Genomic DNA, 123,579 nt, shown 5'->3' with positions numbered 1-123,579 from the left:
CATCAACCTGTAATGTATGGCGCTCTGTAGGATTTAGGGGATATATTGGCAGAAATAGAATATATTATAGTAAGTATGTTTTCTTTAGTGTATAAGAAATGCCATGTTTTAGTTACCTTAGAATGAGCCATTTATATCTACACAGGCGGTGAGTCCTCGTCTGCGGACTCCGCCATGTTGCACCACCATGTTTCTATAGAAGCCATTTATATTTTCACGTTGGCCACTGTAGCTAGAAGCGTTGCCACAATGAAAGTATGGTAAAAACTGTTTTGTTTTTTGAATGTGAAGCTGCTTTAGACTGCATTGTTACTGGTTTAAATCACCAGGTCCATTTGTTTTGGAGAGGAAGAGACATCTGTGGATAATTTGACTCTCTAAAAGCCTCCTGAATGTCTGGATTGTAAGTAATCGGCGAAAAAAGGTGAGCACACATTCTTGGTGCTCGGCTGCGACCTGTCTCTGACATGCCAAACAGTGTCAAAGAAACATTGAATTGTAAAGTGAAACTGCTTTATTCAGTGTTATTACCGGTTTAAATCACCTGGTCCGTTTGTTTTGAAGATGAAGAAACCTCTGCGGATAATTCGGCTCCTGGGAAAACTCCTCTGAACAATGGTAAATTGAAGGAATCCTAACCAGGAGAAGTTTCAGCTGGTTGCAATCCACAATCCTCACTCCTAGATGCCATTAAATCCCCCTAAATCTTACATACTGTTCCTTTAATCAGGGGTGTCAAACTCATTTTAGTTCTGGGGCCGCATACAGTAAAACCATTACATAAAAACCTATAAATGACAATTTTTCCCTTTTTTAAATGCAAAGAAGTCCATTCTGCAAACGTTCATCCATTTACAAAAAAGATGATGGACAGCCCACGATATTTATATATTCAGTCAGTCTTCTACTCACTTTCATTACATGTGCATTTTTTTCATTATTTTCTAGCAAAATGGAAGCTGTTGAAGCAGCAGGTGAAGTCATCCCCTGCCATGTTGTTCTAAGATAGAAGTCTGATGTACAGATTCTTTTGAACTGAAGCTGCTGGTTGCTAATATTTTTCCACAATGTTCAATATCTTTAAACATGACTACAGTAAGTATTAATTGTCATTTCAGAGAGCTGTATTCTGGTCATGGTGGAGAAGCCTCTAAGGCAACACATGAAGTATCTACTCACTGTTTAAACCTGACACCTCTTAGTTTTCACAAGTGCGTCAATATCAGGTGTGCAAAGTCATCTAGTGGGCCGGATTGGACCCTTTAGCAGGCCGGTTCTGGCCCCTGGGCCGTATGTTTGACACCCCTGCTTTAAATTAACCAGTAAACTGTGAAATAATTCGATAAATTGTTAAAATGTATCCAAATATTCTAAAATGTTATTTCATTATCCCATGAAATTTTCTTACAGGCGTGTAAATTTCACAATGTCACTGTTTTTTCTCAAAATTCAGCTAATCACATGCTACGATTCTCAGATTTATTTATAAAGCACATTTAAAGACAACAAATTTTGACCAAAGTGCTTCATAAAGACAAAAAAACAGGAAGGATCAAATAAAAACAGTCATAAATAGGAGAATGTAAGTGATATTAAAAAGAGCAAACATGTTTTGGACCACATCATAACACAGAAAGCATTGCACAAACAACAAAATGAACAGAATGAGCTTTATACGTATATTACATACTGAGCTAGTGAACTCCATCTCAGCATGCAGTCAGTCCATAGTGTGAATAAATGTTTTGCCTTTTGTTGTGTGCAAACAACAAGAATCCAGCAGGTGGTGCTGTTTAATCAGTTTTTTTGGACTTACTAACTTGTAATGAATCACTATGAACAGAAGATGATGCTGCTGTCTTTAGTGACAAAGAAGCCCTTCAACCAGATATGGTTGTTTATAGGTGAAGGAACAACCCAGGTAGGCAAATTTCCAGTGGTTGAAGATGCACATGTATATATGCTAACAATCTAACAATACTGCATTAAAGATCCTGCCTTCAAAGTACATACGTATAGCACTGTAGGAAAATGAATATCATAGCTCCTACTGTGTGATTAGTAATATATAACTGGATTAATATTACTGATGCATTCATGTGTAAAAACAATTTTAATGTTTTGGTTGAGCTAATTTTAATTTCTTTTTGTAGAAATGTGTAGTTAGATCTATAATAATGCATCATATTGTATACCCTAAGCTCAACACAGGTTTTGTGTGATCTGTAATGTAAATGTAGAGGAGTAACAAGTACAATATTTCACTGAAATGTGGTGGAGTTAATTTAAAAGATAGCTTGAAATGGAAATGCTAAATATTGTACACATGCTTGTTATATTTGAGCTAATGCACTTACCCCTCACTCCTGCAAATTTGTGCAAAAATATGCAGAAACAATAAATTAGAAAAGTATTACCAGAATCCAAATGTATTGGTGTTTTTGAATATTGTCTTCATGGATTAAAGGGACAACTCATGATCCAATAATAAAGAAAATAGCTGCTCCACATCTTAAATTGAAGGTTTTTTTTGATCATGTTAAACATACAGTGTGTTCAGTAATGTTTGTTGTGCAAAAACTTGGGGGTTTGATGATTTGTTGGGGTTAATAACGCATTCTGTCGTTGTTTACATTTTGGGTTACACATAAAGGCCCAATTACCAATTGGTTTGTTGCATGATGGCAAAACACTACACGCTATTTTATGAGTTGTGCCGGCTCGTGAAAAAAAAAAGGTCCAATTCAGTCAATAATGATAATCTCTAATAATTTTTACTTATAAGGCGCCTTTCAAAACAGTTACAAAGTGCTTTACATGTCAATAATTAGACATGAAAACAATAACTTTTAAAGGAACTCATAAAAAGGCTTTGGTGTATAAAAACTGAGGAAATAAAAGACAACTAAAACTTAGGTAAAACCAGGAAATGATCTCCAATGAAGGTATGTTTTAAGAAGGGACTTTACAGAGATCACTGACATGGCTGACCTAATTTCCTCAGTCAGATTGTTCCAGAGCCTCAGGGCCCTGACAGCAACTGCTCTGTCCTCTTTAGTTTTCAGCCGGACCTCTGGAACATACAAAAGACCTCTGCCCAAGGACCTCAAAGAACATCCTGGCGTGTACAGAGGTTGGAGATATAGAGATATAGCTGGGAGAGAGACCATGAAGATCCTTAAAAGTAATCAGTAAAGTCTTAAAATATATTCTATAACACACTGAAGCCAGTGTAAAAATGCTACAACTGGAGTCATGTGGTCTCGTCTCTCGAGTCTGGTTAAAAGCCCGGCAGCTGAATTCTGTACAGTCTGGAGTTGATTCAAAGATTTCTGAATCAGGCAAGAAAAGAGGCCATTACAGTCATGACCTGGTCATCTTTCAGCATTCATGTGATTCTCTTCTTTCAATACAGCCAGTATAAAACCACACCGGTGATGTCAAAATCCAAATATAGCTGCAACATTAAACCATAAACAGACCTTGACCCAGTATCCCAGTGTCATGTACTGTACTGTATAGACCACAGTGGCACCACATGTCTGAGACTGGCATCTGTAATTATACAGACATAGAAAGAGAGATCAGCATGTAACTGATGCTCCCACCAGGCCACATTAGACTGTAGACAGCTTGAGCGCAGGCCAGTGGCAACATGGCAAGAAATCCTCTGGGACCAATAGTGTCACAATTAATGAGGTATGCATATCATCGATAGGGTGGTGTTGGACCAGGTGGGAGTACTAATACCATCGGGGCACATGTAGATGTATTTTAAACCAGCCTCTGAATGCAAGCTGTGACACAAGTGTTATAAATGTCATAAGTGTGACACAAATTCTGGCAGAGGTGATTTTGATCTGTTAATGCCTTCAGTAAATTATACATTTCACACTTTATTTCTTTCACGTTCAGATGTGGATGAGGTGCGAATCACAGGGGAGTTTGGCTCCTCTTAATCAGACTCTAGCTCCGCTGAGAACGTAACTTGTGAAATTTGGGGCGGGGTCTTGAAAACACTGACAATATGCAGTTTTTACCATGCATTTTTTTTCTGTATTTAATCATCATGTAACATCATGAATCATGCATGAGTCAGGATGTGACAGTGGATCTAGGCAGGCTCCCTGTGGTGCTCCCCCTCCTCAAACTCTTCTTCTTCTTGTTATTATTATTACCACAGCTAATGAGAAATCAACAGATACACAACTAACAAACCATTATAATTAATATCAAACAATAAAAGAATGTATAAAAGAAAGGTTTTTGTACTGCCTTTTCATTTTGTCTCACCCTAACACTCTATGCAATCCCCACCATCTCCCAGATGCCGAACTTTTCTGAATGTCAAATTTTCTTTTCAAGGAGGGGAGGGGGGGATTTTGGCAGCTTGAAATATGGGACACTCTCTCCCTCCTGACCTATATGTCATGCTATATGTGTCACTTAAAAACCATACACCACACTGCCCATGACACATGTGTAGAGTCGCTCACATGTTTGTGCCCGTCAGTATAGCTTCAACTGTCACACTTACTGACTGTAAATTCTCGCTTATACTCATCACAGCAACCACTGCATAAATCATACTTAGATCACAGCTGTGCTCCAGCAGTTATATATACGCACACAGTGATGTAACTATATCTTTGTTTATTTAAACCATGAGTGAAACTAATATTTGTTTATATGTCCTTTAAAAATTTATGAAGTGTTTTTAAAACTGTTTGTGAGGTGTGATGACCTTTATCTACTGTGTAAAAATATTCATCCAGTACGCCATTGGGAATTTGTACCCAGTGGAATATGAGATTGGGCCTAAAATACTTTCCATACATGGCCAATATGGCGATACATGGTAGAAATTCCATATTAGGAATAACCCATTGAGATGTGCCATCTGGTTTTTAAGGGAATCCCTAACAACAATAATACAATATAAGCACAATAAGACAAATATGATGAAAAAGATCATTTTTTCATCAATCATAGAAAAAGTGGTAATGTTGATGCTATGTATATTGATTAAAAAAAATCAGTATTTTTGTAATGTATTATAACATTTCAGATTATTTTGATCCTTAAAAATCCTGTCTTGATTTCCACCTATTCAAATGTTCATATTCTTTGTTTAGTTTTACTGAAATTTTTTGTGGTATTACCCCAAAATTATTCATATGCATTTTTTTTTATTTAAAGTTAAGGATCTTTCCTCGGGATCAGGTAAGGTAACACTTTACAACAAGGTACATAAAAAACAAGTAGTTCCCTCGGTCATTGTCAGTTAATTAGTTATTAACTAGGATTAGCTACTTTATCACATTTGATTGGGAGTTCCTCAAGAACATATGAAAACCATGGACAATCAATCATCACCTGTGTGCCATATTTGTATCTGTATATACTAACTGCAAAAAATCTACACTTAATATGTTTAATAATGTAAATTCTGCCACCCAGCCTGTCCTTTTATTATTATTATATCTTCCTTTTATTTTTTACTGCTTACAATAAATCAACTAACCGTTAGTTCCTCATTCATTCCTCATTAGTTACCTTACCAAATAATAATTAACTAATTATTAACTAATGATTAGCAACTGTATGACATTTGATTGGGAGTTACTCAAGAACTGACCATTAACTAACCGTTTGTAATTCATTTGTTCCTCATTAGTTCCTTAGTAACGACTTGTTTTTTGTGTACCTTATTATAATTTGTTACCTCATGTAATTTTGTAGAGGGACAAATCCCAACTATGATTTACATCACCACTTACACACACTGTTACATTTTGATGACAGTATGTGAAAAAGCATCTACTATTATAATCAGTGTACTTTATATCGTAGCTTAATAGTTGCTGGCTAACATTACTGCAGCTGGGGATGAACTTTTGCTACAGTTAAATGCTTTTGGAGCCAAGTAGCATTATCTGCCATCTATGGGCATGACTGACTAATATACAGGTTTGATGAGAAATGAGGAAACTTTAAATAAAGCTGGTGTAGAATTTAAATAATTACTTTGAGCAAAATTAAAAGTGTGCCATATATTTGTTATTAAACTTACAATAACTGGTTCTGGAGTCCCAAAAATGAGAACAGGCTGAAATATCTGGCTCTCTGGTTGCTAAATGCTCCACTATGTTGACATTTTCTTTGTTTGTCTGCTGTTTGGTGCAGAGCAGGTAGCGTACAGTGGGATTTTGGGGTTTTTAGCTGAGAACAGCCGCCTGCTGTGGCAGTGAGAGTGAATCAAAAGAGTGAAGTTGTGGCCCGACAGCCAATCAATGAACTTAAATTCACTATAAAGCTCTATAAAGCTGAGGGGAGTTGCTGATTCTAGTGATAATTATCTACTCATCACTATGAGTGACCCCTTTCACATCATCACATTGTTTCACTCATTTGATAATTATAACCACAAACCTATTAATTCTAATTCAGATCATTGTTGACCCACTTCTGGAAGAGTGCTGGCTCTACTACCCTTTGCATAAGGGTTCATATGTCTATATGTTTAATATCGTATCCCAAGTTATCTCAGCCACACATGACCTTCATTGTACAGTATTTAAGAGAAATGACAGCAGTTAAAGGGAATGACACTCATTTCTTCTTCTTGCCGCCTCTTATACTTATATGAGGTTGCGTGATGCTCTGGTCCTTCGGGAGTGTGAAAGTTCTTTGTATGACCATGTGCCCCACTTTTAGTTCACGTGAAGCTTTAGGTGTGAAGGCGTCAGGAGTTGAGGCCCATCTGTCACCGTAGGAAAGCGATCTTCAGGCTGGAGCCTCTCACATATCAAAGTGAGCCCCTTGCTCCTTCTCCTCTACTCAGCTGAAATCCAGAAGGGATCAATGCAGCGAGCACTTTGCACTGTGTGTGCAACCTTATCTGAGCAACACATAGAATCTTTTACCCATCAGGGAGCGATTACAGATGGAGAAATAAGAGCCATAAATGAGGTCAAGTGCCTTTTTTTCCATTTTGGATAGTTATCTGATGATGTAGGACAACCAGGTGCTGGAAACATCAATAAGTCCAAGCTGGCAGGAAATATTCTTCACACTTAGGTGCTTTCTGACTGAATATGTGCTTTTTCCGTATTCCCTGTCTTTCACCCCCATTTCTTGTATTTCAGTACTGTTTACCAAGTATGGCTTTCATTTGTTTGCCTCACAGTACACTCATTTAGTATTCAAACGATAGATAGATAGCCAATAGGCAGGTAGGACCAATAAGTTATATAAATAGTAAAAGAGAGCACATCTTACAAAAACAGTTGTGTTCCCTTATACAGTCATTCTGTGTTCATTGCCTGTATGGCATAGGGGATAAAGGACATCTTATATATGTTCCAACTAGTTCTTGGAACCCTAATTTGACGCCCAGGTGGGAGCAGCTCAAACTCAGAGTGTAATGGGCATGAGGGATTGGCAATTACTTTTACCTGCTTGTCCATTATTGATTCATGTATGCTCTAATGAAGGTCTGATAGACCTTAAATGTGTGAAAATCTTCTCTACGCACTGGTTATCTGTAGACAATGCGTATATCAAAGTTTAAGTTTTGACAAAATCAAACCTTTACAGTCATGAGTTGGAAAAATGACAAAGAAAATGGGAATTTTGATTAAAAAGTATATTCTTTATTTCAGATTTTTTAATGTCACAAGACACTCAACAGTCATGAATATCATAATCAGTCAATAAATATGCAATCTGATGCTATACAGTAGAGCCACACATACAAGATACAAGAAAAGAGCATCAGACAAAAAAATGTACACAAGAATCAGACAAAGAAGTACACAAAAATAAAAATATTCTTAAAGTTAGATTACCCGTGATAAAATTCTATTTAAGGTATTGTATAAGAATTACAGGAATTTGTGCCCCAGCAAACACTCAAGTGTCAAAACCTGACTAAAGCATCATTTGATCAAGCTTCAGTGATTCATTCTGGTCTCTTCAGTATTGTGCATGAGGATTCAATTCCCATCCAGAAACCTGCGAGAATCTTTTTCTCAATAGTGGTCTTAACTTTTTGCAACAGCTTAACCTCCCTCTCTGCCCCCTCACCGCTCACAGCATAAAAGCTCATAATCCCTGCAGGCTGGTCGATGTAAACTCCAATTGTGGAGCAGTACGGGACATCGTTTATGTCTTTGTTTACGCAGTTGAACCAGATCTGGTAACACGTTCCTGACCAGCACAGACCCCAGGACTCCTCGTTTTCTCCAAGGCCACTCGGCCCACAGTTTGCCCTCCTTCCTGCTCCTTCATAGGTGGCTCCAATTACCACCCACCCCGAGTACTCGACCTCCCAGTAAGCCCTCGTGTTCCAAATACCCTCTTTGCACACCACCTTTGAAGAAACGAAAAAAGAAATAAATATAAACATTTGTCCCTTTATCTGACAGCCTGTATTTGTATTTATAATACCTGATGACTCACCTGTGGGGAGTACTCATATCTCTCTGGTCTATCCAGGACAGGACAAACCTCCTGAGTTCTACGACACACCTTCGACCCGTTGTCAGAAATCCACAACATCTTGTTGGCAGTCTTGTCATCCAAAGTCAAATGGATCCAGTCTACGGGAGAAAATTAAGCAATAGCAGCTTTTAAATCCTGAAAAATATTGCTGAACATAAATGATGTCGGGGGGGAAAGGAATTTGTTCATACACTTCATGAGCTCAGCTCTGCTTGTTGGCTCTGGGATGTTCGGCACATAGATGGACACTTTTTCTGTAAGGAAAGGAACCTGGATTAATACAAACTAATGCTCACCTCAAGAAGAGTTTAAACAAATACATCAAGACCATTACCTGTATTTGTCTTCTCCTTCTTGATGGATTTAATTTTCTTCCCTAAAAAGGTGTAGAGCAAAGGTTAAACTAGATGCATACATTTCTAATATTGTAAATGTATGGAGAGTTTGACGAATTGTCATTGAACAGTTGGGGTCTTATTGTGAAAAGGTAGCATCGTCATTTCCCACTAATTGGGTTAAGGTATAATGATCCCCACTTCTACTTGAGTTTTTTATTCCAAGATATCATACTGCACATCTATGGAAAACAATCAAAAAAACACTCTATTAAAAGGTACAGCATGGACTGTAGGTAAAGCTCTTACATGACCCAAAACTCAAATTTTCGTGTGGGTGTTTTGACACGTCTCATTTGGTGTGACACCTGCCTCCTGCTTATTCCGTATAATGAGGGATTTATGGCATCTATGTAAGCACACTCACAAAATCCATAATACAGTGTTTGACAAGGCAGCTACCGCAACCCAGGAGCAGGCGGAGGCCACAATGTTTAATGAGAGTTCAGCATCATAATGTACATCTAAAGACACTTTGCTGAGGCTCATCTGGCCACATCGTCAGATACAATCAATTTGCTCATTTGAGAGGATGCCGATACATGTTTGTTACAATGCAAATGTTTTTTTGATGTAAATAAAATGTATGTAGTACCTGGTTTGTTGGTCTCTGGCAGGATTATTGCAGAACTGGGTCTAGTGGGCATCTTGAGGCTGTGCGCTTATGATCCACGTCCAGATGCTTTGAAATCCTTTCATTCATCCAAAGGTAAAAGTGTAAAGTCTTCGTCTTCCTCTTGACTTTTATACCCTAAGTGTAGATGAGGCAGGGGGGCTTGAGGTGTGTCTAAAGGAGGTGTTGAGGTCAGTGAAGCGGCTGCTCAGCAGGGGTCAAGTGGGTGTATGCACTTGACTTTGACATATGGATATAAGTGAGGCTAGTGGAGACATTTGACACCCAGGAAACTTAAGGAGTCTGTTAAGAAAAGCAAGAGGATAGCTCCGAACACAAGTGAAGGTAAGATTAAGAAACTGGCCCTGTCAGTGTTGTCAACACAAGCGGTACAGGCGGAAACAGAATCACATAAATGAAGACACCTCAGTTAAAACAGACAAAATATGTTAAAGTATGTCACAGATTTATGGCCAACACAGTCTTTCTGTTCTTAATTCCTATACCTATGCGACACCTTAGACTCGGCAGTAGAAACCAGCCAGATATTGTAAGCATTTTGGGCTCAGTCCAAAAACTGGGGGATCTGAGGGCATGCTCTCCAGGGAGAGAGCTATAGGCATTATTTTTCAAGCCATTTGAGACAATGGAATGTCTTAAAATCTGTACTTCATTTAGGGAAAACCTGACAGTTGCCAAAAAGAAAATCATCATGTAGAGCCAATGTCCTATTTTGTATCTAACCCAACAAATGCTGAGGACAATTTTGACACCTGTCACCTAAAAAGAGGTAAAATTGTCTGATAACATCGGTAAGGTGGGTGTAAACCACATTTTTTTTTTAATATACGATGCTGGAGAAGAGTCCACAGACTGAATAGGTGTGCTTAGATTGACCCTAAATAGCCCAGTCAGAATAGCTTCATGTAAACTCCGAAATTAAAAGAGACCGGCCTGATCAGGGCTGATTGGAAGGAATTTTAAATTGGTTTCAGAGGGGTGGTGTAAATCTTAGATAATCCATTCAACAGGAAAAATATTAGCATCCAATTACCATGTAATCTAATCTTTTCTCTCCAGCTGGAATAAATATATTCTTTCCACACATTTGCGCTACATGGAGGTAACATTAGGCAGTGTCGCTGGTGCGTGTGTTGTGCACGACATACAACAGCTGTTTCTACGAGCCTCCCTCTGCTGATTATGACAAAGAATCGTTCAATTTGAAAAATTATTTAGTGCTCATTGGTGCTTCAAGCTGAATTGCCGCTGGACATAACAATAATCTCATTTAGGATAGAGAAGGACTGGCAAGTACTCATTGCCTTTATTGGTTAGATTAGTTAGGGTTAGGTTAATAATGATAAGGTAAGCCAATCAGAGGCAGAGTAAGGTAGAGTATTCGGCCAACACTTCACTATCCTAGGATTCACAAATTCACTAAATGGTAGCAGTTGCCTGTATATGAGGCCTTTAGGGAACTTTAGTAAATTAAAGCATCTACTGATGCATGTGAGATGTTTAGGGGACATCTGTAATTTGTAGTTGCAGAAAATAATGTGGACTAAACTGACTGTAATCACTACTAAATTGTATTAACAACTGGAAGTACTTGTTTAATCTATTGTTTGTGTATTGAATCAAATGAATTTTCTCAATAAAGTTTAAAAACATATTCAGTTATATTTCCAGCAGATTAGATGCCTTACAACACACAGGATCACTTTGTGCAGGTCAAAAACAGTTCTGATTTAATGCATGTAAACACACAACTTATCAGATCACTATATTTAGGGCATGTAAACAGTTAAGTTCGAATCTCTAATCAGAATTACTTCAATCAGATTAACCAAATATTATCCATTTAATCACAGCTATTGTTAAATTGGAAAAAAAGAATTACATCTGATTCTGAGCCATAATAGTCTGGGCTGCTCTAACTGCAAATCAAGGCCAACAGAAGAACATTTACTCAATAAGCCTATATTAGATTTCTTTATGGAATAGCATAGTGGGATAAAAAACATGGGCATAAATTATCATCCTAATGACACAAAGTGGAAGGTATTTTAAAAGCTATAAAGATATTCTGGGCTTCTGAGAAAATATTCAGTGCCAGAGCACCAGATGACCTCAACCCCTGCCCTGCTCTGCCTCTGGTGGAAAACTGTGTCACAGAGTCAAGAGTGTTGGTATTTGTTTACATCAACTTTGTGGGCAGTATATGCTTAGAGCCTACTTTAAGGAAACTAAAATGTGATCTTAAACACCACAGTATGTCAAACAAATACCTGTTTGCTTTATTATCAGAGTACTGACAATATAATATGTATGTACAACATTGTTTATAATATCACCAAGCCAAGACAAAATGTGTCTCACTCAATGTTTTATCATTGATTTAAACATTACAGTCTGTATACATTCATACCAAACGAGGTAACCCTGTACATTCTTAGCATACAATAACAATGGAGGAATAAAAATACATGTAAATATATCAGTATAAACCTTGAGTTGTCCTGTGGTTACAGAAAAGTCCAAAAGAGCATGAGGTCAAAGGTGATTGCACTTTGTATCCCTGAAATGTACAAACCTATGTACTGTACATTTGCCTCTGAGATACTATGAGGAATATATCTCATAGGCGCTAATGTTTTACTATGATGTTATGTGTGCAGGATTTATGCAAGCTTATGGAAGATATGTTGACATGACTGTCCAGATGTTGTTAAGTTATTTTGGGTTTAAAGCTGCCATAATTGTAGCTCTACAACTAAGCTTATAATCACTAACTTTTAGATATGATATTTAATGTTGATTTAGTCCGTTATTCCTCCTGCTTTATCATCCAACACTGTGACTGTGGCCCTAACCAGAACCCTGGTATCATTTTCTGCTCAAAGGGGCACCTGACCTGCTGCACAAGTCTGACCTCCTTTCCTCCTGTGCTCTCCTCTCCCTCCTTCACCTCCTCCACACCATAGAAATTGAGGATACCAGCAGGCTGGTCAAGGTATACACCAATTGTGGTGTACTTAGGTACATCTTTAATCTCCACATTGTCGCCTTTGTGCCAGGCTTGATAACTGGAACCACACCAGCCGAGGCCCCAGGACTCCTCGTTCTCTCCCAGGCCGCAGTACCCATCGGTGTTCCTTCTCCCTGCTCGTTCGTATGCGACCCCGACCACGACCCACCCGGTGAACTCCACCTCCCAGTAGCCTCGGAAGCCCAGGATGCCTTCTTTGCAGAGAACCTTTTGGAACGTGGATGGGAATGACAATGTAATTTAGGGGTAATCCAACATAACCTGTGATTTATTACAGCTGCCACTGAGAAGAATTTTAAGCAGCGTTGCTTTCTCCGACTTGCAATGCCAAAGCAGTTGGCTCAGGTATAAATAAACCTAGGGGACATCCCTCTGGATCATAATACTGTGCTTTACAATCACATCAAACTCCACCGCCTATGGCATGGTGACAACAATTTCATGGAACTCTTACCTCATTTTCAGCCCTGTCTCTTAGAAATCATGTTTATATAAAACAAATTTAAAACAGCAAATACATTTTGAGGGAAACTTAATGCAGAGTAAATTATGTTTTCTATGAAAATAATGAGGAAATATAACGTATGTGGCAAGTCGCAAAAACACCCTGGGTGCGTTGTTTGTTGACGTTCTGGGACACCGTGTCAAGTGCTGCCTGTTACATGCATTGTCTTCTCTCAAAATTCGCTTCAGTTTTCACAGGAAATGTACTGTTTGCATACAGTCTCTCTCAAAATAAAAGCACTATATCTGTACAACACCGCAAATTAACTTTCTTTTTCTTTCAACAACTCACGCATGTGGTTTGGTTTAGGCAACAAAAGGACATGGTTAGGTATAGGAAAAAAGAACAGGGTTTGGCTTTATAATCTTATGGGACACAAACACTGCTCTCCCGGGTGAAAGTCTGTGTTTGTTGGACCCATCCAAAACCCTTTCCGCCTGCCCCACCCAGACTTTCACTGCCTTAACTTTGGTTCTTGTCCTGCCGTGTTACCCCCTGACGCTGCAGGGTGCCATTAAACTATATTAGCGACCGGCTGCATATCATGCACAGATGGCTTTATTCGTCAGTGTCTGACGCCCCAAGTCACTGCCCGTGCGCCGGATTTCGACGACTTCAGAGTCAGACTGGGTTGGAAAAAATGTTGTTACTGAAGATATCAGCAAAATATGGGGTGCCGTTTGTAAAGTGGCTCACACTGAAATTAACAGCAACATTTTGGAACATTTAGTTTCAAACGTTTAAAAAAGTGGTGTAAATTTTTTAAAGTCACTTTTTACCACATTTACAGCAATATTTGAAATATTTTAAAATCAGATTTAACATTTATATTTAGATTTAACATCTAACATTTAACATTTAGATTTAGATTTAACATTTAATATTTAGATTTAACATTTAACATTTAGATTTAGATTTAACATTTAATATTTAGATATTGTGACATTATATCTAACATATTTCAAATATTGCTGTAAATGTGGTAAAAAGTGACCTTAAAAAATTCACACCACTTTTTTAAATGTTGTTTGAAGCTAAATGTGGCAAAATGTTGCTGCTAATCAATCAACCTTTTTATTTAGACTCCAGGTCCATTAAAAAAAGACAGACAAACATACAATATTTAAAAAAGACAGTCATACCAGTGTTTCCACATAGCAGACTGGTATCGTGCAGTACTGAGGACAGGGTTAGTCAACGTCATTATAATGGCATTACAAGAACTGTTAAGTCGACATATAAATTTGAATATCAATTGTCTCAAAAGAGCATGAAATGTGATAATTTGTACTTTACAAAAAAGTTTTCTTGCACTATACCATCTTGGTTTCCCAAGCAAAATTCACAGACAATCATTATACGCAACCTGAAGTTTGCGGATGCTGGCCTTTTTAAACTTAATCCACAAGGACGCAGTATAAAAAGGGGTGCAGTAAGCCCTGAAAAGACTCACTTTAACCTTCTCTGAACACCAGGATTTCAGTGTGAGCCACTTTACAAACGGCACCCCATAGCAAAATGTCCACTGAAAATGTTTTTCAGTTTTCTGCCAAACTAGGCAACCCTAAAATACAGTATCCACTCATGGTCATTAATTACTTTTTATTTATATTAAACTGAAATCCTGACCTTAACCAATGTGCTTTTGTTGTGTTAACCTAAGACAGGAGTCTGGATGTGAACTTTGTAAGCTCACCATCCTCCCCAACCAACACCTTTCAAAGCCTATGAGGTGCATGAATGTAGTATTTCATTACCTTAAAGAAATGTCTCTGAACAGAATGTAACAAGGAAAACGTAATGAAGAAAGCAGTTTGGTAACATGCAAAAGTAATGTTTGGGAGACAGGGTTGCTCATTTTATGCCATTTTGAACATTAAGAGAAATGTATGATAAATACTGTAATTTCAGACCAAAATAATCTAACTGCACCTTCACACCGTACCTGTGGAGAATACTCATATCGCTCCGGTCTATCCAAGACGGGACAAGTTACGTCGTCAGTCATACGGGCCACTTTAGCACCTTCCTCTCCGATCCACAGCATCTTATTGGCCGTCTTGTCATCCAGGGAGAGTTTGAACCAGTCTGAAAACAACCAAACAAACACACAAACAAGTAAACAGAAAGAAATGATGATTTTTGGATCAAATTGTGAAAAGGATTTAAACAGGTGAATGAGTAAGAGTCTTACGTTTGATGAGATCAGCTCTGCATTTTGACTCGGGGATATCTGGCTCATAGGCTGGGATCTGCTCTGAGGAGTGAGTGCCAGAAGGTCAGACAAGGTCAAGGGAACTGTAGATGGATGGGATTTGTATTTGCATCTAGAGAGCATTTAAAAAGCCTTTATTAAGGTGACTGTCTTACCTGTGGGTGTGTTTCCAGATTTAGCGTTTTTTGCTGCAAAAAAACAAAACAAAACAAAAATTTGTTTTCACCAGAGCAATGCATATAAAGATCAAGATACTCAGCTGTTATATATAAACTATAGGCCGTGAAGGTATGTGTCAGGTGTGTGTCAATAGGTGATGAGGTGTAAAACGGTGTATACTTAGAAAACCATCTGCCTCTGTCAGATCATCAGCAACCGCGTGCTTCCTGGAGCCAACGGTTGACTCATGCCACGCAGTTGGAATTAACAAGACACCTCACATACTGCGGTTGGCTTCAGCCACGCCGGAGTGCAGTGTGACGTTCAGAGCAGTTTATGAGATAAGAAGGGACATGATCTGCTCGCATGAATCGAATAAGCAGGGGATGTAGGTTCAGCATTTGTTTATTGAGGTAAATAAACGACCAGGAGTTAAATCGAAATTTTGCACGAGTTCATGTGAGGATAATGAATTGTAACACGTGCTTCATTCCTAAACTTAATAATGTCCCTTTAATGAAAGGGGCTTATGTTACAGACAGGAAATAATTACGTCTGCTAGCAAATTAAAGTTGATTACAGCCAGCAGTATTGTGTCATAACTTTCCTTGAAGTAATAATTGATAATTATAGTTGCATAACATGCATTAGCCCTGATGCCAATTCTGTAACTAATACTCATGTGTAAGCATGCAGTCTCCAGTTTGCTAAGGACAGGGATTATGAGGAGGGGACACTTAATCCCCGCAGTGTTACGAAGTCAGCGTTGACTAGCATAAATAATGTGTTGTATTTATATCAACAAGCAATATCATCTGCAAAATAAACTACCCAGTTTGTTCACACATCATCATCATCATCATCATCATCGTCTGAGAACATTAATGAAGTTTATTTTTGCAAGCAGAAAAAATTGCTAGGTGTGAATTCTAGGAAAATGGATTAACTCATGACATTGCAGGTTTTTTATGGTATTGTGAATGTTTAAATTGAGGCTCTGCATGAATCTACTTGTTATCCATATCTTTAACCCTAACCCTAACCCCAACACCTTACACTACCTCCTAACCAGCAGCATCAAGACCACCACAACCCTACCCTAACCCAACATCACCATCCAATAACACCCCTACCATAACCACAGATTCTACCAGGACAGTCACCACCCACTCAAACATAAAATTGGACAAGCCTCTTCCTCGGTCCTCAGGTCCAACTGTCTACCCTTTGCTTGGGGTTTGAACCCTAGTCCTCTGAGCGAAGGTGCAAACTTTTCCACATCACCAATCCTCGTCCTCTATGGCACACACCAGATCAGCCAGCCAGTGCAGCCTAATTGAAACCCAGACCCTAGCCCTAACCCTGACTACCCCCTAACCAGCAGCATTAAGATGTCAGTATTGACGGACATAAGCAATGTATTTTATTTAATTCAATAAGCGACATCATTTCCAAAATAAACACCATCTCAGAGAGCTTGTGAAGTTTATCTTGGGAAGCAAAAAAAATAATTTAATCACAACCAGTTTTGAATGGCACTGTTAAAGCTGAGGTGCAGGATTCAAGGTGAAGCCCCGCATGCATCTACTTGTCATCGTTATCCACATTTTTCAAACTTAACGGTTATTTTTATGCCGCTCAGTATGCGTGTCACGTCTCAATGAGCTCATATTTATCTGTCTGTCGAGAGGAGGCCCGGGGGAGACCGTGTGAGAATGTTAAGCCACCTGTCTGTATATAGCACAAGGTGATGAAAAAATAAGTGCTTTGTCAGGGCCTCATTACAACATGAGACCATACAAAAACATTTAAGCTTAAAAGGAGCCTTGAGCCCCCTCTGTCGCAGTCTGTACAGGGGTTCATTAGTCAAGCGACGGGAGTTTGAATCAATGTTTTTGATTATGTGCGATTAACTATTCACTGCGTCTGTTTCGATAGTGATACTGTCAAATTTAAGGAAGTACTTTTTGGATTCCCATCATTAAAAAGCTAACAATTCTACTATTTTCAACAACAGCGACTGCAAACTAGCTGCAAGACTCTTATGTTACAGGTCCTTGTGTGTCCATTTTCCTTGGCTGACATCGATAAGTTACAATCCTGCTGACTGTCACCCGTTTTCACGACTGGTGTTTTACCATGCAGACAGCTTTTTAACGCATACGGCATGCTAAATCTTTTTTAATGGAGATGATGTTGACACTTGAGAACCTTTGCTCCCCCGCAGTAAAACCATTATACGCCCCTCATAGCAACAAGCGTGAAATCAGCCAGTGAAATATTGCGCTTTCCACGCAGACATTAACTCTAGTGACCCATTCACTCTGGATCTGCCTCGGAGGATGATAAAAAAAACTGCTGCAGACACACAGTGGGGTTGTTAAATCAGTACATTTAAAGCATTGCTGATAATGATTTCTGCATTACATCCACCAACAAGTTTATGCTGCGATGATATTTAAAGGCCGAATTTGAAAGAAAAGGAGAAAATATTTGTGTTGAAAAAAATTAACATCTGCTGTACGTAATGATTTTAAATGGTGTGAAATGCAGACTATAAAGTTCACCTTTATCCGACATCCGGGGGTTAGAAATGATTCTGGTGGTGGCGGGCATCTCGATTTGGAGGCTTTAAGCTGCTGCGATGAGCCTGTCTCAGCCCTGATGTCACTGGTCTCTCTGAGTATGATGAGTCTCTGTTGGCTTCACTGTGTGACAGCTTAATACCACTCTTATATACCTTTAATGCAGGACAGAGGTGAAGGGATGAAGGCCAGTGGTGTGGACAAGAGTGTGAGGTCAAACTTTCCGATAGAAAGGCAGGGGGAGGCCGGAGGCTTGTAACTGGAGCTGTGTTTGTATGTTTTACATACAAACACAGCTCCAGCTGCCGACTTTATATCCCCACCACTGACCTCTGAGCATTGCACAGTGACAGCACTGATCCATTGATGGTGGATGTGGTGATTTGTGTATGCAAACACAGATATGTACACAGACACACACAAATACTGAGTGTGCAGCTTCATAGATTTAAATCTGCATAGGAGAGTTTCTGGTGTTGGATGTCCAACAGGTGCAATATTGAACAAGTATGAATATAATACTGTAATAGAGTATTTTCAATGTGATGTGGTAACATGTTAATACTTCTCTTGCAGTGACATTTTTAAAGCCTGAATTTACCTATTTCTCCTGTTCTTACATTGAAGAAGATTTTAATAAACAATTACAAATTTGAATCTCTGTGGGATATAGTGCCATCTGGTGGTGAGGATTGTAGATTCCAACCAGCTGAAATTTCTCCAGGTTAGAATTCCTTCTGTGGTCATTGTTCAGGAGTTTTTACCAAGAGCCATATTATCCACAGAGGTGCCTCCTCTCTAAAAATAAATGGACACAGTGATTTTAACAAGTAAAAATACAGAAAAAAGCAGTTTTACCAACCCGGAAGTTGTCGAAAACCGGCATCAGACACTGACTTAACAGAATGTGGTAGGACAACAACGAAAGGTAAGCGGGTTGGCGCTTTCACCCGGGAAGCTGGCGTTCGCTTCCCGTGAGATTGTAAAGTCAAACCCTGTTATTTTTTCCTAAACCCAACCACATGCTTTTGTTGCCTAAGCCCAACCATATGCGTGTGTTGGCAAATGTTAACCATGTGTGTTGTTAAAGGAAAAAACGTTCATGGTGTTGTACCGACACAGTGCGTTTTGTAAGCGAGTGTACGTAACGTTAAATGTCCTGTGAAAACGGATGTGCATTTTATAAAAAAAAAAAAAAAAAAAGACAATACATGTAACAGTCTGAAATTGACATGGACTTCCAGAATGTCCCAACCAACACACCCAGGGAACCTTGCACATCAAATGTCAACGTGGAAAGCCCATGACCAAACGTTAATATGTGACAAGGTTGGAATGAGAATGTGTTGGTTTGACATTACAGATCAGTGTTTTTTCCAACACTGTTTAGCATTTTGGAGATGGGCCACTAGCCTAGCACCTGCTAATGTTTGCTCACCATTTTTCCCCGATAACTTAGCCAGATTATCAGCAGAGGTCTTGTCCTCTCCAGAAAATAAATACATAAATAAATACAAAAAATAAATAAATTGGACTAACACTAATTAAAGCAGTTTTATGTTGAGACAATACTGTTTTTCTGACACTCATTGTGGAGGGGCTGATAACGGAGGTACCTGGCACAAAATCGCAGAAACAGAAATGGCTCTATCTAAAGCCAGTGTTTGGTTTGTCCATTCTAGGCAACTGTAGAAACATGGCAGTGCAAAATGGCAGATGCTGTGGACAAGGACTCGCTCCCCATATAGATATAAAGGGGTCATTTTAAGGTAATGATTACACAACGATTCTAATTTTCAGGTGATACACTAAAGAAAATGTACTTATTATATCAAATTCACTTTCTGCCAGTATATCTCCATAAATCCTACACACTGGACCTTTACAAATGTGTGAAAAATATTAATATTACCATCATTTTTTGTCAAGCTGTGTTGATATACAGCTGTATAAATATCTTGAGATTATATGATGTTTCATTATAGTTTAGCTTTAACTAAACTCATGTAGTAACAAGAAGTTTTGTTTCCTTTATATTAAAATAAACAACAAAAAACAAAGAATTTGAAATCACCACTGTATCATTTAAGTGACCACATTCACATTTTAACTTTAAAACAAAATACATAACCCTAATCTCACAGTAAAACATACATTTATATACTTGTGTGCATTTGTATGATACAAAATTCAATTAATTGGTCATAAAAAACAAAGGACATTGGCATTATAATGTTCTAGGCAGATAACATCTAATAATCATATAGTGAAAAATATTTCTGGCCCACAACAAGCCAAGTCCTAATATATATATAACCCAGTATAACCTGACTGTTATAACTTAATAACCTAAGAAGACTGTGAGTCACTTGACTTGAGGTATCTCAGTTCATCATACCAGGCTTTGTAATGCTCTTGACCTGCATTATCACATCCACTATTTACCACCACAAGTGCCTTTATACACATGGCCCGGGTTAAAACAAAAAGCATGTTGCTGTTCGTAAACCCTTCCCAAAGATATGCGCTCCACTGCAAACTGTGTGTCTCAGGTGTTTACTGCTTCGGCACCCTGCCAAACCTCCAGTCAAGGCTGTCCCGTCCTTCTTGTGTTCCTGCCTGCCCAAGCAGATGACTGACTGGTGCAATGATTGCGGGGCAACTGACATACTAAACACTACATACCGCAGCTATGCTGACGGAACTGTCCCAGACCGCCCAATAGGATTTATTGAAAATAAAAGAAGGGGGAGCGTGGGTGCCTCTTTGCGTGTGTCTATCTGAGTTCTTCTGATCTCCGCTCTCATGGGACGATATGAAACCAGGGGCAACAGACTCTCAAAACACTGCTGACAGAGAAGTGATCTCTGCCATAAAGGTCACAACTGAGCCGTGACCCTGTTCAGTGGCTGCTCTGCATGGTCAAGGCCATAGCTTCAGTTTTTAGCCTCCCAGAGAATCCGTAGGTCTGAATGTCTTTAACAAAGGAAAATTGCAGCCTCAAACTTGGACTACTTTCCATAATGTCCCCCAACTTCTATTCGACTAACACCACGTTTACACATAGCCGGGTATTTAGAGAAACGAATATTCCCCTCCCTCCGTTTTCAATAATAACATCGTGCACACAACATCGTTCTCAAAAATGTTGTCATTTACATGAACCCGGATAAATACGCCATCGAGCGCCGTCATAACTATGCCAAACCTATGGGCGGCAGTGTAGGGAGAAGGATGAAGCCATGCAAGCCAATCAGAATCCTCAGAATCGACAACAACAACAACAACAACAACGAATAAGATGCGCGACTTCCTGTTCCTTTCAAAAGGGTAAACATGGCGAGAGGTTCGTTTATGTGGACTGACAGTGAAGTGGAGCTACTCCTAAATGTCGCTTTAAACGCCGGATTTCCACTGGATGCGTGTCCGTTGCGGAACGGCAGCGCTGGTTATCCGCAGCGTGCTCCGCCGTCCGTCAATACCCACCGGCTGCGTTTGCTGTGCGGTGCGGTGCAGCTCCGGCGGAAGACATCTCGGTGCACTGCCATGATTAATATCTCCTCGTCCATGGTGTCAACGGGGTGAAATGACATCTGAAAACCTCTGACCTGTTGACTTCAGGCCTGCCTCTGCCCATTATGTAGTTTTCAAGGTGTAGTGCAGGGAAATATGATCCGCCGTGAACACTGTGTATTTTATTTTGAAAATTAACCGGATGTTTTATTTTGTTTGTGTGCACGACTTCCTGTCCCGCACGATCTGCTCTGTGCTGAATTGCTGCGTTGTGCTCCAGCGTCGGCAAAAATAGAAGTCCTGCGTGTCTGTTGCTCTGGAGTGCCAGAGCTGAGACAGAGCTGGAACGCAGCACAGCTGCAGCCGGTGGAAACACACACATTGACTAGAATTGAATCCTGTCGGCTGCTGTGCCAGAGCGGAGACGCAACCAACACGCATCTGGTGGAAAAAGGCCGTAACAAAGCGTTTGCACAAACATAAAAATGAGTACCACCTTAACAGCATCCATGATCAGTAGCCAAACAAAGTGTAAACATAGGTCGCTCACATGACGTCAAGCATTTGCTGGCGCATGCTGTGACGTTTCAGAACCTAAAACCCCGTTTCACTCAGTTTAGACGGCAACACATAAACGGCGTTTTCAGAAATCTCCACTTTGACCGGAGTTTTTACAAATGATCGTTTTCCGTGAAAACAACTCACGAAAATATGTGCGTTTTTCCAACGTGTAAACGGGGTATCAGTTTTTAAATTGTAAATCGATCACAAAACAGGCACTTTTTACTGAACATGCAAAATTTGACACCTTCAGGCCTCCTTAAAAATAATTGAAAAACAGACTTGGATAAACCAATGTCAAGGGAAACTGTACACCGTCTGCACTGGCCTGAAGTTCGACTCTATAAGATCAAAGCCTACATAGATCCATGAATAGATTACTTGGCAGGCCTACTGGGCACAGGCCCAAGTGCCTTAGGTGCCAGAGGCTGTCTGGTCACCTGCAAAATGGCATTCAAATTAACACATCAAACCTCAAAGAGACACAGAAGGACCACAAAAAGATGCAACAGAACTACAAAGAGACACAAAACCACTCAAAGACATGTAAAGGGACTAGAAAAAGACACGAAAGAACCAAAAAAAAACAAATATACCTCAAAAAGACACAAAATGACGACAAAGAGACACAAAACCACAAACAGGTTCATAGCAACTACAAGAGATGCAAAACAAACAAACGAGGCAAAACCACCACAAAGTCTGTGTCTTGCTGCTATGTAGGAGAAGTGGTAAAGGGCCTTTTGTGTATGTGTGTCCAGGGGCCCATTGTCTCACGAGGGAAGTCATGCACCATCTTAAGCAGGAGATGATACGATATACTGTCACAGGGTGTACTTGGAAAGTTCATACCATTTGACAGCTTCATTTAGCCTTTGTGAGGATTTGGAAACTTACAACATGACAATGACACCAATTCTACCATCATTTCAATTTATGTGAGTTTATTTTTCTTTTGTGGACACAAAAAAATTAAGGGAACACTTATTTGTCAGTGTAACACCAAGCCAGTTAAACTTCAGGGATATCAGAGGCCGCTTACACGTACATGGTGATTTTGATAAACGGAGACATCTTCCTTCGTTTGTGCCCTTCGTTTACACGCAAACGGAGATTTCTCCTCTGAAAACGAGTCTTTCTAAAAACTCCGGCCAGAGTGGAGATTTTGGAAAACTCCGGTTGCGCGTTTGCATGTAAACTGAGGTAAACGGAGATAAACGGAGTTAGAGGCAGCCGACGTCACAGTATGCGCCGGAACTTGCGCCTGTGTAAAAAGTGCAACCTATGTTGCTATGGTGACAATGGATACATGGAAGGCTTGAGCTTCTCGTTACACTGCCACCTACAGGTTTGGCATGCTCTTGTGTATATATACACGGGTAAGTGTAAACGAAGATCTTTTTGAAAACGGAGACGGTGAAATGTCCATTTATGAAAATAGCCGGCAACGTGTAAACAGCGTCTCAGTCTGTCCATGCAGGAGGCACAAGTGATTGTGAATCAGTTTCACCTGCTTTGGTGCAAACAAGAGTGGCAACAGGTGCAGTGGAGAAGCATCAACACAGCAGCAGGATCTTGCACCTGTGTACAATGTGAAGAAGCACAATAAAAAAGACCTTGATAAAAATCACTAAGGGTGGAACTATGTCTTGATAGAATGTACCAATATTCTTCTTCTAAATGGTCTCAACACAGCATTCAAAATCCAAATGCAAGCTCAACAAGATTAACACTGATGAGTTGCATATGAATGATCAACCTTTCCAAGCACAGTAAATGCCTACAGGACAGTTTATTGCAGTATATATTTAACAGAGAAGCATTTTAATCCTGCAGTGTATAAACATGGACATTAAGGACCACAAAAGACGACAGAGAAGATATGGAAGCCCATTTCTGCCAATGTGATGAAAAGATGATCACAGAGTGAGAACCTTTCTCAAAATAATGACTTAATATCTCAAAATAAGAAGAAACGACACTAAGTCGTTATGTTAAGTAAAAAAAATATTAACTCATTTTGAGATGCTAAGTCATAATTTTGAGATAAGTTATTCTTTTAAGAAAGTTTTTCATTATTTTAAGATAAAGTGACATGCAAAAGTCTGGGCACCCCTGGTCAAAATTTCATTTACTGTGAATAGTTAAGTAAGGCCCAATCCCAATACCCCCCCTTGTCCTTGTATGTTCACACATACGTAACTATTTTAAACAGGAAGCTGCGAGCCATCTACATTTCCAACCAGCATCTACAGTGGAGTCTCATTCATCCTAACGTTACCGATCGCGTTTGCCGCATTCATCATGCTTTGTTTGATGAACGACAGACGACAGGGGCTTCTGCTAGCCAGCTAGCTAGCTAATCAGCTAACATCATGAGGTATAGTTATACTAGCTGGTGTGTTATCGTAATGTGAAAAGTCTGACAATTTTGCAGAACAGGACAGATGACAGACGCCAGATAGTGCGAGCTAGCTAGCTAGCTAACAAGCAACCTGACGATGGTAACGTTAGCTATGTATGAACTTTTTTCCCCATCTCTTGCTCGGTGGTAGCCATGGTGAGGTCAACCCCTCGCTGGCAAGTCAGCATCTGAAATGCCTCGCTCCGAAGGGCTAGTTTCATACCCACTACTGTTATGCCCCCTACCCCTACACACAAAAAGGAATTTGGACACCACTACCTCTCACGGGAACGCGCAAATGTAGGGGTAGGGCCAAGGGGTAGGGCTAAGGGGGGGGGGGGGGGGGGTAGGGTACTGGGACAGGCCCTAAGTAGAGGATGAACTGATTTCCAAAAGACAAAAAGTTAAAGATGACACATTTCTTCTTTTCCAGTTTAAAAAAAAAAACAAAAAGGAAAAAGGGCCTAATGCAAAAGTTTGGGCACCTTGCATTGTCAGTGCTTAGTAGCGCCCCCTTTGGCAAGTATCACAGCTTCCAAACACTTATTGTAACCAGCTAAGAGTCTTTCAGTTCTTGTGTTGTGGATTTTTACCCATTCTTCCTGCAAAAGGCTTCTGTGAGATTCTTTGGCCATCTTGCATACGCTGCTCTTTTGGTCTATCCACAAATTTTAAATTATGTTTAGGTTAAGGGACTGTGGGGGTCATGGCAAAACCTTCAGCTTGCACCTCTTGAGGTAGTCCATTGTTGATTTCAAGTGTGTTTAGGATCATAGTCCTGTTGTAGAAGCTGTCCTCTCTTCATCTCCAGCTTTTCACAGATGGTGTGATGTTTGCTTCCACGATTTGCTGGAATATAATTGAATCCATTCTTCCCTCTACATGTGAAATGTTTCCCATGCCACTGACTGTAACACAAGCCCAAAGCATGATCGATCCACCTCCATGTTTAACAATTGGGCAGGTGTTCTTTTCAGGAAATTCTGCAGCCTTTTTTGTCCAAACATACCTTTGCTTATTGCACCTAATACATTCTATTTTAACCTCATCAGTCCACAGGACTTGTTTCCAAAAAGCATCATGCTTGTTTAGATGTTGCTTTGCAAACTTCTGATGCTGGTGAGGACACAAGGGTTTTCTTCTAATGACTCTTCCATGAAGGTCATATTTGTGCAGGTGTCGCTGCACAGTAGAACAGTGCACCACCACTCCACAGTCTGTGAAATCTTCCTGCAGGTCTTTTGCTGTCAAACGATGATTTAGATTTGCCTTTCCTCCACAGTTCCTGTTAACTGTCATTTCTCAATTAAATCACAAACTGAGGAAACAGCTACATGAAAACACTTTGCTATCTTCTTACAGCCTTCTCCTGCTTTGTGGCCATCAGTTATTTTAGTTTTCAGAGTGCTGCACAGCTGTTAAGATGAGCCCATGTCTGCTGATTGTTGGAACAAGGTGTCAGGAGTATTTATAAAGCTTTGAAATTTACATCATCTGGCCTTTCCTAGTAATGACTGTGAACAAGCCATAGCCCTAACAGGTTAATTATAGTCTGAGACCCTGTGAAAAGTTGTCTGAGAGCTCAAATGTCTTGGGGTGCCCAGACTTTTGCATGGTGCTCCTTTTCTTTTTTTCTCCATTCTAAAATTGTGCAAAACAAAAATAATACTCTAATCTTGCTTAAAAGGTCTAATAAAAGGTTTCATCTTTAACTCCATGCCTTTTGGAGATCACTTAACTATTCATAGTAAACAAAACTGTGACCAAGGGTTCCCAAACTTTTGCATGCCACTGTGCTAAGTCATTGTTTGGTGATATTACAGCCCTGTCTCCCAGAAATTACAATGATATACAACTAATTTGAAACTGAACATTTTGAGGAAAACGTAATGACAACAAATTACATTTTCTATTAACATAAAGAGGAAATGCTGATTAACCTACCTGGCAAGTTGCAAAAATGTGGATCATGAACGAATCAGCCAAATCTTCACTAACAAAGCATTTCAGTCATAAATAAAATGTATCAACATACTTTAGAAATAAGCAAAAATGTTTAATGACAACCAATTTCATTCTTTTCTTGCCAAAATAGGCAACACTACAGCATTATTATTTTAATATTTATTATTTTTTATTATCATTATTATTATTTTTTTATATTTAACCAAAATCATGTTTTCCGCACCTTAATCAAGCTCTTTTTTGTTGCCTAAACCTAAGACAGAAGTTTTTGTCCCAAGGTTCTGCATTTTGTACGCCTGCCATCCTTTCCAGCCACCTCCTTCTGATTCGAACACGGTAAATGAATGTAGAGTTTCATAACCTGAACATAATCCAAACAGCGATCATGTTGCAACAACAACACAATTATGACAGCAATTTAGTAAGATACAAACAAAATTTCTAGGAGTCACTATTTTCAGATACTGAGTCATTTTTTCAATAAAGTTTGTCATTTCAATGACTTGCAGGATCTTTATTAGCCATTACATTGGCTGAAATAGGCTGCCATACATATAGATACATTATATCTTTACCTTGAGGTGCTCTTCTCTCAAAGTATCAGAGATGAACTCCAAATGAAACTCCATTGACCCAGGCTTCTCTTCTCTCCATCATCACAGCTCTCAGAGTGCTGTCAAGCTGTTCTTCCAGTCGTAACCCACCCCTCTGTTCTGTACAGTATGGCCACATTCCCATTCAGGTATCAACTTCCAAGACATGTGTTTGATTACAAAGAGATGACAGGGCAATTGTAAAAGTAAATCCAGAACTGTACAGATAGACATGGGTCAGCAGGTCATGTGTTGGCGCTGACCTGAATATCCTGATTTGGCAGGCTCCATGACACGCCCATTAGTGAGCTCATTATCTCCACATACCTTACCAAAATCTCTCTCTAGGAGCCCCAGGGGGGGCCCCCCAAAACCTTTAATACCCGCTTTCCTGAGGGTATATAAAGAAGTCGTTTGCATCGTTGCAGCAGTACGCCGCTGACAGACGCCAACATTAAGGAAACCTCAACAGAGCAAGAAGCAAATAAAGATGCCAACCAGTGCTCCCAATATGAGGATCATGCCGACAAACGGCAGGCCTGGTGAGTGAACTGACTGACTAGTCCTTTGCAGGTAATGCATGAAAGGTTTCATTAGCCACAGGTAGAAATTTGTTTTGGAAAGTTTATCTGGAGATCTTTCTTGAAGCAGATTGGATTTTAATTTGTTTGAAGATTAGAGCAGAGTGGTTAATTTTGAAAGTTTGAGGACATTCTGAGCAGATTTTGTGAATTGCTAGTATGCTGTTTTCTTACAATGAAGCCAAAGTATCCAATGAGTAATGCTTGTCATGCTTCTGCTATACTTACAGGGATAAAATGTAAAGGTCCGGCTCCTTCAACAGGTAAGATTTTAAAGTAAACCATAAAAAAACAACTCTTTTTGAACTGTATCATTTAAAAATCATCTAACACCGACAATGTGACCTTTCTGTTCTCTTAGAAAACATCCCAAAGTACGAACCCAACATCCCTGAGCCCTCATGCAGAGCTGATCTTCTCAAACGTAAGAACAATCATTTAAAAACCTATTTCCTCACTTTCAGAGTATGTAGTTTCTTGACTTTCATGGCTGCACATTTTTTGACATCCCACAGACGCGATCAAACTTTCCCTGGATGACAAGACAGCCAATAAAATGCTGTGGATCACAGAGGGTGGATCCAAGGTGTCCCGCATGACTGATGATGTAACTTGCCCCGTCCTGGATAGACCAGAGAGATATGAGCATGCCCCCCAGGTAGGTTTTAAATAACAGTCAGAAAAACAGATGTTAAGTAAATTTCCCAAAGCTGAGCTAATTTTCATCCTCCTCTTTAAGGTTCTTTGCAAAGAAGGCATCATGGGTTTCAGAGCTTACTGGGAAATGACATATACAGGATGGGTGGTGGCCGGAGTCGCCTATGAAGGAGCAGGGAGGAGGGGAAGCGACGGACAGTGCGGGCTGGGAGAGAACGAACATTCCTGGGGTCTCGGCTGGGGGGGATCCCACTACCAGCTGTGGTTCAACGGCATTAACACAGAAATCTGGGATGTGCCCCAGTGCTCCACCATTGGGGTTTACCTCGATTATCCTGCTGGTGTCTTGAATTTTTATACAGTTGAAGAAGTGAAGGAGGGAGAGGGGAGCGACGCCACAAAGGAGGTCAGACTGCTGCAGCGGATTAAGAGCTCCTTCAAAGGGAAGATGCTGCCAGGTTTCTGGGTGGGACAGAAGTCGTCATGTGTCTTGGTTAAACCAGAGGAGTGAAGTTGAGAGAGTGTTTTTCATTTACATTTTCCAACATTTCCAACTTCATATCTAAACCTGAAATATGTTTATCGACAATGCATATTTTGGGATGATGCAAGAAAAACTATTCAAAAATCAAAATCTCTGTATATAGAAGCACTTTTGTTTCAGTGTTTGTCCATCATTTATTTGTTAAGTCTATCTAAAGTCATTGTTAAATATTGTTTTGAGGTGTCATTTCTATATTTATATACATGTTGTAGCATTGTGTGTGTATATTCTGGTGTCATGGATGTTATCTGTACTTGATAGATTTAATATATATCATTTTGTGTGACTTTAAATAAAATAAAAACACTGAATATCATCACACATTATAAAGCTGTGACTACTTTGTGCATTATAATTGTCAACAGCTGATAATAAAGGATATAAGATCAAATCTATTGTTGCTTCCTGTCTTGTTATTTTGAGCCAGTTCATTACACAACTTTAATTTCTAGATATCTCCATTGTATACATTAATATGTAGATTCAAGGTGATTTGATTTACAAAACACCTGTCAGAATAAACCATGAAATCTCATTGTATATAAATAAATATTCATACAAATTAGCACATGCACTTAATAATCCAGAGTATCTCAACATCTGCAAACTTTTTAGGCTTTCAGCAGCTATAAGACATTTGGGATTGGGATCTACAATTACAACATCCCAAATATATCATACAAGAGAAAATGTATTACTGGTGCAAAGCTGCCCTTCTGGAAGCTGCTATATTTAAGAAAAAAAAAAGATAAAGAAACTGAATGACAGCCAAGTTTCCATGCTAAATATTGAAAAGATTTTTTTTCCCTGCAAAGCTCCATTGCTTTGTGTTATGCACAGGCGATAAGTCATGTTTTATAAATATAAGCTTACAGCACGGGAAAATGAATCCATCACTGTCACGGTAAGCATTTCGAACTGTACCATACCTTCAGCTGCTCTGGATCTTTCATTCTTCACCTTCCCGCTGAGCAGGGGGTCCAGAGGCTTAGGCTGTCGACATGAAAGCAGATCCTGTGAAGCAATAAACAAGATCATGTGTGTGCACACATAGAAGGCCGGTGAGGGGGGAGTTGATGAAAGGTACAGTGAGACAGGAGATGAAGGACTAACCTCAATGCTGAATTCAGATTCTTTTTTTTCCCCCCCGTCATGTTAAAGAGATCAGGAAGACAGTTTTCCACAGTGAAGGGGACACAGCTTAACTGTACAGGGGACAGAGTGAATAGTAACTGCAAAATGCAAACACATTTTATATAGGTATGATATTGCACTCAGTGAGAGGAAATTCTGTCTCCAGTCAAATGACTTCTTCAGGATGTTACACCTTGTGATGATGGCAGCCTGACAGTCTCCCCAGTGATGTGCAATGATATTTGTTAGCATTTTGCCAACAGCAACCACACTGATATCATCACCATGCTTATTGGAAATAATTAATACAGCCATCATGCAGCATAGACTCAAATAACACAACAAAGAGAGCATTGCAGAAGACACTTTTACTGCCAACATAATACTCAGGCATGATTTTGAGTTTTAAAACTATTTCATATTTCACACAAAACAAAGGAAAACATTAAAGCACTTCTTTCAATCCTATGCTTCATGATGTGACTCCCACCAAAATTATATTATTCTATTTATTTATTTATCTATTTATTGTTGGTGACAAGACTGCAGTTGCAGGGTGGGAGTCACTGCCCTGACAGTTTATAGTCCTCTGGCTGAGACATGAGCTACACTCCTCCTGCAGGCAAAAAAAAGTTGTCTTTGTCTCCCCCCTGTGGCCAGTTATCAGTATAACAACAAGCTTTGGCAACAAGCCTGCATCCTGCTGTGGCTCTCTGCAGATGCAGTGGTGCCAGGGGCCTAAATATAGACAGTGCAGGCAGTGCGGTTGGCCTGAGGCCCGCAAGGTGTGGGGCCCATAGAAAGAGAGGGCCCTTTATCAATGTGTTGTTTGGAGAATGGGCCCTTATGAGTGATTGTGTTCAAAGAAGACCTTGTATTACATTAAAACAATGCCATTTGTTATATCATCTTTATCACGTTTATTTTTTCTTTTTATGTAAAATAATCAACAGCATCTATAACAAAATTATGTGCTTATTCTATAACTATAAATCAACTATTCCTTTTGTTGGGCCTATATCTAGAGAAACTATATTAAAAATGAGCAAGTATTTATAGATCTCAGCTTGCTTTATGCCAAAAAAAAAAGTATCGCATTTTTTATGGAAAAACATTCTCAGACCAAGCCCTTCTATCAGATGATCAAGTGAATGAATAATTTCTGTGGACAATGCCGTTTCTTTTTTTTTTTTTTTTCTCAGATTGTCATTTATCAACACAGGAGGAGCATTTTTGTTAGTTTGTGTTTTTCCTATCTTGCTTCTGTATTATGGTAGCGGTTTTATGTTACGTTATGTATTATATGAATGTAAAAAGCTGTATTTTACAGCATGAAAATCTAAATAAGATATTAATAAATCAACTATTCTATAACTATAAATCAACTATTAAAATTGATCAATGTGATTAAATATTTCTCTTCTTTTTGGTATTTTTGTTATGTACAGACATGCAGTGATGATTGCTGGGTAATATGTGTGTTGACATTATCCAGTGTCAAGTCTCTGATCATGTGACGAGATTATAAGTGCACAATAGTGTACACTAGGGCCCCGTCATGATAGTGTGCACTGGGGCCCATTGTAACTACCGTCCTTACGCTATCGAGTGGTGCTTTGTCTCAGCAGCAAAGATCGTTGTAACGTAGGGCTGGGGGGGATTTTTCAAACAATCACCAGAAGTAAAATACTAAAGTTAGGCTATAAACCAAACACACTACAGTCGCATGACTCAGCGAGGCTGTAAAGCCGTGTTTGGCATGGTTCGGCATGACGTTCTGTAGTCTGATTTAGCTAGCAACCACCTTTTTAAAGACACTTAAAATCTTCAAAATTCATGAGTGGGGTATGTACTGGTGTAAATTGTGTCATAGAACACAAAGCTAGTGTTAATAGACCTTATTTCAGGCATCTAACCAAAAACCCATTAAAAAACCCTTTGACTTTAAGATGAGAGAACTTGAAGTGCTAAAATGCCAACTCATTTGAAGGTTTTATAACTCATAGTTGCCACAGAGCTTATTTTCTGCAGTAATCCAAATCCATTGGAAAAATTTTTGTCCCTCTATTTCAATCACTAATAGGCCTACACACCAAATGTGCATCATATCTGATATACATATGAAACCAAATGCTACTTTTTACACCTAAACTTATTTTAATGCAACTGCGTTGTTAACATTAAAATCAAAACAAAGTGTCGCTGGCCTCCACAAAATACTTGCCAGGTGCCTTATATGACATTTCTAGGGGAAACCCTGCATTGAAGTAAGCTGCAAAATGTAGTTAGCTAGTTAACGTTAGCTATGTTAATTTATCATGTGCAACGTTAATCTTTGATGTTGTGATAAAGAAGAGGGGGGTAGAGAGAAAGAGATGGAGAGAGAGTGGGAGATTATTTTATAGGCTATCCTTATTTCTTTGATTAGCCGACGTGCTTCTCAAAACAAGCACTGTTTTTTCATTTCATTTTCATTTTTAAACTGGACGGAAAGTAACTTGAAAGTAACATAATTTATTAACCAAATACCTTTACTTGAGCAGGTTTTCCAAAAGATAATTTTACTTTTACTTGAGTCATTCTTTATGCAAGTAATTGGAATTTCACTTGAGTATAGATTTTCAATATTCAAATACAAAGGAGGTCGCTACCTGCTGCTGAGGACAAGCGGCATATCAACTTTTCAGCGAGGCCATGTTGAGCCCCAACAAAACAATGCGAAATGTTTAGTAAAAGAGAAACTGGGTGCATTTAACACCCTGTTATATTACACAGGTGCACTGCCTTTTTAATACAGTGGGTTTCATTCAGTTGATTCAAAGGGGCTTAACTGGCATGGCAAACTTGACAATACAATACCTAAAGATATACCAGAAGACATCACTCTGACTTGGTGCACCTTTGACACACCCACCGAAGGAGAGAAAATGCACCTCAAAGCCCTTTGCACAGTTTCATACCCTTTCGAAGAAACATGTTGTTCTAGCCGGACACCATAGCAAAACCATGCACACTGGTTTGAGATTGTACATGCCCCATACTCCTAGTGCTAGGCTAGCTCATGTACTGTAGTAATGACGGAGCTAGCCTGTTAGCAGCAGTGTTGACAATGCTGTACAACTCAAATGAGCTAGACTTATAGGCTTTACTTAAGTGTATGTGCGCTGTAAATCCTGTTTTACACCCGCTCTACAGTCTGTTGGTTTTGAGGTAAAACTCCTCTGCAGCTCTGACACATCTCAGCCCAGATATGAGTCACATCACAAGTTAGGGAAGTTGATAAAATGCTTTTACTCTTTGTCCTTAAAGAAGAACCAAACATGTGTCACTCCGACAGCTTCTCAACTTCAGAGACGTTTTCATGAATGCAGGCTCTGATCGGAGTATCTTTATAAGACAGGCTGATTCGTTGAGTTCATATGAGACACAGCAAGACACCTTTATGAAGCAGCCCTCTGAGGGTTGACAGAGGGGAAATACAAAAAGCACAGATGAGATTTGAACTCACAACCTTCAGACTGTAGAAATGCTTCTTTACCACCTAAACCCCCGAGAGGATACGAAGTGGTGTGACTCACATACAAAGGATTAAACTTTGTCAGTTTGTCGGTGTCAGTCTGTTTCAGTGTGAACAGCTGTAAATCTTTGTTTCTCCACTGGTTGATGCAGCTTCAGTCTGATCGTCTTCCACTCTCTGGTTCTTTCACTCTTCACTCTCTGGTTCTTTCACTCTTCACTCTCTGTTGATCCATGCCACAGGTGATCCAGTGGGGATGGACACCAACCAGCACTGCTGAGATGAGGGTTCGAACCCCACCTGAGAATGAATGAATGTTTAAGTAGTCTACAGGCTGAAAGAGGAGCTGATCATGTGACCTTCACTTGCATGTGACCTATTATACAGTAAACCTGCCTTATTAAGACTTTTTATCTGCATGCTTTCACTTGACATTGGTATTGGTATATTGGCATTGGTAAATAAAGTGACATTATGTAACTTGTGAAAGAAGAAATAATAAGTCCTCCTGTTACAAATTAAAAGCTGGATTCAAAAGCAGTGAAACGCCCCCTTGCTCATTTCAATGCACGCAGGTATGTGGTGCTAATGCTAGCTGTAGCTTACTCTTGCCTGCATAGCTATTGTCACACTGTGTTTTAGCAATTATCATGCAACTGTAATGTTCAGCTTGTAGCCACAGTAGGCCTTTGTCACAACAGGAAAGGCAAGGCAAGGCAAGTTTATTTGTATAGCACAATTCAACACAAGGTAATTCAAAGTGCTTTACAGAGACATTAAAAGCAACAAGAAACAATTTAAAACAATAAAAACAGTCGATTAAAAAGGGAAAGAGAAATTGAGAAAATACAGTAACATAAAATAAAAACAGGAAAAGCACAAGTGTAAATAATGAAAATAATGGCAGCTGAATTCCATTTAGCTGCTTTGACTTCAGGTTCCTGGTATTGTGCATGCTGGCTCTCAGTCTCAGTGTTTTTAGTGACATCTGTACTTTTCCTCCCATGACAAGTCAGATTGTCTGCTGTGAGAAAGGCCTGTTCAGTAAAAGTGAGATGGTCTTGCTTCAATTTAACTGGTCCCTAGAAAAGAACAGCTGGCCCCAGTTTGGCCCCTGTCAATTAAAGAATCAGAACCAACACTGACTGCAAGCCATGACTCCCCAACTATTCAAAAAGTCCATGACCAGTGGCGTGCACAGACTTTTTGAAGGGCAGGGGCGAAAAGAAAAAAAGGGCACTTTAGCGTGCGTTTTGGCTCCCAGGAGGGCACTTTAGCGCACGTTTTGACACCCAAGAGGGCACTTTACCGCGCGCGTTTTGGCTCACAGGAGGGCACTTTAGCGCTTGTTTTGGCTCCCAAGAGGGCACTTTAGCGCGCATTTTGGCTCCCAAGAGGGCACTTTAGTGTGTGTTTTTTGGCTCCCAGGAGGGCACTTTACCATGCGCGTTTTGGCTCCCAGGAGGGCACTTTAGCGCGCATTTTGGCTCCCAAGAGGGCACTTCAGTGTGTGTTTTGGCTCCCAGGAGAGCACTTTAGCGTGCATTTTGACTCCCAAGAGGGCACTTTACCACGCGCATTTTGGCTCCCAGGAGGGCACTTTAGCGCGCATTTTGGCTCCCAAGAGGGCACTTTAGTGTGTATTTTTTGGCTCCCAGGAGGGCACTTTAGTTCGCGGTTTGGCTCTCAGGAGGGCACTTTAGCGAGCTTTTTGGCTCCCAGGAGGGCACTTTAGCGTGCCTTTTGACTCCCAAGAGGGCACTTTACTGCGTGCGTTTTGGCTCCCAAGAGGACACTTTAGTGTGTGTTTTGGCTCCCAGGAGGGCACTTGAGCGCATTTTGACTCCCAAGAGGGCACTTTACTGCGCGCGTTTTGGCTCCCAGGAGGGCACTTTAGTGAGCGTTTTGGCTTCCAAGAGGGCACTTTAGTTTGCGGTTTGGCTCTCAGGAGGGCACTTTAGCGAGCTTTTTGGCTCCCAAGAGGGCACTTTACTGCATGCTTTTTGGCTCACAGGAGGGCACTTTAGCGCACATTTTGGCTCACAGGAGGGCACTTTAGTGTGTGTTTTGGCTCCCAGGAGGGCACTTTAGCGAGCGTTTTGGCTCCCAAGAGGGCACTTTAGTGAGCATTTTGGCTTCCAAGAGGGCACTTTAGTTTGCGGTTTGGCTCTCAGGAGGGCACTTTAGCGAGCTTTTTGGCTCCCAGGAGGGCACTTTAGCGTGCATTTTGGCTCCCAGGAGGGCACTTTAGCGCGCATTTTTCAACAATTGGGCCCCCCCGTGCACACCACTGTCCATCACTGCCGTTTTATCAAAGAAAAAGTAAAGAATTTTTGTAACAGGTATTTTTTATTTTGTTGTTGTCTACATGTCCTCCCCTATACTCAAGTCAAACAGCACTCCTCTGGGTTGTAATGGCTGAACATCAGTCAATCTTTGCACCCCATTAATAAGTGGTCACTACCAACGTATTCTCATTCCAACTCGTCAAATATCGCCATTTTGTCAGTGGACTTTCACATCTACGTATGACACACTAGGTTTCGTCCTGTGTCTGACGTTCCAGGACATCATGTCAATTACTTGTTATATGCATTGTGTCTTTTCAAAATACACTTAATTTTTCAGAGGACATGTCCAGTTTCTGCTCGTTAGATACATACAGTCTTTTCAAAAATAAACTTACAATGTCAATAAAACACCTCGTATTTACGTTTATTTCCTTGTGCAACAAAAGTACATAGGTTTAGAAAAAACAAACATCATGGTTTGGCTCTACATTCACACAGGAAGTAAACAATGAGCTCCAAGGTGAAAGTCCAGGATTTGTTGGACCCATCTACCTCCACTCTATATAGGGACTGTAGGGACTTTCCAACTCCTTGTATTACATTTTTACCAGCAGCATTTCAAAGTGATGCTGTCTGTTCTATAAACTGACTCCCAGTGGAATATCATCCTGCCGCCAAAGATGCCTTTTTTGCATTGGTGTCTGACAACAAATTTACTGATAAAGTGGCAGTATTTGACATTACAAATAAAGGCCTGTCTCAATTAGAGGCCTGGTCTGGTTGCCAAGCAGTTTATTCTTATAGAAGTTATTTGGATGTATAAAACCAGATTGTTGACTACCAACTTGAGCTAACAATAGCTAGCCAAGCAGTAGTAGTAGCAGGAATGGGGAGATGAGTTCTGTTGACTTACAAGACCATCACAGCAAAGTGCAGTGGTATTGTGACATGAATTCCTCATGTCCAAGACAGCAAAGATGTAAGTAGACATCAAATTAATGTGAGTCTGATACACTCTTTGTCTGTCTGTTTGTCTGTTTGTCTGTGTGCTTTCTGCTTTGTGTTTTCACTGATAGTTAAATGTCTCTTAATGCTGCATGTGTGCATTTAACACCTTGCTGCGGGCCTCTATTTGTAGATGTTATAGAGGCTGTACTGTGCCTTGTTCCATTTACTCTTGGCACTGAAGCTTTGGTGTGTCAGCATGCTGTCTACATATACACAGCAGCAGGTATAGAGGTATAGAGCCTGCCAGCTGGCTTTGAATAATTTAGAATTCCTTAAAAACTGCATTTGTTGCTTATACAGTCACCTGTTGACTGCATGGGCGGATTATGAGACGATGGTCCTCTGGACACAGATGTAAAGAAGGGCCCGCCCCCTTTCCTACATCGCAGCAAGACCCACAGACTTTGTGGTTTTGCCTCTATTTGTGTCTGCATCTCTTTGTTGTCAGGAAATAATAAATATCATATGTGAGTGACCAAAAACAAGTCTTGAAGTTTTCAGACTGAATCACTGTACGACACCACAGCAGAAGGATACAGATCAGAATTCTCTAACTCAGTCCAAAGGACACATTCTTCAACTTTATAAACTTCCTTATTTCTTTTACTGACCCGTCTGACATGGCTTCTGGACCTCTCCACTGCTAAAATCAGCGTTTAGTTTCAGAGTTAATGTAGCTGGCCCCTTCTAAAAGAGCTGCTGGCCCCAGTCCGACCCCTAAGCTTCACAGTAAATGGACTAGAACCAGCAGTGGATACACCGCATACGGTTTATTGTAAACTTTAGAGTCTGGTTGAATCATGAAATGAGCAAAGACTCTAAGTGTTTGAATGCTTTTTTGCTTCAGTAGACCTACAGACCAGAAGTGGACGAGTAATTTGCACAACCTTGGCATGCAAGGTTTTTATTGTCTTTGTTTCAACATATTTAAAGGAAAGATTAAGAACAGAAAATGACCTAAAATATTGTTAGCTATTATGACATACAGTACAGGCCAAAAGTTTGGACACACCTTCTCATTCAATGCGTTTTCTTTATTTTCATGACTATTTACATTGTAGATTCTCACTGAAGGCATCAAAACTATGAATGAACACATGTGGAGTTATGTACTTAACAAAAAAAGGTGAAATAACTGAAAACATGTTTTATATTCTAGTTTCTTCAAAATAGCCACCCTTTGCTCTGATTACTGCTTTGCACACTCTTGGCATTCTCTCCATGAGCTTCAAGAGGTAGTCACCTGAAATGGTTTTCCAACAGTCTTGAAGGAGTTCCCAGAGGTGTTTAGCACTTGTTGGCCCCTTTGCCTTCACTCTGCGGTCCAGCTCACCCCAAACCATCTCGATTGGGTTCAGGTCCGGTGACTGTGGAGGCCAGGTCATCTGCCGCAGCACTCCATCACTCTCCTTCTTGGTCAAATAGCCCTTACACAGCCTGGAGGTGTGTTTGGGGTCATTGTCCTGTTGAAAAATAAATGATCGTCCAACTAAACGCAAACCGGATGGGATGGCATGTCGCTGCAGGATGCTGTGGTAGCCATGCTGGTTCAGTGTGCCTTCAATTTTGAATAAATCCCCAACAGTGTCACCAGCAAAACACCCCCACACCATCACACCTCCTCCTCCATGCTTCACAGTGGGAACCAGGCATGTGGAATCCATCTGTTCACCTTTTCTGCGTCTCACAAAGACACGGCGGTTGGAACCAAAGATCTCAAATTTGGACTCATCAGACCAAAGCGCAGATTTCCACTGGTCTAATGTCCATTCCTTGTGTTTCTTGGCCCAAACAAATCTCTTCTGCTTGTTGCCTCTCCTTAGCAGTGGTTTCCTAGCAGCTATTTGACCATGAAGGCCTGATTGGCGCAGTCTCCTCTTAACAGTTGTTCTAGAGATGGGTCTGCTGCTAGAGCTCTGTGTGGCATTTATCTGGTCTCTGATCTGAGCTGCTGTTAACTTGCGATTTCTGAGGCTGGTGACTCGGATGAACTTATCCTCAGAAGCAGAGGTGACTCTTGGTCTTCCTTTCCTGGGTCGGTCCTCATGTGTGCCAGTTTTGTTGTAGCGCTTGATGGTTTTTGCGACTCCACTTGGGGACACATTTAAAGTTTTTGCAATTTTCCGGACTGACTGACCTTCATTTCTTAAAGTAATGATGGCCACTGGTTTTTCTTTAGTTAGCTGATTGGTTCTTGCCATAATATGAATTTTAACAGTTGTCCAATAGGGCTGTCGGCTGTGTATTAACCTGACTTCTGCACAACACAACTGATGGTCCCAACCCCATTGATAAAGCAAGAAATTCCACTAATTAACCCTGATAAGGCACACCTGTGAAGTGGAAACCATTTCAGGTGACTACCTCTTGAAGCTCATGGAGAGAATGCCAAGAGTGTGCAAAGCAGTAATCAGAGCAAAGGGTGGCTATTTTGAAGAAACTAGAATATAAAACATATTTTCAGTTATTTCACCTTTTTTTGTTAAGTACATAACTCCACATGTGTTCATTCATAGTTTTGATGCCTTCAGTGAGAATCTACAATGTAAATAGTCATGAAAATAAAGAAAACGCATTGAATGAGAAGGTGTGTCCAAACTTTTGGCCTGTACTGTATACAGCACAATATCATGTGCTGTGTTGTAATACACTGTTGGATTTATGTTTTTAATTTACAGTAGGACTGACAAATAAAAACAAGCTGAGAGATATCATATTGCAAGCCCTTTTAACATTTAATCAGTAAAGCTGATTTAGTTTTCACTTGTGGAAACAACATTTCGACATGTGAAAATGTCATTTTGACTCGTTAAACTGTTAATTTAAGATATCGGTAAAACAATTTTGACATGTTACAAATATATTTTCAAATGTAGAAATTACATTTTGACTATAGACATCTTTACTTTAATTATATTGTCAGTTATTACTGTTTCACTAGTAAGAATGAAAATGACACAGTTGAATTTCCACATGTTGAAAGGGATTGTGACTAGTGGAAATGTACTCAGATATCAACAATTTCATCTCCAATATGTCCGACGAACCATTTAAGGTATGTGGGCATCATAAAATTTGAATACCACAAAGCCATTGGTTGACTTTTATATTAGTAGATTTATTTTGGATATTTTGGATGATAATGTGACTACAAGTAATTCTGACTGATATCTAAAGTCAAATTTTCACAAGTAATAAAAAGAATTGTAGATGTCTCAGATTTAATTATTACTAGTACTAATATATTTTTCACTAGTTACAATTGTATTTTAGATATTTTTATGTTTTAGAGAGCTCTTCAAGGGCTCTTCATCCTTAGAACATTTTAAAAGGAAATGATCATTCTGATTAGACATCATTCATGATGTCTAATTATTTCTTGACTTGTATATAAATATACTTTTCCCCATTTTCTTTTTTCTTTGCACTGTGTTCTATGCATTTAATGTTTTTTATTGGATTATTTTCACTGAATGTGTTTCCTGTTGTCCTTTATGTTTTAGTTCTTTTGTCTGCTTTTTCTCCTTTTTGTCATTAGTTGAGGGGAGGTCCGTTGTGGCTTCTTAATATTTCCTGACACTTTTCTTATTTCTTTTTTACTATTTGGATCTATGCAGTTTTATGTGTGTGCAAATAATAAATAAATGAATCAAATTAAATAGACAATTACTGTAACACCTCAACCTCAGCAGAGTTGATGAGTGAAGCAAAATTCTTCCTCAGTGAATTAAATGAAACTTCCTGATATCTCCACAAGATGGAGCCATGGTGTCATATATTAATAAATGCTGATTTGCTGGACTACAGCCACTAACTCTGTTTTTTTTTCCCTTTACTTTGACTTGCTTCAACTTTATTGATTTTAGGATTTATTATGTGATTTTATTCATCATTCCATACATGTGCCCATCAGACAGAATTGATTACAGCTACTTTTCCCAAAGTCATGAAAGTCACAATTCCCCTTAAAAAAATCTTGCTACATAGGTCTGACAAAAACAGGTGGCAAGTTTAATTGAGGAGTAAATGGAGTGTTTTTTCTTAAATCATTGCGACACTTTAACGTCATTACAACACTCCAAAATACATGCTGTATAATTTTTATATCAGTTATAAAAGGAATATCAAGTAATCTAATTGAAAAATGATTACATTTAGGTACGGTGGAATCTCCCTTTAGTCATGGCAGAGTGTTCATTTTTTGTATACTTGTAATGTAAATCTAAGGTAACACCATTACATAAATAAATCTAGCTAAAATTTTGTGCCATAAGGGAAATACAGTTTGCACAGAGCATTTAAAAGTCAAACCACCTAATAAACTATTAATACAAACAATAAAACCAGACTTATAGCACAGGGGAAAAAATGCAATATACAAATACACAAATCAACCTGTATTGCCCACCAGACAGTGCAATAATTGATCAGTCTGTGGTGTAAATCACCAAGCTGTTGCAGTATACAGACAAACACCGCTGCTGAATTTCATGTTTAAATTAAGCCATCTAATTGTGGCAGGAATACATAAGAGTCTGGTCTCTCTGCTCTGAAGTTTATCCAGCGTGAGGAAGCAGCCAGAGAGTATCAGTTCCTCTCTAAGTCAAAAAGATGTTCGTCTTTCAGCACATGGCTCTCACGGATTTCAGTTATTTGTGTGCAGCTCAGAGCAGTAACCATACTGGGGTTACCCACAAAGCCCCCCTCAACAACGGCAATGTGCACAGCTAAGGCAATAAAATCTGCTAAAACAAGGTCATAATTTTAGCAGATGTGTAAAGATTTCATTTTCTGTGGGGAAAACAGCCGCGCTTCCCTGCAAATTATCGCTGCGACTGTCTCTGAAGTTTGCCATCAGTTAAAGTCCCCAGATATTTATAGTTGCCCTCCAATTCAATTCCCTTATCAGATTGTAGAGTGGGTTTGGGAGCAGCCTGTAAACTTCTGAAAATTTATTGCACCGTGACACAAATTCACCGACAACACGGTCGCGTCTACCTCCTATGAAATGCCAGAATCATCTGCAAACTTGATAAAATATCTGTCTAAATATTTGTTGTGGCAGTCATGAATATGAATGACATTATCACAGGAGTGGAAGAATATATACAGTACAAGACAGCAGATATATAAAAAAAGGCACTTTGGGGACCACAATCTGTCACTTAAAATACAGCCTACAGTGTCTAGATCAGGCTTATGAAATATGAAAGGAGAAAATGTGATAAGAAAGTATAGAAAAGTTAACAGGACTAATGAGAGGCAATGTAAGTGAGCATCCTCAGGCTCTCACTGCGGTATGCACCCTGTCCCACTGCCATCCTCTCCTGGGTCAGATTTTCAGCTGTTGTAGGGCCTACAATCGCCAGAATCCTACCCATGCAAAGCAAATTTTCATCTAAATTCAATTTAAATTTGTACCAGCAGACACTCAATTACACCATATCTTCACAGATTCTGGACTAATCACTGACTAATCACATTAGATACACAGGATGCTGACTAGGGAAGAGCTATTTTCATGTTGCCAGTGAATCTTCATCTCGTCACTATCTAAAATATTTCTTGAGACGCTAAACGGCTCAGAGTATTCTCCGGGTAACATAATATACATACCGCCCCCCCTCCCCCCTGCTTCTGTCTCTCTTTCTTTGCCTGCACACACTGTTGCACACACCACACACACACACATATACACTCACACACTCATTAACATGCTCTAAACTTCCTTTGTGATTCCATTTTCTGCATCAGGGCTGTTTTAAATTACTCTCCCTACTTGTCATTTATGCGGTTTACTGTTCGCCACTTCACTGCTCTGGCACTATCACCGTGCAAGTAAATGGGCTCAGCTATACAAAAACACAAGCTTGTGATATCCTGCAGTAATGTTTTAAAAGTCTTTATTCTTGAATTCCATTGTGGATAGTTAACAGGTTACAACTGAATCGTTCAATATTATGGGAACGTTTATTTGCCTTTTTTTGAGAGTGAGAAGAAAAGATCAATAGCACGCTCATGTTTGAGCGCTAAAAATAAAAGGGACAGTTCACCCTAAAAGGAAAAATACATAGTTTCCCAATTACCTGTAGTGTTATTTTTGAGTATAGATAGTTTTGGAGTGTTATTGGCCGTAGAGATGTCTGCCTTCTCTACAATATAATGGAACTAGATGGCACTCAGCTTGTGGTGCTCAATAGCAATGTCTCTATCCAGAAATCATGACCCAGTTACTCAAGTTAATCCACAGACCTCTTTAATTCTTGTTTAAAGGAGCAATAAGTGAAATTCATCATTTCTAGTCTGAAGGAATTAAAAAACTGCTATGTGAAGAACTAGAGGTGTAATTTCATCTGGGGTATAGCATGACCTCACACACCCTCTCTCTGTGTTGATCTCCAGCCCATTGTTTACAAACCGGTCCGGCTGCGCGTTCATGTACGTTCACGTACGAACCCCCCCCCCCCCCCTTCGGAGCCCTTGGCCCTCCCTCCCTATAAAAGGCTACAACCAGTGAGCAATGGCAGCGCGTATTTTGGAAGTGAAATGGCAGAGACAAATGTCTGTTTTAATTAGTGTTATAGTAACGTTAGGCACATGTTGCTATGTCGATTCAATTAAATTTAATGTTACAATCGTAGCATGGGTTAATGTCTGGAGCTTGAGTTATTAGCGGCTCTGTCCCAGCAATGGGTCAGGCGTTACACATTGTGTTAGGTGTGTAGCCCAGCAGCCCAGCTAACATTTGCAATTAGCATTGTAAAATGTAGCCCGGCGGGCAGGTGGGCTGTGTTTAGCTATTTCCCTGCCTACTTCAATGATGATGGTACCTGTAATAAATGTAATATATTTGCTGAGATGGAGGTGAGGCTCAGTGACTAGAAGAGCTGGTTGAAGCGCTCCATAGTTACTCCAGTAGCTGTAGTAGCTCTAGTGCTAAATCCAGGAGCTAACGCTAACGTCCCTACTCTTCTCCATGAGCCCGCTCCGGCTCATGAAGAAGAGTAGGGACGTTAGCGTGGCAGCCGACTAGTGCTAATGCTAACAGGAAAGCAGGGAAATAGCTAGACACAGCAGAGACTGAGAGTGAGTGAAAGACATCGCTAACTGCTAAACTAAGCCAAACTAAGTTGGCTGTTTAGGTTTTATTTCCTCGCCCCTGTGGCGAGTGAATATGCCTGTAGTGAAACCAGGGCTAACCGGTGCTTCCTCCTCAGGCTCCACTTCACTCAGCTGCCAGCACAGCCAGTTAACCTCCGCTAGCTTCCCAGCTAATGTTAGCCCCGGCTCTCAGTTTGGATCCAACCGGAGCACCGACCCCTGGTTTGTTATTCAGGTTAATGTGGGAAGAAGCAGCGGATATATTGGGCAGCTGAGTAAAGCGGAGCCTACGGAAGAAACACCGGGACCGTCTGGATGTAATAGTCTGTGGGGATGCTGCGGCGCTCGGCGGCACAGACGAGGCGAGTGGGGGAGGTGGGGGGTGGAGCGCAGAGGTAGAGGGAGGAGTGGCTCATGAGTCATGACACACTTTGTTTTGATCTACAGGCAGTGCACAACAGCAAACCTAGCGGTGAAACAATTTCGCTTTTTGCCTCTTTAAATAATCCCATTTTATTACTTTGTTTTGAATAAGCCACGTTAACTACATAATCTGTAACAGTCAGTGCAGGAAAACGTGATCGCCCATAGATAGAATTACAATGATAAATTTAGTGACAACCAATGCTAAACTAGTGCTAAACCAATGCTAAACAAATGCTAAATACATGTCAAACATGGTTAATTTGTAAGTTTGTAAGTATTACGTTTAAGTCTCACACTGTCACATGCACAAGCCTCTGGTCCTGAGTAGATGTATGCAGATACAGTGGGACAGAAAATAGTCCTTAGTGCCATTTAATTCTATTATATTCAAGAGAAGGCAGACAGAACAATCTAGACTGATACAGCACTACAGCTAAGAGGGAAAACGTGTTTTTCATTTGGAGTGAACCTTTTCTTTCAGCTAGCACCGGCAAGCAATTAGCTTAGCTTTTCATAGCATAAAGACCGGAGGCAGGGAGACACAGCTATGGTTATCCTGGCTCTTTCCAAAGTGCAGCCACTGTAAAGCTCTGAAGCATAGGTATTGGCAGACATGTCTTTCAGTGCCTCGCCGACTGTTTTCCCCTGCTTCCAGTCTTTACGTGAAGCTAATCACCTCCTAGCTATAGCTCCATACTTTACGCAAAGACATAATGTGAAAGCCTATCAATCTTCTCCACTAAATCTAGACAACAAGGAGAATAAGCGTATTTCCCACAAAATGTCAAACCATAGGTGAATTATTAGACAATGGGCCCCTGCGCCCAGATATGGAAAAGGACCCACCACCTCTCCTAAGTAGGAGCAAAACACACAAAGTCTTTGGTACTTTTGTCTGTTTTTGTTGTTGTTTTGCGTCTCTTTATTATTCATTACGGTAATTTTATGTCTCTTTGCTTGTTCTGCCCCTCTTAATAGTCTTTTTTTAACCTCTTTGTGGTCATTTGATGCTTTTATTAAATGTAGTTTTATGTCTTTTTTTGGTTCTATTGTGTCTCTTGAACGGTCATTTTGTGCCTATTGTAATGGTTTTCCATGTCTGCCATTGTTTTGTCCCTTTTTGATGTTATGTAGTGTCTCTTTGCAGTTCCTTTGCATCTCTTTTTATGTTTCTTTGTAGCCATTTTGAGTCTCTTTGTGGTCAAAGCATGTTACTATGAGTGGTATTTTAGCAGGTGAAGGCCAGAGGGTGCCCCCTGACACTTTGGACTCCTGGGCTTGTGCCCGCTAGACCTGTTGAGTAATCAATCTATGTGTCAAACTACTACTTTCACATTTTACAATACTACAGTGCAGTGGTAAAAGTAGCAATACAACTATATAGATGTACAACATCACATGCAAAACTCCTTACTTCTGTAAAAGTAAACATGTATGCAAGGTTCCAGTCCACTACTGCATTCTTTTGTGTCTAGCCTGATAAGACATACAGAGCTGATATTAAAGATAGACTTAGGGTGTAAAGTAACTTGTGATCATACATAATCATAACACTGTAAGCCAATCGCCTGTATGTTAGCAATATGTATCACTGTCTTTGAGACATTTCAACCACTGCAGCTATAGACGTTCCTGTCTGGTGGTCTCTGTAGACTGACATGCCTGCTCCTTTCACAGATTCACACTCTGACCCCAGCAGCAGGAGACTTGTCTCCACAGTTGACGCATGCACATTTCTGATTAATGAAGGATGACATGGCGAACGGTAATGAAGACGTGAGCCCAAGACCTGAGTCTTCAGTGCGAGATGCCAGGGAAAAGGAGGCAGATACCGCTGCATAGGGTAACATTATAAAAGTATACTGTGGCCAGCTGATACAGTTAAGTCTAGCTGTCATCCTGTTTATGCTACAAATAGGACCTTGGAAGCATCAGGGCTGCGTTTGGAAAACCAACCATTAGTGGTTGAATGTAGCTAAGTAAACTAATTACTCAGTTATTTTGAGCCGCTTGTACGTTACACCTTATACTTTATAAAGTGTAACAAAGTAACTTGTATACAGTGTAGGCTCGATTTGATTTCATTAATCTATTTGACAGTTAAGGTTCCTGGTTGCTCACAAACATATTGCATACTATACATTTAAGCCACCTCTAAAATATAATGCATTCTTACAGATTACCAAATAAAGTGTATTGTAGTACAGCTAGTTTCACCTAAATCAAATATAAAATACCACTTTTGAATCAATGCATCAATAAGCTAATAACAAATCACGTATATACACTGCAACAATATGAAAATCACACGGGTCATTAATCGTCATAAGAAAGACATTAACTTTAAATGCTTAAATTCCATCTTGGTGATTACACCTTAACTCAGGTGAGATTTTGAGTGCATGACTTTTACTTGCAATGGTGTATTTTTACACTATTATATTGCTACTTTTACATAAATCAAAATCTTATTTACTTTCTTGTGGAGAGTAAGATGAGAGCATTGATACTTAACACCACTCTCATGCCTGTACAGTATACGTATGTGAAGCTCCAACCAGCAGCTGCTAAGCTTAGTTTAACATATAGGCTGGAATGGAAACAGCTAGCCTCGTAATGTTGAAAGGTAATAAAACCAGTTACATATGCCCAGCCAAGAAATAGTCTGACACAAGTAACCCCCACCTCCCCTCCAACCACACACACACACAGACACACACACATAAAATGGTGAATTATCGTTGTTACAGTTAGAATTTCCTACAGAAACAAGATATGTTTATTTGCAAGCTTTAGAGGTGTTGGTGGGTTCTGTTAAGTTTGGACAGCAAAAGTTAAGCTGGTTCCCCCTATTTCGAGTCCTTGTCAATCCCGCCAGGATGTTGCAATTGCAACAACAATATCATTTTATTGTACCTTCTATCTATCTATCTATCTATCTATCTATTTATTATGAGACTACTGCTGCGAGAGTGTGACCCACTGTGACAGGCCGAACTATAATCACACGGCTGACGTTACCCAACGGTTATTATAAGGTTTAACGACAGAGTCAAGCTGTTTTGGTGTCAGTGTGAGTTTATCGGAATTTAATGGCTCGGATCAGATGTTAGCACCTACTGTTGTGTTAGCTCATGCTAACTGGGCAAAGAGAGCAAGAGGACAGTGGCTCATAGAGACAGTTCTTCATCGCTGCGTCGAATGTGAACAATAACTGATCATCGGCAAACAGTAGTTGCTGCCTTGAGTCTGAGGCATATTCCCAAAAATGTCAAACTATTCCTTTCAGTAAAAGATGAAAATATTTCTTCCCAAGTGTCCAACATTTTGTCATTAAATTACCAGCTTTTAATATGCAATGTTTGTTACTCTGCTCCATGGTGGCTCACATAATTCTGGTGAAAAGGTGTCAGGTGTGTCAAGCATCAATAGCATAATGTATTACCTTTCAAACACTTTGTTGTCTGTGTTTTCTCGGATTCACATCTGCAGCCCCATGCAACACATCTGAAATAGTATCAAGTGAAGTGTACTAAAAGAAACCAGAAAAAAACTTGCAAATCCCGCTCTTAACGCGGGTTATAAGAGGAGGTGAGCGAAAGATTAGTTTATCATCAGAAGGCACCAGATAAAGTAACAAAAAATTGAGTCACTTGTTGATAGTCTCAGGGTATTCTGTATGTCCCCCAGCGTACATTAGAGCTCGACAGGTTTAGTCAGTCCATTAATCTCATCATAAATGTGTAAGACCCCTTTCGCCACCACCTCACCCTCTTGTCTCTCCACCTTATCACACTCTTGGTCTGAGTGCTTCCCTTCTTGAACTCCTTAAGGGTGTCGTCAGTCTCTCCTGCGCTCCTCGCTCACTGGAGGGTGTGGGTGACTTGAGTGCCAGGAGAGCTTTGAATAACAGAGAGAGGGGGGAGAAATAAAAGGAATAAGCACCACAAGCCCTCAGTCTTCCAGCAGCAAAGAGAAGACACAGGAATAACCATGCCTGAGCCAGTCCCTGCAGGTATGCAGATACTTTTTGTGAAAGTATAATTCATTGTAATTAGTTTGGAGACTACATTTCAGTGGTAATGTTGATGCTTGAATTTGGGTTGCTTTGTGTGGCGGGATGTATATGCTTGCAATAGTTATATAATACTTATATTTGAGGATGTTGCAGAAATTGATGGATTGTATATATGTAATTTTCTGACTTTTTTGGTAATAATTAATGTATTATTTTCATATAATCTAGGATCATTATATTCTGTATTTGTGCTATATTTAGGATTGATAATTTGATGAAAAGAATTCATATTTATTTGGTTTTGGAAAGGAGATTAGATGTGTCTGAGGTGCACTGTTAAAATATAATCTACAAAAAGATGACAAAATCATCTTGCGATGAGAGGGGACTACTTAAGTATTCAGTCTAACATGCTGAGGGAGCAGTAATGAGCTTCAGGGGGCTCAGACTCTCACAAGTTAAACCCCAGGTGACCCACAACACTTGTTTACCGCAAAGGTGTTTTGACGCCCAGCTGAAGAAAACAAAAAGACAAATGACTTCATCAGTTACTGTAACTGAAACATGTTAGATTTCATTTTGCAGACAGTCAAACACAATTTCTTAATTTGGGCGCAGAGAGCGGGACACTGAATAAAATGCTTCAATGTAAAATTAGATTCAAAAAATCAAATCATCAGCATAACTTTGAGTCAAAATGTTGATTTAATATGGCAACTAAGCAAAACAGACAAAATACTTACAAATATGATCTAAAAATATAAAAAAGTGTTAGCCTATTATTCATTTAAGACCTTTGCTAACACATAAAACCATTTGAATTAAACCAATTAGGCATAAGGAAGCACAGTTATGTTTCCATAAATAATATTTAAAAGGCCATAAATAACCGCATAGCCAGCTGCTATGACATCATCACAGCCAGTATGTTACTGACATCAGCCCAGTGGGAGCACCATCTTGCTGACTAACTGGAAAGCTTCCACAAGCATTATGGTGACTACAGCAGGTACAGCAGGTAAACACTGCTGAGGCTGTGTGTGATATGTCTGTGCAGTATGGAGGTCATGTTTCATGATAGCTACTGTAGCTGTCTTGCCTCAGGTACATGAGTAGTTAAAATTGTACTCATTTTAAATACAATATTCGCAGTTCATCTGTAGGCTAATGTACATAAACAAGTGCATTAGCTCTGAGCCTTGAAGCCTGTATTCTTATAGAAATGAACTAACACTGTCAGATAAAAGACAGTCAAAGTCTGATTTCATATATTTTTTTAATTCAAAGTGAAAATACATGAAGCTTGCCACTTTAATAGTCTCTAAAATAAATTTTCCTCCCATTGAACTTAGACTTGGTCCCCTGGGGTGAACGCCACTTTCTCATAAATAGTTGTCAGTCCCTTGTGGAGCCAGCCATCCTCCACTTCGACCCTCTGTGGCTCTTAATCACTCCACTGACAGAAACCTAAGACAAGAGACTGTCTTAGTGGATGATTCTGTTAGAGCAGTTGCAGGCCAAGGTTGTGGAAAGAGCGTTGAGCCTTTCAAGCCCCTTCATCTAACTTCTCATGCTGTGGCAGTAAATGTAATGGGCTCTGCCGGACTTGTTAGCATGTCACTCTTAATTCTGCTGAACACCGTTTGGTCCTTTTTCCTCGTATCTGCCCCTGCCCCTAATCTTTTTACAGATCTCAGCGATGCCCTTTTTATTTTTATCCCAGAAACATAACCAGCCACTGCTTTTTTTTTTCACCTTATACAGCCACAGAGTTAATCCCTGTAATACAGATACGATCCTGCTTTCCTTACTGTATGTCTTCACCTCCCACAGCTCCATCATTCCATGCCCATCTCAACAGGGAGGCTTTGATGAGGGTCAGATAACCAGCCACTGTGATATTGAAACAACTTAATAACTATATGTGTCTTGCTACAATCCTATGAAACAATGGCAACATTTTCACCCTTAACTTGCATTCTGCATTCTGCCACTCATTTTCCCACACTATGAATTATTTCTGTATTTACACTCGAGATGAGTTGAAACGTTTTTCATGCCGCTTCACTTAGCAGCCAGATCCCGCCCTCAGCTAACAGCTAAAAATACACGGCAATAACCCCTGACCTTTTTCCACTCTGTTTTTTTATTCCTCATAAGTTCATAGAGTTTCACACACCCGAGCGTATCAGATTTTGCTGTAACCCGTTTGCAGTCCCCGCCTGAGATAAATCATTATGTAATCTAAATCACTTCCATCCAGAAAGTTCCTTCATGGTCAGCAGGCTCTATGCCCCCCTCCTGAGTGTGATGTTGCTCCGGCGCAGTCAATCAAGGACCTGACAGTTTGCTAGTCGGCGGCGGGAAGCGATGGCGTGACTTATGGTCGTAATTCCTTTCATTATTGTGACCTGATGAGAGGAGGTTAAACCAAAACTCTGTGAAGTTTATCCAATGCTGTATATCGGTCTGATACCATGACATTAAATGATGAGGTAATTAATCTTCTCTGAGATAATAAACCATGCATGAAGGCTCAGTCAGAAGACAGGAAGTTGGACCTTACCTGCTGTCACTCCGATATTGATTGACATTTTGAAATATTATCCTATCAAACTGTAGTTGACGGACTCACAGAATACCAGTTTCCTACCTGTAGCTCACATGTATCAATACGTTAACGGTCTAGCTTGCAGGATTTAGAGGCATTTAGAGTCAAGGTTGCAGATTGTAACGTATTGAAACTTATATCAATACAGAAAACCACAGAAAAACATTGGCGGCATGGTGGTGCAGTGGTTAGCATTGTGTCCTCAGCAAGAGGGTTCGAAACCAAGGGTGGGGGAGCCCTTCTGTGCGGAGACTGCATGTTCCCCCATGTCAGCGGGTACTCTGGCTTCCTCCCACAGTCCAAAGACATGCAGGTTAGGTCAACTGGTGACCCTAAATTGCCCATAGGTGTGAATGTGAGGTTGTCTGCGTCTGCAGCCCTGTGATAGTCTGGTGACCTGTCCAGGGTGTACCCTGGCTCTCACCCAATGTCAGCTGGGATAGGCTCCCCCCCCCCCCCCCCCCCCCCAAACCCTAACAGGATAAACAGTTATGGAAAATGAATGACAGAAAAACATGAATGACCTCATCTAGGGCTCTTATTTAACATGCAACAACAACCTTTTACCCCGAGAGGATTTTATACACATCTAGGCAAATAAAAGCCTTTATTCTCAAAAGAATAGTTTAACATCATGTAAAAAGATGTTTCAGGCCTGGTTGCAAATCATTTTCTGAATTTGAAGCAGTGTAGGTATCAGATAAATTTTTTCTAAATTTAAAAAAACATTTGTTTAACTGTTAAACTGTATACTGCCAGATATTAATATATACTTTCAACATATTGTATCACAGTAGCCAGAACTATAACTATAATATTATTACTTTCAATAATGTTGTTGTAAGCTACTGTCATTACCTGCACCTCTCTCTCTCTCTCTCTCTCTCTCTCTCTCTCTCTCTCTCTCTCTCTCTCTCTCTGTCTCATTGTGTCATACAGATTACTGTTAATTTATTATGTTGATCTGTTCTGTACGTCATCTATTGCACGTCTGTCCGTCCTGGAAGAGGGATCCCTCCTCAGTTGCTCTTCCTGAGGTTTCTACCGTTTTTTTCCCCCGTTAAAGGGTTTTTTTTGGGGAGTTTTTCCTTATTCGCCGCGAGGGTCCTAAGGACAGAGGGATGTCGTATGCTGTAAAGCCCTGTGAGGCAAATTGTGATTTGTGATATTGGGCTTTATAAATAAAATTGATTGACTGATTGATTGATTGATTGAAAGCCCTCTGAGGCTCAGTGTTTTCCTCAGTAGCACTCCATAGTGATTAAAGCTGCACACAGTTTCTCATAGTGAATCAAAACCAACACATTAAATCATGTCCTGCTGAGATATCTTCATAAATATTATTGCATACTGTCTGAAGATCAGCAGAGGTTTCATAAGGTCAGGCTGCTCCATACGTTTTTTATGTCTGGGTCATTGCACACTCTGTAAATCAAGCTGTCAGTGGTAAATACAGGGAGGTAAACAGTGAGGTGAAGACCTGCAGTACCTAAACTGACCTAAAAATAAAAAATCATTAAAGATGGAGAAACTATAAACACCACCGCATAGTCATAGTTTATTATGCATCCAGAAATACACAGAAGGTAACTGTAGACAAATATATACAGTGTATAATTCTACAGGGAGTTCGCATAGACTAGCAACAAAATAAGGCGGAAAATAAAAGAAAGAAATCTCCCCTCAGGAAACAAACAAACAAGAAAAAATGCACCCAACAAGCATATCTACTAATTATTTTACATCTACAACAACTCTGACAACTTTGCCAATATACAAAACCACAGACAGTCTCTGAGGGGAACATTTAAACTGTGAGGAACAGCTGCTCAGAAGTTGATTACCCCGCTTTATCACAAACTTGTTGAAGATGATCAAGACTCTCACCCCGAGTGGATTGGCTTAGCAGATGCCGATGCAGATTTATGCTCAATGCAGGTGTTAAATCCTCTCACGGGGAGTGTGAAGTATTTACACCAAAGTCTTAGAGTTTGCAAATGTTCTCTTTTTGTGCAGACAACATAACAAGCTTTGTTACTTTGTTTGTTGCTCAGAGCTCAGAGATGGATTCTGACTGTCACGTAGTGTAGAAGCTATACAGGCTGAACGTAGTTGCACACAAACGCAGTTGTTCCTATAAATACAATGCTAATAAGACATCACCTGTTCACAGTCTGTTTATGCTGCCAGATGAGGAAGGATAAGCATTATGTGCTTTTCAACAGAACAGAGACAACATTATAATTTCTCCAACAGTCAAGTGAATACATGCAACTTCAGGACACCTATTTTGGCCAGAAATTTATGACAAACCCCAAGTGACCAGTAAAGCAAGCAAGGTCATGTGGGTCTGACTATTCAAGGAAACTGTGCGCAACATCAGAGAACGTGGCATGGCTTCAGGGAGGTCATAAGACACCGTCCCTGGCCTTTATCAGCTACTGCAGAGGCCCCCTGGGGGAGGAGGGGGACACTTGAGGAGTTGGGTATATTATATGCATCTATTTCCGTTGAGAATTTTGTTTTACCAGATTTAGGCTTCAACAATTACGCCCAGCACTTTGCACTCAAATAAAACCAACTCCAGTTTGGCCATAGAAATGTCTCGCTGATCGGTAAAGATGAGGTGGGAAATTTATAAAATAAGTGGGTGATGAAATAGCCCTCAAGTTACTGAAATCTATGTCAAGATATCAGTTTTGAAGATTTGTGCCAGAGGGTTGATAGAAATGTCAAAGGTGGCCATTTAACAGAATGGATCCTCTTACTTGGAAGGTAGTTTTTTAGAATCATGACTGAAGACTACTAGCGTCGCCATAAAATCAGATATTCTCTAAAATAATCTTGAAATAACCATTTTATATAGAACGGTCAGTTTCAGACCAACATCCAGTTGGGTATCATAAGCGGTGGTTTAAGATCTGTCATCGCTCAAGATTATTTTCGATTCAAGAGGCAGCCCAGGTTATGTTACAAGCCCTGAAACCATGACTGGAACCAAACCAATCATGTAACCATTAGCCACAATGTATGAAACATACAGTATGCAGTTTCTCTTTTTGTATGATGTAATGTCTTTAAATAGAAAGTGCTTTTAGTTTGGTATGATGCAGTGTTTGTTCAGTGCCGGGGCTAGAAAAGTCAGCGCCCTAGGCAAGCTACCCCCCTCCACCCTGCCACCCTTCTTTTTCCATTGTTTTCAACTATGTGAGTGTCAAAATTTAATGTATGAATTTATTAATTTGGTGAAGAGGGTGCAATTGTGGCAGCCCCCTACCCCCTGCTGAGCGGTGCCCTAGGCAGCCGCCCATATCCTGGTAAGACCATCCTGATGATGTGAGCAACATTTTCTCTTGCTCTCTGTATCAGTCTCGACTCAGTGCTGCCCCAAACACTTTCAGTGGGCCGGAGTATATGCCTTGACAGACAAACTCCTTCAGCCAATCAGCGTAACAAAACACCAGTGAACATCTTCATCACCAATGGAGTCAGCTGATAAATCAAGCCTTTGCCAAGTCCAACCGGAAGAACTGCGAAAACCTCCTTTCTTCCGAGAAGTTCGGCTAGTGCATACTCCTAACGTAAGAGCCGCCATTACTGATCTGCAAGCTGCGGCCTGCATTTTACGTCATCGACTGCGATGCAGTCCCTGATTGGCTGCAGAAGTTGTAGGCTATGTTGCAGATACCTGATTAGCTCCAATAGGATTTTAATTTCTAGAGTCTTTGGGGCGGCATTGAGTTCAGACTGATACAGAAAGTGAAACACATTGTTGTGCTCACATCATCAGGATGTTCTTACATTGCTAAGCCACCTATGGCACCTATAGGAACATCCGCCACTGTATTTGTACCCTTGTCTGGATTGTAACATTTGATTCCAAAATTCTTTTGTTGATTTGCCTCAGATTGTCTAGCTAGCTCAGGGACCGTCAATGACTGTCCATTGCCCTTGTTAGATAAACAAATAAACAAATAAATAAGCAGGTATGTTGTAACTATGTCTATTTGGGCACAGATACGGTTTCTAATTGTCTCCTTGAACTGTTTCTAATTCCCAGATAAACCGGAGGGGGGTAAGTCAGCTGCTCCACCACATTTATCCACTGACCTTCTGTGTGCCTTACATTATCACATAGTGACTCGATTATAGCTCTCACGTTTTCACTTCGCTCACATATTGTATCATGTCAAGCGCCGTGTCGGGCAAACGCAGGCTCTGACTCTCTGCGGATGCGTTATCAGCATGCACCAATTATTCATTTATGAACTCCTTTGAATTGAATTTTCATTCATGTTCGCCAGCATGCTTTATGTTTCTATAATTCTACCTTCAGGCATTTTCACTGAGGATCTGTTGTACTGTACATTATCAGATTACTCAGGCTGTTTACTCAACTGTCTTCAAATGATGTCACAACACAGACGGCACTATGAGAAAAATGCTTTGGTTTTTGCAAGCCATATATGAGCATAGTCATGTGATACTGGGCTGGATTTTATGTGTGAGACACTGATAAAATCTATTTGCTCAGCTGTTGGAGTGTTTTAAATATATATATATATTTTCCAATGGAGCTGCCATGGTGTTACTTTTCATGTGCTATGTATAACAAAAAAAATCCACTAATTTTAGCTCCAGAGGAGCCAGCAGAAGAGGGTGAGGGACAACCTTTTTCTTTTCCTTTTCTCCCCCTGTTTTTTGTGACTTTAGATTGATTCAGTGCATTCATACGGTGTTAATATGTGACATGGAGTGGGTTTGAGTTGAGTGTTGGGAAATGCATTTGAACTAATCAGTCAGGGTAATTATGTGAATAATACAGAACAAGCGATTGTGCTATAGATAATAAGTTGAGCAATTACGGAGTCAAGACGATAGGCCTATAAGTCAATCACATCATGTGAGACAACATGGACCCGCTGAAGGGGGATAATGCAATTATTATGCCACTTCGATTCAGCGTGTTTGCATTCCTTCACTAGCCTACAGCATGCGTCATATGTGAAACAACATCTGGAGTGTGTGGTTTTATTCCCTCAGTTTACGACGTGATGTCATGCACATGTATGTACTGTGTATTGCAGCATCATGTGGATCAACTTCCCTCTGTTGTCCCTCTGTTAATGCTCTTGTTCCCTTTTTGTGTTGTAAAAAAAAAAAGTTTAGCATGTCAAAGTTGTTTCTTTTGGATTGTACAGAAGTGTATGAAGCGGACACGCCATCTGTGTGGATTTTAATAAACACTGACTGACTGCAACTGGATGCTTTTTCCACATCTGTGAACTCTGACAATGACCTTTGGGGTTACATTTCACCGCAGGCATGTGAAGTGTGAGCAAGTCGTCTCTGTTTATGTGTTTTGGTTGAGTTTACCCGGAGATGCTGCCATCTGAATGTTGTCCAGGTCTCATCATCTTTCTGTTTCCGATCACTTAACCATGATTTTTATTTACTCAGCTGAGCTGCAGCCAGAGAACTATGGTAGGCATCTATTAGCATCAGGGAATAATACGCACTTTCTATTAACTTTCTCCCCAGCTTCCTCAATTATGACTAGACATAGTGAATAATTACAGTATGTATTGGGAGCTAATTTTCATTCATTTCCCTTAGATGAACTTCCCGCAGACGGAGGTAAGGAAGAATCCTGCAAAGGGAATGTTTCGTCTACATAATCCATCCAATGTATTCACATATGAGTGCATACATTCGCCACTCTGTGTGAAAATGATAGTATTTGCATGACTATTTTATGTTGTACCTTAAAGAACTTTCAGGTTTGTGTCAGGTGACCTTCACAAGGTTTAGTTATGTATTTTTGGACACCCCAAAAATACATGAATTCATGTACAAATGTTTTAGTTCAATGAAAAAAAAGTAAATCTGCTAGTCAATGACTGACTTCACTTTGAGTGCCTTTTGCTTTTATCCACAATCTGACTGATATATACATATACTGTACAGTATATGCTATGAGTGAACGTAAGCTTGCTTTGGTTTTACAGTTTGCCCAACGTGGTCACTTTTGTCATGTATTGTTGTATTTCCAGGCACAGTATACAAGCATATACTGTATTTTACCTGCTGGTGTCTATGTGTTATAAATGTGTTAATGCATTCACAAGTTGAAGTGGACTCAAGTGATTTTACGAAATGTGGTGGTGCATGGTGCCTCTGTTGCAACTGTACGTCATCTCTTGAGCAGCGACAAGCATTAGCTTCCCACAGTAGCTGCTTTTGTCAGTTAAGTTTGCTTCCTTGTCTTCCTTGATACAGATGTCGATGGGGATGGTAAGAAAAGAGCGATGTTTATAGTGACGTGTCGGTTGATAAATTACTTTTGCCCTTCAAAAGTATGGTTTGACTGTTTATAACATTGAGTATAATTATGGTATTATGTGCTAGTCGAGATGTCACATAATATATGAAGTGTTCAGTAGACCTGGGTTCATCTTATTATTTGAAATCTTTTGGGCTACTTCAATTTGGACTGATATTACAGCATATTGTTCCATATTAAATGAGCTGCTTTCTGTTTGTTAGCCTTATTTGGCTACATGTGAAAACACGGTTCTTACTTTGCTCTGTAGAGAACTTTAAAATGTTCTTCTAATCGTTGACTCAAAGACAAAGAAAGGTTTAAAATAAAAAATCTGTCTCTCACACAGTGGAGATCCTAAATGCAATATGTAATATAAGTGCGCAGGGTGGCTCTGCTTGCGTCAGTGCTCATGTCTCACCCATCCCATGAAAATCCCTTGTAAAAACCCCCCTCAGAGCCTGTGGCTTCTTGCAGCTGTGCAGATGTTACCCTCAGAATAAGTCATACCTCAGGCCTACAGCTCACCAGATCCTTGGCTGTGTCAGAGGGCTGACTAAAGTGGCCTCATTTGCGGATTAGTGCGTGATGCAACCCTTGTCTTATATCATTCACCTGTGTCCTCCTCCACTTGTATCTGTTGATGCCACCAGACACCTCCCCACTGTTTATGTCCTTTCAGCAATTCAGAATTTGTTTCCCTAACCGAACAGTGCTGCCCATTCCCATCCCATCTGTGAGGTGTGATATCAGCTCTCTTTTGCCTCTGTCCCTCTGGCAATTCGAACAACGAGAATGGCAACACAGCTGTGGTTTCAGTGTAACAGTCGTCGCGCAACAATGGCAGCTGTTGCTGTTGACATACCAAGTGTCATCTGATTAGATGACACTTTTATTAACATTATGCTATGTCGTCAACTGTATAGTTGAGCTCCCCTTGCTTTGAAACTGCAAGGGGAGCACAAGCACTGAGGTCGTCCAAGATATCATAGCCAGCACATCAAAGTGAATGCCTCCAAACTGCACAAGAAAAAGACACTGGGTCATGTCCTGAACCTTCATCTGAGGGCCAAGGCCTGTAGATGGTTTACTTACCAAACCATGGTTGTGTATCACAGCTGTGTGGTGTGAGTCAGAAGTCAGCTGTCTTAAAATGTTGCACCACAACTCAAGTTTTACAAGCGAAATTCAAGATCTGTTACTGTGTTACAAAGCTGTCCCTGACTGCCACGAGCTTTCAGGGTCACAGCTCCCAGAATGGTGCGTTGGACTATCTGGACTGATTAGGAGTAGACTGGATGGAGAAGGGTTATGGACGTGGCAGGACATCAGGGAGCTGAAGGCTGCTAATTCTCTGTGGTGCCCTTCAAAATGTATGTGAAATGTCCTGTACCTGCTCAGCCTGAGGGGAAACAGTGACACTAACAATCTTTTCCTTTTCCCCACTTTCCACACTCCTGGGTGAGGCTAAACCAACAGTGGTAGCAGCAACGGGGAAGTCCATATCCCTTGTGCAGTGCATATATCGCACGTTGAGTAAGTCTGTAGCAATCGTCAGCTCTGTAGGTCTCTATAGTGTCTTCACCGGGAGGATAGCCAAATTCCCATCATGGCTTCTTCCGTTTTAGGCTAGTTGGTCAGTGTGGCAAGACTTGGGTGACGACTTTGGGGTATGCAGGGGAGAGGTGACGCTTCCAAAGGTGGCAATGGCTGCTTTGTCTCCACATAACCAGGCTGCTATCTTGGGGAAGTTGGCTGCAGACTTGAAATTTGCCCTGACATATGGCCTGCTGACCAAAGACAGGGGTCAAGCAGCCAGGTTGAGATCATTAAATGTTAAGTTTGGTCACTGCCCTGGATGTCACATCATAAATTCTTCAGGGAATGGGTCCTGTGAGGATTCCAGGAAACGTCTTCCCGTCTGTCTTTCTCTTTTTAGCGTTTACAGTATGGGTGCACATCTCATCGTCCTTCTTGCCTGTCATGAATTCCTATCACTAAATGCTGGACTCTTCAAGCTCCCCCTGCAGTATAGTGGTATATAACTTATATTGTTCTGCAGATGTTCCAGACGGAGCTCAGCATAAGCCGAGACACACATAGTGGAAAAAAAAGACAAGCATGGTGGCAGAGCGTGATTAGGGGAAAACTGGAGCATGAAACAAAGAAGTAAAAGGGCTCAGCAAGTGGAAACTCTCCACAACAGAAACACCTTGCATATGTTACTATCAGCCAAAGGCCTCCCACAGCAGGAGCACTGTTTTTCTTGGGCAAGCAGGGTTTAGCAAAATGCTCATTTTACATAGTGAGGTGATTTTATTCAACATATTAGCGGGTTGGTGGCATGGCTAGCATGATAGGCTTTATCCAAAGACAGCAGCTGAGGAAAGTTCAGAGGGAAACCTGAGGATACTTTTCTTTGGTCAGAATTCAGCCGAGGCTAGATGCCAGGCCATCTGTATCCAGTTTTAGCTGTGGTAACATGCTTATACAAAGAATAATTTACCTTAGTTTAATGGAATCATGTTGAGTTAATCTCGGGATATGATTTAAATGACAAAGAATCATAAATACACCTTGTAGGAGGACATTTTCTACTCCACAGACTTGGTGTTTAAAATGGTGCTGGTTTGATTTTCCATGTTGTTTGATCCCTAGTCCTGACTCCAGAGTGGGAATTGCACCACACTGAGTATGCCAACAGTGGGTCTATTAGAGTGGAATGCCTGTGTGGGAAGTGCTTATCATACCAAGGCTGTTTGAAGCCATGGGGGTATAGTGTGTGCGCGGGGGGGATTATCATCACTTGGCCAACTGCGACTGTTTTGGGGCATATCTTACACCAGTATTGGAAATGTTTTGAATGTTATAGCAGCACAAGTGTACAGTTTGCCCAGAGTCGTATTAGACATAGGGTATCTTGAGAGAGAAATGCAACAAACTTTGATAGAGATTTAGGCGGCCTGGGGTTCACACGCTCTGTACGGGGTAAAGTAATTGCCTCCTTTGTGACAAGCAGCCTTTTGCAATATCAGTCCAAAAGAAGTAATCGTAGTGATTTCAATTCATCAGTAGTTTGGTGATTAAAAAGCGCAGTAATCAAAACATTTGATTATGTTCTGTTTTGATTGATAACATCCACGATGTTGATTCTGTTTTTTTTTTTTGGGTTGCATTTCACTGTGTGGTGTATTAATGTAGTAATTCTACAGAATAATAATCATTCTGTAATTGCTTTTCACTTGCCTTGGAGTTTACACTCACTTATGGTACAGTATAACTGCAAATCGTTATACTTCCATATGTTAAACGGAGATGTTTGTTTTTCTCAGCCGAAGAGCAGTCTGAACAGGAGGGTAAGGGCCAGCTGGAGGCATAGTTCGGGACTGTGACTATCTACTGCATGCAAATGTGATGTTACGAAATGCAGATGTATGCATCCTATGTGTTTTTATGTGTTAGTCAAATATCACGCCCAATTAACTTGCTGGATTTGTTAGGGATCAGGTATAAACTGAGGGATTTTTTGAGTATATAAAACTAAGCAGGGTCTTAAACTAAGACTTTATTTAGATGCTAATGTTAATACTAAGTATGCATTGTTTACAGATTTGCAACTTGAATGCTAAATCTTTGATATGGGTAGAAATTGCTGATGTATGGAGGTCAACAGGAGTGTTTATACTTAGCACAGTCAGAGTTCATTAACACATTCTGGACCTTCTAATTGGTTATGATACTTTGCCGAAGCGATTATGTATCACTGGACCTTTTGCCTGCCTGAATATGTGAAGCACATCCACATCGCTCTCTTGTCCTTGTATGTGTTTGGAGCTGTGGACATGGAGTGTGTTACTGGTCAGATGACATTGTTTTCTGAAGCATTATGTAAGTTCAGTGTCTCAGTGTCTTTGTTGTAAGTGTTTACAGGATAACATGGGAACAAACTTAGACTTTTCACTATTATGACTGGGAAAGACAAACACCATTGCTGCTCTGCTGGCAAAGTCCATGGAGTACAGGACAGTAACTCATTACAAAGTTATATAATTGTCCTTCATTTTTATGCGAAATGGTTTCATCCTTTAACAAACCACTAAAGATTAGCACAGATTTACTTCACCTTTTTTTGTTATTCATCAAGAAAAGCCAGAACATGACTAATTTTGCTTAAAATCAAATGTAAAACTGGCAGATGTAATTACATTGTGCAACATCATGCAATGGTTTGTATGCTATCGTACGAAGATGCACATTAATTAATTAATTAATTAATGCTATCTAGCACCCCATGTATGGCACTGTTACGTTACATACTTAACACATAGTTAAGTGCTTAGGTTAAGTATGTGCAAGTAAAGTTACGTAGGGTAGGTTTATGATCAGAAACATGGTTGTGCATTGTAACATTACCTACTCAATGCAAAATTACGTAGCTTAAGTTCATGAAAATAAGTTCTTAGGTTTACTTGTTTTCATAAGGTTCTGAACAGCAGTCTCCTGGGGAAGGTCCTGTGTTTGTTTGACCCACCCACCAACCCGAGCTGCCTCTTTACACAAAGTTACGCTCTTTATACTACTTCCTTTTTTACTCTTGTCAGTGCACTGATCGTGTGGGCTCAATTACGTGAGCTATGTGCAAATTACTGGCTCATGATTACATGTGTTATACACAAATTCTGGTCCATTACTTTGGTAAAAATGCGTATGACCAGTGCATGAGAATAGCCTGATTTGTGATAAGCGGGGAAAAAAAACAAACTTAAAATACACCTGAAGAAGCAAACTCTACAATGATACAACTGGTTTTGATACATAAGTCTTATTATATAGATTTAAGGAAATGCTAATGGGTAATTTGACTGAACAGCAAACAGCTAGACCTAGGCGAGTAAATGCAACATTGTTTTTCATGTTACTATGTTGTACATGTTTGCAGAAATAGTTTATATGTCATACTTCCTGTTCTGTTTTAGTACTTTGTCCAGATGCTATTTGTTTATTATTTAGTGTTTGCAGTGTATGTACACAGCCTGTGTGTGCAGATGTGATTTAGATTTTTTCATGGTTGTTTGTAAAAATGTCCGAGCACTTCACTGTGTCCTTTGCACTTTGGTTTGCTGCACACTGTCGACACCTCCACCGCCATTTAAGGACCTTCTTCTTTTCAGAGTAAATGAACTAATTTCTGTCTCCTTTTCAGAGCCCGGTATGACGGAGCTCACTGGGCTCTTTGTCGAGAAGCCGCCAGAGAGTGTAGTCGCTGTTGCAGGTTAGAAATGAGAATGGATGGATGACAGGAAACAGTAGCAATTCGTAATGTTTAAGCTGTAATGTTATATGCGTTAATTGCTGTTTGTGCATGGCAGGATCGGATATTATTTTGATTGCCAGGGTTGACTCCACCACCCTGACCAGAAAACCCACCATGAAATGGCTAAAGGGCAAGTGGCTGGATCTTGGCAGCAAGGCTGGGAAACATATGCAGTTCAAAGAAACTTATGACAGGAATACCAAGGTGTGTGTTACACAGAAAATCTGATCCTCTGTTGAAATAACTAAGTAACTGAGAAGTACTCAAATAATATCCCCTCCAATCCCTTCCCTGAAGATCTATACCTACGAAATGAAGATCATCAAAGTGGTCGCTGGAGATGCTGGGGGCTACAGGTGCGAGGTGACGTCAAAGGACAAGTGTGACAGCTCCACCTTTGAGATCTCTGTGGAGGGTAAGTGAAAACAGACTCTGGCCTGCTGAGGCTACCACAGATTCCATACATGCTGATGTTTTGATCTGATCCAGCCCTAATGTGCGTTCTCTGCAACTTCTCTCGTTACAGCTGCGCAGCAGGAGCAGCAGGCAGATATTTTGTCTGCCTTCAAGAGAGCGTAAGGGCACAGGGGTTTGCATTTCAGCCTGTCTCAGGGGTACATGTGCGCGTGTGTGGGAATACACAAGAGGGGAAAAGCATACGTAGACTATTTATAATATGTGTGTGTGGCTGTGTGTGAATGTGTCTTTCAGCACAGGTGGTATATGACAGTAATGTAAATATAATATGCCATATCAGAGGGCATGCCTGAGCTTGGTTACCCTGAACGTTCTCAGCGCATCATCCTCATTCAGCGACTTGCAGGATAGCTTACTAAAATGCACATGCAACAGTTCATATGATATCCGAATTAGCAGCCCACGAATGATGTTGTCATGTTATGTACTTAACATAAAGTTACACAGGTTAGGGGGCGGCAGTAGCTCAGTCCATAGGGACTTGGGTTGGGAACCGGAGGGTCGCCTGCTCAAGTCCCCGTCCAGACCAAAATATGGAGCGTAGACTGGTAGCTGCCGAGGTGCCCCTGAGCAAGGCACCGACCCCCCCAACCGCTCGGAGCACCTGTCATGGGCAGCCCACTCTGACATCTCTCCACTTAGTGCATGTATAGGTCCAGTTTGTGCATGTGTGTGTTTGGATCTGTGTGTAATTGACAACAGAGTGAAAAATTGAATCGGGGATTAATAAAGTATAAAAAATAAATAAATAAATAAATTTAGGCAAGTAAAGTTATGTGGGTTAGGTTTAGGAGAAGACACGTTGTAATGAACTTGATTTTACACAGTCCCGAACACCAGCTTCCTGGGTGAAAGTCCTGTGTTTTCCAACCACCCAGCACTCCAACCTGCCTCCTTATGCAGACTTTCAATGTTTATACTACTTTCTTACTGCCATCGGCACATTATTCACGTCATCACAGCCTTCCTGATTATGTGGGTTTTCCAAAACGACTTACTCTTTAAAGATAATGCTTAGTTCTGTATACTTATAAGGTCCTACTAATCTCAGATTACTAGGAGAAATTTGAAGATGCTCAGGCGATGGATTTGTATACTGTAGGTCTGTTTCTATACACGCAGGGATGCTGGAGAGGACGAGGGAGAACTGGATTTTAGTGCTCTGCTGAAAGCCACTAAGAGGTGAGAGAAGGCTGTTTGTTATTCAGTTTGCAAAATGATAACACGGCACACGGTGTCATCGTTACCTTTGAAAGAAATATTTTTGCTTCTCCAGTCCCAATTACATACATATCTCTCTGCCCTGACTCACAGGAACAAGAAACCTCAAAAAGTGGAACCAGATATCGACGTGTGGGAATTGCTTAAGAATGCCCACCCGAGCGAGTATGAGAAAATCGCCTTTGAGTATGGCATCACTGACCTGAGGGGCATGCTGAAACGACTGAAAAAGATGAAGGTCGAGCCCAAGCATAGCGAGGGTAAGTCGGGTCAAGCAAGCAGTGGAGGGAGGGGGAGAAGTGGAGAAGTGTTGAAGGTAGTAAATTAGGAGGTGAGATTTAACCTTAGCAAGGGGTGAAGAGGAAAAGGACAGCGGGGAGGGTAGTAGGCAAGAGGAAGGGTACCATGAAATGGCACACAGAGAATCAGAAAGGGGGGGGGGCTGTGTTGTGAACTGATATTTGCTCATTATAAATTTTTCCATTTCTGCCTTCAACCCCAGCTTTCCTGAAGAAGCTCGAATCTTGCTACTCTGTGGAAAAGGGCAAGAAGATTGTCCTGAGGTGTGAGGTTGTCGATCCCGACGTCCAGGTCAAATGGTTGAAGAATGGCCAGGAGATCAAACCCTCAGCCAAGTACATACTCAGAAGCATAATCACCTGCACACACATCAGTTATCACTGGTTCACATGGACCTTTTTTTAGTGTCTTTTTCACCTTGCTAAGCTCCATGCAAGATGTTTGCTTAATTGGACAGTGGTGTCTGGGCTGTATCACATTAATAATTAAGCACAGATGGACTTAATGGGCAGTGTTTTAAAAATACCAAGCTAAAATTATCGGTGCTACAAAGTCATACTCAAAGATGATGTTGCCATTAACACATTTTTATTTTTAGGCTGTCATAAGGGGCCTCCCATAGGGTTGATCAAGTCTTGCTGCTAAGACATGTTATGCCTTATGTAAACCAATGCAGATACAGCCCCCCCCCCCCCCCCCCCCATATACACCCAAGGAAAAAACAATGCTCATTTTAAAGTTCGGAGGTCTGAATGTGAGAAAAAAAGTCTCAGGTGAAAATGCATGAACTGGATCTACTAGATGAAGATTTTAGTTTGGGAAGTACTGGATAAATGAGACTTGGATTATTCTGCACAAGAGTTCGTAAAAGGATGTTTTGATTTTGTTTTCATGTTGTTACATGCAGTTCCCCATGACTCTTCGTTCACTGAAGAGTCATGCAAGAAACAGTTTTCTTCATGAATTGAACAAATGATATACAAATGATCATTTTGGTGGGGAAGTATTCCTTTAAAGATTAACTATGCAGGATTCCAGTTACTGTGTGTAAACACACTCCCCAACGAGTGTGAATCAGCCCCAGATTAACTTTTGTTCGGCGTTTCGCCTTGCATTTTTTCTGCGCCGTCTCTTGGACGCCTGCTGCTTACAGTCTGGAACCTGGTTGCTACCTTTTTATAAAGCCCTGAGCTCACCTGATTGCTGCAGGGATACATACCCGAAAGTGTCTCAAACACAGAACATGAGAAGATTATAAGAAAATACAGGCAGAAAAATACACTGCCACACACTTCCAGTGGGTCATACGTGATGATTGGGAGGGATTACTTCTCCATGAGTCTATACTTTTTTCAGAAAATCCTGCACAGTGTCTTTTTCATGATGATTATTTGAAGACATTTGTACTAACACATGTCAGTGACTTGATAATGGTAAACTTCTAATCTATTTGTCACTTTTCAAGGTACATCATGGAGGCGACTGGGAATATCAGAACACTCACCATCAATAAGGCGACCCTGGCTGACGATGCTGCCTATGAGTGTGTGGTAGGCGAGGACAAGTGTTTCACAGAGGTGTTCGTCAAAGGTGCAGCATCTTCTTATTTTTGGCAGTTTATCAGCTGTAAAAATCTGGCATTATTCATGTGAATTTGTAAATATAGCATTACAGGTAGGTTCCTGCTGAATTCATGAATTTTAACTTCCTTCTCTGCTCTGCCCAGAGCCCCCTGTGACCATCACCAAGCTGATGGATGACTACCACGTGGTTGTTGGAGAGAGAGTGGAGTTTGAGATTGAGGTCTCAGAGGAGGGCGCCCACGTCATGTGGTCAGTATAGCTGTGATTTAGCATTATGTAGGCTCAATCAAGCTTTGGACAACTTTAGGTCATGGCTCATAGTCAGTGCAGAAGCAAAGCAGACATCTGTACCACTCATCTAGGTCTTGTACTCAGAGAAAGTCTGTTTATGTCTCAGGCCTTGTCCACATGGTCTCTGGGATTTGTTAATGTAGCTTTTTCTTTTTTGCCTTTAATCCACATGCAAATGGCACTTTAAGTCCCTAAAAACATTTTTCCCCCTAAAACTCTGTCAAGGGTGACAACTTCAGAAACTCACTTTTTTAGTGTTGATGTTTTTGGCTTGTAACATCAGAGTGTGCCCTGTTATCTCCTTTGTGAGGCGTAACAAATGAGGCATTTCATGCAATGACAGACGTGGGCAGACGTGCTGCCTGGTTCTAATCTTGCTTAGATGATCTTTTTCATGTGTGCATGTGGATGTAAAGTTACTCTCGCACTGTATTGAAAAACAGAGGCATCAGAATGAGCTACGGAGGTCACTCCTCCAGGTGGCCTTCCATTAATAGCTTTTCCTAGGCTGTTCATTGACGAACTTTGTCTTCCTCTTCTTCTTTAGAGTTAGAGTTACTTATATCACCACCTGTGGGTTTGACATGCTCGACATTACTTCAACTGGGTTTTTGCGCTTTCACTTAGAGATTTCTTTGGTAACACTGTGTATGGACACGAAGGTTTTTTGAGAATGAAGGAGGGAAAAACTCTGCTGACAAATACACTTTTGTTCGTGTGGACTAGGTCTCAATCAGATCAAAATGTGTCATAAAAATGTTAATTTTACAAATTGATGGAAGCCATAGCTTGATTCCGACAACCTTCATACACTCACCAGCCACACCTTGGGGAATTTCGATCCTCAACTTACTTTTAATAACTGAGCTTCCATTATAGAAGTAAGACTTGTTGCCATAGTTTCTGTTGTCATAATATTGTGGGAGCACAACTCTTTCTTTCAATCAGTCTTAGATTGTGATGATGTCATCCACAGTATATGTATGCATCCACCCCCACAAAAACTTATAACTGACATGTAGCCTGCTGCTATGGTACACATCATTGCACTCTTTGTCACAGTGTGGGCTGGCCTTCTATATATGTGCAAGATGCATCATTGTCTTTCGTTTATTAATTAAGCTGTATAAGATAGGCTTCTGTTTGTTTGCTCTATATTCACTTCTCCCAAGGAGATTGATTTCCCAAGTGAATACTCAGAAGAAAAGTCTGCTTTATCCTCCATTACCCTGAAATAATCTTCAACATACTTCTTCTTCATCTTCTTCCCATTGAAGTCCTGAAAGTAGTAGAGGAGTTTTGCTCTTTACATGCAGAAAAAGCATAAATTGGTACATAAAAATTCACTGAAAGCATATAATTAAGTGTTCAACGCTCAACATTTTCTAGTGGAAGACAACCAAACCCTTGTTTCATACATGTCTGTGTCCCCAATGTGGGAATGAAACCCAGCCCTTGTGTGTGTGATCTTACTATATAATGACGAAAACTCTGTTTGTCTGTGTGCCTGTTCCACGTTTTTCTCCTCACTGACTTGTTCAATCCATGTGAAATTTGGCACAGTGGTAGAGGATCATGGGAGGATGCGTATGAAGCAATATTACATCAATTGGCCAAAGGGGGGCGCTATAGCAACCGATGGAAATTTCAAACTTTGAATGGGCATATCTCATGCCCCGTATGTCGTAGAGACATGAAACTTTGTACAGAGATGCCTCTCCTCATGAGGAACAAATTTGCCTCAAGAACCCATAACTTCCGGTTCTATAGATTTTCCGCCATTTTGAATTTTTTGAAAAACAAATCTCTTCCTAGGAAGTTTGACCGATCTGCATGAAACTTGGTGAACATAATCTAGGGACCAATATCTAAAGTTCCCTCTTGGCAAAAGTTGGAAAACTTACTAAAACTGAGCTTCTATAAGGCAATGAATATTGCGGAGGGTGTGGCTCATCACATAAAGGTGTATAACATCTCAAGGGTTTCACCGATCACCACACAACTTTGTAGGCATATGACCACACATAATCTGAGGGGACTCCTCCATTATTGACCCCATCAAACAAAATGGGGGCACTAGAGAGCTAATTTCTTATCTAGGCCAAACCGCTATATCGATTTTTACTAAACTTGGTAGATATGTAGAACAGGACGCCTCAAGGTGACTGGAGAAATTTAACTCTAATTGGCAACTGGGTAGCGCTATAATAACAGAAAAAATGGCTAAAAATGGCTAAAATGCGACCCATCGCTGTGGCTCCCCCTGTGGCCCAATGGGTTTTTTTTTTGTTTTTGTTTTTTTTTTTTTCTAATTTTTGGTATGACTAAGTCATGGTATGGTATGCTGTACATAATCACGGAAACTGTCAGTGTGTCATTCTGTCTGTCCCATGTTTTTCTACTCACTGACGTGGTCAATCTATGTGAAACTGCACATAGGCATTGAGGATTGGCATAGGTAGAAGGTGACAGAGCTACCAATGGGTATGGACTAGTGTTATTTAACAGATAAAAAAAAGGTACATAATTTCCCACTGGTGAATGCAAAACAACTTTTTAGCAGTCACTGGCTGGTAGCAACATCACAGTATGTCAGACTCACAGTTAGCACTGACGTGTTTTAATGTGCTCATGTCTATTATTTTTCCAGGTACTTTGAGGATATAGAGCTTCACAAAGATAAAGATTCAAAGTATCGCTTCAAGAAGGATGGAAAGAGGCACGTACTCATCATCCAGGAGGCTACGCTGGAAGACATTGGAATGTACCATGCTTGGACAAATGGAGGGCATACCAAAGGAGAGCTGGAGGTGGAAGGTATCACTAGAAAATATTTTAATTAGTTTATTTATGTCATTTTTTAGTGATCGCAGAGTTTATACAACATTAAAATTTTTAGATTATTTGATATAAAGAATCAGTGTGCAGACTTTGTACAGATTTACTATATTTAGTTTGGGTTTTCTGTCATTTAAATGCAGTGCTGAGGATGCAGCTGAATTTAACCGCTCACCCGAGGGCTTAACGCCTCTCTTTACAAACAAACTAACAAGTCATGGCAGTGGGTGTCAAGATGTTGCCATCATGAACCTTATCCTCCCTCTCCTCCCCTCACCTTCGCACGCTCCTCTCTCCTGCCTGAACTGTTCGCTTGTGGTTTCCAATGTCTTATTCAGAAAAACAACTGGAGGTGTTGCAGGACATTGCTGATCTGACAGTCAGGGCAGCAGACCAGGCTGTGTTCAAGTGTGAGGTGTCTGATGAGAAGGTCACAGGAAAGTGGTATAAAGACGGAGTGGAGGTCTTGCCAAGCGATCGCATCAAGATGTCTCACATTGGAAGGTACAAGGACATATGGAGAGATTTGAAAAGCATTTTTAGGATGTTTGTCACAACCGACGATCAAACACATCCTGCCTTTATCTAAATATTCTCTGTTGTTTGCTTCAGGTTTCATCGGCTGATTATTAATGATGTGAAACCAGAGGATGCAGGAGACTACACATTTGTCCCTGATGGATACGCTCTGTCGCTTTCTGCTAAACTCAACTTTTTGGGTGAGAAAGAAAGAATGCTTACAAAGGTGCTATTGTGGATGCAATAATCACCAGCAGCCTACATGATATTGTCAATTCTTTTTTACTCTCAAAACAGAAATCAAGATCGACTATGTGCCCAGACAAGGTAAGTAGTCCTAAATTATCTTAGCTCTCAAATACTTAAAAACAAGTTCATCATACCCCAATCCCACTTCCACACATTCTCTTTCTTTGTATGTTGTACTTTAACCAGATCCTCCAAAGATCCACCTGGACACCACTGGAAACATGGTCTCCCAAAACACCATCATTGTGGTCGCAGGCAACAAGCTCCGTCTGGATGTGGAGATCACAGGAGAGCCAGCACCCACCGCTGTTTGGTCGAAAGGAGATAAAGTAAGGATGTGACAAGTAAAAAGGGTCACTAAATCTTACCCTGACCCTGGTATCCATGATCCTGGAACCTGTTTGTGCAGTATGACCTATTGTTTTTTTTGTTTTATTTCATATAGAATATCCTCCCCCTCTTTGTCTCTTTGGGCCTCAGTTGAATGCTACCTCACCAGAAAAAAAAACTGCTGCTCTGTTGAGATTTGACCCAACCAATGGAAATCTCTGTGCCCACAGGCAGTTAGGGGCACAGTGGTGCAAAGCAAAGAGAATGTCCCTGATGTATTTGGTGCCAAACGTGCCCCTTTTTTTGAAACAAGATATTTCTGTGCCCTCAGCAGGAAAGCGCCATGCTTCTTTTTTTGACTCAATGTCACTTTACTGTAGCACATTAGAGACCATTGGTACCCTCTAGGGTAGCTTGAAGGGGGATTGAAGGGGGATTTATACTTGTGGGGCGGACCCTATGCAATAACCTACGCACATGGTCTAATCTGTTATGAGCATTTATACTTGTAGGGTGGTGTGGCTGTGTCACTCTGCAGTTACACCTCCAAAACACTAGTCGGCGATGGAGGTTTCTGTGAAGTGCTGTAAAGTTAAGTTGATTCAAAACACACATTAAACATGGCTTAATAGATACAATTTCAATAACAAGTACACAAATCAGCTTCACTATAACTCACAGCATTCACAGACAAACACTTGTCTTTTGCTGGACACATTTTCCCCACAAATACAACATGCTAATGTTTTTAGCACAAGCCTATGGCATTTTACATTGTATAAATTAGCCTAGCAACTAGCAGACTTCTCTCTACTCATATAAAACCAGGGATATCAGCAACATTTAACAAAGTTAACATTACAAAATTTGGCTTCACTAAAATTCACAAGGTTCACTGACAGAACAACTGTCTTACTAAACAAATATAACATGCTAACGTTATTACCACAAGCCTATGGCATTTTACATTGTAAAAATTAGCCTAGTAACGAGCGGAAAGTTCATATGAACTGCGCATGAAACAGAGAGGTGTAAGGGTCCTCTGCCAGAAAATTCTTAGCATAAAACATTTAATTTCCTTGATTCTGGTGAACCTTTATGCACCAATGTGCATTTTCTGCATCAATTAAATGCATGAAAGTCTTAAATTTTGTCAAAGCAAAAGTCTCCTGCTACTTTCATGTTTTTTAACCTACGCCTGTGGCTTTCGGGTGAACCCTGCCTCTCACCTTGGCAGAGGGGCCCTCTTTGTGATTTTCACCCCTCGGCCTCAGAGAGTCTTTGCATGGCCCTGACTAAAGAAAACTGTAATATCTGCATGTCAGTGTCACGTTCAACGTCCCCCAAATTGTGAAATACTAATACAAAGTTACCCCTCACGGTGCTAAGATGCTGCAATTTCCTGTTTGTTAGCCAGTTACAGCAACTGAAGGGCGTGTAAGGGTGGAGTCCAGGAAAGACCTGAGCTGCTTCGTCATAGAGGGGGCAGAGAGGGATGATGAGGGCAACTACACCATCTGTGTTACCAACCCTGCGGGAGAGGACAAGGCTGTGCTGTTTGTGAAGATTGTGGGTAAGTGATCTGATGTTCCACGCTGTGGTTTACAATCAACTATTTCCTCTACTGTTTTTTAAACTGATGTACGTAAAAACTAACTGTAATTTTATTTTAGATGTGCCTGACCCTCCTGAGAATATCAAATGCACATCAGTTGGAGAGGACACTGCCACTATCATTTGGGACGCTCCCAAATTTGACGGTGGTGCACCACTCAAAGGTAAAGGATGGATTTTGTCTTAAACTATTCATATTTAATGGGCTGAGCGTATGGAATATTAATTATCTTCAAGAGTTTCTGCGTGTATTGTGTCTTAAATCATTATTCTGCCCATGTTTATGGTTTCTATGTTTTTCCTCCGTCAGGTTATCTCATGGAGAGGAAGAAGAAAGGCTCCTCCAGATGGACAAAGCTCAACTTTGATGTATATGATTCAACTACATATGAGGCTAAGAGGATGATTGAGGGTGTTCTGTATGAGATGAGGGTGTTTGCTGTCAACAGCATTGGCTTGTCTCCACCAAGTCTCACCTCCAAACCCTTTATGCCTATTGGTACGTACTGCAACCATTTTTACTCAGTGTTTCTCAGCTTCCTCCGGTGACTCTCTTGAGTATCTCTTTCTGTCACCCTCAGCCCCAACTAGCGAGCCAACGCGTCTGTCAGTCTATGATGTGACGGACAGCACATGCGCCCTGAAGTGGCTCGCCCCAGAGAAGATTGGAGCTGGGGGCCTGGATGGCTATGTTATTGAGTACTGCAAGGAAGGAGGTGATGAGACCAAACAATAAAATAACTAATTTTTATCAGCATTTTCTACTCAAATTATAACATAACAACATTTATTTGTTAACCGAAGTCAGTTTAAAAATGGCACAGGCCATAAACCCAATAAGGGAATTAATGTCTCTCCTACTATCACAATAAATCTATCTAATAACAGAACAAAAAAAATAACAAGATTCAGATCCCACTCACTGTGATTTACTGCATGTATTTCTCTTTTATTTCAGACACTGAGTGGGTGGTGGCAAACCAGGAACTTTGTGAGAGGCAGGGATTTACGGTGCGTGGCCTCCCTGTGGGAGAGAAGATCAACTTTAGGGTGGTGGCAGTAAACATTGCTGGACGCAGTCCTCCAGCTGTGCTGTCACAGCCCGTCACCATCCGTGAGATCATGGGTGAGTCAGTCAGGATTGGTTGTGAACAGACACGAGTCAAAGAGCACTTATTTTATGGATTATACCTTATGCCCAGTTATAGCATTTTTGTGCTTGTTGTGGTTTATATAGACAGATGCTTAATGCTAGCATGGTACAGTACAGTTGTTTTAATTAGATGTATTTTCCTGCTTCAGAGCATCCTAAGATTCGTCTGCCTCGTGACCTGAGGACAAAGTACATCAGGAGAGTAGGAGACAAGATCAACCTAACTATCCCTTTCCAGGTTAGAGACAAACCTTTGCTAAGATTTTGGAACTGCTCTATATTTTGCTTGAAAGCCTCTGTTTACAAGCAGTAAAATAGTAATACATACCACTGGAAAACTGCTACTTAAACCCTAACAAATATAGGCATTATGTCTTTAAAGGGAGTCTGTTTACAGGTGTTGAGGGGAACTGCTGCATATGTATAAAAGTTTTATTAAGCCTTTAGTGGGTCCAGAAGGAACTACATTGCATAAAGAAATGATATCTCTGGTTTTGCTGCATCAATTTTTTTTTTTTTTTTACTGTCCATTGTTAGTCTGTGTTATAGGAGTCCAATCCTTAATTGGTGGTGCACTTGGTGGTGCCCTTTCCATGATCCAGCTTACTTTAGTGGCAAACATTCTGACAGCCCTAAAGAAAAGCAGATTCTCCGTTTCCCGTAAATCCGTAGCTTATACTGTAACATACACAGTGATTATGTTTCTGTTTAGGATCTTCCCTATCAAGTACTTGATTCTGACAAGCAAATCCTTTTTATCCTTAACAATCTGTAATTTTTGTGTCCTCTAGGGTAAGCCACGCCCTGTCGCAACCTGGTTCAAGGATGGTCAACCCCTTGACCCCACGATGGTCAATGTCCGTAACTCAAACGTGGACAGCATCCTCTTCATCCGCTCAGCAGAGAGAGAGCACTCTGGAACGTATGAGCTGGTGCTAAAGATTGAGAACATGGAGGACAGAGCCAGCATTGTCATCAGGATTGTTGGTAAGATTATCAGGTCTCAGCAACTGGGAACGTACAGTATTCGTTCCCAGTTGCATTCATAAGTGTTACTTTATCAGTCAGTGGGAACTATACATTTAAGAAATCACTCATTTAAAGAAAAGCAGACCTTGATGAAATGTACTAAACATCTGACATTTGATTAATTCAGATAAACCCGGACCTCCTGTGAACCTGAGGGTGACAGACGTCTGGGGCTTCAATGCAGCACTGGAGTGGGACCCCCCTAAAGATGATGGCAACTGTGAAATTACTGGATACACCATCCAGAAGGCAGACTTGAAAACTAAGGTGAGAGAGGGGATCGCGTTTCAAGCCTACATTAGATCATGCCTGCAGTTACCTGTATGTAGGGCCTGCAGCTAAACAATAATGCTTACATTACATCCCGCCAGTATTTGACACTTGGATTTGCCCATATGCTTAATTTGTTGTCTCTTAAGGGGATCTATTATGCCTTTACTTTTTTCTGCCATATATATATAATGTTGCAATGTCAGCTGTTCATATTAAATGTGGCCAAAGTTTCAATAATGAGGTATGTAAAAGTAACATGGAAACAAAACCTGCAAGCTTTAGACCGTTCTAAATAAATTGATTTAACTTTTGAGACAAGCGGACATCAGCTCATGACGGATTTCCTTATATGGTCATCTGCTCCAGGCATGCTCCTGCAAGTGTTTACGTTATGTAGCCTACACTGCTACATGTAGAGACATGCTAACATCAGAGAAACATGTATCTTGGATGCTGATGTTGTGAATTTCACCTCAATTTCTGATCATCTTCCTGCTTGGACATGACCCTGTTGTGAAGATTTTGGTTTAGAAGCTTATAGTGGTGAGTATGAAATTTAATCAGCACTGCTTCCACACTGTGTGGCTCATTAAGCAGGCACACGAGAGACTTCCACCAACTGAGCCGGCTACTTCCAGTTTAGCACACGGCTAACCTAAATGGAGGTAAAATGATTCAATGGTGAGGCTTTTCCAAACTTTCCAAATGTGATTGAACCAAACGGATTAAATTCTGATAGTGAAACAAGTCCTTTTGTGGGGGGTCGTGGAACTCCAAACGATCTATTCTCATCTCTTTAACTGTATAAGTCTGTGGGAAAAAGTATTTTTTGGGGCCCGATAGCATCATGTGACAGATGTAATTACACTGTTTGGCCACTACGAAAATTGGCTTTCTGGGGGACTGGTAAAGATGCGATAAGCACAGATATGGAAGACCTGTCAGAGCAGACTGGTCTTTTCAGGGAAGGAGGCTTACAGAGACAGGCAGTAAAACGAAGACACTAAACACTAAATACAGGTGTTCCAGCATGGACAGTATGGGGAGAATAAAGTGTTTTTTTTTTTATATTAATTAATATTATGTCCTCTCTAATGTAATAATGTGACCTGTCTCTCTCTCCAGGAATGGTTTACTGTCTATGAGCACAACAGACGAGCAAACTGCACAGCTTCAGACCTGATCATGGGCAATGAATACATGTTCCGCGTCTTCAGTGAAAACATCTGCGGCCTGAGTGAGGATGCACGCGTCAGCAAGAACACAGCCGTCATTGCCAAGACAGGTGTGAACAGTACTGATAGTGTGTGTGTGTGTGTGTGTGTAGTGTGGATTGCCTTTTACACTATCATTGAAGATACCAAGTAAAAAATGCCACATTTCCACTCTGATTTATGGCGGCTGACTAAGTTTGCCTGCCCTCCCACCCTTCTCCATAGGCCTGGAGCACAAACGAAACCCCTACAAGGAGAAGGACATGTCCTGTGTGCCTAAGTTTACTCAGCCCCTGGTTGACAGATCTGTGGTGGCCGGCTACAGCACCGCCATCAGCTGTGCCGTCAAAGGCTTCCCCAAGGTAAACATGCATGTTAAAATAGCCCGTGGAGCGTGAGTCACAGGCTGACAGTGCCGGTTCTCATATGCAAATCAACATCTGAAGTTCACTGCAAGGAGGACTTGTATCCAGATCCACCAACATAAAAAGACAATCTTTCTATAATCTAAGATTTAGATGTGTTCCACCTGATTACTTATTCATTTAACATTTTCTTGTCTTAGCCTAAGATCGTCTGGATGAAGAACAGGATGATTATTGGTGATGATCCCAAGTACTTGATGCGGAACTACCAGGGAGTGCTGACCCTCAACATTCGCAAGCCTGGCACCTTTGATGGAGGCAAATACTCCTGCATGGCTGTCAATGAGCTGGGCCAGGACGAAGTGGAGTGCCAGCTGGATGTCCGAAGTAAGAACAGAGGGGGATGACGGGTGGGGGGGGGTGGGGGGGGGGGGGGGGGGGGGGGGGGGGGGGGTGATGGAGGAGGGGAGAGCGTTGGTGACTTGAGAGCAAGATGAGTTTCTGTTGTTATGTTAAATACAGATGATATTACATGGTTAGTTTTGATCATGCACTACACACTCAAAGCCAGAGCAGACTGTGTTTAGGATGACAGCTGCAATGGAGCTGAATTGTTTGAATGTGGATATGAAACGCAATACTTGCCATTCAATTTAGGCTTATTTAAACAAAATCTAACTCTCTTCATCTGTCCTGTTTTTCCCACAGTTGCCACAGACCCGGACAAGAAGTGAGAAGCCGAACAGCAAAAGAATGTGAAATGTTGTGAACCAAAGATTGAATTAACAGTGAATATCAGTATGTATTGTGCACACTGTTAACAGTAAATCTAATAAAATTTAGTGATGCCTGCGACAAATACTTTATTTTGAATTTTATTTCTCAGTTTAAAAAAATCTTTTAAACACACACACTGTATTCATAGAAGAAGAAATAAAGAGCTCACACTCCCTTCCATACACACCCAATCAGGAAGTATTAAAAATACATGGCACACTATTTTTAGAGAAGCACCTTTCTGTATTTTTGGCACATGTGTGACAGACGTCTGCACTACACCTCCCTGGAGTAGTGCGCCCTCCTCCTGTGGATCGCCACTCCTATGCTGAACAACAGCGCCACTGCCAGGAGACCCACAGCCACTGCGAGAACTGTTATGACACCTGTGGAGGACGACAATCCTGTTTAGGGTACATGTGAATGTGGAACGTTTGGAAGATTTCCAAAAAGCCTTGGTATTTTTAAATCAGACGGTCTGTGCTGAAAATCCCCCACACTGTTCCCCAAAGTGAGTACAGGAATAAACATATTGCAGCGAAGCGTTAACAATGCCAAAATATGTGTTGAAATAGAAGTCAGTGCGAGTCTGAGAGTATAAAGAAAACAACTTTTTCACCTGTGCTTGATAATCTTGTCCTAAAGCCACACTCAGTCTCCCAGTCCTCTGCCATCACATCCCGCACCAGCTCGGTGAATACGGGCAGCGGGCAGGGGTTCAAGCCGTTGCAACCTGGCACAGGGTTGGGGTAAGGGTCGCGCCAGGAGTCATTGCGGTAATACAGCTCCAGAGAATAGGAACTGGGGAATTATTAGGATTAGCACAATGAGATGAAACACTCTTGTGGTAAGTGTTATGTAAATGGCTTTTGTATCATGTGCTAATTTGGCCATTGCAGTCCTGGATGGCTGCCAGGTTTCCACCGAATTGAAAAGGAAATGCACTTGAATGGTTTGGTGTGGCTAAACAGTGGGAGGCGATTGCTCTAAATGTGGTGTGTTTTGGCCATCTGACCTAGATATGTATCATTAAATATACAAGGAGCAGGCAGGACGTCATTACCCATCATACTCCTGGTAGAACTCAAAGAGTTGACAGGAAGCGTAAGGAGGAAGAAGGCCGTTGTACACGTCCAGAGCCGCCTGGAGGGTGATGAGGGTAGAGTCATGCTGGAATGAGAACCATGAAGGGGGTTGGGGAGATATACAGTATCTGAAACAGCAGTTTTGCATGGGAGGCAGATAAAATGTGCCCAAACATTGAACTTACAGCTGAGTACATAATGAATTTGAGAGTGCTCCCTTGCTCTACAGCCCTGGAGAAATTCCTCAGGATGGCATTCAGCAGCACCCCTGGTAAATTAACACGTCAGTGTCAACAGTGCAAATGAAATTTTCCCAGCGACACCAACACAATCGTTGTGACCTTACTGAGCATCTTGTCTTAGTGCTGTAATAATCTTTGTCCCATTAGCTCTTATGTGCTAATATGTTTTTGGGAAGCCCGGCCCAACACTTTACACTGTCTGAGGCATAAACAAAGCCTCTGCCAGCAGTAACAACATTAGATACACTGAGCTTTTTTTTTTCACTCTAATAACATTTTTTCCCATCACAACAGTGCTTTAAATTAATTGGCTCTAATACGAATCCTCACCTCCCGAGAGCCTGGCCTTCTCTTTCCGCTTGTGACTGAGGATGCTGTACATGACCTCAAATGATGCAATTCTCTTCAGGGTGTCCAGAACATCTTGGGTGGCCCAGCGTGGGAGAGTCAAGTTATGGATCCTCTGCACAAGAAAATAGCATTCATTACCCTGCATCATGCTAATAATCACATTACACAACACATGAATCGCAACAAAGGGGGTTTAAATGGCTGTATTTCATCGTTTCTATTATCCCGGCTATTTTTAGCGCCGGTCTGAAGATAACAGATGCTCATTTTGCAAGTGTGAATGAGCGTATTCAACCTGGCCTAGAATCCACCCATCTCATAATGCTTTAATTATCATTTCAATATGTTATCCTATTCATTTCATACTGTATGTATAAAAATGATTTCCCCACGCTCCAGCCCCCTCCTCATCTCTCTGCAGATGTGTGGAAGAAAACAGATTCCTTTTCTTTTTTTTTCCTCTTTCTGTTCGACTCTCACTGCTCTGCAGCTGCTGCATGTATCAGTAATTGAAGCATGTGTAAACTGCAGAATACAGTCAGTATCAGTGGGTTTATGGGTGGAACATGTGCTTGCTGTGAAACATCAAGTATACCTGACAGGTAAGGGTGTCGTAGACCCTCCATATTTTTTTGCCAACCAGTTTGGAGACGGGGTAGCCAGTGTGGTTGGAGAGTCTCTCCACAAAGTACTGCAATGTGAAGAAAAGAGAACATTACAATCAACCAGCAGTTCCTTAACTCAGGTTAAAGTATTAATACAATTATCTTTGAATATTTCCTAACAAGTAAAGGTTCTGCATTTGAAAAGAAATTGCATATATTTTACTTTTGATGATGGGTCAAACAACTCCGGACTTTCAGCCATGAGACTGTTGTTCATATCTCATGTGAAACCAAAAATCACTCGAGTGATTTTAATAACCACATAGTGTGATAGTATGTGTAGCATTCTGCACTAGTGAGGTACATTAGTGAGTATGTACTTACTTTAAGCCAAAGCCATGATGTTTTTTGATACTTAACCACGTACTTAAGTGAACTTGTTTCCAAAACATAAGGAAGTAAACCTAAAAATAAAGTTTGTTATTGCTGTTGTAAGTTTATTTTGAAAAAAACTGAATGCATTTAACAATTGGAAGTTGTAAATTTCCCGTGAAAACAGAAGTTTATTTTGAAAAGACCCAAGTGTGAATTTACACACGGTCCCTGAGCGTCCACAGCTGACGCAGGAGGGTACCTAGTGCATCATATTTTGACATGCAGGGCCACTGACCAAACATCGGTATTTGACAAGTTGGAAGTGAGAATGTGTTAATGGTGTGGCTAGTTTAAAATACAGTTTGGTACTTAAGTCTGGTGGTTCCCAACCCAGGGGTCAGGGCCCTTTCAAAGAGTCGCAACATAAATCTAGTGGCTTCAAAATCTAGTGGGGCATAATAGGATTCATGATTTCCTGATTTTTATTCATATTTCACACCAAAACAATCTAGATGATAATCAAATAAAGAGCACAATAAAGTACAATATTTCCCACTGAAATATAGTGCGGTAAAAGTGTTAAGTACTATAAAATGAAAATATTCAAAATTGCAGTACTTATTACTCTCCATCACAGCATTTAACTCATCAATCTCAGTGATAGTGATGAAAAAAATTTAACAATTTATCATTTTTCATCAGTTATATGGGATCCTTGTTTCGTAAATGCACTTGTAAAATAATTCTTCTTTGTTTTCAGTGTTTAGACTTCCTTATTGCAGACATCATTCAGTGCATTTTGTGGATTATTATTGTTTTCTGATTCACTGTCTGTTGCTCAGTTCAGCTCTTGGTCAGACAACACAGTGAAAAATGGCACCATTTTGGTTCTTGCATCCCACTTGCAGGTACTGTGCCTCCAGCAGAGGGTGTTAAAATTCAATGCAGGAGGCCCTGTCCTGATCTCAAACACCACCTTAATAGGCAGCACATGGGACTCAGTTTAATTAAAACCTTTTCATTGTAATTCTTAATCTAATTCAATCCAAGCGTTAATTAGCGTCTCTGAGAATGTGAGAGAAATTGCACTGTGCAGCTTTTTCGAGGCACTGGAGTCACCGTGCCTGAGAAAATCACTGAGAGGACATGATGTCTGCAGCATAACTAACACGTCCACTGGAGGTGCTGATAACGTTGGCACCGGCAACTGTGAATTATATATTTCACCGTTTTACACAAATGTGCATTTCACAGTGTTTGTTAATTTACAAACCGAGGCACGGATAAGCAGATAAAGAAGCAGCTGAGGTGTGGATAAAGTATTATTCACAGCACTTCTGATTATATAATTGTAACAATAATAAAAAAACAACAGAGTTAGAAACAACTTTTTAGTGGTTAACGGGCACATGACTCATAGAAAAGTGATGTTTAACAAACTGAACTGTGAGTGGAGCATTCACGTCACTGAGCAGAGGATGGGATTCAGTAAAGTGTGTTTAGATGACAGTCTTCTTCTGTGGTTTGTCTCACCTGGTGAGCCCTGAGGAACCTCTGGTAGTGCTGGCTCTCAAAGGTCTCCGTCATCAGCGCTCTGAACCTTGGACAGTCTTTGCCCGGAGACTTCAACAGCTTGAGAAATCGAAAAACAACAGCACAACATCAGTGGAAATAATGCACATTTACTGCAGGTACCAGGAGTCTTCTGGGCACAATTATGTGTTCATTTCACACTTTATAACAGTGGGGAATTTCAGCACGGCAGGTTCACAGCTGAGGTGAACACAGACAGCAACACGGAGCTATACAGACTCAGATGAACTTGTACAAGTTTCTATGCGGCTGCCATGCGGAAGGAAATATTTATGTGGCTCAGCAGCCCACCTTGTCCTGGGCCCTGGGGATGGTGTGCACTGGAATAGGCCGCCACAGTAACTGGGGCATGATGGGAGGCGGGCGTCTGGTTGGGGGGAACATTCCAGCGAGGCAGGCCTGGGCACTCATCAGAGTGCGGTCGTAGTCAGTGCTCCTCACATATAACTGTTGGGAACATGAAGGAGGAATGAAAATGCGTCCATATGTTGGTACAAGGCTTGGCATTGATTCCTCCTCCAAATGGGACACTCAGGCGTACTTTTTATAGAAAGCCGAAATGCACTTGGACACTCAAATTGCATTTGGAAATTGGAAACATAATTCAGTTTCTTTTTTGATTTAATAAAGATGCAAAATAAAGGCACCCAGCAAAGCAGCAGTGTATCATGAGCGAGCTGTATTTCTCTCAAGTCAACTGAGGTATTCCCTTAACATGAAGAGGAGGGGAGTCAGAAGAGATCCAAATGGATGAGAGAGGGAGGGGGGAAAGATCTCTCCTACTGTGATCTCTTCTGACATCAGCCTTCGCTCGTCTATATCTCTCTGTCACCCCGTGTCAGGTTTTTGCACACAGTAAATCACGCTGATAAGGTTGGATGTTCCTGTGATGCCGAGAATGCTTCTTTTTTTCCCCTCTCCCACCCTTTTTGTCAAATTAAAACAGACATGGCAGCGCGGTGGAGAGGTACCGTACAAGTTGACAGAGACTTGGGCGACAAATCGCCAATGACAGGTACTGAGAAGAGCTGTTATTTTTGTGGTAATTGCATGTTATTTAGGAGAGGGAGAGGACTGAACGCAGGGATGGAGAGAAGGGGGGGGGGGGGGGTAAGAGAGAGGGAGATAGAAGAAAAAAAAAGTAAGACAGGGAGTGTAAAGAAAACAGAGACAGGGAGAGAAAGCGGAAATCAGATCTTCATAATGCTGAGCATGCAGCCAAACATGTAACTGTACATGGCGCCCAGAGGCAAAATTACCCCACATGTTACAGCAAATTACAAGGCCATGGCAATGATATCAACAATATGAGTCATGCTCATTAACTAAGTGTATGTTGTTAGAGTTAATGCAGACGGTGGCTGGCACATGATTGGGCCGAGGGCATGCATGACAAGCGTTGGATGACACTGAAGCACATGGGTACGCAGAGGACATAAAAAAAATACACACATACATATATATAGATATACACATACGCAAATACACCTACCTCTTTGTTGTTGTAGTCGTCGCTGAGAAAGTTGCCGTAACGCCTCCTTAGAAACCTGCCCAGCTCAAACTGTTGTTTCATGCCCAGCTGAAAGGAAAATTGCCAGCACTGTTAATCTTTGTCGAATCTGACCTTTTGCTGTAGATTTGGTAGATTTAAGGTCAAATTCAGCTTATTTACATAAAATAACACATTTCACCCTTTCTCTAAGGCCTCCCAGAGCCACAAATGATAAGTTTATTCACTGTAAACAGGCTAATTGACCGAGAGCAGAACAATGACACAGTAGGAAGGGATTTAATTAAAAGTCTACAACAAGCTTTTCTTCCATCTCAGGACTTAAACTAATTTTGTGTTCTACAGATCAAAAGTGCATTATACTGTGAGTTCATCGCATCACATCTGAAGCTACTGCATCTATACAGAGATACAAAATGAGTTTAGATGTATGCCTACTCTGTAAATACCCTTCAGCAGGGCTGGTCCTTGATTTGTGGGGACTCTAAGAAGGATTTGGTTTGGGGGAACTGCTCATTGTGATGTGCTCACATGACACTGAACCAGCTTGTGTGTTGTAAATATTAGATTGAGGACACATAATGTACAAATAAGCATGCTACAGATAATACAGAATATTACCCCCTAAACCCTGGATCTTCAGCTGGAGGTACACAACCCAAGGGCATCCTCAGAGCTGCTGCAGGGAGGCCTCCAAATTGTTGCTTTCATATTTAAGGTTTTTTTTTTTCTTCAAATATTAAATTATGTGAATAAAAATACACATTTCCATGAATCCAACATATTATTAGCAAAGATAAATTGGTCTATTCTTAAAAAAACATTTAATTTACATTACACAACATTAATGATTGGGTAACTGTTACCCATGAATCCTTGCGCAATCATGTCAGCTAGCTAACACTGGACTGTGTGACACTTATCCATAGCTGAAGGTGAACTAGTAGGGCTAATATTTTCATACTATTGGCATATTAGCTATATTATTATTCCAAGTGTACAGACATCTTGTGAGCCACAATGGATCGTTAGGTGACTTTCTGAGCAAGAGACTCGGACGTGCTGCTGCTGACTGAGCGGCTACAGAAGACCCCCCAAAAAGTCAGAGAATTACCTCAAGTCCAGCTCAGTTTTGTACAGCATATATAGTTAGGGAGTCCCTGCCCCATCTGTCTTTGAGCTAAGGGGTCCTTGGACTGAAAAACGTTCCCTGCCCTAAACGTATGAATGTTTTTTATTTCATTTTCTTTTAGTTTTATTCTATTCTATTTTATTAAACCACAGAATCTTAGGAGTTCTTGTTTTGTACGGGACAGCAAACTGCTCATCCATCTGCCTGCCTCTGTGCTTGATTTTTCAGTATTTGTTGGCAAAAAATTGCAGCAAATATCATCAGTTTTTGTTCAAGAAATTTAGTTTCTTTTTGTTGTTGTCTCTTGTATAGAAAAAACAGGGGCCCCAAGTATCTGCTTATGTCACCTAATGGGTAGGGCCCTGTTGTGTGATTTTTTTTCTCAAGTTTTAAATCATGTTTTACTGTCAACTTACATTTTAGACTATGGACTAATAAGTTCACTACACTGTATCACCCCAGTTGAAGCTGGCATAGGCTCTAGTATGGTGGCCCTGAGGTCCAAAACACAACATTTTACAAAACACAAAATGAAACATTTTTAAAATGCATTTTATGTTGTGTTCTTATCTTGTTTTTCTTCATTTTTGTTGGTTTTTGGTTTTATTGTTGTGTTTTTGTTTTTGCTGTTGTGTTTTCTGTAATGTTGCTGTGTTTGGCACCTCAGGGCCACTGTACTCCAGCCCCCAGTGACCACACACAATGAGTATAGCAAAAATGGATGGATTGATGGATTTAATACACTATATAAACCTAAAAGCTCTTCATATTTGGTTGTTTTGTTTCCCTAATCCTGCTTGACAAAATGATAATAAAGTCACTCACACATTTACGCACAGACACACACACACACACACACATGCACCCAGTACCTCAGTCAGCTGTCCGAAGCCCTGAGCCCACACTTCCTCCCCGTGAGGATCCCTGGGATACGATTCAATAGGAGATCGATCGCCATGTCGGAACACCTTAAAAGACATAAGAGATTATGTCACATGGATTCAGATGCCACACTGCTGTGCCAGTCATTACACTGTGTATGTCAGGAAAAAATAAAAAAACACCCTGAGACAGAAGTCAGAAATAGAAGCCTGTGATTGTAAACAGTTCAGTTCAGGATCTGAGACACAGAGGAGTCATTTTAGATGACACTGCTCCGTTAGTATTATTAACCTGAGGAGTCACTTTCTGAGCAGTGGCCATGACACACAGGTTGATTAAGGTGGATTATGGACACAGGTGACTCACTCCTGTTAGCTCCGCTGTGGTTTAAACTTTAAAAACAATTTGGATGTAAAACCTTGAAGAAAAAAGCAAACCTCAAAGTTATGGTTTGCCCTGAGAGATAATTGTTATTTTCCAACACACACTGTCTTAAGGCACAAAACACCTTCTAAGGACTGGATACGAACTGAACCAACCCAACCCCAATTAAACTCAACTAAAATGGAATTAAATGGTTGAATAAAACACATTTAAACAATGATTTAGTGGCATAGAATTACATTTATCCTATTCCAAATTTAATGTAATTTAAGAATATAATAAACATAATGATAGGACAGTTAACAGTACAACTGAACCACCAGATAGCATGGAGTGAAATGGTGACTGTCAAGCTACAGCATAGATTAAATCATAGCGCCAGTGTAACAGAAAACAGACACATTATCAAATCTGTAAGTCATTTAAAAGTGATGAATACACTGGTGTAATGTATGAGGTCACATTATAGCAAAAAAAAAACATCTGTGCTTTTCCTTCAGTTGTCTCTTTCTATTACAGAACTATGGTGCAAAATAAAGATATGCAAAGAGGTTTATGAGCAGAGCAGCAGTGTCTGGGAGAGATACGCCTGACACTGTTGGAGTTTAGGCTCAAAGTAATCCTTTGTCACATAAATGTGTAAATATAATAATGCTCACTGAGCAGAAAAATACAGTGTAATCAGCAACCGTGTGCGGTTATATCAGTCTTGTGTGATCTAAAGTGGCTTCCAGATGATATTAAAATGTTGTAAGAGAGCGTAATAGGAAAGTGCAATACTATGTTCAAATGTCATCATTTTAATCGCGCATGCTGGAGGAAAAGTGGGTAGACTTACGGCTACGACGAACCTCAGCACCCGGCACTCAGTCAAGCAGATGCAACAGAGGAGGAATAAGCAGCCTAAACTTTTATGGAACTTCCACATCTTTTTGATTCCCAGTTCTCCTGCTTATGAGAGGGAAAAAATGTTAAGTGATTTTGATTATAAAAGGCCGTTTGGAGCAGAATATGGAGAGCAAAAGTTGTTCAAAATGTCTTTTAATAACATATTTAACATGTCTAATTGGTTGTCTTTTTTATATTATATCACAACCCTGTAGTCCTGTATGTATGTCAACTTGATTTACACTTTCACCCAGAATATATGGATGTACAGTAGAGCACATGTAACAACAAAATGCCCTGTCAAAAGAGATTTAGCAGATCATGTAAATGAACACAGGCACTTACCTCAGCACACTTGTACACACATTCTGCTGTTTCAGTCAAACAAATTACAGACAGAGGAGGACCACTGTGCATCCCAAATCTTCAGTCATACCCGCTTTGACATTAAGTGCATGTTCCAGTTAAGGAAGGAGTGCTTTTATAGCCCTCCTACCTGACCTCCTCTCTCTGACTCTCTCTCTCCCCGGGGATTTCAGGTCCCAATCTACTTCATCGCCGACTGAAGTCCAAATCACTGTCTCTGCCAATCCCCCGCTGTGCAGTGACATGACATATTTGAGTCATCCTTTGAATTTAAGGATACGTATTTGGCCCCTCACTGTGGATAGCTCCACTTTAAAGCTTATATTCTTAAGGACATTCCGGCTGTAGAGTAACAATGTGACAAAGAAATGGGTTAAGTTAAGACGCGCCCACCTGGCTTCTCAAATTGTACTCCTACGTGCATAAACACACTCATACGGTCTTACACACTGGCTTGGGGCCACAAACACTCATTATAACTTGCTATGTCATCCGCCGTGGGTTTGGCCCCAAAATTACAGGGCCTGGAGTGTTTTCCCTGACTCGACGCACATGTAAGTATCTGTTAGTATCAAAGCAGCTTTATGGGATACAATGGGATTAGTGAGTGTGAAGATTTAGTGCTATACAGCGTTGACATCATATTTGATCGGTATAAGATAGGATCTTTTGTACTAAGTGATACACAGTACAGTAATCACAAGGGGGGCTTGTCAGTGTAACACAAATGCTCTAAATGATGACTTAATTGAAATTGGTTAATTGAAAGAGCACACATACTTTTACTAAAGGTAAAGAAACAAAAAAACACAGTTGCATCCAAATCTTAAAGCATAAGTCTGGCGATATTCAATATTTTTCTTGCTACTATGCTATAAAAACGCACGATCACATCACACCATCGCACTGGGTGACATTCTCCGTTATAACAACAAACATGGGCGTTCTGTTTTATTTTGAGTCAATCCCACACGCGTGTCTTGGTGCTGTAAATACTCACTGGCACGCGCCAGATTTGTGGCTGAAAATAGTCCCCAACAAAAACACTTTTTTTTCCCTCCTGTTTGAGTTATGTATGGTAAACACTACATTACCCAGTTTGTTTTGAGGAAAAATCCTTTTGCCTTTGTTGAAATTAATACTATATATTTGTGAACAGTTTTTAAAGATTTACGTCTTTACTATTAACTAATGGACATGAGGCAAAGTAAATCTGTTGAAGGTGCATTCAGTCACTATGGCCCCACTCTCTGGATCAAACCGCCTGATGATCTGAGATGTTCCACATTTGAGTCATCCATTACAAACAAACTTAAGACCCACCTGTTCTCCTAGGCCTATAAATAATTTGTGCATCTGTCTGTCTGTCTGTCTGTCTGATAAATTCCATATATTTACACTTCATTCTGTTGAAGTTTTATTCTATGCATTCATGCTTCATTCTATATATTAATGTTTCAATCCATATATTCATGTTTCAATCTATATATTCATGTTTCAATCTATATTTTTTAATGTAATTTTATATACTTTATTAATCCCCCTGAGGGGAAATTCAATTTCTATAGTCATGTTTCACTAAATATATTCAACTTTCAAACCATATATTAATATTTTATTACATATATTCAACTTTCAAACCATATATTTATGTTTCATTCAATATATGAATTTTTCAATCTATATATTCATGTTTCAATCCATATATTAATATTTTATTCCATATATTCAAGTTGCAATCCATATATTTATGTTTCATTCAATATATTAATTTTTCAATCCATATATTCATGTTCCACTCCATATATTCATGTTTCATTCTATATATTCATGTTTCAATCTTCATGTTTCAAACCATATACAACTGTAATGTTTTATTACATATATTCAATTTTCAATCCATATATTTATGTTTCACTCTATATATTCATGCTTCAATCCAAATATTCACGTTTTTATCTACATTTCAAGTTTCATTACATATATTCATGCTTCATTCCATATGTTTCATTCTATATGTTTCACTAAAGTTTCATTACATATATTCATGTTTCTATCCATATATTCATGCTTCATTCTATACATATGTTTCATTCTATATATTTATGTTTAATTCCTAATATGTAAGGTTCATTCAATGTACTCAAACTTCTTTAGCATGCAGTGCAAACCGTCAGGTACAGGTAGATCAAAGTGCAGTATTTGAGAAAGGTATACTTAGTAAACTTTCTACCACTGTGCAGATCTCTCTGCCCATCTGTTTTACGCTTTCCCTCCATCTCACAGCAGTGCACAGTAATGCTCTCACTGTCTATAGCACACACACACACACACACACACACATTCACACATACACACACACAACACACACGTGTGGTACTGTAGCTGGTACAGGTTGGCTTTGAAAAACCATACACGTGTACAAATGGGTCACTGAGTCCACCTGCACTGATCTACAGAACAACATACGTACTTAAGGGTGTGAGTAGCAGAAAGGAAAGGGACTTCACCATATTAGGCCAGGAGACGCACACGCACGCACACATATACTGTACACACACACACACACACACACACACACACACACCATCATACTGTATGCACATTTTTGCCACAGTTGATATACACCAGTTCATTGAAGGGTCACTAAACACGCATGCACAGACTCACAACACTGCATCTCTTTCTCTCTTTCTTTCTCTCTCTATATCACTCACACAAACATAACACACACACACACACACCATCCTTTTTCCTCCCTCTCCCCCAAGTGGCTGTAGTGTTTTTGTCTTTGTTGAAATAATTGCAGTGATTTTCAAGACCGTTGTCATGGCAACACAGAGGTTGATGCATGTTGACAGAATCTGTTGCAGGGCGACCGAGAGACTGAAAATGGGAGATAAGAGGTGGGAGGAGAAGTGATGCGTGCGTGCGTGTGCACGCATGTATGTGTGTATTTGTGTGTGTGTGAAAGGCGATGATGGTTGGGGGGAGTCGGTGGTGGGGGGGTTGGGGTGGTTTGATGTGCTTCAATCCATATGATGAATGGAGATGAGCAGTATGGGACATCTCAGCCTGATAGAACGAGGCCCAAGATCAGGAATGAACAGTTATGAGTGTATTGTGAGCGGAGGAGAGGGAGAGAGAGAGAGAGAGAGAGAGAGGGAGTGAGGGAGGAAACCAGGGTGCTATTTCAGTCCGGGCGTTGTCATGGAAACTGCAGCCTCACTACAAATGGAGACATCCAGAACACATGGATCGTCAAACAAATGGCGTGCGTAGGGCCCAGCGTGAAGCTACGCCATGGCTGTGCGACACCGTGCCATCTCAGTCAAACCCACCCCCACCCACGCTGGCACCCACCCCTCCAGTCAGATAACAGCCGCGTCTTCTTCATCACAGAGACTGAATATCAATGGGAGGGTAGCTTTTAGGGAGTGAGCGGTGGAGGGGGGGCAAACGCTTGGAGTCAGGGGCTAAGTGACAGGCAATGGTGTCCATTCAGGCAGTGAGTCACAGCCACTCGCTCGCTGTCTTTTAATTAACAGTCTTTTCCACGCTTCCTTCCCTTCCCTCCTCTCCTCTCCTCTCCTCTTGTCTCTTCTTCTGTCTACCCCTTCACTCTCTGTCTGTCTCCCATCCTCTCCCTCTTCCTCTCTGCCTGCCTCTATCTCTCTCCCCCTCTCTCTTTCTCTCCCGCGCTCTGAAGGACGGAGGTATTCCCACATTTCTCCGTTGCTATAGCAACACCGCAGCGAGAACAGGAAAGAGAGGACGCAGGCAGGGAGGAGGAGGAGGAGGAGGAGGGGAGGATGGAGACGTGGTGGTGGCGAGGAGGGAAGGAGAGGGAGGGGGGGAGGGGGTGTGGAAGCGGCCTAAGACGAGGAAATGTGTGAACAATGCTAATGCTAATGGTAGCAGCGAGCGACAGAGCAGCCAAGTGTTGGTGAATTCCCCTCTCGTCGCATCACGCTGGGCGCAGACTCACATGTCACATCCACATTTGCATAATTGCCAGTGGGAATCTATTTGCTCTGTATGTTGCTATGGTCATTGACATCTCCCCACAAAATGATACATGGGAACTGTCCCCGCGCTGCCTTTTTCACTTGCATTTTTTTTCCTCTGTGACATTGACCAGATCTGCAGAGCTTGCATCCAATTTCTTGAGCATCATCAGGAATAAAAGATAACAGGCCTACCTGGTGTATCTTTCTATATAGAAGACAGTTTGGGGCTGCACTGCTGTGTGCTTATTTTCCACTGATCCAATCAGTGCAGGTCAAATGACCCACTAGACGAAAAGAAGATGTATCTATGTGGAATGCGCACAGAAGCCATGGGAAGATCAGAGCTATTTCATATCGATGTCATCATCCCATTCAATCAGGACAGACCACAGTCTCATTATCTCTACATATACTATATTGTAAGGCGTTAGAACAAAGCAGTGTTGCATCAATTTCCCAACATGTAAATATACTGTAGCGAGCAGCAGCAAAGCTCATGTGGCCTGCAGAGGAGACAAACGCCCACATCCTCCTCTTTCCCCCCAGTACATGTGTTTGTCTGCTTTGACATGTTGTATAAAACTCAATAGATCCATATCAGCCCAGTGTGAAATGAATATTCCTTCATACATGCTACATAGATGTATGAATGCTTGGGCTGCTCGCTACCTGGAGTAGACTGCTACATGTCAACTGTCTCAGTGTCCTCTCCTCTCAATCAATAACTCATCTCTTGACGTCAATATTGTTATCCCCCATGGGACAAAAATGTCCTTCTTTCGGACAAAAGGAGAATAAGCAAGATGGGAGGAAGGGGATGTGAGAAATAGAAAGATGAGTTTGTTCTGCCTTCATAAGTCATTGTGTTATCCGTGCAAGGAATCTGCTTTTTTCTCGGTCAGTGTCCATGGATGTAGCCAACGCGCTGATCTCTGCCTGCGTAGAGTAAAGCCAAAACAATGTTAACAGACAGAATGACAGAGCAGTTTTTGTCCCATATCATAGGTGTATCGTGAGTCACAATACACTTATGACGTCATATTATCCCACCTGTAAAGGAAAATAAGAGCGAAAGTCATAAAAAATAAAACCTTTGTTCACTGGTAAGTATTTTACTCTGAATTCAGCACTCATCTAATCTTAGTTAATTTAAACAGTGGGCCAATAAATCACACAGAAAAACGTATTTTAATGCCAAAAAACAAACGGAGAAAAAAAAGAAAAGAACAGCTTTTAGCAGATTTTCTTTCAACCTAGTCTCACAGAAAAACACAAAATGACCACAACCTCTTAACACCTCGCTTCGTTTGGTGGCAGGCATTGTGTTGGCACCATGGACAACCCGATCTCACTCAGATGTAGTCGAAGTATGGCGCTTGGGCAGTGATTTGCAGCTACAGCCGCTGACGAAAAAGCTATCCTTTAACGCTGGCATGATACGCTGCCGGTTGCCAATGTAGTTTAATGGCACTTGGCGGCGTCAGGGGAAACATGATGGGACAAGAACGAAAGTTAAGGCGGCAAAAGTCTGAGTTCTGGTGGATGGGGCCAACAAACACTGACTTTCACCCATAAGAGCGGTGTTCACATCCTGTAAGATTCCAAAGCCAAACTCACTGTTAATTTTTCCTAAACCTAACCACGTGCTTTTCTTGCCTAAACCCAACCACATGCATGAGTTGTTGGAGAAATAAAATGTCAATACGTGTTGTTGTACTGACCTAGTGTGTTTAATTTGAAAGAGACTGTATATAAATGGTAAATTTCCTGTGAAAATAAAAGTGTATTTTGAAAGCAGACAGTACAATAGTAACAGGCATAAGTTGACACAGCGTCCCAGAACATCAGCAACCAACGCACCCAGGGCTTTCACATTGTATCTGGACATGGAAGGTCCATGACCAAACGTCCATATGTGACGAGGTCAGAGTAAGAATGTGCTGCCATGGACACAATGCCACTCGAAAGTCAATTAGGATCATTTGTTGTAGTGAACACACAAATTACCTGGTTCAACGACGGCACGCGATATGTCATGTTTAAAAATGTTATGTCCCCCAAAGAGTGAGAAAGTCCACTTATAGATAGGAGGTTGGAATGGTGGATGGGTAAACAAACACTGGACTTGGGACACCGCTGTTCGTGTCCAGTGTACATGCTTATGTCCTTTGCGTAGTTACGTCATATAGCGTGACATACTTACGTCCCGTACAATCCAAGCACTGTTATTTTAACCAAAAACACAATCATTTTCTAAACCTTAACAAGTGGTTTTGGTGCCTTAACCCAACCATGCCACCCATAAATTATTAAACAGGCCTACTGGGCACAGGCCCAGAGGCCAAAACTGTCAGGGTCTCCCCTGGCCTTCATCTGCAAAATGACTAACCAGAAAAGAGTCAAAATTGCCACAAAAAGATGCACAGATACCAAAAACAGACACAAAATCTGTGCAAAAATGGGCATAACAACTACATGGAGACACAAAATAACTACGCAGAGATGTAAAGACACTAGAAAGATATAAAATAACTACAAAAATGGGCAAAACAACCACATGGAGACACAAAATAAAAAATATATATAAAAAGAAGGAGCCAAAAAGGGACCAAAAAAGACACATAATAACCCCAAAGTGACACAAAACCTCAATAAGATGGATAATGACTAAAGAAAGATGGAAAACAGAAACACAAAAATAGGCAAAACATCATCATCATCTGCCCATGGTGCCACCACCATGTGAAGGTGTCCAGAGGTCATGGTCATCTCATGTTTCTGTGAGACCACAGTGTGTTTTTTAAGGCAGTTAGATGAGAAGATAAATGCATATCTTGTGTCTTTGTTGTAAATAAGAAGGTATAGCCAGCAGCTGTTTGACTTAGCTTAGCATAAAAACTAGAAACAGGAAATAGCTTATCTCTGTATGAAGTTAACAAAATACACCTACCATCACCTGGAGAGCTCAGAAATTAACCCAGTACATCTCTGAGATGTAAAAACAACAGGTTGTGGTTTTAAAGGGGGGTTATGTGTCAGACTATTTCTTGTTGTGGATCTTATTGGAGTCTTGTCATCACAGTGAGGTTGCAAACAGCATGTTGTTTTATATATTTTGGGAATTTCTTGTACATATTAAACAAATGAGGTATAAGTTGTTACTTAGTGAGCTGTAAAGGTGCTGCTAGGCAGATTCCATTGCCTTTGGACAAAGCAGAGCTAGCTGTTTCCCCCTGTTTTATGGTCTTTATGCTAAGCTAAGCTAAGCGGCTGCTGGCTTTAGGTTCATATTCACTCTAAAGACATAAGAGTGGTATCAGTCTTCTCATCTAACTCACAGCAAGAAAGCAAATTACTATATTTCCCAAACTGACAATTCATTTAACAATTAATGCCAGAGCCGACTGTGTGGCTATAACTGAGGCATCAACAGGGTAAGTAAAAGTCGATACATAATTCAGAGTGCCATAAAAAACAAAATACCATTACCACACACACAACATTAACCAAGCAAAGTATAAACATCACCCCTATCTGCAGTTATGGTAAATCAATACTCAAGTAAGTGTAATAATCTAATAACAACATCAGCACAGTGCCTGAAAAGTGTGTTTGTGTGGGAGTGCATGCACTGGGGAACAATTTGCTACATACAGTACCTTCCTCCAGTAATTACACAGGAAGTGTCTGTTCATAATGCATGCTGGAAACAAAATATTCATAGGAAAGTAATTACTTCAAATCTCATCTTCTACAAAAGGCCCACAGTGAAACAAGCGTTATTTGTGAGATATTCGCGCACAAACCGCTTTCTTTTTTGTTATTTCTGGTAACATGTAATGTGATTAGGGCGCATTATAAAGTAGCTCATTGTGCGCTGTGTTGGTTTTTTTTTTTAAACAGTGTTACAGCATCAAGAGGGATATTTTTGTCTCTGACCCATTAAAGTAAATTAGAGTCTGTGAAATAATCAGACTGATTTCAACAAAATTTGCAGCATTTTTAAGATTTTAAATTGACTTTAAGGGCAAGAAATGTATGTTACACATTAATAAATAAAACTATTAGGTCTTGCAGTGCTTGGGAATGAGAGAAATCTAAGCCCATTGACACGTATACACAGCAGCTCTATTCCACACCACTTCAGCAGCATTTAATGGAAAGAGAAACAAACACTGCTTTTTTTCCGGGTGACATGTCTTGTTGGTTAGGTTGAGTGTTTTATCCCCTGTAGAGGTGAAGAACTGTCTGGGGCTCCTGAGTGCTCGCGAAGTACACTACATACATACATCCTCCCCTGAAGTATGTTTGTGTATCCTCTCACTCTGGATTATTAATTCAGATCTTTGGGTGAGGAAGGAAACAATATTCCCAAGTCCAAATGATCTGCCGCATGGCTCTTAATGATACTGGGAGAAGAGGGGGAAATCTAAATATAGACGGAAACAAAAGCAAAGTATGATCAGTACAGTGTGAGAAAGCCCTCTGAGAACAGTAGGCTCATAATTCACCAACATAGTTTCATGTAATAACAGTCAAAGACTGAATCTTTAAACAAAGAGCAAAGTTTTAAATCAAAAGGCTTCTGGTTCCCTTTTATCCATGCACACAAAGTAGGTCCAACTGGGTCACTGTCATCTTTTCCTCACACTTTCCATAATACTTTGGATTCTCAGTCCGAGCTAAGCCTGCTAACGGTTCTGTGTAGTCCATCCTCGTATAAACAATGCCTAAATAGGCCACAGAATCTATACTTAGTTTTTTTTCGCTATGCCTGCAGCCCACACGGCTGTATCAAACACATTACGCACATGTGTTTCCCCCCCCCTGCATCCTTTAAAGTGTGAAGAAATAAAAGGCTGTCACATTTTCATGGTTCCTCAATCAGCAGAGATGCAGCCCACAGACTCTGACACCTCTGCTTCACAGTAGAGTTTATGTTGTGTCCCCACAGACTCTGCAGTCTGTCTGTGGGCCAGGGGAGCTGGGGAATCCCTGGAGAAACACACAGCTGGGAGGGTTATTGAATTTGAAGGGAAAAGACAGCATAGAGAAAAGGAGAGGCGAGTGCAGGCACTGTGGGTTTCTAGAAAATGACTGCACCATAGGCGCGCAGAGAGAGATGTCGATGCACTTTTACATTTCCCAAACATGAATCCGGTTTTCCTCTTTTCTCTTTGATACACTGCGTAGCTTGGATTTACAAGGGGGAGTTTATGTTGGTAATGCACCTCCTGTGGATACGGTTGCTTTATGCTGCAGGGGCTGGAACTGGCATTTTTAAATTCCACCTTTTCTAATTCAAAATTAACCTTCTCCATCACATTACACTCATGCCAAGATCACAGAACGCTCTGAATGTATTTGCATTTGAGCATTTCTCTTTCATCTTCAGTGCATATTAATGTATTCTTTTCTGCTGCATGCACACTCTGTGCTCACTTCACCCCCACTTCATATAGCATTCATTGTATGTTTGCTCACTATTACCACAAGCTGAGAAACGGCAAAAAGCTGCAGAGCACAGATATTAATAATCTCCTTGAAAATTAGTCACCTCAAGGTGTCACAGAACGTTTGTTTTTTTATCTTTGTTTTGGGTTACAGTTGTTAGAAAATACTATGATGTAACCATAGTACACTGTAGCTGTCGTTTCTGTTGCTACTTCAACATACAGGCCTTTAATATTATTTCCAAGAAGTCTCATGGGGGACTGAGCTCTCTGGGGACCAGAGTACAAGCCAAGAACAATTACATTCAAGAAAATGACTTTACATAGTGCCCCCTAAGACATTTCAAATACAATCTCGCTGCTGTAAGGCCCAAACAATTTATCTAAACATATCATTCCAATTCACTGCCATGGTTCATGGCTGATGCATTTGTTGTTACATGAATCCCTCGAGGTTGCTGTTTCGTAACGTGGGTTGGACTTGCACTGCACAGCGGACATCTGTGATAGTCTATACAGTTTACCTACGAGTCTAAAATAAGTTAAAATAAAATCAAATCTGGACTGGAACATGCAGACGAACTGACCCTTTCAAGATAAGAACCAGTCATAATGATGTGTTAATTAAGCCCTGCACATTCTTAGCTGGCATAAAAATGAGTTAGTGCACTTCATGTGGAGATGTCAGCAACATAACCTAAATCCACTCAGTTCCTTTCACCCTTGCCTTGTGTATAGGAAATGTCTAATTATTCACTAAATGGATCTAATCTTGTTTGTTTTCCCTTTACCTATTTGTCAGATTTGCAAATTCACAATGCATGCTAATAATAAAAAAAATGGCAGAGTTTATGTACAATTACGTTAATGTAACATGATGGACCACTTGATTTATGGCGGTTGCCATGCTGCAGTGATTACAGGATGTAATAGTGTTGCGTTGAATGACTGTACCTCTACAGCCGCCCCTCTTAATCAATTAGCCAACTGATTTGTTAATAGGATTTCAATCAGCGAGATCAGATGTTTTTATTCCTAGAAAATTACCACCTTATAATACAATCTTTGAAGTTTGTGTTTGTTCTTGTTCCATAATTACGGATATCTGCAGTTCGAGAAATTTCCAAAATTCCCTATAGCTACATATTCCCATGACTTTTGCATGCTTTTACACACTGTGCACATAGGGGTACAAGAGGCCAACTGCTTCCAAGTATAACCGTATTTTGAAAGTGTATTTCCTGTTTGCTGATTCAGTAAATTGGTGTGAAAAGACAGAAATAATAGCAACAAAATACAGTGTCAACACAGTAGTTGTTAGGACTTTTTTTCCATTTTGTTTTATAAAATTTCACGCAATAACTTATTTGAAACATCGTCATGTTAAACTTGTTAACTCATTTCTCATTTAGTTAGTTGTGGTGCTCTGCAGGATGAAATCACAACAAAGAATGAAAAGTGGCATATGTCTCTAATAGCAGAATAACTCCTTACAGCGGGCGTCAAAACCAAAGTCACAGAAGTAGCAAACAGTGAAATAATATACCTCTCAGTCATTGCATGACAGTCATTGAAGTGCAAGTACAGCACATGTTGATTTTTGCCATAATTGAAGAAATACACTCTTCTGCCACACTGTGTACCTGGATGAATGCGTGAAAAAAATTACATTTAATGACAATACATAAAGACCCAAATTGATAATATCACATACTGAGATACAACCAACAACTGGAAAAGAAGAAAGAAAGAAAAAAACACAAAATGACATTTTTTTTATCATTATTTTGTATTAAAGAAATCTAAATTTCTCTAGAGCTTAACACTGTTCTCTCCCTCTCTTTTTTAAAAAGCTTTTAAAATGGACCCAGGTCATTTTTTTCTTTTTTTTACATTGTTTTATCAAACAACACAGCTTACCTTTAAAGGACCAAAAGGTCAGTCCATTTTCTTGTCTTGCAATTTGGTGTCTCAGATATGATAATCCTTTTCATTAAGGAGCTTTGCTTCCGACAAACCAAGAAATGTCATCTGGGCTGAAGCATCCATTGTAAGCAACGGATGGTGCAGAGGACACACATATGCCAGTACTCCATCTGTAGCCAAGCTGCATCAATTCACCACCATATATATAATACAGCGAGGTACAGTTGCCCAATATGCACATATTCAAATTCCAGTCTCAAGCTTGTGATCTTCATTAAAAGGGGGTCATACGTTTGTTATTAACATTACTGCTGCAGAATGAGCCTCCTTTTAAATCGCATCAATATGTACAATGGCGGCCACTATACTAAGATGTAACAAAGCCCTTCTGCATTTCCTCCAAATGTTAATAATAATGATGATAACTGTGCATGTTGCCAGCATGTCCAGAGGTATGAAAGGAACATTTCTCTGCTGATTGGGTGAGTCACCATCCTAATAAAACACAGCAGCGCTTGGGTAAGAAGATTTTGTTCCACAGTTAACATGCAGGAATGCGCCCCTCACACACAAGCACACAAGGAGGTATCTAGTATGCTCTTTGAAATCCGACGGCAGAGCCACCAAATGTAGCACATCAAGGGAGCGGCCCATATGTTGTGTCTTTAGCCTTCATTTATATTCTATTTGTGTCTCTGTGGGGCTACGGTTGAACCCTGCCCACTAGATCCTTCTGTGGGGTCGCAACACATTTACATTTACTATGCTTTTGAATGAGATTCACGGCCAGGAAGTTGAGGAAAAAAACATGGCTGCAATTTAGACAGCCTGAGTTATTTGATCAATCAGTTTACAAGTGGTATTGCAGGTATAACCAGACATGTTTTTTTTTTTTTTAAAGATGGCTCAGATGTTTGCTGTTAAACAGAACGAACGTGGTGTGCATTGATGCGGAAGATGCTCCTTTCATGGATTAACCTCTGTGACAGTGCAATCTGGTTTGGTTTTGTGTGATACCATCACTCACATTATCATCACTATTATTACTATTCCTCAGTGTTCCTTTTCTTCCAATAAGTGTGGGCTCGTTGCCGATAAGAAAAACCATCATCACTCACATAAAACAGCTCTTATATAGATCTGAGGGAGGGGTGCAACAGAAAAAAAGAACAGCAAAATCACATACAGAGCTGCATTACAGTTGAAAACCTTGTTGATATGATTTTGTTGATAATACTATCTCAGGTACATTTATCTGGAATAACTGGTCCAGTTTGTGCTCAATTGCAACAAACATTTTAGGCTCCTGCTTGATGAAAGTGAAAAAAGAATAATTTATTAAATATAGTTCTTTCAATTCTTCTTCCCGTTTTCAAACTAACATTAAAGGATCGCCATGGGAGAAGCCTACTGAGGGCTAATTTCAGACAAAAGCGCCTTCATTAAGGATAAGTCATCGTCTAGTTCTGTTAAAAACACTCATTTTGCAAAACTAGTGGTGTACATCTATAGGAGAGCACCTTAAAAGCCTGTCTGAACATGTTAATAGAGCAGATGGCACCTATCATTACCAGGATGACTAATGGCTAAACCACAAACCATACATTCAATCCAGGTTTAGCACCAAGGCCTGCATAATGTCTCACTCTTTACTTGTGTGGTTGCCATATTGACCCGCCACAACCCAATATATGATTGATTTATTTCACACGTAATGATACATGGCTAGACAACTGTACACATTATATCAAACTAACAAAAATAAAGAAATACATAGTTGAAACGCAAGAAGCGTAAATGGCATTTAACATATGAAAGTTACACTGTAAAAATGTGGATCTTACAATTGTCATACAACCAGACATTATTATTATTAATATACTGTACATTTCCACTCATTCCAATCATCCTAAGATGGATGTTTAATCCCTTCTTGAATGCTGCTGCAGATAGATGTCTAATCATCCTTGTGACAGCATTTTATGGCATGATTATGGTAACCATGAGCAAGGAGGTCATATCAAATTCCTGTCTAAAAGCAAATATCTGGCTACTGATCTGATTCAAATAACACATTGTCAACACTTTATTTCACCCATACAGGTCTTTGCATTGGATCACCTTTCCTTGTTTGTGGAACATCGTTTTTAAACCATTATTTGATGCTGGCATTTAAGTATCAGAATTGTCGATTCAAATACCAAGTAGCTGGCTTTTACAAAATACATAATACACTCTCAGAACACAAAAGTTTGTCATGATTATTACTGAAGCAACAGAAAAAAGTTTGTCAAACAGAGATCTGCATTTACTGTTCTACAACCTAAATGGACTTCATGTCACAAAGCCAATTCAAAGATTCACAATGAGTGTTGCAATTGAGCCCTTATGTTTCTGAGAAGTAGCCAAACTTAAAACATGTATCATAACCAACCTCCACCATCGCCGCCCCTGATTATTCACAAAGAAACAAACTATACCAGCTTATACATCCACCCCAAAATATCTCTGCATCGGAGTCTGCAATGATACATATTTAAATGAAAATATATTTATATAATTTGTGGATTTTTCACAGTAGTTTGTACTGCACTGTACCTTTTTGTCCATCTATTTATGCCTACATAATTGTCACCTTGAGGGAGTCTATTGAGTCACTTGAGAGAGAGTGTGGCTTGTGTTTTGTGTGGAAGAAAAATGTCTCTTGGATTTTTGTTCTGTAATATCTCCGATCTTCAGTGTGGTAAGTGCTGTGCATGTCTTTCATCTCTGCCGGCCAACAACGATTTGGGGACTGATTACTCTGAAAGGCTAGTTTTTCCCTATGAGAACACAGCTTGTAGAAACTGCAAAAAACATTTGCTTTGGCACAGATTTACATTGTAGCAATGTCCATTCCTTGATCTCCATGGCCATGATCGTTACTACAAATACAAGTGGCCCATTGTGGTAATCCTTGGCTCAGTACACTGTCACGGATAAGTCTATGTGTTTGTGTATTGCCGTGTCAGTCTATCCTCTCTCCTGGTGTAATGTCAATGCACTCTAGTGTCTAATCATTCCACGCATAAACCCAACATCAATCCCCTCTCTGTCTCCGACTCTTGCTCACTCTCTCTCTATACTCTCGCCTTTTGTTTTTAGATCTGAGTTTCTTGGACGTTTTCCTTCGAGCTTCCCTTGAAGAGAAGAGGCTCCATTTGGGGATTCTGGTTTTGGCCCATGAAACCCTTGATCGATCCATGTAAGCCCATGGTAGGCATGGGGAGAGACATTGGCAGCGGTGGGGACATAGAACAGGGGTTGATGTTGGTGCCATTGCCTGATGAGGAGAGCAAATTAGATGTAGAGATTGGGACTGAGGTACAGGAGATGGGGATATCCTGGCCTTGCTGGTTCTTGCTATTGAGCATCCCTCCTGGTCCCATCCCCTCGGAGCCAATACTAAGACCCATCACGTTGTTGTTGAAATGATGGGTCTTGTAGTAATGGTTGAGATTATCTGTACGGCCAATATTGGGAAGGTTGACTATCTCTGGATGATGTATCCTTAGGGTTCCTTCTCCGCTGCCAGAGTTGATTGTTGAACCACCTGAGATGCCGCTCCCGGCCCCAGCTCCAATCTCATCTTCCACATTGACAATCTCGATGGCTCTGGCAGGGCCGTGGTGCTTGTGCAGCTGGTGTTGCTTCCGGAGTTTATAGAAGACCACCAACATTACAGCTGCCATAAAGGTAATGGCCACGAAGCAACCGATGATGATCTTAGTTGTTTTCATTACATCATCCAGACCTGGAATGTTAGTTACATCCATTATGGACACAGTCACTGCATTTTCATTAGCTCTGTTGGCTCGTGGGGACAGTGAGGAAAGAGAGGAGAGAGAAGGCGATATAGTGATGCCAGGTCGGCCTTCTAACACCCCTCTTTGAACAGTAGGATTAGGGAAATCTATGAAGGTCTCATTAATATACTGTCTTGCTGAGTTCTCTTCGTCTCCTCTCACTGTCTCCACTGTTTCCACAGTGACAGTGGTGAAATAGCTGTAGCTGTTGCTGGGGTCTGAAGCAGACACATTGAGCACGGCGGTCGCAGTGGTGTTTCCAGCGGAGTTGGTTACCATGCAGGTGTACTGCCCGGTGTCCTGCACGGTCACGTTTGTGAAGTTCAGCGTGCCGTCATGAAGCACTGAGATCCTAACTCGGTATGATCCGTGGGTCATCAGAGTACCATTCGGAGTGAACCAATTTACAGAGGTCATCGAGGTTCCAGTACGACATTTCAGCTCAGCGGCCATGCCCTCAGTGACATTGAGGTCAGTGGGCGGCTCAACGATCACTGGGGCATAGCAGGTAAAGTGGCTCTGGTCTAACTCCCCTATGTATTTGCCTTTTAGACCTGGGGGCGCATGGCATCGAGCACAACATGTGGTGTTGCTGGGAACTGTTTCCTTCAGCCACCAGCTGAGCCACAGCACATCACAGTTGCACACCCAAGGGTTGTGGTTGAGATGTACCCTCTCCAACTGATGCAAAGGGGTGAAGAGGTCATGGGGCAGAGAATGCAGGGAATTGTGGGAAAGGTTGAGCTCCTCCAAGTTTTTGAGGTCATCAAAAGCATTGCGTTCAATGACCGACACTCTGGAGTGCATCAACCACAGCTTGCGAAGTGATACCAGGCCTTGAAAGGATCCAGGCCTGACTATTCCCAGCTGGTTCCCCGACAGCTCCAACTCCTCTAGTCGAACTAGTGGGGTGAGGTTAGGGATGTCCTTCAAGCCACACATGCCAAGATTCAAGAAGCGCAAGTTGACCAGACCTTCGAAGGCAGCCTCTGAGATGAAATCCAGCTTCCTGAGTTCCCCCAGATCGAGACGGCGTAAAGAGGGAACACGGTGAAAGGCAAACGCCGGCAGTGTCTCGATGGGGTTGTTTCGTAGCCATAGTTCCCTTAGCTTGCTGAGGTACTCAAAGGCTTGCGACGGCACCACTGTGAGGCGGTTGTCAAAAAGCTCCAGAGTGTTGAGGTTGGGAAGGCCATTGAAAGCTCCCACCTCGATTTGCCGGATGTGGTTCTTGGAGAGCTGGAGGATTTCCAAATGCCGCAGGTGCTTAAATGTGTCAGACTTGATCACCTGGTACGGAAACAAAAACACGGAAGCATGTTGTAGCAACATCAGAATTACTGCTGTCAACATTTATTAATTCACTCTGAATTCATGGTCAGTTTGTAGGTGAAGCCATATTTACCTGAATTGTGTTCTCTTGTAGATTGAGGTATCTTGTGTTCTCTGAAATACTGTCTGGGACTTGATCTAAACTCTTCCTTGTACAGATGACACGGCTCGCCTGATTGGAGCAGGTACAGGGAGTGGGGCAAGGGGGTGCTGCCTCTGTCAGCTGAGGTCCATGGTTGTGAAACCACAACAAAAGCTGGACCAACCAGAGGAGGGGGGAAGGGGTACAGGGGCTGGTCACCATGACAACACGCATGGCAACTGAGTCATGACCCACCCCTATTGCTATGATGTTGATAAGTCACCTCCAAACAGGGGGAATTAAGTGCTTCTTTTGATGTTCATATTTTATGCTCTTATTCTGTTTTTTTTTTCTCCTTCAAGAAGTCGCTTTAAAAATGGTGAGGGGAAAAAGTGTAATGTTATATTAAATACTCTATTTATTATTAATATATTCTTATTTTACTTTGCTCATGCTTCTTTGACTATCAAACACCTTGTTCTTTTCAACAAGTCATTTTAGGGAACTCTGTATTTTTTTGTTCCCATGACAATTATTAGAACAGAAGTGAAATTTGGGGGAGGGTTTGCTCTTGAATGTGTTGTCTCTGTTGAGGCTGTTGCTTCTCACTGTAGGGGGAAGAGAGAAAAGGAGAGAGAGGAAGGAGGTCAAGTAAGTGCACAGTGCAGTAGCTTTAAGATATTAGCCTAGCACATACATGCATGTATTCCCAGAACTGAATTTAAATCTTAAAATATTACAATGCCCCGTCGCCAGAGTGTATGACAAGCTGGGTCAGGCTTTTTTTTCTCTTTCTTAGGAGGTGGCTCTCAAATTGTGGCCTGTAGCCTAACTGGTGAGTCAGCTGCCATTTTCTTCATAGGTTGAACTTAACATCTGGGTCATGGGCTGAAATGGCCACAAAACCCTAAAACCTCAAGCTGGGTCACAAGTGCTGCAGCAGAGCCATTAGTCTCGTTGTATACTTTATGATACTGGTACGCTTCTAAGTCAGATGCATACTGACAGAAGTAGAATCTCACATTTAAAAGTATGCCAAGTTGTTGAATGCAATTACAACTGCTGCCGGGATTCATGCGGACCTAAGGTTAATGCAGGCATTCACGCAATCCATCACAAGGCAGCAGCAGTAATTTAGCAATTAAGATATGAAGCAATGATTTTCGACTTCTAAAACGTTACTGCAGTGCACATGCTGTGCACAATAAGCAACGCACAGTCAAACAAGATCCCCAGCCACTAAAGTTGATGAACCAAACATGAAAATAACAACTAGATTGTGATCAAGGAAAAATAAAAGATGGTACAAAAATACTTTTAGTGTAAGTGTGTGAATGTGGTTGGTGTCGCACAGAAATGGCTGCAAGCATCAGCAGACTCACTAAATTTAGAAAAGGTTGGGCAGTTTCCCTTTAAATGATTAGACCAGAAAGAAAGTGTTCATTGTTTTCTCAAGCACATTATGTTCAACACTGTGACTCTCGCAGTCACAAGCCTGTGCTGTCTGTTGAAAACAAATGAGACGAGCTCTGTTACATGTCACTTATATCACCACTGTGTTACCATTATTGATATTTTACATCTTGGATACATTCTCCTAACGTTTGTACTCTCTAATAAACAGGTTATTTTCTTTTTTAAAAAAAAAGGCTCCATGGCAGTCCTTAGCATCTCCTCTCCTATGCAGCGACGATGCATGCGCTCCTAGAAACACGGTTGCTGTGGCAACCTGCTCACTCACCATCTTGTGTTTTTACTGTCCAGTGCCCTATTCCACATTACTGTGTTTAGCTGAGCCTGATGAACATTTGCTGTTCAAAACTGATCAACAGCACCTTTGTGGTGCCAAAATCAACTTATATTTGACTTAAAGATGATTCCCATCACAGCATCCGGTGTTACACCGCATGTAAAATCAACAGTCTTGACGCCTCTGTCGAGAGGAACCGAAACTGACTACATATGAAAACATACATTTGGATAAGTGCAGGGAGACCTGAGAAAGCACATAGTTCAACCTTGGCCTTCAATATCACAACAGAGGGAGCAGATTTGTCATGAATCTTAATATCTACAAGGTCTGAGGATTAGGTCAACATCAGTCTTTATTAAAAACACAGCTCTGAGAACTCTTAAAGCAGCTATTAAGAAAGCTCATAAGGGAGTGTGTGCTAAAAATAGACATTTTAGATGCTCTGCACATCCCACAGACTTTCTCTCTCTCTCCAGCACACACAGATATTCACACATCCATATCTACAACCACCCTAACTGTAACTGCCACAGAGAAACAACACCATCTCCAATCACAAAATGTAGATTCACGAACCTAGCCCCTTTTGCTACACTCCTCATTATGGTGTTCTTTACACCGCTGTCCCTCCTTGAAGACTCTCCTTCTCATCCCCATCCAGCAGGTAATTATGCATTCCAATAATCTGACTGTGAGTTGAAAAAATAAAATGTCTCCCCCAGACGTCAGATTTGTGTGTGATCCAGAGTGACGGTTTGATAGCTACAATGTTTTTAGCTCAACGGAAAAATGATTCATGTTAGCATCAAAACACAACATCATTAGCTGGTCAAAGAATTGATCACACCAGAGCTCTCATAACACAATTTGTTTTTCATACACTGGAGCATTATATACACTGGTAAAGTGGTGCTTTTTCTTTTTTTAATTCCAATGGGGCTGTTTTGTAGATAACAGCAGGTGAATGGGATTGAAGAGTGCCATTTCTTAATTTCTCCTGCCACTTCTACCACTCTTGAAATGCACAAATATAGAGTTTGGGCAGTTGTATTCAGCAAAAATATGTTCTCATATAGGTCTAAAAATATTGCAATGGTGTTTCTTTCATTGCATCAATACAGAAAAGATGCATTTCCCATTAGACACAAGCCTTGGGAAGCTGTCAGTAATAAGTTGTTTGATTTTTCCTTAATATAATATTGAATAAGAACAAAAAGTCTATTGAACAAATTGATGTTTTGTCTCTGCATTAGGTGGCAAAAGTCACTATGGGGGAGACAGTAAAAACAATCTATGTAAAACACCACACAGGGTAAAATTGGATGGGGGGAGAGACCTTGAATCTGCCAGCAGGATGCCTGTTGCCTTGACCTCCCCATCTTCGAGTTCTCCACAAGAACAACAGCACACACCGATGATGGTCTTTATTTTTAGATCATTACACCTTGACTCATCTGAGGGGCCAATTCCTCTTCGCCAGAGGCCTTCATCCTCATCCTTGTGCAAAATGTGTTTCCTTTAGCTTTATGACATGGTTGAGACATCCAGGATGCATTGTTGTTGTTGTCGTTTCCTCCATCCAATTTCACTCAAAGGTATTTCTCTTTCCTGATCTTAGCCGTTTTTCCATGTCAAGAGCAGATTGCAACCATGTAGATATTGATTATTCGATCAGGCCTGAGAAAGCGCTCAGTCGTGAAAAGACAAATTAGCTGCAAGCTGCTGACCAATTGCTACAAACCAATCACATCATCGTAAGCGCCTGATTGTATCAATGCCCATGCTCTCCACAACAGAGTCATTAAGGTTTATGAAGAGGCAAAAATCGTGGTGTTGTTTTCAATAAACACAGAGGCTCTGGGGTTTGTGGGATGCTTCCTGTGTGCCTACACAAGGCCCAATTAGACCTCATGTATTTACAGATGGTCTCGAATGAACACAAAGCGACACAGGTGCAGCAGGGCCAACATCATCTGCTGTAACTATGACAACACTAGATTGATTCAGGACGTGGGAATCAGGGGTAGGATGGGACGCATTTCACCAGTATGGTAACAACCAGCGCCTTTAAAGAGAGGAATAAAAATGCAGGTTCATGCCAAATATTTTAAACTTTCAGCTGATGATTTATATATTCCCCAAATTTTCTGATATCAACTCGTGGATTTAAAAAAAAAAAGGCACAACCTGACCATTTTTCTCCTGCAGTCGCAACCTCTAATCTGCAATCTCTCCTCATCATATAGCCTCTAGCATAATATCTCCTACAATTCAACAGAATGGCCTTATTCATCTATGCAGCTGCGCTCACTACGGCGCACCTTCTCGGAACGCAATTGAAATTCTGAATAGGCCTAATTCTGCACATGCTGCATTACAAAATGGCTTGCATCCATTCTCTCTTCAGGGTAATGACAACATGACTGCACCCAAAAAAACAATCCATAGGCTCACCATTTTCCTTTTCTCCTTTTTCTCCCCTCCAAAATTATATGTGTGAACATGTGAAACGCACAGGCTTACATAAGAATCAATGTTATTTCAATACATTTGCAAGCACCACCACAGCTTTATTCCACTGACATCGACTGGATCTTTTGCTGGTATTAATTATTTACTCGAGTTATAATGAATCTGTGCGACCTTTGCGCGTTTCATCATCCAATCTTTGTCGTCTCGTGACTGATTCCAGCATCCGTGCAGATTAGGTAACATATGCAATAATTACGCCGGCCATTTCAGTCCCTTCTACCTGTACAACCCAACATACACGTACCGTAATGTTTCGGCGGCTGCGGCGTGAGGTCGATGGTTTTCTCTCCTCGTCCCTTTCTCCCGATCGCCAGTTTTCCAACCTCGCTGTCTCTCCTTTTTTCCTCTTCCCCTAAATTGATTCGCTTGTTTCCACGGCTGTAAGCTGGCTCTTGTTCTTGTAGGCTATTCCGCAGCGCCAACGCAACGCGGGGGGCTACAGTCAGTGATGGCAGGTTAAAAGATGAACACAATCCACACACAGACACACACACACACATTCACACACACGGGGAGAAGGAGGGGGGAAAAAACAAGAGATCAGATTAAGGGTCGTTGGAGGAAAATGATGTTAGTATTATCACATTTAGGGAACGAGGTCTGGGACGAGTGCATCCATGCGCCTTATCATCCTTGGAGAGGAACGCAGGCAGCAAACGCGACGGCGCCCGGTGGGCAGAGCATTTTGCGTCCAGCATAAGCGGCTCTTTACGCACATTCCGTATGTTTCCGTCTGAATCCCACTAAGACAGCATTAGAAGAACAGATGAAGGACCAACGACTTATGGATGTACCTTCATTCTTTAGATGATTTCAACATTTATCCTCTCTGAATATTGAGGGCTCATTATAGTCTGGATTGTTTTAGTCTACTCTCCAACATATGCATGTAATGCATATAGCCTAGTGACATATTCATTAATATGACTCAGCAGCACTGAATGATCAGCAGGATAAATTGAGTCAGCATGTCTCTCCCTATGTGAAATTTCATGCATTATATTTTTTGGACATTTTTTCAATAGCGTAACAGACACCTGTTTACTGCTGAAGCAACCGGCCAAAACATCTGCAGTAAGAAACATTTCCACTCCACTGAGTCTTAAACAGTTTCACAGGCCTACTAATGTCCATTTTCATAATGAATGTGCAGTGCTAGCACATGCATTTTTTAGTAATGGCCAGCTAAGATTAAATCTAGCAAACTAATGAGGTCTGTTTTCTGCAGTCTTTGCATATGAGTATTTATTTATTTTTCTTTCCCCAAAGCAGTCCTCAGTGGTGGATTTAAAGCTGGGAGTCACCACCAGTATTACTTGCTGTCAAACACTCTGCAGCCCAACAGTGCCAGATCTATCAGATTCAGGGCCCTGGGCAAGCTTCCCCTGGTGTGCCCCCCAACCCCCCAACTCACACACAAAAGATTTTTGTATTTTTTGTATTTAATAATCAAATAATCACCTGAGCTAATGAACAATAATAATAAATAGCAAAAAGAAAGAAAGTTATGCTTACCCCCCAAAATCGTATTGACTCAACATGGAAGATGATATTGCTGCTGTGATGGGTGCTGCTGCCGTCTTGTGCATTTGTAGATGCCATTGCTGCCGTGCAAGAACAACATAATGAAGGACTGAGTGGGCGCGAACGCAAGTAATAAACTTCTCGATATCCATTGTCAAACAAGTATGCTGTAGGAACTAAAGTTACATGGCTTGTTCACTGGGACCCGCTTGATCGAAGCACGTCAGCATTCCGATTGATTGTCGCCGAATCGCGTCAGAGCTCATTACCATAAGGTCTAACAAGTTTCAACTCTCCTCCGGACCGCTCCAGTCGCTTTGGTCGCCCAAGACGCGCGGCTGACGACCAGGTCGCCCAAGTCGCCCAAGTCGCCCAACTCTCATTGAAAACGAATTACTTCCGCCATTTTGGAAGTTCTGGTCGCTGTTGGTTTGAACGTACAGTTACTCTAATGCTCCTCACGTGCACTCCGCTTCTCCATGCCCATTAGCACTCTAGCATGTTCTCATTGTAGCCCTTTTTACACAGAACCAAACAACAGCAGCATCATGCTGCTCTAGTGTGTGATTAGCATGCCGGCATTGTGGAAGCAAAAGAGGTGTGACGGGTGTGACATGTAACATCACAGTGTTGGCCTCTAGTGTGACATATAACATACACATCGGCAGCACTTTATAAACAACTACAATGGCATTAACACAGCATTTATTCATTCTTTCATTTTCCAAAGTTGCTTATCCTGTTAGGGGTCACGGTTTTGCTGGAACCTATCCTCGCTGACAGTGGGCGAGAAGTGGGGTACATCGTCGACAGGCCGCCAGACTATTGCAAGGCTAACATGGCAATAACAATCGTCTACCTCCCTTGCTATATTTTGGTTGATGTCGCCCTCTGATTTGAGGGTAAAGGGCTCCTGGACCTCATTTGTTTTCCCAATTTGGGGACGCTGTTCTTCTTTTTTGAGTTAGCTGCTAACTGCTATTAGCTGCATTTTAAATCACCAGCAGTGGGACGCACACGTAAAACCTCATCAAAATCTGACACCTAAAGGTGAGACACCTCTGTCCTACCATTCTGCAATTGTACCTTTTATACAGAATGGCAAGGAGGCATAATGACGTGAAATTCCAGCTTTGAAAAGGCGGTGTAAACATGCTAAGAGCATGAACACAATAAGGTGAATTGCATCGCCAGGACTAGAGGTGGCACCCCTACTACAGACTGTTATTTATTAGTAGATCTTTGGTTTATTTTTCCCTTTCGTTAATTTTTTTTTTTTTTTTTTTGAAAACCTGTGAGGTTTGCATATGACAAAAACCCAAACCTTGAGATTCTGAAACCTGAAAATGAAATATTTTTCAGGTCCCAGAGTTTAGTCAGCTCCGAGTGGGCTGCTGCATGTTTTAATCAGTGAATTGAGATGAATGCCAGCAAGTTATTAGCCAATAAAGAAAGCTTTAGTCAGTCTTCCTCTCTAAGTGGCCTCCCCATATCGATCTCTGTCATGTGCATGTCCACTTGTGTCAAGTGCTTTAGCTCCTATATCATCTTCATCCCCTTCACATATTTCGGCTGAGATTGTGTGCAGAGGAAGAGAAGCATCCCTTGAAGCTTTGTAACCACAGTGTGTAGGTATAAATAAATCCCAGTGCATCTTTGCTGTGTCTCAGCTCACACTAAAGGTCAAAGGACAGAGAAGGCCAGTTATGCTTCAGAAAGACCCCCAAGATATATATACCCCCCCCCCCACCACCACCACTCTCTCCCTCCCTCGCTCCTCCCCTCCCTCCCTGTGAATGCTGTAGTGAGCATTGTTCACGACCACTAGCTTTTGCTGAAAGCTGCACAGCAATGAGGTCTCTGTGCCTTTTGCCTCTCTCTTCCTCTCCCCTCCCCCTCCTCTGCCTCTCTCTCCCTCTCTCACTCTCCCTCTCACCCATCCACCTCTCTCTCCTTCCCTCTCTTTCTCCCTCTATCTCGCTCCCTCTATTAAATTTCCAGTCACACAGTGGTGCAGAGGATATTCCTCCTTTCCCCTTCTTTCTCCCTCTTCCCTCATTCCCTATCACTCATGCTGAAATCTTAGCCCACATCCAGCCTCGCGCCCGACCCTGGCTGCCTTTCAGCGCTTTTCGTCTCCTCTCTCTGTACATCTTTTTGCCTTCCAACCCCCGCGCCATTTAAAATGATTCCACGCCGCCCATGCCAAACCCACCCTGTGCCTCTGCTCTCCTTCCTCAACCCCCCCCCCTTTCCACTCTATGTCCTCACTGTGTCATTGCACATTGAATCTGATATTCCTCTTATGCATGTATAGTATGCTTGTGTGTGTGCAGGCACCCTTGAGAGTGTGTGTGCGATGGAGTGGAGGGAGGGAAGGAGGGAGGGAGAGGGAGAGGGACATGCATTTGTGCACAGTAAATGAACAAACACTCATCGCTGTATTGCTTGTGTCATCAGTACAGGAAGGCTCTTGGAGTAGAAATACAGCGGAGAGAGCTAATCCCACTATCCAGAGAGGACGAGTGCATGGCATCTCCAATACAACCCAAACCCCATAAACTCTTAATGCTGTGTTAGGAGCCACGGGGGGAGAGGAAGGGGAGGGCGATGAGGATTTGGCAGCAACATGCTAGTGCCAAGACATATGTGGCATGCTGATAGCGCCAGAGAGGTGCAGCTCACACTGTGAAGAAGCTTTAGAGGGGTGCTGATACGCATCCATCACTTCCATCGTTTTGGGATACTAGCTACAGGCCTCGCCGCTGTGGAAGTGGGTGGTTGAGTAATTGCACACAGTTCAAAGCAAAGATTAAGAATGTGGATAATTTTTGTAGCAGTAGCGCTGATGTTAGATTTGGGTGAAGAAGCATTAGTGATCTGTTTAATGGCCCAGAGCGTCCAATTGGGATTGTGAACAAAGTGATATTTTTTGGTGGTTATTTTTAGAAATGTAACAGAAAAAAGTTGGATTGGTGCTCATTGCCATCTGTGCAAGAGAATAAGAGAGATGCAAGGGAGAGTTTCGAGTTATTCATGGTGACATCGCCATGTGTGTGTGTGTGTGTGTATATGTGTGTGTGCGCGTGTTAGAGAGACAGAGAGGGAGAGAAAATAGAGAGAAAAATCCTAGTGTCACAGTATCTTAGCAACTGCCTCCATCTCCTTGGAGACAAGAACTGACATCATTTCCTGTCTGTGAGAACTCACTTTTGGTTTGTACACAGCGTGTTTGTGCGTATGAGTGTGAGGGCATGTGTGTGTGTGTGTCTGTTTGTTTGTGTGCTGGCGTGTGTCCGCGTTCATATGCAGATGTGGGCCTGCAGTATGTGCACCGATGCAAACAGGATGTATTCTAGTGTTTCAGCTGGGGTGCGTTCAAGAAGGTCGCTCCATTTGAAGTCAATAAAAACGACAGAAAAATACTTGGTTATTTTCTGCCGTGAGAATTATTCAGACATGGATTTATGCTTAAAAAGACTTTTGTTTTTTCCTGAACTTTTGTTTTGGAAAATAGGATTTTAAATGGAGCTGTGAAATCATAATAAATCAAGACTGATACTAAAATAATCTTTAGTTCTGCAAGGTTATTTTTTACCTTTAAACTATCTGACAGCCATTTTGTAATAGCTCAAAATTAAGTCCATTAACACAGTTTGAATCTTGTATTCCAACAAGTTTTGCTGTAGACATAATGGCACTAATGTGGAATGATTGTATTGTTTTATTTTCCACCCATTTGTACTTTCACAGACAAGTTTGTCGACATGCTTGTACATAGGGAATGTGTTGGCTTACCAAGCAAGCCTCTGTGCTTTAATGCAGAGAATATGTCATCTTCAACTGCCATCTTGTGAGCAGTAGAGTGAAGTGCAATCAGAAATAAATCTCTCTCAGCTGTTGTTTGAGTCACTGTTGTTTTATGTTACTACAACACATTTTTAACTTATATAACCAAGTGACAGACATTTCTTTGTGTCATATTCCACAAATTTGGAATACATAAGCACCAAAGCACTGTTTCCAGAATTCATAGCCTACATGTTCCTATGGTGTACGACAGTCCAAAAATACTAAGCATGGACACCTTACTCCCAAAGCGAAGATCCAGAGTGGTAAAATTTAAATTTGTGATGTCATTGGGTATAAGGTCTGAGCTTCTCTATGGAAAATAAATGGGGAAAGGTGTTCTGGATGACACTGAGAGCACAGAGGGGAACGTTCTGAGTATATGGCTACATTTTCTGCTTCAGCACTGAGAACACTACAATAGACTTAAGCAACATTACAGTCAAGAGAGTGTGCTTTAACGGAATTTGTGGCACAACGTTGATGCAGTCAGGACCGAGGTGCTTGCATTGAGGTCTGCACACATGACTGAAGTGCCAGAAATTATGTTAAAGTACACCCCTGAGTGTAATATTGTGATAATACAACTATTACCAACAAGAAAGAATATATAATCAAAATGTATTCATGTTGAGGGGCAATTAGCGCTCAAGATAAAAAAATTTTTTGCGACTGTTGTCTCCATTTCTGTGAAAATACATAGGGTCTGACTAATAACTGGAAAACAATCAGTCATGTCAGAAGACTCGTTTTTGTAATGAAACCTAGTTTACTACCCTAAGCAGGTCGAATCTTAGTAACGACCTGGCAAAAGACGCGTTTTCTAGTCCCTGTTAAGTCCACAAGCCAACTTGAGCTTAATACTTTCTAGAGATCTTGGGGTTTCCCAAACTAAATTAAGACCCTAGATGTAAACACAAAACTGCTCATGGCTCAGTCTTGTTACGGCTAAGATATCTGCTGAAAAAAATCATTTTGACATATACAGATTTAGCCACCACATCCGCAACCTTCACATGTATTCTTAAGCCAATGTAGCGCCATGTCACCAGCCAGGGGCGATTCTAGGATCAGAGGTTTAGGGGTCCTGAACACCCAGAGAGCTGCCCGGCCAGGCAAGATTAATTTCACTGTTTTGTACATTTTAACGAAATTTCATTCCCACATTTGTGAAAGAAAAGCACAACACTGTGATTAAACCATAAAATCTGATAAAGGTTATTTAAATGCTGAGCCACAGCAAAAGAGGAATGGATTGGAATCCTAAAAGAAACATATCGTAACCCTAATTTCTGGGGGAAGACAACTCATTTGATACAGCAGCTCCTCAACATACACATAAACAATATGTATGTTTCTGGAGTAAACCAGCCCCCTATAGTGAGTACCAAAAATACTAATAAGAATACTAATAAATAAAGTCCTGCTCCTCTTTCGCTCTTTGTACTGTCAACCAAAAGGCAAATAACCAAACAATGCATTTTATATCTAATAAGAGATAGAAACTGATACATTGATCCAACTTAAAACATCATTCTAGATAGATAGACCATTTGATCTTACCTGAACCTGGCTCTTTTTTTCAAAAAAACAATCTTATATCCATGATGAGGCTGTCTGTCTGTACACACACACACACACACACACACACACGATAGGAGTTATAATGTTAATGGGCATCCAGTCAGTTAGCTAGTCGGTAGCACATTGGCTTTAATATTAACACATGCACATGACACAACAGCTAGCTTCTGTCATTTCAATTCAAACAGAGGACAGTGGTACTGACCACCTGTACCGTTTCCTAGCTAGAAAAAACGTCAGCTAACTCCACCCCCAAAAATGGGCTAGAAACGCCTATGTCACCGGCACAGCTGATGCAGGATGCCAGAGGACACCAAACACTTCCAGTGATTCAAGACCACTGTAAAGTCCAAAAGTCAAAATTAATTTAAAAAAAACGATAGATGTAATCGTTTCCAAAATCATTTTATTTAACAAAATATTTTGCTTCAATCCATATTTCATGGCATTTAGCCTTTAAAAAATATTTTTTCACTGCGAGCACACCCCGGCTTGCTGCACCCCAGGGAGACACACACCTGCACTGACGGGGCAGTCAAGCAGCAAACAGCACCATAATCTATATCAATCAAATAAAATTAAATTAATTAACGTTAAGACTAACTAATTTAATCCAATAAATCAATTTCTGCAAATGCAGTGGTTAAGTTCAAGTTCTAAAATTGTTTAAGTTAATTATTCTATGTAAGAAACAGCCTGTCATGAGCACGTGTTAGATAGTTTGTATATAAGATACCCTAACAACCCATGTTTAGTTGGCTTTTTGCTAATAAGCTTTCCAGGTCATTTAAAATAAAGAACAAAGGTCAGGCAGTTGCAATGTTGACATGGAAATGACCGAGTAATATTTTTAGTGATGAGCAAGGTGTGCTGAGCATATTCTAAATGACTTGTTGACCAATCAGATTGCTTGGTCGGAACTTCTTGTTGTAGAATAAAGCTCATTTGGGTAAAACAATAAATAAAACAAACATTCCATTGGTCTATAAAATCAGGCTCCCATTCACTGTCTATCAAACAGCTCCAGACTTCATGCCCTATGAAATTACAAGTTGGAGACTTATTTCCCTTGTTTAGTAGCTCACACACAAAAAAATGATTGATGGAAATAACATCTTGGAATTCTTAATTCATGTGGTGTTTACCTTTAATGTTATCATGCTCATTCTGTTGCAGTTTTCACCTGCTGGTGGTAGCTTTTACATTAGCTACAGATATGAGAGTGGTATTGATCTTCTCATCAAACTCTTGTCCAGAGAGTGAATAGATGTATTTCCCAAAATTTCAAACTAGTCCTAAAAGGTATGCAATGTAGAACTGTTGGTAACTGTTGGTAAACATGCTCTACAGCAAGAGGAAGAGTAAAAGCCAACTCCAGATTCACTCTTGTGATGTTTCGCCTCGCTAGATTTGCATTTTTCGGTGCTGAGTCTTTTGAATGCTCACTACCGTTTCATAAAGCCCCGACCTCACCAGAGTGTTATGAGGATCCACACGCATAAATGTCCCAAACACAGAAAATAAGAAAATACAGGCAGAGCAGAGTCTGCTGAAAAATACATCGCCACACACTTCTAGTTGGTCATAAGAAAAGACTGTCTCAGCCCCTGTAACTCAGACAAAGTACTCTTATTTGTTCACTACAAAATGTGATGACTGCACACATTCATTAACTGATGTCAAACAAGGAGCTCCATTGAACGTGTTTACATAGACATTAATAACTTGTTTATGATCAGGTTTTTGGAGTATTCTGTTTATGTGTTTGAGCATGTAAACACCATATTCAGTTTATGAGAAACCCAAATATGAAGTACTCTGAATGTAATCGGGATGTATACGAGTGATATAAATAACCCAATTTCTCTGTGCAACCTGCCCCACTAATGGGGTTACGCTTTAACAAAACCTGGGGTAAGTTGTAACAATAAAAAATGATGAAAAGTGTCTACCTCACTACCTTGTACTTCAGATTTTTAGTAGCTATCCTTACACTGAGTGAGTCCAAAATATAGGTGCGCTACCTCAGATATGAACCAGACGACACCAACTCTCCTGGCATGCTGAAAACCTAAGTAAGACAGATAGATTAGATGAATTTACTTATCATTGGGTTTGGTTTTAACACTTTTCTAAAATATGTTACAACCATCCCCACCCCTGTCAGACTTTGTTTAGCTTTATAGCTGCAGCAGCTTGATAGGTTAAAATGAGCAAAGATAAAATGCCTCACATTTTACCCAAGAGACTACTCTCTAATCTTACACAGGTTACATAATTTCAATTTCAACAGAATCAGTACTAATCAAAAAATAGACTTGGTCCAAAAAATGAGCTACTTTCATACATGAAAAGCAGTGTTTGGCCTGTAAAATCTGCACACTTTAAGGTCAGAAAGGAAATGGTCAAATGGTTGACGCTGAAAATGCTCAAACAAACCATATCCTGAAACACAATGACACATGAACGCATGTAAAGTTGAGTGCCCTTAGATAAAGAGTGCCACTACAACACGATGGGCCCCGTAGCATTTGCCTCTAAAGTATCCACTGATATTCAAAAACTGCTCTCACATAGGAACAGAGCTGGCTCCAAATGCATTCGGAGGTAATGCTTTTGTTTTGCAGATGCATTAAGCAACTAAAACACGGAGCGATTGATGACACTATTAAAGTGTGGCCGGTCTTGTGTTTACAGGAACAGAAAAGACTCTATAACCTCCACCCTACACCGTGAAGGTAAGAAAGAGAACTAAAAAGCCTCATGATCAAAGACCAGCAACAACAGGTTCTGCAGGAAGAACGGCTCTGCTGGGATTACAGTGAGTTTACAGCAGTGAACTCAGAGATAACTGACTGGTGACTCCAAACACTCAATGTTACAGAAGGTATGAACGCAGTGTATAAAAGGCAAAAGGTGCACAGGGCATCATAGTCTCACAATGTATGTAACGACAATGTCGTATCATATTGTAAAATGCTGAAGATGCAGAGAATAAATTGTCTAAGAAAGGTTTTGACTTGCCAAAAATCTGGGTCAATACATGAAAGACAGCAGAGCTTTAAACCACTATCCCAGGCTCATATGAATCGACGAAGTCAGCAACACAAAATCAGACCATCATATGATTTACAAGATAACCCAGAGGAATTGTTGTCCGAGCTGATTCTTCAGCAGAATTTGCACACTTCAGCAAAGCATTCTTATTCAAGCACACAATTTCATCATTAAAGCACCCTCGATCAAATGGAAGAGCAGAGGGGAAGTTGAGGCAGCAAAGTCGCTGCTGCAGAAACCCAGAGGCAGACCACCATAATGCTGCCCAGAAAAACTAGCATTGGCATGTAGAACACGCAGAGGATTTGATGTATTGTCTTTAAACACTGCTTTAAGGAGGTCAAGCTGGATAGATACGGGCGCCACTCATTTCAGAAGTTTGCTTGCTGAGACTATAATAGACACTGGTAATATTTAGATGACTATTGAGCGCTATGTCAGGATTATGAGGCATGTATAAAGGGTTTTTTGTGATTCTATGTTGGTGTGTCATTTGGCCTATGAGATAGCTTGACACAAATATTGTACAGATGTTCATGTTCTCCAGATGATAAATCCTACTGACTCAGGTGAGACCCTGACTGTTCATCTACAGCCACCTTGAGGTTCAAATTTGTGGTTTTGACTGAAATATTTAAACATATTTGGGTCGCAGCTCCATTCTGAATGGAATTTCTGGCACAGAGCTTTTATTTTGAAGTGCCATTTCCTGCTATGAATGGACAGCTACTTGAAACAAACAACAAACTAGCTCGATGACATGGCCAAATGCAAGTGTGATGCGTAACGTATTAAACTGTGTGGACCTTGAACTAATGACTGAGGAGAAACCTGGACCCTGTGCATGAACCAGTTAGTAACCAATGACCGAAACTGATCACCACAAAATTTGGTACAGACATTCACATTCCTCTCAGGAGTCATTATATAACTTTGGTGGTCCCCCATATCACAATCAGCCCCATTACCGGCTTAAAAATTCCATTCATAGCTGCAGAACTAAAGGCATTCCCATCAGCCTTTGCTGTTGTCTCCGTTTTGTGCTAAATAGCTAATGTTAGCATGCTAACACACCACACTGAACATGGTAAACATTATTCCTGCTAGACATCAGCATGCTAACACTGTCACTATGGACATGTTAGCATGCTGATGTTAGCATTTAGCTCAAAGCATCACTGTGCTGAAGTTCAGCCTCACAGAGCTAATGTGGCTGTAAAATTTCCAGGCTGTATTTAAACAATCCCAAAGGTGCTCTATTGATTTGAGATCTGGTGACTGTGGAGGCCATTGAAGTTCAGTGAACTCATTGTCATGTTCAAGAAACCAGTTTGAGATGATCTGAGCTTTGTGACATGGTGTGTTATCCTGCTGGGAGTAGACGTAGTACCTTAATGAATTATAGGTGGGTTTTGGCCATTGTCAATGGTGCAATCGCTTCTGCTGCCTTAAATAGCAATAGGGCAACAATGTACCTGACCATACCTCTTTTTCAGACCTACACACCCATGGGCACACAGATGTGTGCACGTACATTTGCTTACTCACACAACATGGGCGCTGGCAGTGAAAATGACAGCTGTGTTGGTTTGAAATCAGAAATGACAGTTGTACTACGCTGTGCGACACTTTGTGCCAGTTGTAGGATAGGGCCCTTGGTCCTGTTAAGACTTTTCTCTGGAAAGCATTTTATATATGCATTAACATCCGCTTTTGCAGGACATTGGCATTGGTGCTATAACCTGCACACAGCTCTAAGCAGATAATGTGTCACAGTGAAAAGGCAGATGAATAATAACAGGATCAATCTAACTGCAGGGGGTTGGACTCTGCAGCTCCACCCCTGTTCTGGCTATCTATCTGTTTTTTTTGTTGTTTTTTTTGCAAAAGTAGAGGACCACAGAACGTCTTTGGTGAGAAGTTGTTGCTGAAAAGTGAGTCCAAATCACAAAGACCAGAGTAAGTGTGTATGCATGACACTGCTTTATTCTGGAATTTACAAGTCCACATTTACAATCATCCAACAATCCAATAGGCTTTCATATTATTATTTAAAACTAAACAGTGAAACATCCAATAAAGCAAAGAGAATATCACATAAGCATACTGCACGGTTGTATACTTCAACAACAGAGCTGCACATTGTTGTTCAGTCATCATGTTGATAGCTACTGTAGCAATCGCATTCATGTACATGCATCAAAATCAAACTGACCGAAGCTGGAGGGTGGTTGGGTAAGGTTTAAAGATGCTTGAGCTGTTCTTTTCAGGGCTACAGAGGCCGTCTGAGGAACCCTTCTCGATTTTTCATGGGTTTTTTTTCTGTTTTTAAATTTTGATCTCCCTACCTCTTAAAGCTGGGGTAGGCAGTTCTCACAGGCATACGCTCATGCTTCAAATCATGACTGTGATTAAGATGCCATTATTTAGCAGCAATTCTATGAGAATCCCCATCCTGCTTCTCTTTGCAAACTTGTGGAACTGCAAAGCCTGTCAAGATTAAATACTGCGATTCAAGGCTCTCGCTAGCTACATAAACAAGAACTTGAATTAGCCGCAGCCGTTAGCCTTTGGCTTTTTCGGGGTTGCCCTGCAGCGTAGGCAATTGTTGCCAATGTGGCAAAAGCAACTTTTTTTTTTTTTTTTTGCAAGATTTTCACCACTAATTCTGTATAACAGCCAATGGAAAAGGTCTCTCTCCGAAACGACTTGCGATTGGCCAGAGTTAAAGGGAGATATACTTAATCAATCTCCGAGGAGAATTTTTTTTCACTCTGTTGTCATATACACACAGGCCTGAAATACACACACACACACACACACACACACGACACCCTTGCCACCCTTACTTTCTTCCACTTCATCACCCTTTTTATTAAATGCTTTAGGTTGAGAACACTCTCTAAATTAACTGAACATGCATTTATATAGCGCCATTTTAGTCTTTCGACCTCTCAAAGTGCTTTAACACACGTCACATTCACCCATTAACACACATATTCATACACCAGTGGTTGAGTAGGTGCTACCTGCCCATTAGTTAGTCATTCACACATGCCCACACAATTTTGGGGTTCAGTATCTTTGCCCGAGGATACTTCAACATGTGGACTGGAGGAGCTGGGGTTCAAACCCGCTCTACTTCTTGCCACTATGGACCTTAAATGGCAGCTTCTTTTTAAGACCCAGCTGCAGAAATGAAAAGAAGAAAAAAAACATCAAACTCTTGATCAATCTGCTTTACACACAAAGATAAGGTAAATAAAGGTGGGGGAGAGGGGATGTAGTCCAGCTATTCTTCATATTTAGATATAAAACAACAGATGAGAGTGGTCCAAAAGGTTCAAGAACCTTTAATAAAATGTACAGGTAGGTTTGTATTAGGGCTGTCAAAATTGCTCAAAAATGACGTTTGAATATTCTTTCTAAAAATAACTCATAGGTTCGAACCATTCGAATTTTTTTTTTTCGCTTTATGTCCACAAGAGGGCAAACTAATACAAGGAAACATACTTGTATATGTATTAATACAATGAAACATACCTACTTGTAGATATTTTTTATTTCAACATAAATGTCTTTGAAAACATTTACATACCTACACATTAAAACACATAAAACAATTATCTATAACATTGCGTTATAAACGACCGCAGACCTCTCGCTCGCCCCCCCCCCCCCCCCCCCTCTCTGACCCGTGGCCACACCACCCGTGGAAGCCCTGCAAATAGCCTCGAAGCGCCGGACCGTGACCAGCTTGTGCCCTGCAGCGATCGTTTCGGCATCTGGTCTATTTTCTGCGCGAATGTGTCAAGCCAGGTGACGGAGACAACAGCTGGGAGCAGAAACGCTTGTCGACCAGTGTGGAGAAATACGCGTCTGATGCCAACGCCCACTCTCAAAGAGGACAGCTGCGGTGGTGTTTTTTTTTTTCTCCACAATCGAATATCAATTTTCACATTCGAAGGTCCATTTTTTTTTTCCAAATTCGAATTTAAATTCGAATTTAGAATATTCGTTGACAGCCCTAGTTTGTATAGCTTTGTACAAAAAGATGAGCAGAATCTAAGTTGAAGTAACTGTGAGACATAAAAATTACATAAATATCCACCTCACATATGATAAAACTGTCTAAATATTGTATTAGTCACTTTCTCAATAGATTGTGATAACCATATACCAATATAATACTACACAATGACAAGAAAAAGGACCAACAATGCTTAACTTGTTGTGTGATTACCTGTTTACAGACCGCCTTGACTGCCTTCTTATTGCAACTGCACTTCAAAAGTCCCTTTGTCTCAAAAAACAGGCAGTCCACGTGGAGTATGACATCACCGTTTTGCATCTCTCTGTGGTTTGGTAAGGTGTAGTCTTCATCAAACGTGTGATGCATCGCCACCAGAATGATATTCTTGCATCCTTTTTCTTTGATACAGACAGAAAGCACAGATTATAGTTTGTGGCTAAGAGACAAAACATTCAGTATAATGTAACACTTGTGCATTTGGGTGTCTGCATGTTTACCTGAGGCGCTGGATAACGCTGAGTTAATGTCAGTCTCATAACGGCTGACGATGGGACAGAAGACAACAGTCTCGAGACTGTCATCGGGTACCTCCACCACCTTTGCGCCTCTTTTGGTGAGTTTTTTAACAATTTTCTCATGAGCACCCAAAGTGTTTCCGGCTTTAAATACGTAGATTTTTTTCATTTTTCCTGAAAAAGAAAAAAAAGAATGAGAATGTCCCTTTTTTAACACTCAAAACACTACTAAACATCATTTTAACTGCTTGATGCTTTTTGAGACGCAGTTTGGAACCGATGTCATGTTTTTGACATCTGCTACAGAAAAGACCCCCGATTTTTGTCGAATGTTGGGCTGTTTTGCCGGCAAGCTGCAAGCGTTTAGACACACAGAGCTGGATTGGCGAGTTGATCCAAGGTGCCCAATTTTCCGCTTCATAGGGTAGTCATATTGGCAGAACCCTTTTAGTTTAAAAAGACCGAGGCGGCCTTCCGCAACGGGAGGGGCTGTTGATGACGCCGCACGTGCGACCCACTGGCGGTGGATAAACAGTAAACAGCCGGCAGCAGGAATTAGCGAGCAGCTAGAAGCAAGAGGGAAACGCAAACCTGACAGACACTGTAAAGGTGAGCAACTGGGGAGACAAGGAATTGCTTGCCCTCGTTGCCCTCACAATCAAAGAGGCCATTAACCGTCAGATGACAGGAACGGTGAAGAACGGACCGACTTATGAGAGAATCGCCGAAGGACTGACTAGCTGCTGAGCTACACGTTTCGTTACTTGCTCACGCCCCCCATTGCCCCGAAAAAGGCGCAATCGGTATAAACAAAAGTAGGCAGGCGGCATTTTGCTGCACTCCCCGATTTTGTTTTTATACTGACAATGCTGAAAAAAGACTGATTGGGCTTTCCTGCAAATCTGCACAATTTCTATCTAAAAAGGGCTAAAGACTGGTGTTGACAGGACATTATAAAGTGCTCTACTCCTCCCCAGATCCCAAATCTTGGACTTCTTATCACTGAATTTACAGCAGTTTGTTCATAAGAGGTATGAAAGGGAGTTTGGACCCCTTAGACACGGGTCTAATTGCCCCAAATCTACTACTATGCAGGACAATTTACTGCACATCTTTATCTGTAAATGACTTTTCTGTACACTACAGGAATATGCATTTGGTCATAGTACACACAACATAAAACATGAAATATTTCTGTATTTAGTGCAATAAATGCCTTAATGGTCAAATTCATCATTACTTTTAATATTCACCCATTCAATTTCCATAACCACTTATTCTGTTGGGGGTCGTGGGGATGCTGGAGCCTATCCAAGCTGACATTGGGTGAGAGGCAGGGTACACCCTGGACAGGTCACCAGACTATCACAGGGCTGACACATAGAGACAGACAACCATTCACACTCACATTCACACCTACGGGCAATTTAGAGTCACCAATTAACCTGCATGTCTTTGGACTGTGGGAGGAAGCCGGAGTACCCTGAGAAAACCCACACTGACATGGGGGGAACATGCAACCTCCACACAGTAGGGCTTCCCCTACCTGGGGTACGAACCCCCCACCCCCGATTTGAACCAGCAACCCTTTTGCTGTGAGGCAGCGATGCTAACCACTGCGCCGCCCTCAATGAAAAATGTACTGATTTTTGCAATTACTGTTGTTGATTTTAAGTGTTGGGGAGTGAACATGATCTAGGACCTTAACTACTTTTAGCAGTAGCTTGCTGGTATTTCAACTACATTCATTGTTGCATATTGAATCAAATAATTAAATTACTTTTTTGCCGTTTTTTGTGCAGTTTACCACTAAAACTACAAACAATTTTGGGCCATGAAAGGAAGGGAC

At 40.9% G+C, this 123,579-nt stretch overlaps 6 protein-coding genes across 15 annotated transcripts; 2 read left to right on the top strand and 4 right to left on the bottom strand.

The window, feature by feature from the left end:
* Nucleotides 1–7,633: 7,633 nt before the first annotated feature.
* On the bottom strand, nt 7,634–9,642 carry LOC117247557 (tripartite motif-containing protein 16-like protein). Its single transcript, XM_033612140.2, has 5 exons — nt 9,496–9,642; nt 8,840–8,881; nt 8,697–8,759; nt 8,464–8,603; nt 7,634–8,374 (listed from the first exon to the last, which is right to left on the bottom strand). Exons 1-5 carry the CDS (start codon nt 9,545–9,547, stop codon nt 7,964–7,966), a joined length of 708 nt encoding a protein of 235 aa, XP_033468031.1. The 5' UTR covers nt 9,548–9,642; the 3' UTR covers nt 7,634–7,963.
* Nucleotides 9,643–11,889: 2,247 nt separating this feature from the next.
* LOC117247577 (tripartite motif-containing protein 16-like protein) lies at nt 11,890–18,215 on the bottom strand. The gene is made up of 5 exons (XM_033612161.2): nt 18,012–18,215; nt 15,441–15,473; nt 15,265–15,327; nt 15,016–15,158; nt 11,890–12,772 (listed from the first exon to the last, which is right to left on the bottom strand). Exons 1-5 carry the CDS (start codon nt 18,058–18,060, stop codon nt 12,344–12,346), a joined length of 717 nt encoding a protein of 238 aa, XP_033468052.2. The 5' UTR covers nt 18,061–18,215; the 3' UTR covers nt 11,890–12,343.
* Nucleotides 18,216–27,491: 9,276 nt separating this feature from the next.
* LOC117247541 (stonustoxin subunit beta-like) lies at nt 27,492–29,242 on the top strand. Its single transcript, XM_033612123.2, has 5 exons — nt 27,492–27,607; nt 27,877–27,909; nt 28,008–28,070; nt 28,162–28,304; nt 28,386–29,242. Exons 1-5 carry the CDS (start codon nt 27,556–27,558, stop codon nt 28,812–28,814), a joined length of 720 nt encoding a protein of 239 aa, XP_033468014.2. The 5' UTR covers nt 27,492–27,555; the 3' UTR covers nt 28,815–29,242.
* Nucleotides 29,243–48,173: 18,931 nt separating this feature from the next.
* Nucleotides 48,174–76,904, top strand: mybpc2b (myosin binding protein Cb). Of its 10 annotated transcripts, XM_078163143.1 has the most exons (32): nt 48,303–48,339; nt 55,014–55,028; nt 55,589–55,612; nt 56,414–56,437; nt 56,570–56,590; nt 57,233–57,247; nt 62,479–62,547; nt 62,645–62,793; nt 62,887–63,004; nt 63,116–63,164; nt 64,189–64,248; nt 64,381–64,547; nt 64,790–64,922; nt 66,053–66,177; nt 66,314–66,419; nt 69,112–69,278; nt 69,638–69,803; nt 69,912–70,018; nt 70,116–70,145; nt 70,254–70,396; nt 71,811–71,970; nt 72,071–72,175; nt 72,322–72,510; nt 72,593–72,727; nt 72,970–73,137; nt 73,314–73,402; nt 73,956–74,151; nt 74,321–74,460; nt 75,592–75,751; nt 75,906–76,042; nt 76,246–76,432; nt 76,754–76,904. In XM_078163143.1, the coding sequence occupies exons 1-32, from the start codon at nt 48,318–48,320 to the stop codon at nt 76,777–76,779; spliced, it is 3,402 nt and encodes a 1,133-aa protein (XP_078019269.1). In that variant the 5' UTR covers nt 48,303–48,317; the 3' UTR covers nt 76,780–76,904. The 10 variants fall into 10 exon arrangements, with proteins under 10 accessions (XP_033466420.1, XP_033466418.1, XP_033466419.1 ...); XM_078163144.1 differs by lacking the exon at nt 55,589–55,612; XM_033610525.2 differs by lacking the exon at nt 57,233–57,247.
* Nucleotides 76,905–77,031: 127 nt separating this feature from the next.
* LOC117246651 (testicular acid phosphatase homolog) lies at nt 77,032–85,925 on the bottom strand. The gene is made up of 11 exons (XM_033610530.2): nt 85,820–85,925; nt 84,588–84,683; nt 82,566–82,652; nt 81,365–81,520; nt 81,014–81,112; nt 79,096–79,191; nt 78,480–78,612; nt 78,093–78,175; nt 77,886–77,992; nt 77,442–77,623; nt 77,032–77,208 (listed from the first exon to the last, which is right to left on the bottom strand). The coding sequence occupies exons 1-11, from the start codon at nt 85,907–85,909 to the stop codon at nt 77,099–77,101; spliced, it is 1,239 nt and encodes a 412-aa protein (XP_033466421.1). The 5' UTR covers nt 85,910–85,925; the 3' UTR covers nt 77,032–77,098.
* A 13,387-nt stretch (nt 85,926–99,312) lies between these two features.
* Nucleotides 99,313–107,828, bottom strand: lrrc4bb (leucine rich repeat containing 4Bb). The gene is made up of 3 exons (XM_033612262.2): nt 107,413–107,828; nt 102,875–103,491; nt 99,313–102,759 (listed from the first exon to the last, which is right to left on the bottom strand). Exons 2-3 carry the CDS (start codon nt 103,115–103,117, stop codon nt 100,765–100,767), a joined length of 2,238 nt encoding a protein of 745 aa, XP_033468153.1. The 5' UTR covers nt 103,118–103,491; nt 107,413–107,828; the 3' UTR covers nt 99,313–100,764.
* Between the last annotated feature and the right edge of the window lie 15,751 nt (nt 107,829–123,579).

This window comes from Epinephelus lanceolatus, chromosome 21, assembly GCF_041903045.1.
Source record: "Epinephelus lanceolatus isolate andai-2023 chromosome 21, ASM4190304v1, whole genome shotgun sequence".
In the NCBI taxonomy this organism is placed as follows: Eukaryota; Metazoa; Chordata; class Actinopteri; order Perciformes; family Serranidae; genus Epinephelus; species Epinephelus lanceolatus.
This window is presented reverse-complemented; position numbering and strand designations above follow the sequence as displayed.

Excerpts from the sequence above, each read along its gene's own strand:
- lrrc4bb (XM_033612262.2), bottom strand. The coding sequence starts at position 103,117 with ATGCGTGTTGTCATGGTGACCAGCCCCTGTACCCCTTCCCCCCTCCTC. Across the intron at positions 102,760-102,874 it reads TACAAGAGAACACAATTCAG|GTGATCAAGTCTGACACATT; the intron begins GTAAATATGGCT and ends TTTCCGTACCAG.
- LOC117247577 (XM_033612161.2), bottom strand. The coding sequence starts at position 18,060 with ATGCCCGCCACCACCAGAATCATTTCTAACCCCCGGATGTCGGATAAA. Across the intron at positions 15,328-15,440 it reads ATCTGGAAACACACCCACAG|AGCAGATCCCAGCCTATGAG; the intron begins GTAAGACAGTCA and ends CTCACTCCTCAG. Across the intron at positions 12,773-15,015 it reads GATATGAGTATTCTCCACAG|GTTCTCTGCAAAGAAGGCAT; the intron begins GTACGGTGTGAA and ends ACGTTCCAAAAG.
- LOC117247541 (XM_033612123.2), top strand. The coding sequence starts at position 27,556 with ATGCCAACCAGTGCTCCCAATATGAGGATCATGCCGACAAACGGCAGG. Across the intron at positions 27,608-27,876 it reads GCCGACAAACGGCAGGCCTG|GGATAAAATGTAAAGGTCCG; the intron begins GTGAGTGAACTG and ends CTATACTTACAG. Across the intron at positions 28,305-28,385 it reads GATATGAGCATGCCCCCCAG|GTTCTTTGCAAAGAAGGCAT; the intron begins GTAGGTTTTAAA and ends CTCCTCTTTAAG.
- mybpc2b (XM_078163143.1), top strand. The coding sequence starts at position 48,318 with ATGCCTGAGCCAGTCCCTGCAG. Across the intron at positions 70,146-70,253 it reads CGACTATGTGCCCAGACAAG|ATCCTCCAAAGATCCACCTG; the intron begins GTAAGTAGTCCT and ends TACTTTAACCAG. Across the intron at positions 74,461-75,591 it reads AGGCAGACTTGAAAACTAAG|GAATGGTTTACTGTCTATGA; the intron begins GTGAGAGAGGGG and ends CTCTCTCTCCAG.
- LOC117246651 (XM_033610530.2), bottom strand. The coding sequence starts at position 85,909 with ATGTGGAAGTTCCATAAAAGTTTAGGCTGCTTATTCCTCCTCTGTTGC. Across the intron at positions 81,113-81,364 it reads TCCCCAGGGCCCAGGACAAG|CTGTTGAAGTCTCCGGGCAA; the intron begins GTGGGCTGCTGA and ends CGATTTCTCAAG. Across the intron at positions 77,993-78,092 it reads AATTCATTATGTACTCAGCT|CATGACTCTACCCTCATCAC; the intron begins GTAAGTTCAATG and ends TTCTCATTCCAG.
- LOC117247557 (XM_033612140.2), bottom strand. The coding sequence starts at position 9,547 with ATGCCCACTAGACCCAGTTCTGCAATAATCCTGCCAGAGACCAACAAA. Across the intron at positions 8,882-9,495 it reads GCCAGAGACCAACAAACCAG|GGAAGAAAATTAAATCCATC; the intron begins GTACTACATACA and ends ACACCTTTTTAG. Across the intron at positions 8,604-8,696 it reads CAGAGCTGAGCTCATGAAGT|ACTGGATCCATTTGACTTTG; the intron begins GTATGAACAAAT and ends TTTCTCCCGTAG.